This window comes from Aphis gossypii, chromosome 1 (assembly GCF_020184175.1).
Source record: "Aphis gossypii isolate Hap1 chromosome 1, ASM2018417v2, whole genome shotgun sequence".
NCBI lineage: Eukaryota > Metazoa > Arthropoda > Insecta > Hemiptera > Aphididae > Aphis > Aphis gossypii.
In genome coordinates, this window is record NC_065530.1 from 23673365 (window position 1) to 23812333 (window position 138969).

At 25.0% G+C, this 138969-nt stretch overlaps 2 protein-coding genes across 10 annotated transcripts; both read left to right on the forward strand.

Moving 5' to 3' along the window:
- Window positions 1–24708: 24708 nt before the first annotated feature.
- Window positions 24709–27389, forward strand: LOC126555902 (uncharacterized). 2 transcript variants are annotated; one of them, XM_050210885.1, is made up of 7 exons: window positions 24709–24922; window positions 25023–25088; window positions 25355–25444; window positions 25566–25646; window positions 25724–25858; window positions 25977–26147; window positions 26224–27389. In XM_050210885.1, the coding sequence occupies exons 1-7, from the start codon at window positions 24853–24855 to the stop codon at window positions 27114–27116; spliced, it is 1506 nt and encodes a 501-aa protein (XP_050066842.1). In that variant the 5' UTR covers window positions 24709–24852; the 3' UTR covers window positions 27117–27389. The 2 variants fall into 2 exon arrangements, with proteins under 2 accessions (XP_050066842.1, XP_050066843.1); XM_050210886.1 differs by having other exon boundaries at window positions 25023–25082.
- Window positions 27390–35845: 8456 nt separating this feature from the next.
- LOC114124090 (probable G-protein coupled receptor No18) lies at window positions 35846–118034 on the forward strand. 8 transcript variants are annotated; one of them, XM_050211012.1, is made up of 5 exons: window positions 35847–36334; window positions 52820–52876; window positions 61832–61907; window positions 93354–93466; window positions 114666–118033. In XM_050211012.1, the coding sequence occupies exon 5, from the start codon at window positions 114678–114680 to the stop codon at window positions 115998–116000; it is 1323 nt and encodes a 440-aa protein (XP_050066969.1). In that variant the 5' UTR covers window positions 35847–36334; window positions 52820–52876; window positions 61832–61907; window positions 93354–93466; window positions 114666–114677; the 3' UTR covers window positions 116001–118033. The 8 variants fall into 8 exon arrangements, with proteins under 8 accessions (XP_027843064.2, XP_027843066.2, XP_027843067.2 ...); XM_027987263.2 differs by lacking the exon at window positions 93354–93466 and having other exon boundaries at window positions 35846–36334; window positions 114666–118034; XM_027987262.2 differs by lacking the exon at window positions 61832–61907.
- Window positions 118035–138969: the final 20935 nt, after the last annotated feature.

The window sequence follows — 138969 nt, forward strand, 5'->3', positions numbered from 1 at the left end:
TACCTTAGACTGTAAAAGCGTTGTAAAGTTTTCTAAGGCTTACCGGTTGTTTTAGACGGTTCATACCCGGTTACGCCCATGTGACACGACCGTTAGGTGATATGTTGAAATAAGACGTGGTATTCCAAGTTGGTGTTAAACAGGAAGCAGCAATTGTAGAGCTGAAACGCCATCTTACAGAAGCTCATGTTTTGCGCATCTACAGTCCTGAAGCTGAGGCAACAGAGTTACACACAGATGCGAGTTAGTGGGGATTTGGGGTGGTGCTACTGCAAAAGGATAGCAATGATGGTAAGTTGCATCCAGTGCACTACATAAGCAGAAAGACCACTGAGGCAAAGCGTAACTACCATAGTTTTATGAACTGGAGGTACTGGAAATCGTGGAGGTGTTGAAAAAGTTTAGAGTGTACTTATTGGATCTACATTTCAAGATCGTAACAGATTGCGTCGCATTTACGAAAACCTTAGAAAAAAGGATTTAGCAACCAGAGTGGCCAGGTGGGCATTGTTGCCTCGGAGTACGATTATACAATAGAACATATATCCAGTTCAAGGATGCCCCATGTGGATTTCCTGAGTCGTTACCCAGAGTGCAAGTTCATCCAGAGAAGTAAGTTCCTGTTACGGTTGAAAGCTGCACAATAAGGTGACCCTGACGTTCTGATTATCATGGATGCACAAGTGGCTGGGAAGCATGTAATCAAGGGCGACACACTACAAGAAGTATATGATGGTAATGACTTACTAGTAGTTCCCAAAAACATGCAGGTGAGGTGATTAGAAACGCCCATATTTTGGAGTCACAAAAACTGAATTATTAGTTAGGCGCGAATATTCGATTGCCGGGTTTAAGGAACAAATTGAATTTGTAATTAAAAATTGTGTCCCGTCTATTTAAATTAATAGGAAGCAAGGCAGGCAGGAAGGTTTTTTCACCCTATTGATAAGGCAGATGCACTGCTGATGGCCTGGCATATTAACTTTTCGGGACTAATGGAAGCGACGTCAAAAGGGTATAAGCACAAACAACATAGAAGTGACACGATCAGCTGATTGTTCTACTGTATCCCTACGGTATATGAAGTATTGGATTCTAACAGTTAAAACCTAATCCGTAATCTGATTATATGTTGGTAATGTGTATCTCTATTTGTTACGATATTATAAAAACGGAAACAATCCATTGACCCCCGGAACATGTCTTATGTCATCTAATATTGCTAAAAATATGCAAATTGAAATTGCAATAGTTGCATTTTACTGTAATATTGTTATTTGACATTAGTTTATTGTGAAATAAAATAATATTATAAATTATAAAAATATATTAATCTGTGATAATACTGATATGATTTATTTAAGTGATAATGTATGCCGCTTCTTCCTGGAGACCGTGTTCAAGGCCAAAGTGACCCGATTTGGTCAATATCACACAGTGTCTATAGCCTGGTATAAGTATATATTTGCTTTAATAGATGGGTTCTTAAACATTTGTTGACTTTTCCCCCAAAGAGTACTGCAGCGTCAGAAGTAATTGATCGTTAAATTGAAACTTTAAAATTGAACCTAACCTATGTTGGAGGTGACATTTGTTGATCTTGACGTATAGTGTCTGATTTTGGAACAGCGTTCACATAGCATAGTTTCGAACAATATTGCAAGGACCGAAATATTAGACATAAGTTAATTAACTCAGGCATCCCTAATGGGAACAGACTAGATAAACGGCTAAATTCCATCATTATAAATGTGTTGTCCAAAAACCAGAAAAATAGTATCGATAAGTAGGTAAAGTGCAAATGGCAATAAACGGATCAGTGCAGCGGTCTATAGGCATGACTCCATTCAAGCTGACTTTTGGTTGTGAAGATGCGTCATGTTGATTTTGTGCCACTAAAAAAGTATGCAAACTAATATGAAGGTCAACGCGATGAAGACCATCAGTGGGTCAAAGATCAAATTTCCGAGGCTCAAGGGGAGCAACGCAAGACTTTCAACAAGAGTAGGAAAGAATCTGAATTATATAGTATAGGTGATTTAGTTGCTATCCGTAGAACGCAGTTCCTTTCAATGTCGAAACATGCAAAGAAATATCTGAGACCCTACCGTATTGTCAGTCAAAGGAGACCAAACTGTTTTGAAGTGTGGAAAATAGGCGACGGCGAAGGACCAAGTAAGACATCCACTGGGACCGACTTCATGAAGCTATGGTGTTCAACAATCAACAATGATGAAGAAGTCAGGGGAAGATGTAGAGTTGAATTGTCTGCTAGAGAGCGGGTCTGTTTCTGGCACAACTAAGGTAGTGGGTGAGAGCTAACAGTCAGTGTTGCTTTGATGTGCGAGTTGTAGGGTTGTCGTTTGCTCTTGTTGTTGTTTTTACCTTAACTTTGTAATAAGTATTTAAATAAAAGGGATAAACCGTGACTAGTGTTCTGTTGATTATTTTAAGTTTATATTTTGGTGCCCAATCCCATATTCATATGATTTTACTAAACATAATTTTGTATGATTAATTATGTGTACAGGAGAAGTAATTGAGAATTCAACGTTCATAATTAAAATGGATCACTCCTATCAGACGTCAGAACTAGTTTTGCTGCAAAGCTTTGAACGTGTAGTTTATTTGCGTTTTGACAAATCTTGATTCACCGTAAACTTAGCTGAGCCAGTAAGATAAGACATTACTCACAGCTCTAATTATACATTCTTATTATACTCTTATAACAATATCAGAATAAAGGTACACTCCAATTGTATCTCTGGCTTCAGCTAAACCTCTGACTTTACAACCATCTCTATCAATACCAGATATTTCAAACATTAAAGTGTCAAATTTGCTCAAAATACAATTCCTCACATAAGTCTTTTTCATAATATTAAATAAAAATGTCAAAAATACAATAGTCATATGCGCACTTATTTTTAACATATAGTTTTTTATACTTATTTTTAACTATATATTCATCGTATAAATATAACCTAAGTCGTTATTAAGACAAATGTTAATAACAATAATACAATTTGGTACAAATATGTATTATTATAATAATTAAAATATATTTATAATAATAAAAAAAAGTTATTTCAATGTTTTCAATGAAAATAGTTCAATTTCTTTTTAATACACTAAAAATAGTAAAATAATTAAAAAATCATGAGGATAGTAAATAGTAGAATTATTTATATATATTTTTTAAATCGTTTCCTATTGACTTTAAATCATGTGAACATTTTCAAAATATTTAATACTTGGCAATAAAATGATTATATAATACTAATAATGGAATTAAACAACATGTTATATCAGCATACAGTCCATACAGAATTATACTAGTAATATTATCCACCATCCCATTTACTTTTATTTTGTTATGTATAATAAATAGAACAAGAAATATTATGAAAATACCATTTAAATGCAATATCTCCAAAGCTTTTGTAGTACTTATAGTATTGCTTGCAGTGATATTAATTAAATTCTTTAGCTTCTGTTGGTAACGGAAATTCCATTTTAAGAGTTATACTATTTTGCAATGAATGTAGTGGTTAACATTTTTCATTAAATAAGCATAGGTATTATTATACAAACTTGAACTTATGATTTTTTCCTTTTGCAATAAATATTGTTTTTAGATTAGAAGATATTATTTTATAAAAGATAATATGTTATTAATATTTTATTATTCAGAGAATACAATATAGTCATATTTTCCTCTTCATATTAAATTTAATACATTCGTATTTAATTATAGTTTTTATAAAAAAAATATATAATTTAACTTTTTTGTTTATTATTGAAGTACTGAACAATTAATGAAAATTAAAAATCCAACTGGACTTAAAAAAATTCAGCAATGTAATCAGAAATTTCAACTATTAATTAGACAAAAGCAGTTACAAATATTAAATATATATATATATAAAACCATGTTCATCTAATATTTATAAAAAAAACTACGAGTAAAAATCAAATAATTAAGTAGAATGTAATTAAACAAAATGTTAAACTCTTAAGTAGTTCATCTTTATCATCTAGGGAAATAAACACGTTAATATTCAATTTAAGGGTTGAACATAGCCTTCCAACTCACGATTACTTATGGGAAATAAAGAATCAAGAAATTGCACCTCAAGTAGCTTTAACTGTATAACACATCTCTATAGACACTAGAATGCTTTTATTCGGCAGAATAAAATTCAACATACCTAAAAACTTATATAAAGCCATTGAACTAGATATAATAGGCAATATTATTCTATTACTAATTTTTTTTCTTTAAAGTAACTGGACTGGACCAAAAAATGTAATAGCACATACAAAAATGTTGTTTTGTTGTGATTTAAAATTGTATAAAACGAAAAGTTTCCAAAAATACTAATACTCTTCAAGTTAATAAGTGTTTGTTATATATATATATAAAAAAATTTGTTTATATCGCTATTTTAGTTCAAATCAGCTTTTGCATACAAAAACTCATTACAGAATCAATAATAAGTGTTAATTTGTTTTAAATATCGCGTTTGATTCAATGATAATATTGGTTGTATACGTAATTAATAATTTTTCATGACAATAACAGTATCATAGTTAATTTTTTTAAATAAATAATTCGTTTTTAAATCAAATTAATTCTATTCAAACGCATTCAAAGCTAGGTACTTCATGGCAGATTCGTGTATAACAATATATCTTAAAAACATTTTCTTCGGAGATTTTAAATTTATATACTTTTCGAGAAAATGTGTTCGTCACTTTAGTCATCATCTATAGTAATCGTTTGAGAAAAATGCTATTGCACCTTTTTAATAAATGTCAAAAAAAATATATATATTCCAACTGATGTTGAGAAACAAAGTAAAATTAATATAGGTACTAAACTTTTTTGATTTAGATTATTTTTTTTAATTTGTTTTTAAAATAGTAATACATTTTTAATGTAGTGAATTAATAGAGTTATGACGAAAAAATAAATTTATATTTTATACTACATTAATTGACTGATGTAACTATTAAAAATGTTTTGTTTTAATAGTTTGAATTTTTGGATATGAATTCACATAATGTATGGATAATGTGTATAAGAAGCCTCACGTTACTCATGCATGACCCTATAGGCTTGAGTTATTATTATTAATACTAGCTAACCCGAAAATGCTTTGCTATTGCTAGATATCAGTATATTTATAAATGTTTAGGAATATGTGAAAAGTCAGATATTTAATTTTATTAATTTTTTTATATAATTTTATATATAAGTATGAAATATATTTGGTTTGTTGTGATAAACATTTTGAATTATATCAATTTGTCTTAAGCATCAAATATTTTTGGATATACCACGTTAATTACCTCTTTTTTTATGGCCAGCATAAATAGGTTTTGTTTACATGTGTCACATGACAAAGCTACGTACAATTGACCATGTGAAAAACACTGGAGGTTAAGCCTAAACCTGCAACTTTAATGTTTGACCGTGTACCTTATTAATAGTCATTGCAAAGCTTAATTTCACGGTAAATTGTAGTTGTCTTAGCTGGAATGGCAAATTGTTTGGTATCATTGGTATTCTAAGAACTAAGACCGTTTCCCCAGCTCCACAGCCAGTAAGGATTATATACTCAATGAGACATCTTTTTAAAGATTTTATTTATAATCTTGTACCATTGCATAATTTTGGTGAACTTAAGTTATGAAGTATAATTATAGGAGAATCTACCTTTAGAAATAATTTGTGTGGTGGAGTCCCTGAAGGAGATAAAGAATTTAAAAATTCAGTTGGATAATGCATCACCTCATCTGCATCTAAAACAGTGTCAACGGAATAGTAAACTTTTGTTGGTGCATTGAATTTTAACAATATCATATCATTCATTTTATTGACTTTATCGTTAGTTGATAACAATATTGCCCTTTCTTGAAACAAACTTGACGTTTTAGTTGAAATATTATGCAAACCTGGGTAAACATTTTCAATTAGGTCCAGCAAATTAGAAAAAAACAAAGCTCAGACAGATCAATTTGAACATTTCTAGTCAGTAACTGACCATTACCAACACGGAGTAAAGCATCAGAAAAAGCTTTATTTTTTTGGTCAGATGAGAAAATGTTCATATTAGTTTTCAGTTTCAATTTAGTTATGTCTGGCCAAATGTAAGATCTTTTTAATGATGCGTTTACTTCATCAGCTTTCGTTCCTCTCACAACAATTGGAAAAATTTTACTAAAATCTCCAGAAAATAAGACTGTATAGCCACCAATTAATATATTTTTATTATGTAAGTCCCTCAAGGTTCTATCCAATGCCTCAACTGAGCTTTTGTGGAACATGGATGCTTAGTTCCAAACAATTAACACACAGTTCCGCATCAATTGAGCAGTGTTGCTTTGTTTGGATATATTACAGACACTTTAAGTGTCATCGTAGGACGTTTTAGCGGGATCTTGAAAGTAGTATGCGTAGTTCGACCACCTTCTAAAAGCGTAGCTACAATGCCAGATGAAGCCACAGCAAGAGCGATTTTTCTCTTTGTTCTTATTTTGACAATCAATAAATTAATTTAAAATGTTTTTCCCGTACCTTCAAGGTCATCAAAGAAAAATGTTTTGCTTTTGTAGTTATTAATAATAAAGGTCGTTACTAAGTCATAAACCATTTTTTGATCTGAGATTAAATGTCTCTCATTTTGAACGACATTTAATAGGCGGGAGCTGTCGTAGAATATCTTTCGCTAGTATTCAGTATTGGTATTCAGATCTATATTATTCGTTAGAATTAATTGAACAATTAAACAGATAATATAGCTTTAACTTTAGAAATCAATTGAGGTAAGGTTTATATTATGTAGAAAAATAATAAAATATTTTAATGACGTTCATTTTGATAATAAAAATATAAAAATAGAGGTAAATAATTACTGTAATCAGTTTATATTTTTTTATGTCACACAATGGTAAAAGGGAAAATATAGATTAATTAACAAAAAAGTCGGATAGGAATTCTAATAACGAAGTTTCATGTTTATATATTAGGAGCTGGAAGCAACAGAATTATCTAATGGGTTGACCAAGAGAGAGAGAGAGAGAGAGAGAGATAATTGTAAATAGAAACTGTGTATCTTCTAATTACTATTATAGTTTAAATGATAATTTTTTTTGAAATTTGAGTTGACATTTTTAGTTTGGACGTCCCTTGAAGTTTGATGTGTTTAACTATCCTTAACTAGTATACTTATGCGTCTTTGAATTAATTGCAATTTTTTACATTTCTCAATTTTTCATAAAGATTAGTAGAACCAATAATTTTTATGATTTTTATTAAGATTAAGATGATCATCAAGATCAACAAATATATTATTAATTGACGTGCTAAATACTTTTAAATTGTTCTCATTCGTTCTATTACAATAAATATGTGTCAGGTAAACATTAAATTGGCCATTAAATTATTAATCATAAAAATGTATATTAAAATTAATATTAATACCAAATGGTTTTCAGTTTGATATTATAAAAAAACATTGTTATAAAATAGATTATGAGAAAAGAAAAATTATGATACTGAACTAAAAAGTTTAAAATAGGTAAATGTTTTTAAAGTATAAACAAAAACAAGTTGAAATTATAATATTAAGTTTCATAGATACTAAATTTAAACTTTTCGCTTGTGTTTCTTTATTAGTTAAATCAGTAAGATTTGTTTTTTTTTTAATTAAATAAGAGTGTTTTGTATATACTTACTATTCCATTTCCTCTACTTGTAAAGATTTTTTTCTTACATATACAATGTATATTATACATGTTAGTCTTATATAATATTCAAATATATATAGTTCAAACTTAAAACACATTGACCCACGATTTAATTTCAGAGCGGAATTTTACTATGTATAGTTCCATTAAATGTAGGTTTTACTCTGGCCTGTCATGCACGATATGTGATAAATGATAATGTGTTTACGTGGCTATTTCGCGTATTGTCTGTTCTAAATTATTTCTTACACACATTCATCGTGTAGTTTAATTATTTATGTTGAAAAAAGTATCTTTTGTTCTGAATTCAATTGTGGAAACTGCAGTGTTTTTCCGCATTGTAAGAGAAAAAAAGGCTTACTGGATTTTTCTTTTTTTTCTTAAACTGAGACGTGAACTATCGTAAAGAACTGGCCTTTATTAGATTTAAAGAATATGATCAAACGGATAGTCTCAGATTTATCATTTAAACTTAAAATATCGTTAAAGTTTTAAATTTATTGTATACGTAAAACGAATTTAATATATCTGTAGCTTTTGACAAATAAACTCTGCGGTGCACATCTAATGATTGAAAATACTGAACAGATAGATTGTTAAATAGAAAAATATAATTAGTTATATTTAGTTAAAAATATAAGGTAGTTTCATATTATATTATTATGATTTATTATAATTATTATAATATTGGTAATAATTTATTAGAAATGTGTTGACTCAGTGTTTAGTTCAGATAATAAAAAAATATTTAGATACAGATAAAGTTAAATTAGTTTTTTTGCATATAAATAATTTAGAATAGATAGTATTATTAATACTTATAATCAAATAATATGATAATCTTTTGAAATACTACGATTATTAACAGCTAGTAGGTACTAGTTTTATTATATTCATATTATTATAATAGATATATTTAAATGCATACTATAATATTAATAAATAGTAATAAGTAGTTACGGAACTTATAAACTTCTTTGTTTTACTTTTTAATAATCATTAATTCATATGAATACCGAACACGGTTACAAATGAAAAATACATACTACATAAACAGATAATAGTAACTATTCAACACTGTATATAGTATATATATATATATATATTATATATATTACACTGTAATAGTACAGTATTGTTTTTGTTGACAGTTAATACTGAATATCAATTGTTACATGCCATTTATAACTATTAACTTATTTTTATTTTATCTACACAGCCAAAACTGTAGGTCTGTAAAATTGTTTACTGAATCATATAGGTATTGTGAAATTACCGAAAACATACACACTAGAATACTACTTCATATTAAACTTATACTACATACAATTAGTATAAACAAGTATTTATTAATTATTATCGATATGAATGCGTTGTCAATAATATCTATATTTTAAATGCCGGTGAAAAATTCTCATTTATTTATAATATGTTTTTTTCTTCGAACTACATTCATGAATATTATTTACGAAATGCTCTTTAGGATTAGTTTTATTAATTTCAAATATTTCAATTATTTAAAGTTTAATGAAAATTCAAAAAAATGTTCACGGATGTTTAAATTTTTGCATTTCCGATCAAAATATATTTATTGATAGATAAATTCTTAATTTATTCTTATGATTAGCAATAGATAACTTAAATAATATTTATCTAGATAAGATACAACATCAAAAGTTATTATCTAGATAATTTCAACATTGGTGTTAGTTGTGTAAACCTCAGATAGTTGAAATGAATGCACTTTATAACGAATAAAATACAAAACTCTGAAATAGGTAGTAATATGATTAAAGTTTTCGTTAATTCCCAATATTAAGGTATGTATAATGCAGTATGTTCTTGAAAGAAATACGTAAGTATCTATTTTATATCTATAATATTATGTTATAATGGGTATCATAATAATAACGACCTCAGATCATAATTATTTTTAATATACTTGAGTGTAACATTTTTTTTTTTTTAAATGGTGCTCAAGAATATGTAAAACTAAAACAAACATTATCTTAGAAAGTTAGAACTTTCCATTTATTAAAAAAAAAATCAAAGAACTAGAAACATACCTATAATGATTTTATTTTTAAATAATAATTTTATTTCATTATTGCCCATTGTTTTGTAATGATTTTAAATGTTTACGATCCTATTAACATTTTGATTTAAAATTTGTTTATTTATTTTATGGCTACATAATAACTTAGTTTGCTAAGTATATATATCTGTTTATATATTTAATTAAACTTTAAAATTTTACTTGAGTATTATTTTTCATTTCGCTCGTAATATTTTGAAAATCATAATAGAAAGTTTTACTGTCCACAAGTTTATATATATATATATGTATATATACTTTTTTTTTAATATAGCAACATAATAATAATATGATTTATTCATCAACAAAAGAGCTCTTCTCGGAACCGTTTATAGAGTTAATGATTCAAATCTTTTAAATTTGAAATGACAACACGCCTATAACAAATTATCCCAAGTTTACTGGTTATCTTCATACAAAGTGTCTTTGATATTTTTAAATAATTATTATGGTAAAATATAATCTTAGTAAAATAAAGCTTTACGGGGTATATTATGACTGTTGTTTGTAATGACTAATGATATTTTAAATTAATTATTACTTATATATAAATATTCCATGGCCCTTGTTATACAAAATATTAACATTTTATAAGATCCTACTACGTATATGTATATTGTATAATATAATATTATAGTTATCGATATTAAAAATGTATCATTTTAATTCAAACGTTTGTTTTTGGCGTTTCGCAGTTTGGCACTAATCACGGTACATTTAAAGTTGAAGTGTTGTTAATGTACCTATTTCACTATGAAGTAGACATGAATATTGTATGAGCAGGGCATGTATCGTTAATAATTTTAAAAATAAGTACCTATTGAATGAAACTTGATAAGTGTAATATTTCTCTTTGTTTTCGAAAAATAATTATATAGGGGATTTTTTGATCCCCGACCGTCCCAACCTCTTGTCATAACTGGTAACTATAACTACACATATTCCACATAGATTTTTAATAATTAGTAATTACCTATCTCACTGGCCATGGCATACTACGTTACGCCGATTGATTGAATTTACCTTAATTACATTATCATGATTCGGATATGAATTGAGCTGCCACGGCGAACCCGCGCGGCAAGTTCTGATTTCGGTGATTATTTACACGACCGTACTACGGTAACACGCGTTATGTGATTTGAACGTCAGTTTAATGGTTATCCAGTAATATCAAATTACCGGCCAGTCGTGTCGGATATACAAGGATAATGTTATGTCTACTCCTAATACGTATGCATAGGTAGATATTGATTCCGAACTGTCTAGACGCACGCACCGTAGTCGTATAACAATAATAACGTTGTTGCTGCCAAATTTGCCCATCATTTTCCATTATCTTCAGGTACGCGCGCGCGCCCCGAGTCACTTTACATTTTCTCCGGTCCATTAGGCTTACGACAACATCAACCACATTTTACTAACTGCCTTGTATAGGTGTAGTGTGATATTAGAACATAGTGGCATAGTATTCCGTTTCTCATTAATATTGTTCTAATATGCATGTACACAGTCACATATGCGATGCGCACGTACTATCGTCCAACATAGTTAATCATTAAAATAATATTGCGTTAAGAATTAAATTTAAATGGATTCTTAACTTAAATTACACCGCTTACCCTAGGTCAAACGTATAATTAATACACTAATAATGTATATATTAGGTACAAAAACATTCGTTTTTTTTTTATATAAATAATAATTATAATTTTAGTTATGGACATATTTGATTATAGCTTATAATAATTTATCATACTCATTGAGGTTTTGTAACTTTTTCAATTAGTTTGATGATAAAAAAACCTTTTTGCCACTAAGAAATTAATACTGTACAACAAGATAAATGGATGTACATAATATAAAAGTCAATACAATTAATATTATAATAATATAAAATATACATAAACCAACAAAATTGTACAAATATTCATCATTATTATAATATCATACAAATCAATAAATATTAAAATAAGCCTTGCCTGAAATATATTTTATTTAACTCTTTAAATAGAGAATATAAATTATTTAGAGTCTAAAAATTTCAAAGTAAACCGGTAAAATAAAAAAATTTAAATATACCCATCCAGTACCTACACTAATCATTGGTATTAATTTTTGTAATCTGTGGCTTCAGACAAATGCGAAATCTTGTTAAATATTTCGTTATTAACAATATTGCATATACAATGTACTATGTTACATATTTGTCATTACAAATGTTCCTCTATATTGTTTAAGTGAATTCACTATTTCACATTCAAGTTGACGGCCAACAATATGTTAACAAAACGAGTTTTTCATTTTGTATACATTAAAATTATTCAACTTGTGTATTTTAGTTTAAATATTATGCATTAAACAAGATTTTCACCTCGAACACAATGATTTTTTATTAAAATAAAAATGAGTAATATAATATTCCATGTAATTTTATTATGTACAATTTGTCATAAAAAAAAGTAGAAAGAACATATTTAAATGTTTTAACTTTATTTTTTTAAAAAGTCATGAATTTGACAAAAATTTCATAATAATTATGTTCTCATGAATTATCCATAAAAAAAGTCCTACAGTATTAAAAAAATAAAATGAAATTATTTTTATTTGAATATATTTAAATCTACATTTTACGTAATGATAATTATTATAAAAACAATACAAAAGTAAAATCATGGTAACACATTTTTTTTATTAGTAATAATAAAATAATTATTTTAATTATAATAACTTATTATTATTGAAGATTAAAAAAAAAATATATATATAAAAAAATGAGAGTTCTTTTCCAATGATTTACATGATGTATATGAAGTGTTTAAAATATTATACTAAATTTTTACTATTATACAGTGACTTACTGATGAAAGGATGAATGACTTTTTTTTTCTAGGTATTTCTTCTACTAGACGTTTTAAGATTAAAAACTGTGTTTTAATAAATCCATTTTCCTACAAAAAAAACTGTTCATAACTATTTATTTATTTTAATCTCTGGACATGTAAGAAAAATAAATATATTTACCTATATATATATATATATATATATATATATATAGGTTATAGATATTACTATACTAACAATAAGTTTGAGAAAAATTTGAGAAGTGGTCAGTAAAATAAAAAGTTTTCAAAAAATTGAATCATATCCAACATAGGTTCTATTTCAGTATCAAACGAAAACTTTCTCTCCACCACATACTTCAGTCACTTAGTTTTCAAACACTTGTGAAATGTCAACTTATGGTATTTAATGTGGTACTTATATGACGAAAACGATGATTATTTGAATTTAAATGTTTATTTTACGGTTTAAATATTTAATTAAAAAAACAAACAGCAGCTATTATCTATATTCTATAGATGAGGTTTTTGAATATGATTTCACAGTTAAATATATTATAGTGTTTTTTTTTTAAAAACAATCAATCATTAAAAAAAAGTTTATGTATAATATTAAATAATTTACAAAGTGATTAAAAGTTATATTTTCTTCAAGAAGATATTTTAATTTAGAGGTGATTTCCTGAAAATTAATGAGTATTTGTACTCTATAAGACTTATTATCAATATATTTTTTTAATATTATTGAACTTCTACTTAACGATCTATTTCCAAACGTTTGCGTATACAATATACATATAACTGTAATATGAGCACAAAGCTTTTGTTAACTATTGAAGAGAGGTTTAAAATGCTTTGAATTTATTTCTGCCATGTATATTCGCGAATATATTATATGAATATAAATTTAATTCTGTTTCACATTCATGAACTAAGTTATACCTACGAAAGTCTTAATACATGTTCACACTCAAATTCACTTTTGTACTAGAAATATTTAAGATTAAAAAGCGAATTTAATAATATTTTTAGAAATGATTTATACAATTGTAAACTAGTTATGTATAGTTTTGTATAAGTACACATCATTACATCTGAGAATAAAATTTACTAAAATAAAAAAGAACTTAATACTTATTTATTAAACATGTTGCTTTGTATTATTACAAATAATTTCAAATTGGGAAGACATTTGAATAGGTACTTCATTTTTAATTTTACAATTAATATTGTTTTAGAAATGGTTAGACTATTAAATTAAATCTATAAAAAATCTAAAACAAAATCTCTTCACTGTAAATTATTCAAATACAGATTTTTTTTCGGAATTTTTTTTTGGAAAAATGTCTTTAGATAGACTAGTGAAATATTTATTTAAAAACCAAGGAAATATTATCTTCTATGTTGATGATTTTAAGTTTACTTTGGTATTGAATAGGTCACTGTATGTGTTAAATGGGAATTTAATAATAAATCGTTGAAGGTTATAAATTGTGTGTTGTGACACCGTGTTAAAAATTAGAAACTTAACTCTAATTCTCAGAGTATTTTATAATATTATGTTTATTGAATGTAACTATAAGGTATTTTTCTATTAATAATATGATAGATTAAACTATGGTGGATAAAATCATCCCAAATATCATATTATAAGTACCTAAGTATAATATTGATATTCACTTATGGCATATTAGCATATATTGAGTGAATATCAATACTATACTTAGGTAAATAGGTTCAAATATTTTATAATTTTCTTTGAATTTAGAACGTAGAATAAATAAAAAGTAAAGACATTAAATTTGTCCGGAATTTCTAAAATAATGACAACAAGTTTTAAAACTACAATTAATATTATTTCAAAACAATTAATTATAATGTTATTTGTCATTTAGAGAAATGTACCTATCTGAAATTGGTATAATTATATTTTTATAAAAACTGTTTAAGAAGAAACTTGAAGCTTTTATAAAATATTTAAACTTTAAGTATTATAATTGAACACTTAATACATTTTTAACTAAAAAATAATTTACACGGTTTGCGATCTTGACGATATTATGAACAATTTAACTTCAAAAGCTTTAAAAAAAATATCGTAGTTATTTTATTTTAATAATTTTCGTTTGCTAAGAGAACTGTTTATGAAACACATTGTATTATATTTTAAATGTAAAGCTTTTTGACTGAGAAAATCATTTCCCCTTTAGTCCAATATTCTGGTTATACCACTGTTAAGGCACGTATTCAATATACATCTAAAACTGTGATTTAAATTAGTTAATTTCGGTAACAAAACAGCACTTTATTTAAATCAACTAACGATATTTTTTCGCTAATGGTTCGTTACTGACAGATTTTTTACGTGGTACAATTCATTTTTGATTTATATTTAATTTATATCTTTTATTTTAAAGCATTTGTATGATTTTAAATTCGATTTATCTACATTATATTTTTTAAAAATCAAGATAATAAAAACAATATTATCTTTTTATTTAAACTGTCATAATTTGTGTTTCTGTTCCAGAAAAAACCGAAAACACATACGAAAAGAAAACAAATGCTTAACATAAACGACGTGACTACATTATAGCTTAAATAAAATTACTAAATACGATTTATTGCGTGCAAATTCATCTTAATATTTGTAATTTTTAACATTTTTTTTAGTATTTTACTTTATTATTTAAGGTCGAAGAACTTTATCAGATGTTTATTTTACTCAACTGAATTTAATAACATGAACATATAATACTTAAATGTATATAATATGCATATTTATTATAGTTAAATATTTAAATTTAAAATTATTAAAATATTTTTGTATAAACTTTTAAGACTTTTAGATTTTAAGCGAAATGATAAATATATTAATAATATGTATTATTAAAAAAAAAATTTAGTGTTTCTGAACATTATTTGGGGCACTAAAAATGCTTTGATTTTCAATAATAGTGGTTGGTATCTACTGGAATATTGGATCCAATTGATACTTTTTGGATCAAAAGTAAAAAATCGATGAATAATCGAAGGAAAAAATTTAGAAAAAACGGCAATTTTCACGCAAATTCAATTTTTTCATAATATGATATAATTTTCGAAATATTTAATCTTCTTGAACTATTTATAGGAACAATGCATTTTAATTTCGTATTATTTTTTTCTATTTATAACAATTGTTGAAAACAATATCACTTGGTCAAAATTCTTGAAAATTGAATACAAAATCTCGAATAAATAGTTTTCATATCTGTATAAAAATATTAAAATTTTGACATAAATTGCAAAAATTAATAAATATTTTGTAGTTAAAAGTTCATGAAAACTTTTCAATAGCATTTTAATATAATTTAAAAATAATATTCGTAAAAATTAAAAACTTTTACGTACAATAAAATATTATTACTAATTTTAGTATAAGCTCGGAAATGTTTGATTTTTAAAAGATATTATTATCAATTCTTACTAATTTATAGTATTGACAGAACGATGTTATGATTTTTAATTTCATAAGCTGATAAAATATGCTATAAATATTATATATTATTTTAATAATTAAATTTTATTAACATAATAAATTAAATATTTTATTGACCTTCTGTAATATATACCGTCTCTGCTCAGAATAGTTAGCACTCAATAAAGGACCACTTGATACCTAGGTAATGTATAACAGAGTGTTACCTATTTTTTTTTTAGCTTTTTTCAGATACAATTAAAATTATTTTTGATTTATGAGTATAGGTGTGAGTTAATATAAATAAAATTATTAATTTATCTAAATTCACATATAATAATTCTGTAGTTATTTATACATTTTTTAGTCATATGAACTAACACTTATATATTAAATAAAAACTATTATATAATTTGTGCTTTGTCAAAATGTTTATACAATTGTCAGAAAAATTTAATTTTGATAGAAATCCTAGCAAGCACAGATTTACAAATATATGATTATAAAAATTTATGTTATTATTAACATATTTATTATTTATTAACCTACACATACATTATGTTACTAAAATAGTATATAGTAGAAAATATACATTACCTATATAAGAACGTAATTTGAAAAAATTGTATGTCTTTGAGAATTCATTTACCGGGAAATTAACATTAAGTGTCCTATGTTCATATTGAAACTAATTGATGGTATGATGTTATGATGTAGTGTATTGTATTTTTTCTCATTTTGTAGACATAGGAAGTTTAATAATAATAACAAACCAAAAATATATTTATGATATACTGATATAGTCATAATAATATAACAATATCATCGGGTCGTGGGTAATTGTCTCTATTTAAAACTGCGAATTACAAGTCTAATATCGATTCTGTTATCAGGCAAAATAGGCAGGATTGGAAATTACAGTTTATTTTTTAAATACGAGTAGTAAAAAATAAACGTTCTATTCCATTAAATCGCTGTTTGTTTATTGTTTTAAAGTATTTTTAAAATGTTTTTCTTAATGTTTAAACTTTAATCCAATTTTAAATAATTAAAAAAAAACTTTTTTATAACAATACATTGTTTCAAGTGTAATATATTGGTGCGTTATAAAGTAATATCATTCTTATATTTTGTAAATAATATAAGTTCTATTTAATACCATGTAGTTATCGTGATCTACTTACTAAAAATAGGTTAATTTCATGGAATAATTACGATTTATATATATATATATATTTTTTTTTATTTTTAACGTTTCAAATATGAATTATAAAATTTAATATGTAAACGTTAAAAATGTTTTTTTTTTCTAAATACCTAATACTTGTTAAATACATATTAAACATATTATTACAATTCTAATTATAGGGCACGAAGATAGTCCATATTTAAATACAGAATTAACTTAACAGTTAAATGAAAGGAATCGTTGATACATAGAATATTTATATGTTTCGATATTTGTAAAATTCGTTTCATCGGTAGAGTATAATTAATTTACATGTTAAAGTAATATATCTGCTTTTAAGTTTTTATTCAATTTTGCCGTCATTATTCACGATTGAATTAATTTCATCAATCATGTGTGTAGAATAATTAATTTACAAATACATTTCTTACATGCATTTCGATCATAGACATTTTAAAATATACAAAGTTGTAAAGTTTCATTATTAACTCTGCCAACTATGTACGAATATGCAGATTACTCGGATTATTCGATTACTACGTCAGTAAATTCATGAATAAAGTGTATTGAATACTACACGTTCTAGTAATTAACAATTATCTAAACATATATTTATTTATTTTTTTATGTTTAAAACATTTTAATTTTTATTTTATAGATCTTAGATCTACAATTTTCGTAACATAGGTACATATACGTAACAAACATTTACAATTAATATTATTGTTGTAGAAACATTATATAAATACTATCATATAAATGATCAGATTAACATTCATTCTTGTGTCTGTGCTCATGACGTTATTCTCTATTATCTACACTGTTTATCCTTTTCTTTTATCCTTCTAAAGAACTTTATGAAGTACTTTTATCCCATTAATTACTAGTAATATTATCTATGAAATGATTCTTTTACTCGATATGCGTGTTTACTCACACATAATATTATCTCTAATTTACAGTAAATTAGTCATTACCATTTAATTTTCTCAGTGTTATATATTTTTTGTCTAATTAAATTGTAATATTTCATCACTTATTTATTTTATTATTTCCATGTAATTAAGACTGTAATTACAACTTTTAATGTATATACTCACGATATAAATGTACTTTAACACAAATACATCATTTTTAATTAAGTATAATTTATTTTGGATCCCATAATTAATTTGATAAAATTGTTGAATAAATAACATCTTCAAGTTAGTAGTTGAAGGATTACCATACATTTTTTTCTAATTTAAATATATATATTTCTTTGTTTACTACTACTTAAATATTATTCTATAAAAGTACTATCAAAAATATTAAAAATAATATAATAGCATATATAATAACATTTTCGTATTCAATTTATCTTTTATAGTTGCTCATTTGTGAAAAGTAAAAACAAACTGGTGTGCAACTCAATTGATTGTAATTAAATATTGAATGTTTATACGAGAGGAATATATAATATGGCAAAAAGTTATTATTTTTCTACTCGTATTAATAAAAACACCACCTTTTATTGTATCTTTTATTCAAACTTTAAATATAACTGAAACACATCCGTGACCTTTTCAAAGTGCTACTTAAAAAAAAATCCTAAGACCTGCTTTATGCAAGAAATTCTATGAAAAATCGAGAAATATTCAGCGAACCATTTTTCATTATGTATAAGAAAACAATGACATTTTTGTTTTTTTGTGGTAAATACTGTCACAAAGCATAGCATCACCAATTCAGCAATTTTTAATAATTTATATGATTTGAAACGGTTTTGACAAACTTTAACCATAAAACTCAATATGATTATTTTTTACCTTTAATATTAAGTTGCAAGTTAAAAACACTTATAGTACGTTAAAATGGTACTATATGAATTAGACTCACTAGTATTCTTGTTCATGTAACTTATTAACACTTTTATAATACATGATTTACGTGTATATTAAACAATTTACATTTTAAGTGAACAACATTATTTAATGCCATTTGAATGCAGAAATCGTGAAGAGAATCAAATATCTTTAAGCAAACATCAAATCATTAGGAAGTGTACATATAAATATTAAAAATTATTTATATAAACTCGAATGATTGAACTTGGAATAGTGTGATAAATGTGTTTTTTTGTTTGTATTTGTAAAACGATAGCATACAAGTATACAACGAAACGTATCATTAATAATCGTGTTTTATACTAAAAAAAACCTATATTAAAATAATATTATTAATAACACTCATATATCAAAATGTATTTGCATAAAATGGTAGTTAACCTTAACAATGAGTTAAAATAAAGTATAGAATATCGCATAAGAAAGTATAATAACAACAATTGTGAAATATAGAAAATATTGAAAGTAGATCAATTTAAAAGGAATTAAGAATCGTTTAAAAAGAAGTTTTGAAACAATTATTTCTATACGAATTCATCAAGATAATAATTGATATCTTTATCTAAAAAATCGTTTTAGTGAATAATCACTTTCATTTATCTTGACAATATTAAAGATAACTTCGTCCTATAAAGTGCCGAAGATTTAATTAATTGGGTAATGTTTTTGAAGTTATTATATTCAACATTAATATTTTAATATTTAAGGCTAACATAAATCTTTGTTTAAAATATTTTTAACCTTTAATGACTATTAATTGAATTAATTACTATAAGCTATCAAGTTCATTATATTATTTAAAAATTGAATTATTTGAAACAGTGTGATTATTTTGATAATTTGAAAAAAAAATAATGATTGCAATTATTTACACTACTAACTTTTGAGTAGCAGTAGTTGATATAAGAAAAATATTAAACAATTTCACATTAAAAAGTTACACAGAAAACTTTTTAAAACTACTTTTTATATTTTGTATCAATATTTTTATCAAACAACTTAATTTATGTTATATTATAATTACTAGAAAACAGCTCAATGGAAATTTAATATAATAAAACGATTGGTTTTAAACATAACTCTTTCGTTTCAACGTCATTACTGATTTGTGTTTTATTTTAACAAATATTGTTTTTCACTGTTCTATTTATATTTTATTTTGTTAATCATTTTTTGAAAATGGTCTGTACAAGAACTGTTATGATCAGATGCGTTGAGAATTTATTCGTTTATTCGACACTTCGAGATTTCCGAGAAACTATCACTGTTCCTCGAGGGCGTCTATACGATGGAAGAGCATCACTTCATTTTGGAAATCGGTATAACCGAAAATGCGAATTTCTTGTGGCCTCAGGATATTATTTGCATCATTCGGGGTAAATTATAAATACTATAAATCATTTTAAAATGGTTTTAAACTTCATATGTCATAAGTTATATAATATTTACATTGTACATTACAAGATATTCGGTAATCCTGTGTTAGCACATATTTTTTAATAAAAAAAATAAATCTTATTTCAGCGTTTATCTTTAAACTGCTGCTAAGTCACCATTATAATAATATATTACAATATATCAACATTTTATTTCAATATACACAATATTGTACTCAGTATAACTAAGTGTCTTTGAATAGTACTCTAACAAAAGGTTCAAAATTTTAAAGAAATGTCGGAATTTTAAAAAAATTTAAACAAAATATGGCAAACAAAAAAATATACTCGGTGTTTACTTTAAAATTTTTTTTTACCATTTTATCGATAAAAATAGCATCCGTATTTTATATTTCTTGATTATTATTTTTAACACACTGGAGACCGAATATTTTTTTGTTGATTTTGTATTAAGGATAAGCAATGTTTTTAACGTTGTAGTTATCCTTTACTTATTAATAAATCTAAAAGAACGAGCACTGTGTTTAAAACGTTGCAGTACTATAAACTATTTTAAGATATCAATATTCAATTATAATATTAATTGTACTGAAATATCGACAAATAAGCAAAATATATTCGATAATTTGATTATATTGTTTTCATTGTTTTAGTATAATACACGTATTTATAACGAATACAGCAATACAACACCTCAGATGACTTTTGTTTTATCCGTTGGAATTGCCAAAAATAGGGCTAAATTACTATTATTTGTTTTTAGGTCATAATATATATATATATATTTAGACTCAATTTTTGATTTGAACTCGGGGATTTGATACAAAAACAAACAATTAAATCGAATTATTTAATATACTCGTAGTTAAAAATGATAGCAAGGTAAAACTTAGGAGGTATTCATTAAATTATTTTTTTTTCATATAAAATATAGTTTTTATCCAATTTTCTATAAACTGTTAATTATTAAATAGAACTCGTATTTATTTATACATAGCATAAGATATTATACTATAGTCTATAGATATAGATTTATTGTATTTATTTTATTTTATACCTTCATGTAGATAGTAATTTTATTATCACGTATTCAATCATTCATTCATTCAAATTATTTTATTTATTTAAAGATAAATATTTTTATTTGAAATTGATTTGTAGAAGTCCCTGATTATTTGACAGCGTATTTAAAGTTATTGATAAGAATAAAAGTGCTTACTTTATTTAAATTTAATATTAATATTTTTATGAATGAGGATTAAAGGACTTTTTTTCGGAATTAAATTTGTTTAGTTTTTAAAAAATTAAAATAAATATTTTTTTCATGTGTCATTATACTATAATATTAAATTGTTACCAGGTTTATCAAATTAAATACAATAAATAAAATAGATTATATTCTTATTTAATGTATGATAATTTCCATTTATGATATTTTCTTTACATTCGTATAATAATTAATTAGCTGCATTCAATATTATTTCAACTGATTCAAATTGTATACAATATTATTGGTGTAGTGTGGTAATTAATGATGTTTATCGAAATTTTCTTTTACAGTTTATTAGTTTATTATATAGACCTGTTATGTCATTATTTAAATACTAATATTATTCGATAATTAATTCTTTTTATTTTAATACAATAAATATTATAACGATAATTAAACATTTTTATATTTTTAAACCATAATTAATCCATGTTGACCTAAAAACGTGTATGAGAGTAAGACAATTTACAGAGCTGTACAAACATTCTACGGGAATTCGCAGTTTATTAGTGTCAATTAGGTAATATAAGATAAGGTTTTAGAGGGTCATATCAGTATACCTACTTGAAGTACTCAGCCTTATGTATATTACCAACAAAAACGTCAAACGTCCAAGTACTTACGCTGCAGGTTATAATATACAACCATAGATCTATGTCACACTTTGTACTTGGACAGACAACATTTGATCAATGTTTACTGGCATTAAATGTCAAAAAATAACAAACTACGGTAACTACAACTATCAACTATAGTATTAAGACTCATCTAGCGTTCTTTAGTAATTTGACAATCAACCTTACTAATTACTTCTAATTGCCAGTCTTAGATAACTTCAAGACATAGTCTCTTTGCAGTAAATTATAAGGATACGTTTCGCTATCCATACTAAAATCACCACTCGTTATATTATACAAACCATTTAGAATTATATAATTTGCTAGTTGATATTATAATACCTACAGATAAATGCATTTTAATATTTACTTAAAAAAAAAAAATAAAATATAATTTTAATTTCAATAATAAAAATCGAAATTTGGATTAGTATTTTATGATTTATACTATAAGTATTTAAAGCTTTGGTGAGTTGAGTAGTGGATCAACATTTAGCAGGGTATCACCGAACCAATCCACTTCGATCAACTACACATTCAATATTTAGAACTCAAAAACTACTAGTCCGAATTTCGATTTTTATGTATCAAATTTATAAATATAAGATGTTACTCAAAAAAGCAAACGACTAAAAAAATTATAACGATAAAAAATATTTATATTATATTATTTTAATAAAATGATGCTTTATTTTAACTGTACTCATAAAAAATATATGTTTAAAAACTTTAATAGATTTTGAGATAATAAATATTCTTAAATAAAGTAATCACCCTGTATAATTACAGGATTGCGTATCAGAAAGCAACAATTTATTCTAACATGTATTTGTTATTCTAATTAAGTCGTCACTTTACCCATCAACAACTAATAAAAGTTCCTTAAACATACGGATAATTTATTACTAAATAATTTCACCAAAAAAATAAATTTACCTATATCTTAACATGTTTCAATTACTATATAATATAACATTTGTGGATATTAATCAACCAAAATTAAAGTTGTTCTTTTTTCTATTATGTTTTCTATTTTTTTTTATTAAAAAAAAAAAAAAAAAGAAGGAATTTATACACGATATACAGCTACGCCTATAGTATATTATAGTAAATAATATACTACATATTATATATTATTAATATATCCTTATTTATTTATTACATAATATTTATTATTTATATATTTAAATTCAAATATTACAGGTAGATAATTAGTACATAATATTCCATTCAAAACATATTCAATTGTTATATTCGATCTCATATCATTACACTACTTTGATGTTTTTTATAACATTGTGTTTTTTTTTTTTTTGCTTGTCAACTCTGACATCTAATGAATCACTTGTATATTACGCCCTAGGCCGTTGATTACCAGTTTTAACGAGTAAATATTGCATGCATACTGCGTAATATAGGGTTGACCTGGAGAACGGAAGTGTATTATATAACGCCATGTAGAAGGTAACGAAATTAAAACTTACTCCTGGTTTGATTCATTAACAATTTGCTATAAGTTTTGATCTTATGAAAACTGTTGTATAAGTATAAAATTGGACGAAAACTTTTTTAGGTAAACACAACTAAGAAATAAATCTATGGAAAATAACAAATCCAAAACGTGATGCTAAACCAATTAACTAATACACATTTTATCATACCTAATTCATTAATTTAATTAATGTGGTTGAGAGCCAAAACATGATATGTGCAAAAATTCGATTTTGAGTTTATATATGATAAATGTTGTTTTAGTTCTATATTTTATTGTGTCAAAATATGGTATCTGTAGCTGTAATATCAAAGACGCTATAACAATAATTATAAATGATATCTTTCATTGGATAACAAATTATTTTGTGGCATTATATGATATTTCACTTATCAAAATTGATGTTTTTTTTTATTTAGTCAAAACCTGATATGTGCTGATTTTCGACGCGTATCATCATTTGACCATTTCTATTTATAGCACTTATCATTGTTTGACACTAGATATTCTTATTATTGTATCATGGTTTTTACAAAAATAATATTTATTATTTACCCGCTATTGCTTTGTTTTTGCTCATTTAAAGCGGCAATAACCAATATCATGTACCTATCCATGTGTGTTTAAAAATAAATACTTCTATGTGTATTGTATGATAATAAAATTATATTTGTTCATTATTATCAGGCATCAGTATTCATTATTTCAGTTGTTAATGTTGTTATAATAATATTTAATAATATATTATTATTTATAAAGTGTCAAATATTATTCGTAAGTTTGTGAAAAGACGTGTTTGGTGTTCACTGTTCATGCTTATAACAAAAGTATTATTTTAAATATCTAAAATGTCGAGAAGTAAGAAATTACTGGCTTTAGCTTTAGCTAAAGATTCACCAAGTTTTCATGCAAACGAAGGTAGGTGTATTATTCTAAAATTTAAAACCATGTTTTTGATTACTAATGGTTTGTTTTATGTATTAAATTAAATACTATTAATTTATTATTCATGTTATAGAATTATTGAAATTGCAGAATAATACTATTCACCAGAAAACAGCAAATAACAGTAATAAAAGTGAGTGTTAGTATAAATATCAATTTTATAATTTTAATTTAAAAATATTTTATACATACTAATAAAATAATATATTATTCTCCAAGTTCAAATTTATCATTATTTGTATTGTGCATTTCTAAATTCATTAGACTAATATAGTGTAAGAAATTAACAATATTATAATTGCAGAGTAATAATTTTAGTAGTCAATATAATTGTTGAATGTAGGGATAAGGATTTAATATATTTTTATTGTATTTAATTTACTCTTTTTTTGCATTTTAATACAGATTTCAGAAATGTAAATACTGATGTATTTAGCAGTAAAGATTTGCCATTGCAATTTCCTTATCAAAATACCAAAAATGAAAATAAAATAGGTATGTTAATATTGTTATATTATGTCTTAATATTTTAATTTACTATAACTTCATTAATACATTAAGGTATTATAGAAAAATTTGATCCCTAGGTGCCTATTATATTTTTAATTTTTTTTAGAAAAATCTTATGACTTGCGTCCTATACCAAACACATTATCAGCACATGTAATACATGACCCAGGAGATGAAATTTTAAGCAGTATGTTATTAAATATTACCTTTCTATTATTAGTAAAAATAATACTAAGCACCATATTAATTATTTTACATGGATAGACAATTCATCATCGTCAGTATTTGATGATTCAGATGCTGACCAAACCTATAATCCATTTTACATAAAACAGAAAACTACAGAAGTGTGTAGCAATAATAGTCCAGACTGTATAGAGGCATCTATTGATTTGTTTGGTAATTTACATAATATTCTATAAAGTATATACACTACCTACACACAGTACACAAGTACAATATACATGTAATCTACTTAAGTAATATTATAAACAAAAACCCTATATTTCTAATTTAGATTCTTTATCCAAAAGTAATGAGGTATTAACTGAGTTATCTCAAAATCTTGATTCTACTAAAAATATTCAAGCTGAAGTAAATAAAAATGCATGTAGAAAACTTTCATATATTACAAATGAAGATTGTGTGAAGAGAAGTTTTGATGAGGTATCATGTAGTTACTCTCTAGGTAATGTACAATTTTAACATGGTTTGAGATTATAAACAGTACAATTATTAACTAATTAAATATTTTATGTCAACAGATACAATTAAATTCACTAACCAACCATCTACATCTAATCAAGTAGCAGGTATAATTGAAAACAATTCCAACAGCTTATTATTACAAAGTAATGAGCCAACTGCAAACAACCAAAATATTATACATGATAATGGTGATGAAATTGGCCATGTTGTTTGTAGTAAGAATAAACGATACAAAAAAGGTAAACGTAATTTTATGAGTAATTGTAAATATCTTGGTCAAGAATATGAAGACAGAAATGGGAAACAGAAGCCAAAAAAAGTATTTAGGACAATCAAATTTTGTTGTAAAAAGAATTGTTTTAATCTTTGCCCTGAAGATATACAAAAATTAATATTTGAAGAGTTCTACGGATTAGGAAACTTAGGAGCACAAGATCAAACATTAATGGATGGCATTCAAATAGAGGAAAAGAAAAGGGCAACTACATTTATCAGAAAATCAGCACCTAGAACTACACATAATAGGCTTGTAACTGTCATATATAATTTACAAGTAAATGGTAAAATGTTGAATGTGTGCAAAAAAATGTTCCAAAATGTTTATGGTATAGGGCGTGGAAGACTAGATGTGATCATTAATAAAAAAAAAAAATCTATAACAGGGATTTCACCTAAATCTGGGAAAGGTAAATCACAAAATTTTCAACAGGAAGAAAGAGTAAAAATTTTGAATCATATTCAAAGTTTTCCTGCTTTTGAAAGCCATTATTCAAGAAAAAATACTAGTCGTTTATATTTATCACAGAATTTAAACATTCAAAAAATGTTTGATCTGTACAAAGAACAATGTTCTGAAAATGGTGAAAGTTATTCATCAAATTGGTTGTATAGAAGTGTTTTTGCAGAAACAGGACTTAAGTTTAAGTTACCATCTGTTGATACTTGTTAAACTTGCGATGAATACAATATGAAATCAAAACATTCTAGTGGTGAAGAACTACAACTTTTAAATACCATGAATCAAAATCACAAAGATATGGTAGATGCGGCATATAAAGCAAAACAAGAAGATAAAAAACTATTAAGTACTATTCCTAATCTTAAAGTTATCGTTTTTGATTTGCAGCAATGCTTGCCCACTCCAGATTTGAAATCAAATGTAGTTTTCTACAAACGTCAACTTTGGACTTACAATGAAACTATACGAGATATTGGACTTAAAGAAACATATTGTTATATGTGGCACGAAGCGTTGGCTGGACGTGGATCAAACCAAATTGCTTCAATTTTATATAAATACATTTTAGAAAAAATACCTAATTCAATTACTCATTTGGTAACATATTCTGATACTTGTGCTGGACAAAATCGTAACATGAATGTGGCAGTTATGTTTATGTTGGCTATTCAAAATCATCCTTCTTTGGAGATAATTGATCAAAAATTCCTTGTCCCAGGTCATACACATTTAGAATGTGATACTGATCATGCAAGAATAGAAAAGGCTAAAAAATTATCTGATTCTGAAATATCCATACCCATAGATTGGTACAATTTTGTAAGAAATGTAAGAGGCAAAATACCTCTTAAAGTAGTTGAAATGGAAATAGACAATTTTAAATCATTTTCAGCTTTGTTATCAAGTACTTTTACTAAAAGAAAGTTGGATGTCAATAAAGAAAAAGTAAATTGGTTGAAAATCACATGGTTACGATATGATAAGAATTTTGGTACTGTTCAATTCAAAACTACACTTGACCCTGATGCCCCATTCCGCATATTAGATCTAAAAAAAACAACTGGTAAGACAAGAGCTGGAAGAGAGACTATAAGTGCATCACAACTGGTAATTCCACAGACATACAATAAACCAAATCCGATCGATTTAGAGAAAAAGAAAGATCTTCTTAGTCTTCTACCGCTGATAAATTATTTGTATCATTCGTTTTACCATGGACTTAAAACCAAGTCCAAACAAACAGCTGCAAACTTAAATGAAAACTCATCAGATGATGAATAGTTTTCAATTATTTACCTGTTTTATTATTATTATTATTATTTTATTAAATTATTAACTATTTTTTATGAATATCTAGGTTACATTTTTAATAATATTGTTATTTTTTTTTTTTTAAAGCTATAAATGTGTAGTACCTACTATGTTAATTTATTACAAGTCTAAGTTTTTATTTTATTTTTTATTTTCATATTATGTTATTTTCTAAGTTTGAACTTTAATAAATTAAAAATGTTAGAGAAATGATAATATTGTGATAATTCTTTTCAAATTTTTTAGAAAATACAAATTTTGTGTCAAAATATGTTATGTTATAAATTTATGAAAAAAAAAAATGACTGAATATGATAACTGCATTTTAAATTCCTAATGTTTCTAAAAATAATAGAGAATATTATTTTTTTTCAATTATTAGTGTTTTTTATGAATATTACACATGCATATTACACATATACATGGTTAGACAAAAATAAACAATGAAAAAAACACTCATAAAGTAGAATTTTTGTATTTTGGCAATTGTTGATTTTTTAAAATCGTTCTCCTGTAAAGTAGTCATTTTGCACATATCATGTTTAGGCTCTCAACCACAGTAATAAATAAATTTATACTTTACGTATAATATAATGTGTTTTTATAAAAATGATTTATATAATATGTATACATGATACATATAGCTATATAAGTATAAAAAAGTCGGCAAGTAAGTACCGCTCTACTGTACATTAGGGGGTGGAGTGGACCTCGGACTAGGGTAGGTTAAATTTGAATGCAATGGTAGGTATCATTGTATACGAAAAACGATTCTGAACGGAGATGATTTGTTAGTCTAGAATATTTAACGTTAGATATAAATACAAAAAATTGTATGAATTAAGAATTTTGAACTACAAATAATTTAAAAAAAAAAATAAATAAAAAAATAATTTGCAAATATTCATGATTTTGACGAATTATTGTCAAAATTTGAACTTCAAATGCTAATAAAAAAAATTGTGCCAGTGCATTCTTATAATTTTTTAATCACTATAAGAATAACATATGAGGAACTTTGTATAAAATTTTCAAGTATTTTGATTGGGCCAAAAAAGTTTTATCAACACTTCAAAAAAAAAATTATTCAGAAAAATTGAAAATTTCAATTATCTATAAATAGCTCTAAAAACCCAAAATATTTTGAAAATTAAATCATGTAAAGAAAATTCCAATCTCAATAACTGGTAAAGTTTTCAAGTATCTACGACTTATACTTTTTGAATATTAACAAATATTTAAAATCGTTTGAGGATAAATCGTTATCGTAAAAATTTAAAATTCAAACGCACTTAAAATTTTTCCTATAATGATGTTTCGAGTTTTCTCTATAGTTACTTAAAAAAAATCCTATGGAAAACTTAGTGTTGTATTTTTAATCCTTAGTTATAAACACAAAACATTTTATGATTTTTCAACTTCAAAATTACTCGCAAATGTTCACGTTTTCGACAGATTTCGTAAAAATTTGAACTATAAACGCTTATAAAAAAAATTGTGACTAACGATTTTTAATTTTTTTTAACTAAAATAAGAACAACTCATAAAGAACCTTGTATTAAATTTTAAAGTTTTTTGGTCATCCAAAATTTTTTTACCAACACTTCAAAAAAAAATTTGCATAAAAAATCGAAAATTTCAGTGGTCTATAAATAACTCAAAAAAAGTTAAAAAATTTTGAAAATTTAACTGTATGTAGATAACACTAACATAAATATTTGGTGAAATTAAAAGTATTTACAATGATTAGTTTTTGAATTACAACCATATAAAAAAATCGATTCGGTCGAAAACTGGTTTTGCGTAAAAATTTCCGTTTTTCCGTCATTTTTTTTTTGTTTTTCTCGATTTTTTTGAAAACTGTTAGAAAATTTTTACTTTTTACCTCTATAATGCACCAAGGATATTCACTTTTCTATCCGAAACCACCCCCGAAGTTTGAAATTGAAGCATTATTTCGACTAGTTATGCTGTACACAGACACAAAAAAAAAAAAAAAACATCATTGTAAAATCAATACATTCATCACTCCGTTCAGAATCTAAAATATAACTAATAGTTGTTACTATGTTGATGGCGCTAATTATAATTTATTAATTGTACTTTAAATACGAATAATTGCGTACCTATTACCTAACCTAACCGTAATTTTGTATAACATAAATACATAATACCTAGTATTATAGTTGACAAGATTAATCAATTGGTATAGAGATAATATTAAAATATATACTGGAGTCACGATCGAATATCTCGACGTATTTTATAAAACAGGAGATATCGTAATTTAAATTAACAAAAATATTGTCTTTATATGCTTATATATTATTATGTTGAAGAATTCGAGTGATTCACTGTACAAGTGATTTTTCGCAGTATCTTTATTATATAGAAAGGACTCACTATTTTTAACAGTTTATAAATATGGTTTATGTACCTATTGGGCCGAGTTGTGTCTTTCGGAATCCTGTTGACTGACTGTAATGGTATTATTTACAAGCTAAACTATTTAATTACGTCATTATAGAACATTTTAAATTTCAAGCTATGAAAAAAAAAATAGCAAAAACAGTTAAAAATGATGAATACAAATTATAAAATATATACAAACAATATCAATCAATACTAATCAGTGTCCATCTTCAATATTTCAAATAATAATATAATATATATTTTTTAAATTACAATAAATCAGGAGTGTTATCATTAGGTAGTTTTTTTCTTCAAGACTTATGAATAAACTTAATAAACTTAATTTTATTATCATTTTAGCATAATGCAGAATAAATGTAATGATTATTTAGTAATTCAAATAAAAAAAATAATAATAAATCAAAACAAAAAATCTAGTAACCATAATGTATAAGACGGAATTTTATGTATGTATATTATTTTAATTATGAACGTGGTAGTTTTAATTAATTATTTTTTCTGGTATTTCTTCAATCAAATGCAGGTTCGGTCATTTTTCGAAATAAAAAATTCAGATAAATAAATATTAGCACTACTATAATTAAATATAATTTAGCATTTAATATTTTTTTTTATTGACTATATTATATTTAAATTATATAGTCAACAAGAAACTAATTTCCTTCTCTGCGTATAATGGTCAATTTATTTAAAGTAAATATACTTTATTAAATTAAAAAAAAAAAATCACATACCATGTTATTGTCTCAATCTTTTAATTTTTCTCGATATTTGAAAATTGTTCAAGACAATTATAACCAAGATATTTTAAACAAATTGGTAAATTTAACATATTTCTTTCATAATACAGTATTTTCTATTTTAAGCACACTTCTATAACATTTATAAAAGCACCATACCCGCAGATTGACTACCCGTATATATTTAAATAAGATTTTAAGGAGATTTGTGCGAATTGTAGGCATACCATAGAGATGTGGGATGGTTGTACTGGTTGTGATGTATAATTGGACGTAAAAAGTGTTCCAAGCGAATGAGCTACAAGCAAATATAAATAACCGATTAAAGACCTCTTAAAAGTGTACTGTTAAATTTTTTGAGAAAAAATATAATCCTCATTGAGATGATGCAGCAAAACCTAAAATCATGTATAGTTTTCTGATAGGAGATGATGTATGATGCCGTAATAATCACTCGCCCGTATACATATTAGCTCCAGTAATTTATTGTATACATATAAAAAAAAAAAAAGCGGGCAAGTGAGTACCGCTCTGCTGTACATTAGGTGCCGTATGGATCATTATTATATATTATAGGAGTGTTAAATTTGAATCCAATGATAGTTGTCATTGTATACGAAAAACGATTCTGAACGAAGATGATTTGTCAGCCTAGGATATAATTTCTAGTGGTTGGTGAAAAAGGTGGTTTATGTTTTAATGGCCTGAATACAACAAAATTTAAGTTCTTTTATAATAATTGTAAGTTAAACTTATGAAAAACCTTGTATTAAATTTTCAACTCTTAGCTACTTATTCAAAAATTTTTATGAAATATAACTACAAAATAATTTGCAAATATTCATGGTTTTGACGAATTTTTGTCAATATTTGAATTTCAAATGTTAATAAAAAAAAATTGAGCCTATGTATTCTTATAATTTTTTAAGCACTATAAGAATAACATATGAGGAATTTGTATAAAATTTTCAAGTATTTTGATAGGGCCAAAAAAATTTTATCGACCCTTCAAAAAAAATTTTCAGAAAAATTGAAAATTTCAATTGTCTATAAATAGCTCAAAAAAACTCAAAATATTTTGAAAATTAAATCAAGTAAATAAAATGCCAATCTAAATAACTGGTAAAATTTTCAAGTATCTACGACTTATACTTTTTGAATAATAACAAATATCAAAAATCGTTTGAGGCTAAACCGTTATTTAACGCGGTTTTGTAAAAATTTAAATTTCAAACACTCATAAAATTTTTTGTCTTAATCCGGTAGAGTTTTTTTTACAGATATTATAAGAAAAATGTATGGAGAACCTTGTAGCAAATTTTCAAAACTTAGTTATAAAAGAAAAAAATTTTATGATTTTACAACTTCAAAATTAATTGCAAATTTTAGCGTTTTCGACAGATTTCGTAAAACTTTGAACTATAAACTCTTATAAAAAAAAATTGTGACTAACGATTTTTAATTTTTTTTAGCTACAATAAAAACAACTCATAAGGAACCTTATATTAAATTTTCAAAACTTTTTGGTCATCCAAAAATTTTTTATCAACACTTTAAAAAAAATTTCTCAAAAAAATCGAAAATTTCAGTGGTCTATAAATAACTCAAAAAAAGTCAAAATTTTTTGAAAATTTAACTATATACAGATACCACTGACATTAACATTTGGTGAAAATCTCAAGTATTTTCAGTGATTAGTTTTTGAATTACAACCATAAAAAAAAATCGATTTAGTCGAAAACTTAATTTGCGTAAAAATTCCCGTTTTTCCGTCTTTTTTTTTTTGTTTTTCTCGATTTTTTTGAAAACTGTTGGAAAATGTTTTACCTCTATAATGCACCAAGGATATTCACTTTTACATCGGAAACCACCCCCATAGTTTGAAATTGGAGCATTATTTCTACTAGTTATGCTGTACACAGACACAAAAAAAAAAAAAAAAAAAACACACATCATTGAAAATCAATACATTCATCACTTCGTTCAGAATCTAAAAAAAACACACATCATTGTAAAATCAATACATTCATCACTTCGTTCAGAATCTAAAAAAAAAAAACTAAAAACAAAAAGTGATTCGAAATATACAGTGACTAAGTTACAATATTGATTGTGTATATTTTTAAAAATATATAAATACTATAATATATATTGTACAGAACGATGTTCAAAATAATTCATGTTTTAATATATGCGATAGTAAAATGTTTATTAATTACAATTGTCTCCAAGAATTATGTTTCATAAGATTTTATTAACGCTAAGTACTGTTATACTAATTATTTTGAAAATATATGATAAAACGGTTGTTTTACTACGAGCAAACGAGTTAAAAAAAATTGAAAATATGTTACAAATTTCCTTGTAAAATATTGTAATTACAAACATCGAAAAGTTAGAAATTTTTAAAGCATTAGAACTTTAAATTTTGAAAATCATCAAAATAATGATAATTTTTATATTAATTTGTATTTAAAAATATAGACATTATGTTAATACCTAAGATTTTAAAATGTCTCGTAAGCCTTTTTTATAGAAATTTAAAATAAAAATAGGCTTAAGTCAAGTCACACAGTATTTACTAGCGATTTAAATTTAAATGTTGGAAATATGATATCTAAACGTATAATAAAGATGTATACTCTTACGATTTTTATATTTATATTCATAATATAGTTATTGTGGAATTTTAAAATATTCTACTCTTACTTAAATTATAATTTTCTATACAGAATGAAATATTGATGAACAAATATTAGAAATGCATGACTATAATATTTTTATATATATATATAAAATTTTAAAATTTGACAAAGTTAGATATTTAAATTTTAAAAAGGATTTCAGTAAAATTGTTGTAATTTAGAAAAAAATATTAGTGGGGAATTTAAGTTTAGTTTTTCACAACGAAATATATAACATTATATTTTTACTATAGTTTATAGTAACTATAAGCTATAATATATGTTCCTACATTAATATTAAAATATAGGATAATAACATGGCAATAATCCATGGCAAGGTAAAATTGACAACTACTTTACAAAAAGTGATTCTTCAGTTTTGTTTCAAATTAATATAACCTTATTTTGAATAATAGTTATAGAAATGCTTTTCTTACTAAAATTTAATGTTATGTCACTTAATCTTGTATGTACGTTTTTAATATTGAAATATGAATATTTATTTGGTCTTAATTTTTATTCATGCTGGTAAATCTTTGAATTTTTTTTTATTAAAAACATTACTGTATATTTTAGTCTTTTTTACTATAAAATATACACGTAAAGTTTCTAATTGTATTTCCCGATCTTGGGAAGTTTTTTAATGTAATATATTGCACTGAGATGGCAAAATATATAATTTAAGGAAAATATAAGTTTAAAAATAAATGTATAGCAGGGTAAAGTTCAATTTAATTTGGAAACGTCTATTTTTCATTAAGCAACTATATTATGGACTAAGTTAAAAGCCCTTTACTTATATAATAATATTATTATAATTTAAATGTGTATTATAATACATATTTGCATTATCAATTTTGTATAAAATGTTTTTAAATAATTATGTTCTAATAAAAGTATAATAAGATAATAATATATGATTACTTTTTAAAAGATTCACTGTAGAAAACTATGCTTACGAATTTATTACGATTAAAACTCGTATTATGTTAATATTTTGAGATAACCGCAAATCCAAAAACATTATTTTTAATTTTCATGACTAAAAAATAATTAATATTTTACTTGTACTATATTATTAATATATTAGTATTAATTTATAAAAACTTTATATGAATTAATTTACTATTAAAGTACTGGTTTAAAAACTGGGGATCCAAACCACCTCTGAATTATTGCACCTTTATGATCCACACATGATCCGCAATATAAAATATGATATACATAGTAGGAATACAGTCATTTTTGTAAGATTTTGCAATAATAAAAAAAAAGTATGTTTTATCACCATCTACCTTGACATATTCATGCAACGAGTTGCATTCATGAGGGATTATTATAATATGTATAATATATTATGTCAGGGAATGTGACACGATGAACCGGATAATCGTACGACGGTTCGTTTTGTGTGGAATTATAGATATCATATAGTAGTCACGGGTAGGTTAGGATAGAACATAGGGGTGGGCGTTCGATGAAAACGATAATGTTCGACGGCGACTACGACGACGACGACAAAACGCGTGTCTGGTGATTTAAATAATTACATTTCTAGCCATCACCACCACCGTGGGATTATTAATAATATTCCACGTCCGAGTGACGGGGGTTGGAGGTCGAGCAATAGCAGCTGCAGTTGTCTCGGTGTTTTAATGGTATTATTATTATTATTATTACTGTGGCGTGACGCCACGATGGTCATTTTCAGTACTCGCCCGCGGGGAGGCGCGCGCGAGATTTGACGTTGGCGGCGGGCGAGACTACACGACTGTCACCGTTACTACCGTTGCCGCCGCTTGTCCGTTCGTATCAGTCGTCGTTCATACGCCGCCGTAAAACGACCAGTTTTTCGGGGGGCGGGGTGACTCGCGCGTGTTCGTCGACGGACTCGTTATCCCCCGACCCGGACTGCATCACTAATGTGATATCGTGGATACGTACGAATCAACCTATTTAAAAAATATATATATTTCGCTTATCAATAATAATAATTGCCAAAGTTCGAGATCGTGTTTTTTCGGTATTTTTTAGCAAAAGAGTGTGCGTTTTGACGAGAGGTGAATAATAGAAAAAAAAATAGAACGACCTTGTCTCGTGATCGTCACAATAATAATACATAAACTTGGTATCATTGTTTAATATAAATATAGTGCTTCAATATGCGTCTACCGTCCATGGATGTACAGTTTGCGGTGATAGTCTCGTATAGTCGGGATCGGTAGTCTTGAGCCTTCTTGAGCGTTCAACCACGCCTCGGGTGAGTGATGCTCGATATTATATTATGATATTATTTTGTCGTCACGAAAACGCTATACCTGTTACTGGCACTTAAAGGTGCTTGTTTCTCACGTTTTTTTTTTTTTTGTTTTTAATTATTTATTATTTTATTGTTCTTCTTTTCAAATTTAACAACTGGTTTATTCTTCACTCTAGTTTTTAATGTTTCGAGTCGAACAAGTCTAATACAGCCACATTTTGTTCTAGAACGTTTTGAAAAAATTGACTCTATTGTAATGGTTTTAAAAAATAAGATTATAAAAACTGACCTCCTTAGCAAATATTATTTAAGACTATTTAGTTATAACTAATAACTAATAAGTATACTATATACTTCACTAATAGTTATTTCTCTCAGAGCATGAATTAAATGTATTCATCAATTATAGGAAGTATTGTTTTTAATATAGCTGTAATATATGATACAATATATGTACACTATAAATGTTACAAAATAAATAAATATTCATACTACGTCTAGTTTAAATACGTTTTCATATTATTTTATTATAAATATCAAAAACTATTTAACTTTTACAACGCGTTATAATTATTAAAATTATCGATTAAACTTTTGAATAACAACCTTGTTATAACTCTTTAAGTTATAAAATTACCATTTATATAAATGAACGTCACTTAGGTATTTAAAGAAATGATTGTTAAAAAATATTAGGGGTAAATAATATTATTCGGGATCAAACAGAAGAAAATAACAAAATAAATGTTTCTTTTTGTATCGAAGTACACTATTATTAATTTAACTTGTATTTCAATTAATTTTAATATAGTTCATTGAATAAAATTATTCATTATTTGTTATAAAAATTTCCATTCAAGAAGTTTTAAGTATTTAAAATTTTAAGAGTTTCACATATTATTTTTTGTTATCAAATATTTATATTATATTTTCTCTCTCAAGTTGCGTTAAATAAAATTACTATTTTTCAACTTCATATTCGTGTATCATTACTTTAACTTAGATAGTGTTTTAATGATTAATATAAAAATAATAAAAAATTATGTTATTATTTGTTAAGTTATTATTATCATAGAATTTATTTATAATTATTTATTATACTAGCTATTTGTTTATAATTAAAAAGTTTAAATAAATAAAATTGGTGATGTAGGAAAAATCTATCTCCTAACTTACACATTGTAAAAATATAATTTTGATTTGTTATTTAATATTATTTATTTTATAACTATATTTAAAACTAAAATTATTTTAAAATATCATATCAAAACATTTAATTTAGAAACAAGATTAAATACAACTTAAAATTTGTGATATTTAAAAATAAATACATGGTTTGTATTATGATAAGAATTGCGTCTATACCTACGTATATTGATTTTAGATTATAATGAAATTTGGAGGTGATTATTCAATTTTAATGATATGAAAACTTATACAACGTATTTCATACGATTAATATCATATATGATTCTTATTTCGTATTTATATAATATAAATTTAATAATGTACGTTAATATAATCCATGAATAATATTTATGATTTATTACAAATTCTTTAAATTTTTTTAATTTGTATTTGCAGGTTACTAATATAGAGTATAAAAATGTCCTCTTGAACATTAAAAAAGACATATTGTTGATATATTATACTAAACATATTAACTGAAATTATAAAACAAATTTAATTAAATTGAAGTATGATAAAATATAATTACTGAATTCGTATGTTTGAATAAATATATTTTATACGATTATGTAAAATACTTCAAGCTTATAAATGACTAAATATTACACTCAGAGATATTCACAAGACAATAATACAATTATTATTAATAAAATATTAAAACATTAACACGGCGTATTGGATATGCAATATTGATGCATTGGCGTGTAGGGGACCATGAATTACTATTTATAGTATAATAATATGTACATTGTAGGTACTATATTATAATATTGTACATCATAATACAATTGAAATAATAATAAGATAAAATTACTAAAATAACATTATTATGAAATGACATTTCCATTAACGATAAAAACATAATATTTTATGGTAAGGTATATCAAAAAATAATAAATATTATAAACTAGATGATTCATTTAAGTGTCTACACCCATTATTCCGAAAAGTTTTAACATGTTTGAAAATATTTATTCTCATTACTTAAAGTCATTTTAAAACAACATTTCAGAATAAAAAAATAATATCTATTATATTTTTTATCCATTGTAAATAAAAATTTTACATGCTATTATTTATTAAATAATCGCACTAATTAACTTAATTTATTTATTTTTATTAAATTTATGATACCGTTTCATTTTTATTTGGCATACTTATGTAAGATATGTTAGGCATTATATTCATATTTGCATTATCCTTGCTCCGTTTACTCATCTTAACTATAGATATTCTGGAATAAATATGATTAAAGAAACTAGTAATACAATTTTTATATCTTTATACAAATGTTGACTAAGAAAATCATTAATATTTGATTAAATTATAAAACGTATTTTTTTTTTTTTATGTTTCAATTATATATTATATGATTTTATGGCTTTAAAATTCTTATAATTTATAATATAATACTGTACCTTAACCAACAATTTTAGTTTTACTATTTATATTATTAATATATTATAATAATATGTTCATATAGGAAAACCATACTTTTTTTACGTTGTTTAAGGTGTGTAAAAGTTTTGTATAAAAAGTACTATGCCGTCAAATATACAGCAAGTTTAAAAAAGTTCAGTTAGTGTACAAAAGTTTTACCAAAAAAATTTAAAATACACGATGATTTTTTTAAAGTAAACAATAATTAACTCGAAAAGTATTTGAAGTTTGTAAATTTTTTTTGTATTATTTAAATTTTAAGTCATTAATGAATAACATCATATTTTTGACTGTTATTTGTTAAGTTTTTTGTTGTTTTGAATATTTTAACTTGAATTTTAATTTTATAATTTATAATGAATTCAAATAATGTAAAAAAAGTATTGTTAAAACGTTATATTTTTCAAGATAACGTTTTTTAGTGGTAATTGTTAAGATAATCACTCCGTATATAATGTTCGAACATAAAATACATTTATTTTTGATAAAAAATAATATACCTACCGTAGTTTCACTAGCGTGTAAAATATTGATTTATGGTGTCGTCGTTATTCATTAGAAAACTTTTGATAAAATTAACATTTTGTACTATACATTGTCACATTTTCAGCTTTTATAATTATCTGTACCGAAACATAAATAACTTTGATACATGTAACTTAAGAATATGTATACTGCAGTTAAAAAGTTATTCATTTTGACTTCAAAACAATATTGTATTGACGTATTTCATATGACTATTACGATTTAAATGCGAAACGTGGATATTATATTACATTGTATGCATGTTGATAGCCTGTTAGGTGGGTTGTATAAAAAAAATCATGTTTGAGTTATAAAACCTACTATCAGTTTTGAAAATATGTTAATTGTTCGTTTTTGTTAAGTTCTTTAATATAAGCTTAGGTATTGTTGTTTTGATTTCGATGATAATAATATAATTTAATAATCAAACACATTACACAGTTACATGATTCTCATACATCAAATTTTATGCACAGAATTATTCCGTACTCGGGTAGTTATTCATTTTATAATTATATGAGAACAGAGCTTTGAAGACGTATTTTGTATAAGTTTGTGAGATAAAGACAATATGGTTTATATAATACATTCCTTAGAATTTTCTCGATTATAATATAGATCTTACCATAGACAGAGTTTCGTCGCAAAATGTGTACCTATACCTATACATACACAATTACTTCCGAGGATACGGATTTTAGACGTGCGTTTTTCTCGAGACTCCGGATCAATAATGTACATAAATAAATACGATTCTGAAAGATTATAAATCGTCATCATACGGATCAAGATGATGGAGATAAAGCATAGCGTACGACGGACATACTTATTTCTTGTATAGCTTTAAAAAATGTTAAATCCCCGATGTGCGGTAGTTCCGGAAACCAGCCCGTTACCACACTCCTCTTAATCACATCACTGATGCGAACTCGTTGTGGGCAGAATTTTAGGGATTTATCGAAATGATATATTGACTTAAGTGAATACAAATGCAAAATCATTATTTCTCATTCTCGCGTGCGTTTGGGGATTTGTGGTCAAAGTACAACGTAAATAAAAAACAAGTACAACAATCTGCATACACCTTTACATATACAGATGTATATGTACGTCATCGCCAAGATAGGAGGTTACTTACCCATCTACATGCAAACGCATTCAAACGTTCATTCTTAGTGTTTGTTTTTATTTTATTTGTGTTTTGCCCACGAAGGGTGTTATAATTTTGTATTGCGTTTCCACCCGTTCCACGACCAGAATATTATATACAATAAATAAAACGGCAGTGGATATATCATAGTGGATACAGTACGTGTTATTCGTAGACGCTACGGTGCTTTAGTAGTGTAAACGTAAAATAAATGACAACTACTCGTGGGTTACACACTATTTGTGTTAAATCGGTAATATATTGTACCAGAATCCCGACCTGTAGTAGTATGCATTATACTTTAATCGAAATCGATTGTGCATTTCAGTATTCATTATTTCTTGTGTATATTAAATACTATAAACTGTATTTTCTATAAACCCATTAACAAGCATATAATAATTAAATCACATCAAATACATAATTTTTCAAGTATCGTTCTTAATCTAAAAACGTAATTACAATTATTGCTGAGTATTATTTGAAGATATAACAATTTATTGTCTAGTAAATTACGTATAATTATTTGTTAACTATGATGATTAAATTGCAATGTTTATTTTAAATTATAAAATGATATAATGTTAAAGCATACATCTGTATGATAAATACGATTAAAAAAAATACATGAAAAACTAGTACATTTCAAGAATATTAACAAATATATGAAAATCTGCTTTTTAGAAAAAATAATATTACCTGTATTATGTTTGTATAATTTTTTTTAAAACTTCTCGATTTTTACATACGAAATGCATCATTTATTTCCTAATAAATGTATACAATATTACTTTTTAATTATGGTTTTTTTCCTGAGTGTTTGTTAAAAATGGTATGAAAGTTTTATGTTGTGTAGACAGATTTTTTTTTTTTTTTAATGATAACTACTGTTAATTTTACGCTGCAAGTTATTAACTACGTAATCTTTCTGAAAACCTTTATGCGTCTAAATCAACAAAATATATTGATGTTGAATGATTTTTTTTGTTTTAGTCATTAATATAATAATGTAATACAATATTTCATACCTTTTAATAATCATACGTCATAATTTCAATTATATGCATATGTTTTTTAATTGATTTCCAATATAGACATTAATATTATTAAGCTATATACTGCAAGATAAGCTTAGGTTAGGTTTTTTAATATATTTTATTTATTTTTTGTTTTATTCACAAGTTCCGTAGGTAATAATTAAGCAGATAAATCGTATTATATAAAGCATGTACTCGGTACGCATTTAAGCCGTAAACTAGTTCCCGCCGAAAAACCATTTAATAATACAGTCGATAAATAAATCATAAAAAAGTTTCTTTTTCATAACTGCTAAATGGTCAGTTTGATATTAAAAAGGGTTTTAAAATAACAATGAAAAAAAAGTTTTTTATAAACAATATCACAATGATGAAGTACCAGAGATGCATGATATAATAATATTAATATATTGGCAAATCATTATGTATGTAACCAACAATTCAATGACATTATTCTGTAAAACAGTATACTTAACAATTAAAATAAGAATATTAATATTATTTATATTATTATGTTTACAAAAGATTTCTTTGAAAAAATTTGATATAATAATAAATATATATTGAAAATAATTAGGTACGGGGATGAAACCAAATTTTTAACCAATTAAAATTTGAGCGAAGTCCTGCAAACGAGTTTTTTGAGTAGAAACAATTTTTCATCCACGGAAATATCTTTTGGATGAATCGCATACAAGGTGACAAAATTATACGGTCTGTTGATTGTTGATGTCTATATCACTATAACGACGATTTTTTTGAGAAACGAAATATGACTATCATTCTTCGTTTTACTTTCTTTTTTTATTACTTCAGTATAACCTAACCAAACAATACTCTAAATTATTTCTGAGCTACTCAACCTTTATAATACACGAATATAGTGCATTATTATTTTGGAAGACAAAAATCATTCTTTGCCATCGTTGTGTATTATATCATTATAGCCCAGTGGAACACATAGTTGTTAAAACTCCAGAGACTCGTCGTCGAAACGTCCTAATTATCACCATTAATTATGATCAATCCGAATTAGTGTTTTTGTACAGGTGTGATTGTTCTCGACTATTTTTGTTGAATATACTATACATACTGTAGTGGCATGCGTGTTTATTGAGATACGAACGCGTACCTACATGGTTTTTGAACAAATTATTGTGAGCAGTATTAATAATTTAATAGGTTTTGAAAATTATTATTCTGCTTGCGTTATACTGCTGGTGGTGATTTGATAGGAAATCGACAACGTATAATTAATAATAATTACGATAATTTTATTCCGAGTATTTGAAAACATGATACAACGCAGTAATAATATATATTTATATAGTTTTTTACTTAAAGAACATAATACATTCAAAACTTTTATTATTTTTTTTATCGTAGTCAATGTTGCATTTATTATTTATAATATTACGTGAGTACATGTGCGAAATCAATGTTTACATACCATAGGTATAACAATAATAAAATGATAGACGCGGTAGAGTTGTTGTAAGCAAAAAAGTGTACAAAAAAATATACATATATACCTCTTATAAACACAATACCTATATTATCCAGTTAGATTAATAATTTAATAATATAATATATAACTTGTACCTAATACGTGGTTTTCGTAACTATTTGTACAATTGTGTTCAATAACACGTACGCCTGACATCGCGATCGCTTTAATGCATAATAATTTCTTATACACTTATATAATGTGTGTGCTATATGCCACTGTATCGTATGAATAATAATATTATTGTTCCGTGTTCACGTATAAATTACTAATTATCTAAATGATTTAGATCCTAAGCGGAACAACAAACGTTAACTATTTATTTTACGACAATGTGTTTTCGATTTAATTGTATGCTTGTCATTGTTTTTAATGCAGTAAGACATTTAAAATCTTAAATTTCATGAACGTTTTTTGATAGGAAATTAAAAATAGTTGGTACTCTGTGGACCATGGAGTAAATATTTATCTGTGCTTTTTTTAATAGTTAAGAAAAAAAAAATTACGAAAAACTGGTTAAAGTTTACGAAACATACATTTTTGATAGAAATGATATCAGCCTTAGATTATAATTTAAAATGAATAATGATTGTAGATACTTGAAATGTTTCACTAAATGATAATATTAATAATATATTAGAACTTTATGTATAATAATATGTATATTGTATAATATTCAAAATATTTTTGATCTATTTATAGTTATCTTAAAAGTTTTTTTTATAAACATTTGAGCATTTATTATGTTTTATCAAGCAGCTTGACTATTCAATACAAGAGTTTTATAAACATCTTTACACATAAATCAAAAATGCAGAATTTTTTATAAAAAAATATATAAAGTTTAAATTTTAAAATAAAAGTAACGAAATAGTAACGATCTTAGTTATTTCATTGTAATTCAAAAAAAAAAAAAAAAATGTGTAGGAACCTAAAACTTTTCACAATTAGGCATTTACATATTATTATTATTTACTACACATAATACAATTATAAATAATTTTTATTAATCTTAGACAATTTATACCATAAGCCTATTTACACCATAGTATGGTATGTCAGTTTGAAATTAAAAGTTTATGAGAATAATAATAAATAATTATATATGATAAATATTAATATTATAAATGCGCAGTTTTTAAAAAAAATAAATTCGATTCATATTACTCATACCTAAAAATATAAATAAATTATAAAATATTCCAAGAAATAAAATCTGATTCATTGTTTCCACTTAAAATCGTTTTATTATTTAATAAGGAACAAATGTATTACACTGATTAATAAAATGACAAGGTACACTCGATACCAACTTAAAACAACAATGTGACTTACTCAATTTGTTTTTGCATTTTTATTTATGGTTTATTCGTTATTTCGTATGTTATAATATTTTATTAACTCATATTTTGTGTTCAAAAAGAGAATAGTATAATATTTATCTGTAGTAAATAAAACAATGTACATAATGCAAAATGTAGTTACGAAAATTATAATTCATTATTTTTCATATTTGACTAAAAAAAAAAAACAGAAAAATGCAATAATGTTTCATTATTCTAGTGAACACGTAAAATGGGTCGATAATCAATGATTAGTGATTACAAACAATGATTTTCATCTACGATGACAATTCGCATACATAAATTCACATTAAAAATTGGTAATTATGAGTAAACATTTATACATCAATACGTGCGTCGAATAATGATAATAAAATCAGAAAAAATTATTCGAATTTTTGATTTTCTAAGAGTTTAAATTCACGTATGGTATAAATCATTTTTTTTTTAAAGTAGGTAAATACATTTATATATATTAGGTTATAGTATTTAAGTAACTAATAATTCCCTAGCAATACAATTTTTTTTTAATTTTATGACACTTTAATACACTTCTTACTTAAATCTAAACATGTCTACTGGTGCCCCATATTTTGTCATTTTATATGACGATTGATTACTTTTAAGAAAGTTGTGTTAAATTTGTTTTTCATTCAAATCGTTTAGATTTCGCCTAAAGTTTTTATTTCAATAGGTTTCATATTTTTTCAATGTATAAACATTATAAGTTGTTTTTGACTTAAAATGAACTAAGAACATTTTTGTTTTCTGAAAAATAGGAAAAAGTTATTCACTATTTTTTTTTTTTTTTTTATCTCTTCTGGTTATATTTCATATACTAATATTAACTTTTAACGTGAGACTATAATAAATGATCAAGAAGAATAAATTTAGATATTTCTTTAAAAAAATTAATTTTTTTAAAAATAATTATTACGTTAGGTAGCGATAAAATATGAAACTACGGAACTACCCAATAAATAACCAAAGCATAAAATGCATTCGGTATACTATTTTAAAAATAATATAAATATAAAGAATACATTTAATATATATATAATTACATCTAATTTTGATTTATTTTTCCAAACAGAATTCACTTTAATAAAGATATATTGTTTGATGCTATATACGATAACAACAATAATAATATTGTAATAAACTATTAATCATACCATCTTCATTTTTTATTTGTTATATTATGTTAATATTTTGTATAATAATATCAGGTAATATAGTTTCATCAAATAACAAGAAATTTCAACAATTTTTATATCTCGAAAAATCAATTCATATTATATTCATTTTAACATATGCCATATTACAATATTATAGCTCTCAAATACGAGTACCTACGTGTTGTACTACACAAATGTATTGAAAAACGAATAATTGTTTTATTATTTTTGCAATAGCAAAAATAAAAACATAATATTATAACGTTATTTTATAGTTATATTATATTTTAAATAGCTTTCCCATCCACGAATTGGTAATATATAAGCTATGAAATATCATTGGTTATGATATGTCAATGTAATAATATTTAATCACTTTTATTAAGTTATTACAAACGTTTATATTGTCTGATTTTGTAATAATATTGTCGGGATAAATGTTTAATATACTGACTAATGATAGATTTACTAATCGTTAAGACTTTAAGAGGACGTAACAGGCACGTCACGTCTTGTCTCCATTTTTCAAACATAAACATTGAAAACTTAACATTTACAATAATCCATTTTACACTGTTTATTTTTTTAAATAGAGTAAACCACCCAATTATAAGAACGTAAAACCAGAGTATTTTTGTGATCTGTGAATATTTTAATTATGTAGCAAAATAAAACCTTTTAAAATTGTAAATTCATTTTAAGTTTTAAAACTTTCATAATTCATTTAAAAAATAAAATATCAATAAATGTCTTTAAGGTTCTTTAGAATCAAGATCGTAGTTTCGATTAGAAATTGAACAACAAGCCAATTTACTAAATTTTATATTTTGTACGTAAAAATATGAAGAAAACACATACAGAAATTGTATCTTCTTAACACAGCCAAGTGGTATAAATAATATATTATATTATAAAATGATATTCAGCTTTTTCTTATATAGTATACATACAGTTTAAGTGTTTATTGTTCTGAATAAGTTTCGACAAAGTGATAACTTTAACCCAGAAGCAATAAGGTTTACATTATGTTATAAATATCAATTATAAATCAATATAAGTTCATATTATGGTATATATTCGTTGTGTATACGGTACAATCTTACCTTTTGTTATTTATCTTACTTTATTGTATGTTTTTTTTTTTATAATAAAACGAAACGTTATTGAAATATGTTGTACATTGTACATACATGGGGGTTTACAAATATAAATATTTTGCAGATGTTATACTAATATAAAATTATACTATACCATATTTAATAACCTTTCATAATGTTTCATATTAAATTTCTCTTCAAAATATATATTTTTAATAACGCGCATTATAAAAACCGATGTGACTATGTTATGAGATCTTGATTAGTAACATTCAATAAACCGTAGTAATATAGTATCTACGATGGATATGCCAAAAAGTTTTTTTTTTTTTTTAAATCTATTTACAGGCTAGAGAAAGGTTTTATTTTAATATGAATAAGAATAACTAATACTTATATATAGGTAATACTCAGAAAATAGAATAATCTTATTATACTTGAAACGAAATGCTGAAGGTATTCAAATGCTTTAATAAGTATAGTGAAAAGTATGATGATTATTTGAAATAATGTAAATAAATATTAAATAGGTATTTTTCAATATTATAACTAACCAATTTGTTGTTCTATATAAGCAATAATATTAAACTAATTTGTTTTTGTTGCATATATGTAATAAACTAAAATTAAAAAAAAAAATTATCATATCATTAGCAAAAAAATGTTAATAACACTACAAACCATATTATTATTAGTATCAGTAACTATTGAAAACTTTAAAACGTTAAAAAAAAACTGTTAATAATGACATACATAAAAAAATAAAAATATGATATTGAGTAATAATTATAATATTTATATATACTATTCATTAAAATTTTGTTTATTTATGTTTTAATGACATTTCGTAGGATGATATTTTTGAAATTTAACAATTTAATGAAAATTATTTTAAAACTATTTAACCAAATATTATTTAAAAAATATGAACTAAATAAATCAAGTTTATATAATATATAAATATATACATGTATAATATAAAGTATTTTTTAATATTATTTACTAAAATCATGTAATCTACTAAAATTCTGAACAAGATGTGGATACTTTTTTATTGAATAAGTTAGTATGTTATAATTATTACATAAAATAATTATAAAGTAAATTTAAATGTGATGATATAATAAAATTACGTTTAAAGAGTAGCGTATGTAAACACACTCTTTATATATTGTGTGTTTTTATTTTTAAATTTAAATTGCTCGTAAAAAAAATTCACGAGTAGGTAAAGCTGTTTAAATTAATTGGAATGCTATAACATATATAATTTCTATAATTTTACATTATTTTAAAATGGAAATTATTCTTACACTATACTAAAAGTCATAAATAATATAATATTTTATTGTTGTACATAATCAAAAACAATGAAAACTTTTATAGTTAAAAATTTAAAATTTAACTGACGTTAAAGGTGTTTCATACATAGTTGAACTTAGTAAAATTAAAGTTCTATTGAAATTTTAAGATTTAAACAATATAAATATTGGGCACATAATATTATATTACTTTTTTGTTTTTAATTAATACCAAAAAGATTTATGGTTTTCACTTAGAAAAACGTGTGTGAAGTTATCTTAGAGTTATTTTAGTTAACAAATATTTTTAAGGATAATTCACATTAGAAGTTTTATGAAGTATGGTACATATTATATTTAATTTCAGTTGCATCATATAATTATAAATAGTAAAATTTTCTTTATATCTGATGAAAATTTAATAAATAATAAATAGCTTTTGAAAATAGTTTTGTGGTTGTAACGACCTAACCTATGTTCTTACGGACATATTTTCAAAATGTTTCAAAGGCTATTCACAGTTTTTTCTTCTAATATGGTCGATAAAAATAACATTGAGAGAATACTTCACTAAACTACCAACAATACTCAATTTTCAACCGATCAATAATAGGTACTTGAAACTTTTAGAACCCGTTGTTCCAATTGCCAGAAAATGACCTTATATAGATACTAAGATATAATTTATTTTTAAGCCAATACGATGCTATCACATCATTTAAAAATAAAATGTATATAATTTGGCTAAATTATCAATATTGTAAGTATAAGATAAATATTTATTATTTATTCTAAATGTTTAACTAAACATTTTATTACGATTTATTTATTAATTAAATATATATATATATATATACATATAGTCGTTAAGATATAATGCTTGTATCGACTGTTTTAAGAATCATCAAATTTTTGCCCTTCTACAGATTAAAATAATTTTAAAAAATTTGCAGAGTACATATATTATATATTTTTCAAAAAAAAAAAAAAATGCCCACTGTTGTATAATTCACCATTTTTCCTCTTCTCGAATTTTTATTGGATTTCCTTTTTGTTTCTAGGACCATTTCTTTGCCACATTTTCCTTGTATTATTTGTCTTTCACCATAAGTGGTTTATACAGACTGTAGGATTAATGGCAATTGTTTGTTTGTTTTGTTTTTTTTTGTTTTGTTTAGTGAAAAAGAGATATTTTATGTTTAATACGACAAGGCACACTTCTAATAAGCTAATCTAAGTAATCTATTTGAAGACCAACTCAACATGTGAAACATTAAAGGTTTTTTATCACTTGTATATGTATATAAAAACCAAAATAGATAAAATCCAATCCAAGCAGCAGGTACACATTTTTGTTATAATTACTGGGTTAAATGGTTAAATTATAGCGTTATATACTATAAAACCATACAAACATTTTTTAAATTAGAAAATCTAAAAGAATACCTTATAAATAAATTAAAATTTTTAATTCATATTTTATTACCTGGTATAATTATCTAGTTCAAAATTGGTTAACATCACTATATTATTACATAACATTATATTGTTATATGAACTAAAATACTTGAAACCCCTGGAGTTTTTAAAACTGAAATTTATAATTTATAAATTCAAATTATGCCGATACATTTTATAATGCATTTAATATAATGATAATGATCATATTAATGTTTTGACAAAAAAAAAATGGTTCAACAATTTTAGAAACGTTATTATTCTAATATGTTAAATTTTAAATAGTCAATTATTATTATAATCAAAAGAACTAAATAGGAAATGTTGCATTTCCGGATTGTTTGTGTTAACACACAGTTTTCAATTAACGTGACTTTTGAATTTAATGTTGTGGTATAACGATGAATAATATATATAATGTATAAAATGAAAAGATTCGATATCAATTAATATTTAACTTTATTGATATATTTTATTTATTATATTATTGATGACTGATTTTATAACACGAAGTAGCTCACGTTTAGTGAACTTTTTGGCTTTTGATCATTTAGTCGGGACAACTGCGCGTGGTGTGCCATACAGATTGGTATTTTTGTCGAAGTTTGTTTAGTAAATTGCTATCCAATTGAACGCGACTTGAGTTCACCGTTTATTTATATAAAAATATAATACATACAAATATGCAAATATGACGATTTTTACGACGATGTAACATACAATATAAAGACCATCTCGAGAACGAATTAAATTACATATTTCAGCAGCGCGCCGAGATCGTATATAATATCGAACAGCCCCGTCGACACGTGCCACACGATTTGTCAACGTCTCCCACAAGTATATACATATAATAATATGTTATGTAAAAAAATATTATATTCAGGTAGTTTTGGAGTTTTGCTGTAATGTACCGCATCGTATAGAGCGGCAATAATGAATGTTTTTTTCATTTTTTTTTTTTAACCGCAACGTGTAAAAAACGTACGAATTGAAAAACGTTGTATTGAATGATGGTTTGTAAATGTCACAACCATGACGGTACATGATCCATATTAACGCTGTGATGAGCACCTACAGGATAATGTATCGTAGATGTTCAATTAAAACAGTTGCAAAGAAGTCACATTTTCCGGGAGATCAGCCATAGGAGATTTAATTTTGAACGGTTACTACAATTTTCATTGCATAAATTAATATTTAGTACAGCATTATAGAAGCTTAAAATAAATTTCTAAAATTGTTGATTAAAAACGTGATTATTACTAAAATTGTGACTAGACAGATGCGCGAACGCGTACACCATTATTATTTAATACTCTAGAGCCGGATAGTCCTCGATTCATATCGTAGGTATGCCTGCCGGGCACGTAGCTAGTCGAATTGTAAATGCTTTTAGCAATTTTGTATCGAATTATTCTCAAATGATTTAGAAATAATCATTCCACCGACACAGTTACACAATAATATTATACTCAACAATTGAGTTATGGTTACCTTTCTTTAAAGTTTAGGACTTTAAATTATTCGCGGTTTTTAATATTATCAAATAATTATATGTTTTTATAGTAATTTGTGGTAAATGAATCATTGTATCGAGGTTTTTGATCAGATAACTTAAGTTTCTAAATGTCAGATCGTTACAGAAGTACTATTCCAGTTATCCGAGCGTGTATAATTTCGTTGTTTATCACCTGCGAATTTCACGCATTGTCGAACATAAGAACATATTATATCGGTGAATTGTCTGAAGAAAATCTGTCAAAATGTACTGACGTAATCAGGAACCCTGAAACAAGGGAGTAGTGTGAAGGTAGTCGAAGTGTTAACTGTTAGGCTTTAGCTTCGTGGCTTTGTTACTTTTATTAATAGTGATAAATCAGATTTTTTTTTTGAGGTTAACGTTTTAACCTATAGTTTTACCTAAAATTATCGACATTCCGATAGACAAGAATATTCCATATTTTATTATTAAACAAGTACAAAATATTGAGATATGTTTTTTCTTTAAACGTATTTAATTCTTAATAAATTAATTTTATTAGATGAATATCGTTCACTTTCTTCTCTACAGCAAACAAAAGTCTTCTGGTGTGGCAAAACGAGCACCGAACGGAATTTACCGACTATAATTATTTCAAAGTCTCGGCATCGGTACTCACTTGCACAAACCAATGCGGGTGGTCTACTTATACCTATATAATATTTATGTAATATATAATTGTGTAAAAACGGTTGGGTAAAATGCATTTATACATCGTCGGTTTAAAACAATATATTTTATAATTATTACATCATGTTTAGAAATAGAAAAGACAAAGGGTGTGTTTACTCGATGTATTTCTCTCAGACAGAGGCGGGTTGCATTGTCCTTTGACCAGCATTACTAAAATTATTCTCGGTTACCCACAAAGAATATAACCGTCATGCTTAAAAACGATTTACTTCAATTGCTTTAAAACTGGCGAGTAATTCGATAACTACACGTGAGATTTTACGAAGGCTGACTCGTATCTGATTAATAATAATAATTAAACTGCGATTCCAATCGTACCCAGTGAGATATTACAATATTTCCATGCAAACAGATCTTATAAAACTTTTTTTTATTTTTCATTGTAATATTCTTAATAAGTGATTTTTTTTTTTGAGAGAGAGAGTTAATTTATTAATAACCAATCATCTAAATTATATGATGCCCAATTACGATAGCTATAGTAGTACCTATTAAAAATTGTCTAGCATGATAATTTAACATAATTTTTGAGTTTTCATAATATTATTTTAATTGCAGTCAGATTTAAATTTTTGACTGTAATGACGACAAAACTTATTATTCTGTTCCAATTGTTTTACAAAAATACCTTCTTGATTATTTCTGAAACCTCGCTAAATTAAAGAAAACCTATTTAAAGTTTGAATAATGTATACTAGTATGAACTATGAACTAAACGAGAATCAGTGTAAAATTATTATTTTTCTATTTATAACTTAATATTCTGTATTGCCTATAATATTTTTTTTACATAAAATATCTTATAAATATTATTTATTTTTTATTTTTATCATTTAAGCTTATAAATTTATTGTTAATGCTGGATCGAAGATAAAAAAAATTTCTATTTTAAATTCATTTATACATTGTTTATTATTGTAGGTTCTTTTTATGACTTTTTTGAGGCTCAAATACCTCAAAAATTATTACGAATATTATAATTTAAAATAACTCTATTAAAAAATTTAAATTATAATATTATTTGACAGCTTGCAAGTTGGTGTGGAAATCAAGTATCTGCAAGTATCTGTTTATATCAGCTTTACGTAAGTACTCTCCTTGTGTATTTTTTCTTTATTTACATATTATACTATCATAATAATCAATGTTTAATTCTTAAATATGTTATAAAAATGTATGACAATATTAAATAATTATATATATAATTTAAATTGTAAGAACGTCTTATTATCCAATGATTGTAAATCATATTAGTCACAATAAATTATGTAACTACAACTGTATTTTAATACTAAGTAATATTTAAGTGATACTTCACCAATCTACTACTGTTCAATTATTAACACTCCACATACGCCAAATTAAAAAAAATATGAATTATTTTATTATTGCCAGTTAGGTGTTATACCTAATGTACTAACTAAAAATAAATAAATATATATATACACATATTATACTTAAAAAAGAAACTAAACGTTAGTTAATATTTTACAGTATAATTTTGCATTGTTAATCACACAGTAATAAATTGTTACATCTACAGATAACTGTGTTCTGTGTTTATGTTAATTTATAATAGAAAAGAATTAAACGCTCTATACTTGTCTTAATCTATTTTGTAAAAAGATTTAATATTTTATGGATATTAAAAAAGTTCCGGAAAGAAAATGACAGTGATATAACTCTATACTATTAAAATTGTATTAAAATAATCATAATGTTATATTAATATGTTTTAATTAAAAACATAAAATTAGATATGTGTTTTAAACCAAAATGTATACTAAGCTCAAAATGCAATGTAAACAACTCAACAATTTTAATTTATAATAGTTTTTTATATATTTTAACTTAATTTTGTACATTTAATATTGAACACACTTATTTTTTAATGATTTATAATGTCATCGATATACTATTCGTTATTTTCTGAATAAATCGCGTCATTTAAAATAAACTTTAATTTCATTTTTAGTATCTGCTATGAGTTATAATCATAGTGTATACAATATGTATAATCTTATTATTTCTTGAGTACAACTACAATAACTAATTTTATTATTGAAATAATAGTAGTATTATTATTAGAAAATTATTCTAGCCAGCGATCTTTGTCAAATATACATTCAAAATATGATATCACGTATTATTATTGTATTGTAATTTTTAAAGCGGATTTTACACAAAAGAGGTAGACATTTTTTTTTGGGTAGGCCCGATATTTTGATGGAATAAGGACTATCAATGAATATTTTTATTAAATAAAAAACATGATATAAAACATTCATTTTTGAAGAAAATTGGGTAGGCCTGGGCCTACCAGGTCTACCTGCTGGCTACGTCACTGAAAATAGGTTGGCTGTAGACCAAATATTTATTTTTAGACAACTGTACTAAAAGATAAAGGAGTTTGATAAACAGACTACATTGACTATTAACTATATAATAGGTTATATTATATAAGTAACATACATATAAGTTCAACCTAATGAGTGAGTTAAATATTTAGGTTCAATATTTCACCAAAGAAACGAAGAGAATCGGTTGAAATAAAAGCAAGACTACAAGCTGGGAATAAATGTTACAACAGATGAACTAAATTATTAAAAACAAGAATAATATTGAATAATTTAGTTCAACATAATCCAAGATGACTTGTAAAATAGAAAGATACCTTTGTGACGTCCGAGAAAAATATAGGAAAATCAAAAGAGTGATGTGAATAATTAAACTTTCTTAGTTACATTTTATTATGAAAAACGTGCTCAGTGAATTCACAATGCTGCGTATTTAAAATTATTATCATTTTCATACTGTGTTGTGTATTTTAATTTCAGTAAAATACTATAATATAATTGATAAAAACAATTTAAAAAAATACATTAATAAGCATCAATTGTCATATTATTGCAACACAATACAATTTTTATTATACAATAAGTATTATTTTATTAAAAATTTAATTAAAAAAAAAAAAAAAATTGATTTATATTTCTCATCGCGGTCAATGCAGTGACGGGTACAGCTAGTATAATACAGCTAATAAAATATATTTACTGTTGTAGAAATTATGTTTAGTGTAGGAATCGATCAAAAAAATAAAATAAATAGAAACTATTATGAATGCATTTTTCTAAGACAAGTCATAGATACTTTAGATGCGATCGATGGTCTATGGAAATTTTGATTTTATCCTTAAAGAAGGTTTTTATTTATATATAATAATATGTATAATCATTGCATGTATATCTCGATATCCTAAATAATTGAATATTCTGAAAAACATAGAGTCTGATGTCTGAATGTCAAGATAATAATTTGTTTTGTTCTGAATAATAAATTATAGTATATTATTAGTAGGTATATAGGAAATAATATAATAAACTAAACTTTGCATATTTTTTTTCGATTTCTAATAACAACTTATCACATTCTAGAATGAAAAAAAAATAAATATAGAAAATATTATGCGCCATGATTAATAATAAAATTATAATGAACAGTGTTTAGATTTTATAGCATTTGCTAATCATTATTATAGAATACAGATAAAAATATCATAGTGAACTATATTTATTTTATGCACCAAGAGATCTAAATAATATGGGATTGTATTTAGCTATTATTTGCTTAATTTATTGTAGTATTTTAGATTTTTAGTACTAAAATGTAAAATAGGTATATTGCTTTATTTTGTATTTTTCATAAATTATAAATATCGTTTATATTGAACAAAAAGTAATACTTATAAATACCTACATGAAATTTCCACATTTTCGTTTCATATCGGACGATATTAGTGATATCGAATATTATACATTTATAACTAAATTCTATTTTTGAATAGTTGCATAAAAAGAAGGTCGTTATAGCTATTTTTATAAATGTTTAAATTAGTAATTGATATGATCATATTATTATAGATATTAATTTTATAGACATAATAAACTTTCAGTGAAAGACAATAAAATTTAAAAATCTTGATTTACATTTATTTGTTTATTTATTTTTTTTTTGTCACTATTTTTGATGTTTTAGGACATATTATAACTCATAATTTAAAGTGGATTTTTTCATATAGTAGTGCATATTCCAGTAATTTTCAGTACTATAAAATCCGAATTCTGATAACTAACATAAAATAAATAGCAATATTATGAGACGTTATATTATATAACATATGTACCTATAGGCAATACGGAAAATTGTAATGTATAAACTACAATCATTATGATATTTAAAAGTATACAAAATTATTGTTGAAAATATTAACGTAATGTGTATCAAAATTATATAGCAATAAATATGCACAAAAAATATTGTATAACACATCACCAGTGTCCAGTATAATAAATAGCCTTGAATTCTATTAAATTAATATATGCGATGCAAATTGTAGGTTTTGAGTCTATTTGAAATAATTTATCTTAGTTAAAACGATACTAAAAAAAATTTTATTCTCTTATTAGATACTAATAATAATAATTACGATGTAATATTGTCTGAGGTTCTGGCAAAGATGACATGTCGTTAGCGAGTCCAACGGTAAAACAGATTATTAATTTCGCAGACATCAAAACTGTAAGTCGTAAAAATTTCCACGATGGAATGTTTTGAAATTACTAGAGAAACATGAATGATTGCGGATTACCGATTAAATAATAATAAATAATTTTTTCCATGAACACAATTCTGTTGTAAGACGCCAAATCGTTAATTGAATATTGCCTACAATAATATAATTTCTACTTCAAAAGATAGATAATATTTATTATCTATATTATGTTTATTGATGTGCACAACTAATAGACCCCAAAGCGTAAAACTCCTCAAGTGTTTGGTTAAAATGTCACGCAATTGAAACCTTAACTGCTTTCGTTTAAACTTCTAAATCCTCGAGCATTTCATCCTTAATGGTGTCATGCAAGGTTTTCTTAAAACGGGCATCTACTGTAATTGTAATAAAGACACATTTTTGTAAAAAAAATCAAAGAAAATCTTCAGAATATATTATAGGTACTATGACATAATAACGCATAAAAAATTATTTTGAGAATATTTCGTTTTTCCATTTATATTATTTTGTAGATCAGTTTTCAACTAAAATTAAAATTATAATATAAGTATTGTAATAATTAGTAATATAATAATTATACTATGTAATAAATTTATATCTGTGAATTAATTAAAAACACATTTACATTACTGGTTTTCACTTTAAAAATACTGTGAAATGCTATTAATTAATTAAATTTTTATTATATCTATACTGTTATTATCGTTTGGTGATTATTTTCTTAATTCGACACATGTTATCACAATGATATATTGTATATAATCTTTTGACATTATACCTCTAGTTTTTAAATTGTATTGATATAATCTATACTTTTAAATTATATTAAGATATTAAAAAAAAAAAAACCACGAATAAAATATTATAGTTACGTAGTTAAAATATTTATTGTTTTCTATTTGACTTGTTATAGTCAAAATAATCGAACTTTTTCTATTAAAACTATATACTGTAATACGTTGGTGAATTAAACTATCTATACAAAAGTATTAATAAAATATTTATGATACATTGTTGTTACTTAAAGGTTAGCTGAATTGCTCAAAAAATATTATGTAGTTGTAGAACATCGACTACAGTAATTGTAAATATATAGAAGCAACACATCGAGAATTGAAAGTTGTTTTTTTTTTTTTTGTAAATGTGCAAAATATTATATAAACGGAGACACGAATACAAGGTACATTTTTTTTTGTCAATCATAAAGCTCATATAGGTCACGCAGCAATTGACAATTTCCTAATAGCTTACGATGTGCATCACAATAGATTGTCGTTCTGATATGCGTATTGTGTTCGTGTATTGTGATGATTTCTAATATAGTGGTATATAATAAATTATTATATATTTGGTTTTTCATAGATATATTTGACAATAATATTATATTTTCAAATTTATACTGATAAAGTAAGTAATTACAGGAATAATTCTTTAAGGAGCTGTATATATTAAAATTATATAAGATTGTTATACATCAGAATACGATAAATGATTTATTTAATCATTAAAATTTATAGTTTGTGTACAACCTGTGAGTTTGGCTTCAATAATTTTTATTGTACCTATTACGGATTTTAAAATAGTTACTACATTAACAATATGATTAATTTGGATTTGCAAACAAATTTTATATATTTTTTCATTACTATTTACTGTTCATTAATAATAAAATGTTTAATGTATGTTACTATAAATATAAAATATTAATTCTTATTACGTAATAATATAATAAATATATTTTATAGTTCATACTGTAGTATGGATATATAGACGTGAGTGTGTATGTGTTAGTTAATTATAGTTATAAAATATCGTAAAGTCTGCAAGGGATTTTTCAATAGAAAAAAAATAATTATTTATAAAAATGGTTTACACCCGAATGGTTAAAGATATTATAACGGACCATTTCACCACTAATGACGATAGTTCATTTATTCTGTAGTCGACTGAAAAAAAAATAAGTAAAATCATTATGTTTTTTTTTATTATTTGCTTATTCGATAATATTTATAATAACATTTTCATCTTAAAACTTATGAACGACCTTTTTAAAAATATCTAATGAATTTGATTTTGGTTACCAGAATACATTCCGATGCTCACGCAAATACATAAATAATAATGTTTCCGAATTCTACATCGACGCATCACACCGCACAAGTCCAATAGTAGTTTACTGCACTACACCAACCAATAGGTAAAACGAATCACTCTGTATACACAACTAGAAAATCGAAACATCTTCCGGTAGGGAATCTCATAACCTTAACGATTTGAGATCACGTATAATTCTATGCGGTTATGGCACGGATGATACAATCTTAGCAGCGCGCCGAGCACCATTTTCCGCGCATAATATTCTCTTCTGCAGGAGACATTAAATCGTGCACCGACACGCAATCAATCCTCTTTCCCTCACACACATACTCTTTCTCTCTCTCTATCTATCTATCTTTCTCTCTCGTACACACACTCACACATACACTTATACATCGTATAGATATACAAATGCTTTGTAAACCAGGTATATCGTATATGTTATAAACCTGCAATGAGTTGTGATGCTTACCCGCACGATTAACATATCGATTTTACCTTTTTCCGATCACCTCTGTTGAATACAATCGAATACGTTTTATTCGACTTGATAACGTAATGTCTGATTTCTCGGTAAATGAATAAACTATTAACTCTTAGTCGTCATATTTTTGGATTGAATTCACTGCACGAATAAGTGATTTTACTGTGACTGACATGAGAATTTACGTATATAATATTATGATAGATAAAAAGGAAAACAATGCGTTTTGAGAGTAGAACGTCTTTTATTTTGAACACACAATAAAAAAATTCTATCGAAATATAAATTTTAATTAAATAAACTTTAGATGGTACCGCATAATTTCAAAACGTCTTGTTGACAAACATAGTTATGTGCATTTTATCGTCGATAGTTAACAACTAAGAAGGTATTTTACGATAATTTATTTATTAATTTATTATTCAGTATCTATAATTACTTTTTAGGGATATTACAGGTGCCTAATTCAATTATTAAAGCATTAAAAATTATATGATTTTAAGCACTTTAAACGTAATACGTTGTTCTGTTATTTGATACTGTTGATATTTATTTTACTAATTATCACATATTATGCAATCATGGTAATTTTATAATATAATTATTTAAGTATTTGTTATTTTTAAACTTATTATTATAGTTCAGGTACATTATAAAATTTTGTCTAGGGTAATAATAATTGAAATCTTTACCGAATACAACAATTAATACATCTAGGTATTATATATATATTATTATATTATCGTAGATACAAAAGAAACTGTATTGGATAATAAATGCTCAAGCTGGTATTATGAAAAATTATATAGGGTTATATGTTATTCAATTAACTTTTGTTGAGTGAAAAAAAAACCATTTAATTAAATATTGTAAAAAATTAATTTTATTAAATTTACATAGTTATAAACTTTTTTTAAACCTTTGTGTACGAATAATATAAATAAGATAAAAATGTATAAATTTTCCGGAACTGACAAAATATATTTTTTTAACATCAAAACTAAAGAAAAAATATGGGTAAATACAAAATAAATTATACAGGTTTTTATAAAAATTGAAATACTGATTAATTGTAAAAAAAATATTATTAATATTTTTTAAAGTAACATCTCAACGATGTTTTACAATTTATTTATCAAATTTCAACTCTAACAACTCAACAATCTATATTATATAAAACATTAATTTCTATCCTCTGAAATATTTATGACCTTTTTTTTTCTAAATATAATAAAAATAAAAATAAATCATATTTTTATTAATTTAATTTCTTTAACATAAATATTTTATTGAGGTTCATATATATTTTTGGGATGTATACAAATTTTTTATTTACTAACCGTAACTGATTTCACGTAACACGATTTATTGAAATCTGTTCCTATAGCGACTGAATATCCATCATTCTTAGCAGCGATCTAAACATCGATTTATATTATAATAGTAACAAAGAATTCATATGGTTTAAAATGTATGCCTAAAAATATATGTATGATTCCTCAATTTCTCTTGAAAAAGAACAATATTTTATATTGAACCTTGCATACTACTACTTTTTATTTATATTTAATAAGAACTGTGATAATAATAATTATTATTACTATATAAATACTAATAAATACTATTATTAAATAGTAATAATTACTTGCTTAAATTTATAATTGTGAAGTCAAACTATTTTATTTGAAGATTTTTAATATTTTAAATTAGTACTTGACTTATTTCTGTCGTCTTATAAAAATCTTTCATTTTATTAAAGGATAACGTTTAGTCACCCCGGAAGAAAACATTTTTACTATTGAAAATTTGGAGAATATTTTTAATATCACACTATACATAATTTAATTTGATCTAAAATACAATATGGTATTTTTTATACATTTATTGTTGTAACTTTCTCTTACATATTTAAAATACATTTTAATGTCGATTTGAACATTTAATAATTTAACTTTATTGTTTTATATAGGCGTATTTATTGATTTTGTTATTAAAGAGTAGATTCGTTTAATAAATTAACATAAACTTTTGCCTTAGGAATGAAAATCCTTTTTCTAGATAACCTATAAATATATTCTTAGTAAAGAATTACAAGAATAAATATTTGCTATGTCCACCATATTTTGTAAATAGGAGAATAAATCAACACACAATATATAACAATAGAAGACCCGTTTAATAACAAGACTTGGTTCTAGGGGTTAATTTTTTTTTTATGTGCGTGCAATCGGTTAAATTTTTTTCTCGCGATAAATTGAGCACATTCACGAACATGGCACAGTTGTGCCTTCGTATTATAAAAATACCTTTTTTTACCTACCTCTATTTCTTCATTCTCTCACGCATCCTCGCCCTCGACTTCTGTCTCTCACACTCTTTCACTTGTTCCCACTATATCCTTCTCACACACACACACACACACACACACACACACACACACACACACACACACACACACACACACACACACACACACACACACACACACACACACACACACACACACACACACACACACACACACACACACACACACACACACACACACACACACACACACACATACTGTCTCTCACTTGCACTCACTCACATCTGCTGTCGATTGTTCCATATTTGAACCACCAAATTTCTTTTATACATATACACGTATCACGTAACTATTAATATATATGAGTGGTTTCTGTTAAACTACAATCATAGCGGTATAATATTAAACATATATAATATGTAAAACCAATTGAAAAGCAGCTGTTTCCATAGCTCCAAATAGTAATTTAAGATTATGATTTTTTCTTCTTTTAAAAGCACTGTGGACACTTGACCAAATCTTATAACTTTTTCCTTGAAATACAAAAATGACTTTATTTTTGCTTTATGTTTTAGATTCTACCAACGATATCAAAAACGTTTTATTCGAAAATGCTGAAGTGTTTTACGTATTTGATTGGTCCGTGATTATGTACGTATTACAAAAAAAGTGCTACTTCAAAATAGTCTTATGTACAACTTCTGGTAAAGTTGTAGACAAAATGAGAAAATCCACTATTCCTTTTGGATGTTATATGAATTATTATGGACTATTGTGATATTCCAATGCCTTATAAATTTAGACATAATACTATTATAAATTATGAGTTATAACTACAACATAAAATATAATAAATTTATAATAATTTATTCATGCAATTTTTATGTGCAATCAATGCATGTAGTTTACCTCGACAAAGTGATAATTTAACTAAATGAGTGTTTTACACTTTTTAATAAATTATAATTTGATAATTTTATATGATATTAATACAATAAATACGATTTTATGAAAATGACAATGGTTTATAATGATAATGGCAGTGTAATAATATATGGTATTGTATATTTGAACACTCCAAATAAACGTTAAATTACCATTACGATTGTCACAAAAGAGTCTATATTAGTTATGATAATAACAATGACAATAATTATAAGCTAATATTATTATGAATGACATTTATAATATTGTAAATGATAATGAGGATGTTTTGAATAGAATTTGTTGTTTAAAAAATGTCTTATGTATTTTAATATGAATAAATATCGTGCCTAAAGGTCCTATAAAAACTAATATTATACGAAATACAAAAATTAAGTATCTATACAAACATTGTTCAATTAAAATATTTTCATGAACCAAATTATCGACGATATATTTTTTTTTATTTGATATAAATATACTGATATAGAAGATAAGTAAAAATTACTAATAAGTGATAAACTGATAACACATGGCAAACATATTATAAATAATAAAGATTACATTTATGAACGCTGTTCAGAAATTTCCTGTGAATAACTTACAATAACTTGATACATTTTCAGTTTTCAATTCAGTATATATTTGTTCTTATGCCATGTGAAATCAAATGATAATGTTAAGGAGTTTAATTGATAGAATGTACTCGTATATCAAGATTTTATTTTATTTAACCTAACCTAAAAATGATGTATCATATTATTTTTATTATTTTTATTTTCAATGTTACTTTTGAGTTAAATCAAACTTTGTTAATTTTTATTTGGTATCGATTCGAATTTCTTCAAACAAAATGCATAATGAATATTTAACATTTGATATTTTATGCAATTAAAAGAAAAAAATGATAGTAGAAAAAGATAAGGGTATATGGAAGTTTCCCCCCCGTGCCTTTTCCCCCCCGGGAATTTTAGCGATACTGGACATTTCCCCCCCAGACTGAGACGTTTCCCTCCCGAATTGATGTTTATATTTTTTTACATAATAATAATTTTGAAAATAGGTACTTTGGTTTTACCAGAAGTATACGATCATCTTTATGTATGATATTGATTATTTAAACACATTTTTTGACGATTTTAATGAGTTTTCTTAGTTTAAGGTACGAATAATAAAATATATAGTACGACAAATTATTGTCGATAACAATTTTATGATAGCTAGGCTTTTCCATTCAAATTACCACTATTATGTACCTATAATTGGTAATTATATATTATAATAATAATACTTAGGTTATTTATTACCCAATTAAATTAGCAATGATTGATAAACCTAATAAAAATTTTAAATTATAGATCAGGATCTTTTAGTAGTAATTTAGGTAAAAATGATAGGTAAAAAAAATTATGCGAAAGTTTTTCAAATGATATTTAAAATTTTTTAATTTCCGTGAGCTATCTGACCAGAATAAAGTGATATTTTTCATTATTATTATTTGATTTTGTATTTTAATATTAACTTAACCTATTTACATTTATACAATTATATTTATATATTAATTCAATCATTTTTAGTTTTTACATTTATTTATTTGCATTGTATATTATTTTTGTCTACTTATTTTTTTTTGTTCGGGGGGAATTGTCCTGTTCGGGGGGGAAACGTCCATTGTATAGGGGGGGGAGGCACGGGGGGGGGAAACGTCCTAGATTCAAAGATAAGTTCTACAGAGATATAGTTCTCTTTATTTTAATTTTTAATAATACATCTTTGCATTCATTGATATTTGGAATATTTATTTGATGTAGTTTCTAGTTTACACTGTTCATCGTATTCACAACTATAATAGTAAACTCATCGATGATTCAATTAATGACATCGGAACGAATACAATATATTTGAAATAAAAAATACATTATTAAATTTTCATTAATTATTAAGTACTTCGATTACAGTTACGTATTACGTATTTTAAGTTAAATTGATAAACATTTGGGTGGTCAAAGTGTGATTTTTGTTAACACGAATATGACCCGAAATTAGTTTCAGGAACTTGGTTCATTTTTAAACCTATTTATAGTTTTTGATTAAATTCAAAGAAAAGGCTTTGTTATTGAACGGAATATTTTATTGTTGGTTATTTGTATTCTATTTAGTTTTAGCTTTTTAGCAGATTCCTAAATTTAGATTCTGCGCAACCAAATTAGTTTCAACAGTTTTGTAAATATTTAGCGAGTTGGGAGTTTAAGTTTTTATCTTGCGTTAAGAAAATATTTTAGGATATGTAGAAGAAAGTTTAGCTTGAGTTTTATGCAATGAATAATATGATCGGCTGAGTTAAATTTTTTCTAAAAATGTATTCCTAGGTATTTTATACTTGACAAAGTTAGAATTGTAATATTGTTGGGTGTAATTTAGTGGTAAACTTTGTGTTATAGGATAAAAGTGATTTGGCTGGATTTACTTTAATTTATATTAACTTTTTAGTTTTGATACTTAGTTTCAATTCAATAAATGTGCGATTGTAATTGGTTAGATGTGTTGAATAGATTTTCATTAACTGAAAGAATAGCTTTATCGTCAGCGTATTTTGTGATAAAAGTAGTAGAAGAAGTTGGTTGATCTGAAATGTAAATTTTAAATAATATAGTTGCACGAGAGAAAGTTGTTGTGCCTTGAAAAACGTCGGTTTTTAAAATTAGGATAGAGCGTTGAGGTAGGATTTATAAAAATATGTAAAAATGTAGGGATAAAATTATCGTGCCGTATTATTTTTTTTTTTTTATAACTGATGCAATTGTATCTGTTATACTTTTAATATGCTTTACTTTAAAGTGTTAGTTTATTATTGTAATTATTTTTTTGAGGAATAATTTTCAGAGTATTTTCTAGAAGAAAAATAGAAGACTTCTTGACCTGTATTAGAAGAATAGTCAGACATTTTTCAAAGTTTTGGCATGAATATTATAATTGAGAACTTATACTAAAGAAAAAAGGAACTTATTAGAATAATAACATTAAAATACCTATATAATTTTCTTTGTCATGACTCTTATAAGTTTTGAAGCTTTTCTTGAGTGGTATATGGTTACTTCGTATTTCATTAGAACAAATCCAGGAGACTTTTTGTAAATGTAGAAATGTAGTTAGAACATTGGCTAGATAGAATTCTTTTGAAGGTAGTGCCATTTAAAAGGGGGTAATAAAATGTATACCATTCAATTGAAGAATACTGAGTTGTTTATCTTGTTATGAGGTTTTGGCGAATTGGATTTTAAAAGTTCTGCTTTTTAGCCAAACCTACGTGATGTTAGGTTATTTTTGAGGATATGAAGATATTTCTTTAAGGGCTTTTTTTATAGCTTCCGATTGAACCGTCTTGAATAGATAGTAAGGCTATGTAATTGGTAAATGGTTCGATACTCTACAGATCTAACGCTATATTTTTAAATGTGTAATTAGATGTTTTACAGGTTTCATTTAAGAAATATTTGTTGTGTTGCAAAATTATTTTGATCTTCATTTTTTTCTAGATTTATAACGTATATAAGCAAAAAGGTTTAGGGAGAAAGACAGAGTAGGTTGTGGTATTGTGTAGCTATATTTGTTTGGCGTTGGAGCATGTTCACCACTTGGAGTAATGAAATATTGAAATTTTCTAAAGCGGATTTTGTTTTCATTATAATAAGTAGACAGATGTAGATTAAGGATTACGTTCCTAGAGGTTTTTCACTTTGAAGTTGAAAGGTGTTAATAAATTGTGTATTAGATTAAGAATTAAGAAATTTAATCATTTGCCGATAGTTATCTGAGGTTTTGTTTTGCATTTTGACGTGTTTTTGAGAGCTCATGTAGAGAAATCTGTTCTATCCAATGATGCTAATACGAGCTTTAACTAGTATATTGAAGTCAAAATTATATTTTAAAATAAAAATTGGAAGTATCTTAATTTTTTAGAAGTGTTGCACGATGAGATCGTTTTCATAAGCTTAGTGGTGATGAAATTCTTCTTTGCATTATATTCGGAATTTTCTGTGTTATTAAAATTCAAAGTACATATAGCTTGATTTTTAATGTGAAAAATAACGAATTGATAACGAGCATATTTTTGGAGAATATTCCTGCGATTTATTTTTATTAGAATGTGTTTGATGTTCATTTGAAAATTGTGAAAATAAAAATAAAAATATATTAAAATATAATATTTATTTGTATATAATAAATGATGAAAAGTATAAAAATACCGTTTATGAGAAACCGATGTAAATTACTTTTTAATTTAAAAAAGAAGATATTATAATTTATGGTACCTAATAATTATAATTATACCTTTTTTAATTTATAAATTTAATGTCATGTTTGTATAAAAATCATAAGGTAATCCACATCAGATCGTTTCAGAAGCTTCAAAATTAAATTTACAAGCAGATCATGGAGCCCTTCCTAGAATAAAGTAATATTAAACGCACTTTGTTTAGATTGTTTAGAATATGACAAATTAATAGTTCTGCTCCATCTAACCCATTAACTATAATATTATATATTTCAACACCCGATAAATATTCACTAACTATTGATCAATAAATTAACTAATCGATTTTATATAAATGACATTGAATCAGTTTAAATTCGAATTTTAATATTTGGTACGATAGACAATTTAGATAAACTAGCTAAATCTAATCATTGGTTTAGAGATATAACAATTAAGTCATGTTCTCTATTATTTACACAAGTATACACTATATATGTTATAAAGTATAATTTGATAGTACTAGTAGTTTTCGTTTTAATGACATATTAAACACAAAATTCGTATGAAATGTTATTTTCGGAAATAAAAACACATAATATTAATTTGAATCCCTAAACAATAATTACTGATTTTAAACAAAGTGCATTAAATGAACTTAAAATACATTTTCAAAAATCAAACAAAATGGCTGATATTTTGATCAAATAAAATGTGCTTTGCAAACAATTTAAACTATTTCTAGAATGGTAGAAAAGTCATTGCAAGTCTGTTATAGGTCTATCTTGGCATTTGTTTTGGAAAATGATGTAATTGACGCATTGAGACATTGTGTAACAGTATGTATTACACTAATAATGAAAACTTTTAGAATCTCTTATTTCCTATTTTGAGAATACATGGACTGGTCGTCCAAATAGACGAAGATGGAACCCCAAATTTCCTATTTCACTGTTTGGTTTACTGTTTGATCCAACGATGCCCAGAATTAACCAAAAATAAAATCGGAACGATCTAGTCTGAAGCACTCGTTGTATAGCATCTAACATGATACTAGGGGGAATTCATTGGGCCTATCACCAAGGAAAACTTGGGTAATCATCATTTGAAGGAAAGGACTCTTGATGGCAGCAGTTATTGGCATGCTGTATAAATATGGGTGTCTGTAGTCAAGAAAACAGGAAACGTCTGAAATAGGATAATGTACGGTGGACGCCTGGACACATGATCTGACATTAGGAGTTCGAAATTCAAAGCAACGGCCAAAAGACTGCCTCGCGCCTGTGAGTCTAACATTGGTACCAACCACCAAACAGTGCATCGATACAATTGCGTGTCTAGTTTACCTAGAACAAATAATTATGTTAAAGGGTGGCATAGAGGCTTTTATAAATTATTGAGTTCATGTCATCCAACAATATGAACATGTATTGAAGCAATTCAAAAAGAACAATGTTTAAACAAAATAAAAATAAATCAGTATATAGAGGGTTAAATCGAAGCATCCATAAAACGTAAAAGGAATACATTTAAACAATATTAGTGAATGACTACTAAAATAAGGATAGAATAGAATAACAAGGAGAAAGGATTTTTTCTATAATTTGTCATATAAAATTTAAATTTTATTTTAAATACTATTTTCGTTTTAATGTTTTTAGTTCAATTTTTAAAATATTTTGTTCATAGTACTTACTGCATTTTATTATACAGAAGTGTGATGATGTTTTTTTTACAACTATTTATTTTAGTTTTAGGAAAAATATACCAAAAATAATATTTTAATATTTTTATTATTATTGTTTTCGTTGTTTAATCATTTCACAATTTTTATTTTCACTATTTTTTTTTTTTTTTGCTATTTTGTCTATTGAATGTTTCCCCTCGAACTTAACCTGGTCCCTGTTTGAGGAGAACAAAAGTTATCTTTGTCATTTATTTTATTATTTCTAGTTATTTTTAACGGTGTAACTGTTTTCTTTGGCATAATTGGATGTGGTAGCGTATTTTATATGGCTATAGGTCGAGTAGGCTCTATTGTTATCTTAATTGGCAACTCTAAGAAAAGACGAAATATAAAAAGATAAAATGTAGTATACAGTATGTAGTTACATACTATAATAATCTGCCATCTCGCATAATGTTGCACCGGCATTATTATCTTATTTAAAGAGTAAAATTGTTTTACTTACCACTTCGTTAATGTTTTGGTATTTGAATGATTCAAAAAGTTTGGTTTCATAGAATTGTAAAATGTATAAGCAGATATTTTGGTATTCGTTTCGACAAACAAAATGAGTACAAAAAATGAAAAGTAAAAATAAATTAATGATAATGGAGCAATGATCACACATTTATATTTAACAAATGTTTGACCAAAAGTAATGTAATATCTTCACTATAAAAAGTGATGATAAACACAAACAAAAGTATTTCATTTTTATAAACAAAAAATAAGGTCCCTCTTTGTTTAAGATTTTATAAATATCATATCTTGTCTCTTTATATCCTTTCCTCCTTCTTATCTATAACTGTAAAATTGTTCGTATGATATCTGCATTCAATGAAAATTATCAAATTTTAATTCACCTAGTAAAGTTTTCTAAATGCAATCTATAATGCTTTAGTTCACATGTTTGTTTGATCTCCTTATACCATTACTGAAATACGGTGGCTTGGTCGGGTTCAAAAACGTGTTTTGACTTTTGTAGGTTATTGTAGTCCTTCACCCCGAACGCAATGATAGTCCTATACCCCAAATAATTAAACTTGATCTTCTTGATTAGAGACATAAGAAATTTAATAATAAATGTATTCTAGAAATTATTAAGGGACAAATAGAATACTCAAGATTACTTGAAAGACAAAGTATTCGGATACATAGCGGTAATAGATATCGAAGTTTTTTTATCCATCTCTAACACTCATTTCTCCATTATTTTCCCTTATTTAAAATCATACACAATCATGATTTATTTCAATCCCCTAGTATTCGTACTTATACATACATTTATTGTTTTAATTATATTTTTGCAATATTTTTTTAATTTTGGTTGATTTTTTTATGTTATTTTTTAGTTGTAAATACCTACCTGTAATATGGTTGTATAATGTTTTGTTTTACTTTTCACTTTTTATTCTTTATTTTTCTATAATCTATAAATGATAGGAATTTCACTAAATTCTTTGTAAAAGCCGTAAGGTGTTAATTTCATTAAAGAAATAAAATAAATAAATAAATACTATTTAAATTTCTGCTGGCTTCTTATACAATAACAATCTTATCGAACATACTTTAAGTTTCTTAAATGTATTAATATACGTTCATTGCTAATAATACCAAAACACATGTACACTCATCACTAAGTCCAAAATGTTTGGCAATAATCATTTTTGTGAAAGTAATATAATATCTTATAATTTATGTCAAATTTATTACAGTGAAATTAAATAATTGTCATGTATAATAATATTATACATGCAACTAGCATTAATAGTATTACTATAGTTTAAAAGCAATACTCGTATATAAATATATTATTTTTTTTTTATTTTACAATTAAATGCATAATATTTATTTAAATTAAAAAAAAAAATCAAATTTTAACTTCATAATATATCTATTCTTACTTGTCTCAATTATTATAAGAAGTATAAAAACTAATATTAGTATTAAATATAATAATATTATAAAAATCTAATATATAAAACTAATTATTTTAAATACAAATATTTACTGGAACATTATTGTTATTAATTTACTAGTTAATTTTTGGTCAGAATGATTTTCATTGAACATTCTTTGATACCTGAGAGCAAATTCTATAATATCTTATCAATTAAATTTAGTTCAGGTTTAACGAGTCACGTCAATGAGTATTCGATACACAATCCATATTAAATAAAGATTTTCTATAGCCATAATATGATTGATGACTTTCTTGGGAATTCGTCTTATACACAGATTGTTAACGCTTTGTATGCGATACAACTCATCTAACATCTGTTCATAACCTCAAATTTTTAAAAATTGAATTTTAAAGTTTGGTTAGAGATAGGTAGTATACTATCCCAATTTAATGTAATCAGATTTTTAAAGTACATACAAATACAAAACTAACAGTTAATTTATTTACTATTTATTGATATAAATAACGCAACGTTTCAACATTAATGGTCATGTAAATATTATTCTGTAATATTTTGCTGAAATTCCAATTGTTGTTTTATAAATTTAAATATTTTTTTCTTTTTTTGACTGTATAAATGAATAACCGATGTGATATTATATTCTAGAATACAGATGTTGTTACCTCAGTATCTTTTTAAGAATTCTTTAGCTTTTTATGAAATGGTTTAGTACTTGTCTTAAATGGTAAGTAAAATTTTTTAATAAAAATCACAGGTATTGAACAGATGTATTATATAGTTGAATGGTCTTTGTACCTAGTGAAACTCGAGTGACTTGCGTATGCTTATATTTCGTTGGATACTAATCTTGTGTTATTGTAACTTATGTAATAGAACATTCATGATTTGGAAAAAACTCATTTTACGGCTAGTAAATATTATAACATTGTATAATACGTGTATCGTTAAAATTGTGTAACTACCTATATATCATTATAACGGCGCTGTAGTTTTAATATTGATCAATCTATTCTGTTACCTTGATATCCGTGTACTGCAAATATAAATAAATAACAAGAATTACACAAAAATCAATAACGAGGATACATATTTTCTCTATCCCAAATAAGTAATAAGATGGGTATTTGAATATCGTTCTACTCGACCCATGCATTTTTTTTGGCAGAGTCATGTCGATATACATTTACGAGACCACCAAACTGACATTTTCACCATTATACGCTGTACCATGTCGATCGCCTGCTGCAGTTATAATAGACACGTTTGTACCATCGCTGTTTGAGTCTTATACATAATAATAATAATAATGCATTGTGGAGCCCTCCAAAAAGAGTTATAGACTCTGTTGGTAGCATGCAATTCCATGGTTCGTTTAATGTACTTGGTGAAAAATAACCACGATCCCATGTCCGACGGATGTGATGGATCAATCACCCGCTGCAATTGGTATACCGCATGAACTATGAATAGAGTGGAGTGGTATGTGCTCGTTGAATTCCTATACCGCGTAACGCAACTGAATTTACGGGTAAATATAAAGTGACTTTGTTAGAATGCTTGAAAAATGCGTATAATAATACAGACTTTGCAACGGAATAATGAATAAACAATTAATAACTATACCTATATTTGTAGCGATACGTATTCGCTACATATACACTAAGTCAATTTAGGTAAATGCATTTCATTATCATCGTCAATATATAGTATGAGTGTAAATATAAAATACCCATGCTTGGATTTCATGCTTATTAAAAAGACCATTACCGAATTTTTATTTGAATTATTACTATAAAATATACAAATATCAGCTGATTTCGAAGTAACGAATAAACTGATGCACCCCAAATGATTATTGAATACAAAATACGTTCTTGTATCACGTGAAGTACATCGAACTGTATATAATGTAAGCATTTATATTTTATAATGTACGTAATATAAATCACAATACTTGTTATTATGTCGCTTGACGTTCGCATGGTACGTTAAACTATAACTACATTTACCGAAAATAATGGAAAAATACATAATCGTTTTTACGAAACCATTCTTTTTCTATACCCAATGAGAATATTTTAAAAACAGTTGAGAATCGTATTCAAAAAATGTAGTTTTCTGTTTCCGTTTTTCATATAGTGTGGTAGGTGAGGAACGATTTAGTACGTCGCACGCCAACTTCCGGGTATGAATGTTTTATTATCATTATTTACTACCTGCGATGTAAACATCGTCAAGAAGACTATGATATTTATTATCGTTAAAGAAACGATGAAAGAAATTATGTTGCGTGCAAAATATATCTTCTTATTTTATTTATTTACTATTAAAATTTACGACCTAGGTCGTACTTTTGTCCAGATTTAATGTACAACATCTCTTGTGAAGGACAGCCCGTTATTTTGGCATTATTATAACCATTTCGTGAGACACCGGAATGCTAATACATTTATCCGGACATAATTCATAATAGTAATTATATACATGGATAGTAACAATAATTGAAATAAAAAATGATAATAGGCATGGCCGTAAATACAATTTTTTATAGTTATAATATGATTTAAAAACATAAAATAAGCATTCTCATTAATACATTATCATGTATAAAATGAATATTTACTTGTATATACAATGAAATAAAATAAAAGGGAAGACAAATATATGGATAAAATCAATTTAATAATTTACTTTTAATTTCTTCATAAAATACATAATAAATTGGATAATTAATTAATAGTACAGTGTATGTACATTGTAAATTATAGGATATTTCGTTATAATATTCAGTATTACCATAAGTATTTAGTATTTACTCATCTTTATAGTAATTATAATGAGTCAGTAAAAGCAGTTCCTAGTTATTTATGTGTATTACACTATTACCCGACGATTGTAAACTGTTCCAAAAATACAGGTAAACACAAAATCACAGATGTGAACTGCGCCCGATTTTGTATTAAGTGTAAAAAGGTGACATGTAAACTGCGCCCGGCTAAAATGTTATAAACCAATAGCTATATTTTTGCAACATTATCTTTAATGTATACTTAATTCGTTACAGCTATATATGATATAATATAAATAATTAAAATTAAATTAGGAACTAAAAAAAAAATATAACTTTAAAAAGTAAAATAATTACAAATATTACAAATAATAATATATTGTTGATACATAGTCATCAAATTAAGTTTGACCTCTATTATATTTATTAACTAAATTTTGTAACTTTTTGTTTTTTATTTTATTTAAGACATTTGGTATTTAAATGGTTCATTTATACTATTTAATTATATGTATATTTCTATTTGAATTTCGATCATAGAGACTTTAATAAGTTGAAAATTTAAAAGTTAATAAGTCAGGAGCAGTTTACATTACACCTTTTCAACATATATAAAATTTTAAGTATGCTTGTATTACTTAATAAGTGAAGATATATAGATACTATGCCAATTAATACCAGTCAGATGTTAATTTTCGCACATGAATTTTAAAAACATAATAATAATATGCATTTTATTTTTAAAGAAGTAAAAATATGTAATATGTATCAATTTCTGAACATTAAGTCATTAAAAATAAATTGAATTGTTTATTTTAGTGAATTAAAATATGTTAAAGCATAAAAATCGACTTTAATAAGTTATTAATACTATTATAGTATGTTTTAATAATATAACTGAAATATATGATCGTGATATAGTTCAATTTAAATTATAATAAAATTATTCAAATTATATATTTATACGTTTTTGCTAAAACCAACAAACGACTGACGAGATTATAATATCTTGCCCCAAAAATCAAATTGACGCTCGGCTGAGGTATTATGTATATAAAATAATATTATAGTAATATTTGTTTTATTTATAGTCCATTGATAGGTACACGGTAAAATGCGATATGCGGTATCACGATAAAATTAACGATGTAAATAATACCGCAGACTTTTTGTACTTACCATAAATCATTTCTGGATTTTCAATAATTTAATGTATCTCTGCTTGTTAAACTTATAATACTATCGTACCTCTATTTAAATTTTTAATCGGGAATTTATTTTTGATTCCGGGGAGGGTGGTTAAAATCACTGACACTCCCTGCGTATCTACGCCATTGATAATAATAAATATGTAATATAATAAAGTAACGACATTTATTGTTCCCATTATTTTCACAAACAGTTATTCGTGAATTGTGTATATCACGATTATACGTTTTTTTCTTGTAAAACGCTGTTTAGTATAATACTAAACATTTATAGCAACGATTCAACCTAACCTAAACGTACGTGATAGTTTATTCCATCGTTTAGCACTTGATAAAAAGTTTGAACTTATAATGGTTAGAAAAGCGTCGGTATAGATGAAAGAATGGTAAGACGGGATGCGACGCCGTCGCCAACACCACTGCGTTTTCGTCTCGTACGCTGTGTACCATATTGATAAGTATACGTTTTAATGAAAAAAGTATGATGAAAGTGGAAGTAAAGAAGTATTTATATTCTGCATCATTATCATTTTAAACTATATAATGTATTATACTTTTCTCAGTACACACGTTTAAAGTTTTGAAATGAAATCGGTTAGAATTTACAACTGTTAATAATTAAAATGATATGATGTGTAACATAAGGGGACAAATATGAATTTACAATAATATCCTAAACATTTTACACAATATAGCGAAATAAGTCAGTAGGCGGAGATAACGAGGACAAATTTCAACCGATTTTGGAACTAAAATAATTCAGTTTATTAAATGCATGAGTTTCCCTATTTATTGTTTTCGTGTATTATATATTATATGCTTATATACTATTATACGAAATCGATTTTTGCTAAAGTATTTATTTATTTATTTATTTTATTTCTCTAAACATATTTACTATTATTTACTAAAATTATTATTCCTTGATTTATGTAAACCTATTTTATTATTTATTTTTTAATAACGTTATTAATAATAAATGCATTTAATAAAATATAATTTATAATTTATAATTAATTTAACTTCTTTATAATTATAAGTGTGCCATTTTTAGACCATAAGAAAATATATTTGATTGGCATTTACACAAACATAATCATAAATATATTCATCTTAACAAATATAATAATCTTTATTATCTTTGACATGTTAAAATTTAAAATTTGCGTAATTTTATTTTAAACAAATAAATTAAATTGATTCAATAATAACTGATTTATGTTAGCATTATAATTGTTGTGTTTATTGACCTTGTACTAGTCTACTAAGCGTTTATTCACTTAAATTGTTATTATACACAAAACGAATAATAAAGAAAATTATTAAAATGAAAAATATTATATTATTATTGTAATGGTAATCTAAAAGGCTATTTTAACGTTAACGTCATTATTTCATATTCGTTGTACGCTTGTCGAAAACTTGCAAAAAAAACACGATTTCGTTTTCGTATAACATATTGGCTGTTGTATTTTATAATAAAATGATATCACTTAAAATAATAGAAATAATAATTTTTGATATACACTAACGCGCCAGAAATAATGAAACTGAAAACATGTTTCTGACACGTGCATTTGACGTAGGTTAAAGGTGTACGGTACGGTAGTTCCTGAACTCCGTTTATCAATAAATTAATTTTACATCAAACAGTCATTCAAAGAAAACCTTTCAAAGCTACTCTCCGTAGAGCACAACGTAAAACATACTATATTATTATACGTGCATATGGCCGGTATATGTATGAGGTTGTATAATAGTAGATTTCTTTTAGAAATCGTCTCTACACGAATAAGCATGACATTTTTAGTATTTCGCGGACGAGACATTTACATATGTAATACAATATATTATAACCATGTAAGTGTATAACAATAACGTTATATTTCCTCGTCACCATGTTATGTGCACGCAAAAAAATGCGTTTTCGAGACATACGCATTTTTAATAATAATAATAAGAGGTGGATTGAACTACGGCATATACTTAGTATTGCTAGAAAATGTATCATTTTATCACAATTATTGTTAGTATCAACATATACCGACTAATATACACCATATTATTCAACTTAAGATATTGTTATAACGATTTACAGTAGGCTGGGGGAAGGAAAATTATTTTAAATGTGCGACAAAAATACAATTTAGCCAAAAGGTATTTTTTATTGCTCGTGTCAATGGGAGCGCATACGGAATCGACACATAATACAGCATAAAACAAGCTAGATCGTATCTGTCACTAGACAAAATACCATAAACTTTTGTAAGTCGAGTCTATCTCCAATTTTCTAACGCATAATAAACAACATTAACTTGTTATTGTCGGGACATGTTGACTTTCCCAGGTTTGGAATATTATAAACAAATTTACCAATCTGTATTCTTACGTCTTGTTATTAAAAATTATAATCCATAAATATCTGAGTGTCTGAAATTTAATATTGGTAGTATTTTTCCATCTCGGTGTAGAGTAATATAATTTAAATAAGAACTTTGAAAATTGATTTTGATTTTGTTAGTATGTTATAAGTGTAACTATCACAACATCGATCTATGTATGATTTATTTATAAATAAACTATCAACGTGATGCCCTAAAGCTCTATCTGTTGCTTGAATAATATTAACTAATTTTCGTACACTTAATTTGCATTGATTCAATACAGCAACAAGCTTAGGCAAAAGGAAATTCATGGGGCCAATATTTTTTCTAACATTGGTATACACTTCATTCCTGAATCAGACGATGATGACATTGAACTTATTCAAGAGATATTTGACTATTAACTTTGAGTTGTTGTTGGATTAAAATTTAATTCTAATTTAATTTAATTTTAAATTTTTCAGTTTCATTAATTTTAAGAACTTTTTTATTTACAGTATTTACATTATCTTGTAATTTTTAGTCTCAACCACCAAGACAATGAACTCGTACCGGAGACCTTTGACTAATTAAAAACTATTTGCAATTTTTTATTTATATACTATTTAAAGCATTTACATGTGCCAATATATCAATGAAATCGTCAAGTTTATTAATTATTAATTAATTTAATTTCGTTTTTTTTTTTTTAATTCAAAGGAATCCTATTTTTTTTTTTTTGTTTTTTGTAGGTTATATCATTTTTCATACACATTTCACTATTTATTTATTCAATGTTGAATTTTACGCATAAAAATTTAAAATTTTTCTCAAAAAATATATTACAACTAACTATTAATAAAGCACCTTCTCTTGTGTAAAGCTCAACTACTTTAAAATTATAAAAAAATACCGAAAACAATCAAAAATATTTTTTATCAGCTCGCAAATATATTTAGTAAATATTATTTATACAAAATTCGATAAAAACACAAAAAAAAAAATTTCAAACAGACAACATAATCAAGAATCTTAATCAACATGACTATTAAGGTGTTAATAACAAAAACTTATAAAAATTGTGAGTGTCAAACCATAGTTATTTTTATTTAGAAATAATAAGATATTATTTTGCAGTCTGATATTTATAATGTTCTTATTTTCTGTATATGTACAGCATAATTATGACGTGTACTGTATATTTATGAATTATGAACATTCATAATAAAAATTGAAAAAATTAAATTGCAAAACATAAAGTCAATAATTTTGTAAATTATTAAAATAAGCAGAATTATATAGGTAAATCATTTATAGGAAATTTAATTTAATTTAATTAAATTTAAAATATATAAAAGAACAAATTACAATTTCCTTATCAGTTAACGAGATATTCATAACAAATGCTAAACTATCAATATATAACAAGTAAATTAATGTACTCAAATTTAAAATTCAAGTCGACAAGGGTTAACTTTGATAAATCGACCCATAAGTTACTTTATTTATTTATGCATTTGAACAAATTTAGGAGATCCGACTAACAAAAAAAAAAAATAAAAATAAAAATAATTGACTCTAATTAAATAAGGGACACCCTAACGTAAATGTGCACAGTACATTCGTTTTGTTTCCTTGTTCTATCATATATACGTAAGTTTGCTACGATAACTATAAAATATTTATTCGTTTACTTTTTTTTATCGCGCTCAAAGTGTTTTGAAATTTCTCATGTTTCTTAATCAGTTTGTCTTATAGATTCAAAAACTATTATAAAACACATCGATTTATATATATTTTTTTTTTGAATTTTTAAATCGTTTATTTATAAACGGTTAAATTTAAATAGTACCTGTTATCAACAAAAACAATCAGTAGTATTATTTTATCGTATTATCGTTACTCTAGAAATAACGGCACGCACACGACTGCGTACCAAGTCGGGTATACACTTTTCTGGATGACTTCCTTACGAAATATAATTCATGTAACCTTCGTGAAAATGTAATATTTGGATCCCATTCGATGGGGTGGTACTCGTTTGAAAGCATTAGTAAACAATCAACAATGAATATCTGTAAATTATACTTAGGTATCTTAAAATATTATGTAAATCTTAAATAAATTATTATGTATAGCTGCACGAAGACGTATATCTACATTTTTACTTGTTTTTTATTGCTAAATATTGTATCCTTCTATCCCCTACTCCACAAACCAACGCGAATCGTATCATTTTGATGAGTAAAAAAAATGTATTCTTCCGGGATGTGTGATGTTATTATAAAAAGTTTTAGTCTTCAAATATCGAACCAAACTGAAAACATTTGACTGACTCTCACGCCATCGTTTCGTATCTCAAGTCGAAGAGTTATTATATTATCGTCACCCAACGGGGTTTAGATTTATCGCAAATTGTCGGGTATATCCCCATGGCGCAGTCGTTTATTATACTATTATTATACAATGTACAATATACCCCTAAATTTAATCCTCTCTCCGGGAGTCTGATAACACTCAATGTTTATGAATACACCTTGACGGCGTTGTCCGACAGTTCATACATCTCGTGCGGAGGCAGCTGAGGCTGCTGCTACCGATCACGCGAGCTTTTTACGTGCAATGTATGTTGCTATTATTTTTATAGTTGTTATCGAGTAGATGTGGCCATTATAATAATAGTAATAGTCATAATAATAATATATCTTTAATGTGTTATATACAGAAATGAGAGGCGAAAATCGTTCATTATAACTTCGTTTAATTTCCCACCGCTACCGAACGTCTGAACTCTATGGCAATTTGTAGAGGTATAAATAAAGTAAATCATTATATTTTATATATTGTATTGGAAGTGTTATATCGATTTTAATATACTATATTTATATAAAGTATATAATATATCGTTATATTTTATATAATAAGTATAAGCGTATACCACAATACCACGTAAGGTTAGTATACTGATTGGTCAGGTAGTACATGTCGTTCATTTATACCGGTGAGGCCACAACTGACAGTTTGCATGCTTATTATTATTATTATTATTATTATTCATATATTTTTGTTCACTTGTCATTCTGTTCACTAATGATTTGACCATTTTTAGTGGAAATTCTCATAAAAATGTATTTCATGTATACAATGACGAAATCTAACGAGATCTACAAAAAGCACGGTGCTCCTATTATGTTATAAAATATTATGCATATTATAATACTTATATAGTCAAAACGATGTCTTGATGTCCCATTATTATTGTTATGCTTATACGAATTGTGATTACTACAAACAAATTTCGCTCACTACGTAAAATTTCAATTACTACAACTAAGGTAGATGGAGTATAGGAATAATTTCAACCGTACATTGGATTAAACATTTAGATGAAACAGCTTAATTATTTATGTTATTTGTGATATGATTAAGAAATATATTCTAATATTAACTATACATCTAAAATTAAAGTAAAATGTTTAACTTTCGTTTCCGTAATAAAATACACACTTAAAATAAATAGTTCAATAATCCGGTCATAGTGGTGGTTTTTGAGTAATTTTTAATTTCTTATAATCATTGTATGGCTAAAAACCAACCAAACATATCACAAAATTAAAATAATATATGATTCGCCTATAGATATATTGTGATACATAAGATATTTTTAATTGAATAACAATAGATATATTGGATATATTGTGAAATAGTTAAATTAACATTCTAACTTAGAGCTTTAAACCTACTTCAAACTTGGTAACTTAGTTATCAAATTAAAATTGTTTATATTATTATCCATCAAAAAGTTAACGTTGAACTTAAATATAATTATAACCAAATTAAATATTAGTTGATCGATTAATTTTCACTGAATCGTCAGTTATACTAATTTTATTTGTGTCCTTATGATGTGTTTAAGATCGTTATTAATAGAAGATTGCTATCTACTAGAAATAATGATACTATGAAAGCGTTTGTAACTTTATTAAAGTTTCCTGAGAATTTATATTAAACACGTTGGTATATTTAATTAATATAGAGACGTAAAGTATTGTAAGCATTATCAGCGAAGAAAAAATACGTAGGTAGCACATCAAAAGCCTAAGAAATAACTATAAGATAGGAGGCAAATTAATTCTCATTTTTAGAGTGTCGTATATTCGACATTAAAAGAAAGTTATTAAGGATGAACCTATTAATATTACATTTTATAAAAGAAGTGTGATGCGGAAGTTAATTATTTTCTTTACAACGGAGATAGCTAGTAGCTATAAAAATTATCATTTATGTGTATATTTAGGTATTTTTATACACTGGAGGTTTAATAATGAAAAATAAATATTAAGAATAGTAACCTCGGACATTTTTACCATTATTACATCTAAGGGGAAACTCTTGGTTTAGAACATATGATTATGGTAGTTAGTAGTTACATGTTATGGACTATAATGCATAGAACTTTGGTTTGGTCAAATTTAAAATTCTACTGTAAGCAATATTATATTATTGTCATTTTATTGAAGCCCTTTACCGACTCGTATAGGTACACTACGATCTGATAAATCGAAATGAAAATAATATTGCACATTTCCGAACGGGTCGCGCAGTCATCTCATTGACTCGACGATGATAATATTATATTACGCGATTAGTTTTACGACAGTTTGTGTGTCTGGCGCACAGCCATATTCAAGTGAATTGTCAAACGTTGTTGTGCTATATCGTAAATTAAACGCAGTCCCGAAGATTCAATTCTCGCGAGATAAATCTCTTGATAGAATTCTATTGCAGTATATCGCAAACGACAGTATAATGATGGCATAGCGGGAGGGTAACAAAATAAACAGATTCAATGACGGTTCCTATTCGTTTCTCTTGATAGATATAAATTTCACATTATTAATAAATATTTTACTACTTTTTGCGATATAATAATATACAATGTATTTTTATACCGTAGGCACTTATATTATTTTATATTTTAGAGAATGATACACATTTTTATGGTGCTATAAACATCAAATATTCGTCACTGGTAAAATCATTAGTGCATTTAGTCTTTATATCATTTTCGTCGAAACAATTTTGTTACATCGAGTAAAAATTTATTACTATGTGTATTTATACAGCCATACAATTTTTTTATTAAGAATTAATTCTCAAATCTTAATATACGACTAGCGTGTTAGCCAATAATCTTGATACCATTACCAAGTTCATTTATATTATATTAATTAAATAATTGTCCACTATTTTTTTTAATCTAATCTGCATGCTTTTACATATTATTTTAGTTTTATTTGTGTTTTCAAATTAAATTTGAAAAAATAATTCTATGCATGTAAGAACTAAAGAACCACTTACAAGTTTCTATTTAATTTTTTTCACGTGGTGTGATAATGTGATTTTTAGTATAGAATTTTGTTTTTAAACTAACCAAAATTGATGTTTATTATTATTTTATGTTGTTTTTTTTTAGTTTTTAAAATATTTCAATTTATCTGCTATATACATAATATATATTATGTAGGACATATGTGTTTATATATATATTATATATTATACGTTATATACAATATATAATATACATATGTGGTACAATAATTTTAAGTGTTAACATTTATTTATTTACTTACTTATATTAAAAAAAAAGTGTAAGTGTGAAGAAATAACCATCTAGTTTCTTCAACGTTTATTTATGTATTTTTTGATGTTAATTAAATTAGGTATCTATCAATGATAATGTTGCTTAAATATTTTTTTTTATTATTATGATTTTTTGTAAATAACTCTTACTCAATATCTTATAATTATCATTCAGTTACATTTTTCAGTCAGTTTACAGTCAAAGTACTCCAAATTAAGGTTTTTTAATAAAACCAGGGTTTGATGTATAACATAATATGTTAAAAAGTTTTTACAAATAACTCTGCGACTTGAGTGAAGTTTTCTGTGGACTAAACACACACAGATTCAGGTATCTAAAGTGGTATAAAATTAAACTAACGTGGGCAAGTAGTGGACACGTCCATCCGACCCACCTACATTCGCTACGGATGATCCCTTATTCGCTATTCAAATTATTTTACTAGATGTTCCCACAACAATCTGCGTTTATAGAATAATGTGCATAATTACACATAGTAAATAGAAACAAGATTCCCGGAATTCCAAATTTAGGTATCACGATAGATTCAATTTTCTGAAGGTTTTGAGTTTAAAAATATATTTTATATGTTAAATATATCAGATTTATGATATAAATATTTTTACTTTCCTATTATACATCCAGTACTCAACTATCTATATTAATAGATATGTTATAATATGTTAACTGATATAGTAGCTATACAACTCGTAACCAAATCGTCAAAAACTTTACCTAAAATATAACTTAGAACCTATACGTTAAACAAAAACTATTTGTCAAAAAAATAATCTCATAAAGTAATATAAATTAACATAAAGACGATAGTATAATATATATATCTTGTGTATATTTTAAACTAATTAACAAATCATTATCCAATTTTATTTCAAAAATAAGTCATCAGTTTTATCAAAGGGCTGAAGCTAACAAATAAGTACTGTACAACGTTGAATAGATTGAGAAAAGTGGTTAAACATGTACATGCTACTATATGATCGTGTAAACAAAACAGAAAAAGACAAATACATATTGAATAGAAAGTGGAACACACTATACATTACAACCATATATTTGAACGCAGTAAATACAAACCTAAAACATTAAGAAAACACTGAAAGAACTTTCAATCGTTTCTGAAATCAATTTCATTTTTGAAATAAAAAACGAAATTATAGAATAATATATAATTAACGATAATTTAACGGCCCTGCAATAACTACAAATTAAAATCTCACGATAACATTATTAGAAGATTTTTTTAAAATAAAATTCAAATAGGCAGAGTGAACATAGAAATTAAATGAGGAAGAATTAAGTAAAATCAAATATTTAAATGTTATTGGGTAAATAATTATATTATTATATTTTATATTTCATCTATAGTTTCAGTTAATTTAGTAACATTTAATATTATAACTATTTTAACGTCTTGAAAATGGTTAAAATAAAAGCAATTAAGTAGATAGTACCAAATCCCATACAATACTATGTTTCTGGCGTTGATATTGAGTAGCTTTATGTAATATGTGTATTTATATTTTGTATTATTATATATTATATATCACATATTAATATATGTATTATATTTTAAAATTAGGATATAGTAAGGTTAACAATTTATTTTGGCTTTTAATAAAATTATTCATAGTTATAGCGATTTTCAAAAATAAAGAGGCTTTTCTAAAACATTATAAGCATTACAATATTAAGTTGTATTATGAATTTATAAATATATACTCAAAAAATCAAAAATGAAATTTGATATCACATGCATTGGATGTCCAGCATACTAACAGTTCAAATTGTTTCCCACGAGACGACCCCGTTTTAATAGAATACAAATTCAAAAAACATCTCAAAAGGCTTCATCAAACGAGGTCCAAAAAGTTTATGCTCAACCTCTATATAAGCCTTATACTGAAGCCATTACTCTGAAAACTCTCTGCTTTAGACTTCGTTCCAACAACGTTAGCGTAATTGATTTCGAATTTAAATTATGTAATTGCAGGTCATCTAACATACTTCCTAAACGAGGTCCTACATAGATAATGTAGGTAATAATATTATATCCATAGATAATATTTTAGTACCACTCATTATTCAACAATATTCATTATATTATATTTATTTATTTATGTATTTTTGTGTAAATAATCTAATATTGTTATGTTATATTTAATATAGTGTTAACTATTTATAGATAATCGTGTACTATTGTCCTCATATGTATGTCTTATGTAATTTTCGAGCTGTAATAGTCAAGTAATAGAAGCAGTATAAAAAAATATATTTATTTATTAATAATATTATAATTGCATCTTTTTACAACAAATTAAAATCAAATATGAATAAATTACACATTTACCCATAAAGTTAAAATATTTTCCAAAAATCATTATTTATATAATAGTATATTATTATATTTTGAGTGAGTGTGTATAAAATACTTTTTATTCGCTAAAAATATATGTTGTTGTTTGGTTGACGTTGTAAAAATAAATAAAATCCCTCGATAGAAACGAAACAGCTATTATGCCTGTGTGATGTATATTTTACTGCTGTGATACATGAAGTTTTAAAATTCACCACACGCACAACGCTATATGAAAGCATTGTGTACTATAAAATTCAAAATATCATAGAGTGGAGACATAATATTATCCGATCAGCGCACTCAAAAAAGTTAATATATAAATAAATATTTTAGAGTAAAACATTATTTATACATTTTTAATTATTTAAATAATTTTTTTTTTTTAGTTTTACGTATTAAAAATTAACATAATAATAATACTTAATATTTTATAATTCCTAGTTTTTTTTTTTTTTAATGGTGAAGATAATGATGTTAGAGATTTATACGTATTGATACTTTTTGTAGTTGTTTGTTTGTTAGTGAGTTTATAATTTTATATATCTAATATTCAATTTCACGTTTAGAATCTCAAATATTTAATATCATAAAATAAAATGTATATATTAACATTATTTATACACCTTTTTAATAAAATTTATTTTTTATTTTACGAGTATGCCTCTAATATTTATACCACCTACCAAAATTTGTTCATGATAGTGATGTAAAGTGTTCTACTTTAATATTAGTGTTCTGTTTAATATTTTCGATTTTTTTGGTAAAATCGTATACAAACCATACATTTTTTATAATTTTAGAAAATTATAATTATTTACTGTTTCCTGTGTAACACCTATTTGGTTTATTATAATATAACGTAGCACACATTTTGAGGATATTGAATACGAATTCAAAAGGCTTTATATTCTACTACTTACCTGAAACCATCCTCTTTGATATAATTTAATACCCTTCGCGAGGATTAGCAAAACGTGTCAGTTGCAAGCGTTTTCCAGCATGGGCATCATCGAATGTCTCAAAAAGGTGATCATTTCTTAGTTATATACTTTCTAAACAATACCGCTGTGATAATATAATAATTATAATAATATGTATTATTACTATTTGCTAAACCATTATAATTTAAATGCAATATTATGCTGATGAATATCAAGTTGTCATACACAGCTTCCAATAATATTATCGTTGATTATAATGGACACGATTTTAATAAAAAACACGGATGATATGATACAATGAATTCTATATTAATTTTATAGTTAATTTTGTTTCTATGAAAAATATACATATATTTTTATTAATTATTGTATGCAAATCTTAAAATGTCTTCAATGGGAGTTCCGTTTAGAATCATAATATAAAAAATATAAAAATTGTCACACTTTAGTTAAAAATTATATAAATATATTTATATATACATAATATATATATATATATATTGAGCCTGCAATAGTATTTTTAATTAAAGTTGTGTTGTGGACAAAGATCAATAAATTATAAAAATATTTGAAATACGACATTTTTGTTTTGTTAAATATTTTATTAATTGCTTTAAAATTGCTTTATGGCTAAAGAAAGTACAACAGTCTTAAAAGTTGTACTAGCATACAAACATTAGTTAAGTTTTCAATAGTAATTCTGGAAATCCATGTTCGAATAAGTTTACAATAAAAGTTAAAACCAATTACTTTTTCAGCCATCTAGGTACCAATCGTTTATACGTCCTTGTAACATAAACAAACCATTATTTTTTTTTTTTTTTTTTTTTTTTTTTAATACACCCGCGGCAACTAAGGCCATTGGGGATGGGTTAGGTTTTTAATCGGTTATTTTACTGTAAGGTAGGGAACGGTAGGGAGAAACACGTGTGTGTGTTGTGGCAGAATTTCTAATGGGGCACCCGTAGGTTTCTGCCATGCCCCGGGGTGGGGGATGGCGGCACTTATTCTCCGGACACCGTGACTTGCCCGAAGAAAAATGCCACCCGGTGACCGCGGATCGAACCAGCGACCGGCTGCGCCGCAACCGACGCCTTAGACCGCACGGCCACCTCGTCCCCCACAAACCATTATTATACCGTATGTAGTAGAGTATTTCTTATAACCTTTTTGAATTCAAATCTTATTTTTGACACTATAATAATAATTATTTATTTATTTATATAAATAATCGGGTTATACTTTATATTATTTAATCAAAGTAACGAAATAAGTTTCAGACTAACTTCATAATAGTAGGTGTAAATGTAAATTAGTTGATTTATATATATATAGGAACAAATTATAAAAAAAAAAAAAAAAAAAAAAAAAAAAAAAATAAAGTATAATACTGTTTAAGTATAGCAAATAATATATTATATCATCAAATAGTGTAGAAAGGTAATAAAAAGAAATAACAAATAATAAAAATTACATGATTTTGTTGGTTTTACGAGCGTAATGGGTCAAATATCTCGTTTTTAATTATATTTACAAATAAAATGCACCTTATAACATACCTATAAACTGAATTAAAAAAAAATTGTCATTTTATAATATTATAGATCATAACAGTGAAACAGCTGAATTACAATTATTAAAATATATTAAAAACAAAAATTATAATATTTTTAAATATTATGAGATTTATCTTAAAAAATGAAGTATAAACAATGTGTGATTCAAAGAATGTAGTGATAAATATAATTATTATAATCAAATGAAACAAAAATTAATTTGTTTCAAATAAAATATTCTTTCATACATTACATTATCTTTATACACCTACTTAATATTTAATATAGACAATTTCAAATTTAGTATAATCGATTTTAATTTATTTTTTTTTAATGTATGAATAATTTAACACTTACATAAATTAAAGGTAAAAATACTATTTCAGGCATCAACCAAAATGGAATGAAAATAATTGCAATTTATTCTAAAATAATACTTTGCATAAGTATATAATTATAAAAAAATTAGGTTTTTGGCTGTTTATTAAAACGATAGAGTTTAAATAATATTCTTATCTTCGAATTTTATAAGATATTTACTCTTATATAAAATAACAGCAATGTTAAATGGATTATTCTGATTGATAAACCAGCTAAATTATGTGTTTTTAAGACTGATAAAATACACGTGTGTTATACTTCCTTTAAAATAAATGAAACCATTAATCTATTTATTTATAAATCAATTATACATAAGTTAGTAGATACCTAACTAATATATTTTTGAAGGTAAATAATGGAAACAATACAAAATAATCAAATAAATCGAACTAAAAAAAATAATATATATTTAAAAAACTGGTCTAGATGTATGTTTGGTAATTGATATTCAATAATAGTTATTTGTAAATATTTATGAGGGTTTTATAAAAATAAGTTAATTATAAATAAATTTGAATTTGAATCATATAGGTAGTGTAATGCTAATCCACAACTTCAAACAATGTTTTATTCATTGACTACTACATGCATATAATTCCTGAAAGGTAGCATTAAAAATATTAAAGTACGTTTTAAATATATAACTAATAACTATGTATTGATAATACTAAATACAAACTACATAATATATTTACATATTTGTATTTAAAATTTTTAAATATTTTTATTCTTTATTTATCATGCATACATGTATAAACGTAGTTTATAGTAAAACATATCATCTAAAGAAGATAATATTCATTTAAAATTGTTTTACTGGATAGGAATATGGTTGTGGATAAATATCAAATATGGTCATTATAAAATATACAAATTATAAATTCACTAAAATAACAACCTACGATATTTATAAAAAATATTGGTTATAATAATTCTGCCCTAAAATTGAATAGAATAACACACAATATGAAACGTAGATATAGTTTTTTTTCAATTTTAAATGGTTTTAATTTTGTATGGTTTCTTAAGTTTTATTTATGGAAATAAAACGGTTTCAATATTTTTGTTAATTCGTACGTTTTACCTGAAAATAATTGAAGTGAAAATTTGGTTGGTACTAAAAATATCACTGACAAGATTTTCTATATTGATTAATATATAACTTTTCTTTCGATATACTAAAAAAAGGTGGGTCATATCTTTTAACATAATTAATTTATATCAATATTCAATAGAAAATTACTTGAGTTTTTCTTAATATCAATTGTTTCTCTTTTTATAATACGTTTCAAAGAGTATATTTTACGTTAAAAGAAAATACCATTTAGTTTGGTTAAAGATTTCGTAAATCTTTCAAAATTTGATACATATCAATATAAAAATATTTATTAAATACATTGTTAACTGCGAGTAACATTAATATACTACATATAACTCACTTAATTCAGATACAAGTCAGTAAAATTATGGTTTCAAAGTAATTATAATGAAACTAGCTGATCCAGCAAATGTTGTTTTGCCCATGAAGAATTTTTTATTTTATAGCTGACCTGGCAAACGTTATACTCGCATAGATCGCAAGTTAATATAAAAAACCCATCTAATAAAGCACTTTCAGTTTTTCTTAAATTTTTCAATTTTCCAGACAACTTTTCCAATTTTTCTTTCCATAAACCTTGCTCAGAATATTAAAAATATTAAAAAAACTAAGTCTAATCAGCCTATCCATTTTTAAGTTTTACTTGTACACTTAACAAAAAATAGTATTTGATTTATACTTATAAAAAAAAAATATATATATATATATATATGCATATACATATTATATTAAATTAAATTATTAATATTAATAATTAACAATAAAAAAATGTATGGTATACATAATTGGTAATCGGAATACAATAAATTGTTATTGCCAAAAAAAAAAGTTTCAGATTTTGAGAAAAACAATGGATAATATACTGAGTTTAGATTAATGTTTTTTTTTTTTTTTTTAAAGTATATAATCACTTACTTTTTGAAACAGTAAAATACTTTAATACAAAAAACTTAAAAATATGATATAAACACAGATTTTATAAATATTTTAAGTTAAAATTCAGATGAAATTAGATTTCAAAGAAAAAATTACGTTTTTAGTTATCTCCATGAAATTAAAAAAAAATATTATTAACAGATACTGGAAACCTTTAATGTAATAAACCTATTATTATATTTTATATATGCAATGCCATTTTTAAATATAATATATTAGAAAAAAAATTAACTTATAAAAAATAAATAATTTTAATAGCAATATAATTAAATTATAAAGAAAATTTTAAAAATATTAGCTTACAGAATGTCTTTGCTCGAAATTATTTTTCATATAATATAAAGAATAAATATGTATTTTTCAATTCAAATACTAGTATATTTAACTAATCAATTTTTATGATTCTCTCTTCAATAGTGAAATATTTTTGAAATACTGCACAGCAAAATGGTAACCTTCTTTTTTTTTCTTTTTTTATTATGTTATAATTAGCAGAAATAAGAAAAACAAATGTTATAATATATACATTAATTTTCCGGGAAATGAGTTTTCATCTGTAAACGAGTAACGTCTGGGTCACTCAACTGTCACCCAAAATCTAAGTGTATATATAATATATATATATATTATATATGTATTTTTTACTTAAAAATTATTTCATTTATTATATTATGTTACAATTTGTAATAGGTAAGTACCAAAGTTTGTTACAAAACCACCGAACAAAAAAAAAAAAATGATGGCAAGTGCTTGTAGGAGAGATAGAATGCCAGTAACTATACAATTTCAAGTTTCAAAACAAAAAAAAAATCCTTTATATAGGTGTACATATTTTCTACATAAATTTGTAAACATTTTTTATTGTTGTCTATTAATTTATTTTTTATAAATAATTCTAAGTACTTAGCTTTTATTTTTATTGAATATTATCATTTTAAACAAATAAATAATATGTTATATATTATACGTATTTGTATAATTTATTATTTCTGACAAAATAAGTTACTGTATACATTTTGGTATTATGATTAACAATAAAAACTTACTCAGTGAAATATTATAATCTTATTTTGGGATGTAAAAATGAACGTTATTTTTAATCTACACTAATGACACTGATAAATACCTACATATAGTTCATTTTAAGTTAAACGTTTTAGCATTGAAATAATATACACACTATACAGTTAATATGTATAGTTCAAAATACATTGGTATGGATTATTTGATACAATTATACAAATGCTAAAATGATAATAATAATCAATATTCAGTTACTTCCTATACATACAAATCAAATAAATAGGCGTTAATTATTATGCAAAATAATTCGTATTTTGGTTTTATTAGGGAAATGTACAGGCATTATATAGTCTATTCAAATTTGCATAGATTTATAAGCTTACAACAAATAATTATAAATACAATTTGAATTTTTATTTCATCAAAAAAATGTAGTTACTAATGAATGTGACTAGTTTGCTTTAGATAAATATAAATAATTGGAGTGAATGTCATCATATATAAAATTTATAATTGTGTAATTTGTGTATAGTATAAATATTATTGAAATAACATTATTTATAATACCAGACATTAATAATATTAATTAGGTACCTATACTAGGTACTTATGTTTAAATTAATTTATTAAGAACTTCTACAATAACAATAGATTGTTCTTGGAATTAATAATAGTTATTAAAATATATTTATTGCCTAGAATATAACACAATACATACTCTATTTCTTGCAAAGAAATCTTCTTCTAGTATTGTTATATTTTTGACATGTATAGAATAATAATGATTTTAACATTATACATCAAACTATATTAACGCATAGTTTAACAGACTCCATAGAGTTATAGAATTTTTAATTAATTGCAAATGTTATAATAATGTTTTAGTAACTATAATTTATTTATACTCTTCTTCAAACATGAATGTTCCTGCGTTTTAAGTTATATGAATAATAAATTAATTTCAAATATACCTTTAATAATTTATTGAAATAGACTTGTTTGTATGGTAAATAAATCAAACGCGTTGCATATTTATTAGTATATTTGAAATACTTTCGAATTATATAAAAAGTTGTTTAAAAATAATCATTAATCATATTCCAATACTACTTTAATCAAAAAAATGCGATAAGTCTTGAGTAAGAACTGTAACTAGCATGACAATGAGTATTTAATTAATTGAAATAGTTTATAAAGCATACCAAATACGTAATTTTTATGTTATATTAATATTATGTACTGTAACTGTTGATATCCGTCGATCGGCGTGGTGAATAGGCAATTTCGGTACATTTCCGTATAGGTGATTTTCAAACGGTATACTGCGTTGTTATGAACAAACGGATTTAATATTATAAGATGAGAATATTATTTTGTTACAATGACAATAATACGTGCCAAACAACCGCTAGAACACGCGTGACTACTTGTTTATTAACCAAATATACCGATCGAAGACGAACAAGTGAATTTCGAATGCCGTGATAACATGGTAACTGATATTTCAAATTCACCACAATTAAGTTTTCTTAGTAATGAGCTAAAAAATGAAAAAAAATGAACGTTATGTTTTTGAAATTGGACAAATCAATATCATCACTATCATAGTTTAAAAAATTAAGAAAACTGCTAAGAAAGTGAATCTTATCATTTCGTTTTATTTACTGATAAAAAAAATAAACTATTTTATTATTTATGAATGATAACTGTTTTTTCTTCTTCTTTTTTTTTACTTGTACGTTCAAGCGGTGTGATAAATATGTCACGTTACCAGAAAATACTACCAAAACTGCTATTGATATCTTTATACCTTCTTATAGCTCTTAATGTAGAATATAAAAAGACTATACTATTGCCAATTTAAAAAAAAAATTAGTTACACTATTCGTTTTATAGTAGAACGTATTTCGACAGACACGTACAAAATTGGATCTACGCAAAGCATAAGCACACTTCAAGTAAAAAAAAAAAAACCTCTGTATAAAAAATAAATCAATAAGATAGTTCCAAACACCGACCATTCGTATATTTTACGTATTTTAGACGGATGCAGTAAAATATATGGTACGCGATAACTTGTCAATGAAAATAGATGACAGACAGCATAATATGCAATAATTTTAATTTGAAAGGTGAACAATTCTTGTTAAATAATATTAAAATATTCATATTAATTATTATTTGTATAGTAGCGATTATTTTCTATTATGCACCGCACACTTAACCTGTGAAGCTAGGACTCAGTTTCATAAATTATCAATTAATTTATGATTCTGCTTTTAATAATTCAACTGTGTAATTTAAATTTAATTTGACAAAATAATTTAATTTCAGGGATTATAACAACATTTTAACGCGATTTATTCCAATTTTAACATCGATAGTTTAAAAGGATCGTTAATACATAATGTAATTTATTATTATTTATACAATATACATATATTAATTATTTTATTTGTTATGATATGTATTTTGATTTAATCATAATATATTAGGTAGGTACATTATTTTATTTTATCTGAAATTGAAACTAAATATAGTATTCTATTTATTGTAGCTTTATTTTGTTATGGGACATCCATGATAAAATCTGAGAAACTTTATAATGATAACAAATATCATATACATATAACTTAATAATATAAAAGAATCATTGCATTCATAAATACCATATTTTATATCAAAATATCGAATAAAAACAAAAAAAAATGTTTTCTTAAAATTATAAAAAAAATAATTTTTATTGTTTTTATAAGTTATGAGTATAACACATAAAAATACTAAAAACTAAATGCATAAATTTTAATTTTTACCTCTACAAAAATTAATTGAATATATACATACATATTCAACGTTAGCTATAAGTTTATAACACCAGCATCTAGGTAGATTTGTGACGAATTTAAAATGTATAACACAAATTATATATTCATGTAATTATATTTTTACAGATATTATCACAAATAAAGAAGACGTGTCGTTTTAAAAAATCATTGGAAATATTTGTTATGAGAAAAAATCGACCACAAATTTTCTATCATCTCTGTCGAGTATTTTAAGTTAGGTTAGTATGCAGCTATGCAGTATTAATAATATTATAATATGATATAATATAGGTATAATAATTTTCAAAAAATACGTTATTGACGTATTTTAATCTTATGTTAACAGGAACTCATTAAGCTCAATACTATTTTTTTCTTGCATGTTTCAAAATTATATATATATAAAAATATTGTATTTTGAATATTTTATGAATAAATAAAACATTGCTAAGCTTTTTTCGAGAACATTTTATTAAGAAATATATTTCAAATGTTTCAAGCATAATAAACTATGTATATCTACTGGTCGTAATGATTCAAATTGTAATATTATTTATTTAAATTAAATATATATACTATATGTACGTTCAAAATGAATAATAATTTGTTTTGGATCAGAATTCCATTAAAATGTTTGTAAAAATGAAATTGAAAAATGGATTGTTTTATATATATTTTGTGAATTAAATATATTGAAAAATTATAGTTAATACTTTTTGAGCCTCCTAAGAAATATAATAATAATAATAAAATAGCTTGGTATATGAAAAGTTGTCATTAATAAACAAAATGACTTATAAAACCATAGAAAAATAACTTAAAATGTTATTGGTAAATTTATCTATTTTAAGTATAAAAAAAATTAAGTATATTATCTACCAGTTATTTTATATATAATTACTAAACTTCACTCAAGTATGTCGTAACCACATACGTTTGATGCATAACAATTTATATTTATTAATAAATTAAGTTACGCATAGAATTTATATTTTACCTAGTTACATAATAACGCCCACTAAGATATTACGTTTGATTTCAGTAAAATCTATGAGATTTCAAGTCGTGCATACTATAGTATGGTATCTATGGTAATAATAATTATTAGATTAGATATGTGATGTACTGAAGTTACAGTTAAAATAATATAATAAGTTAAATGGACGATGGCGTTATATATTTTAGAAAACCACTGCTTATATATACATAGACAAAGTGGTTTTTTTATCATTAAACACTCACTATTTCAAAAAGTGTTGACTTTTTTCATTTTAATTTTCAAAATTTTTGGAAATAGTTTCATATTTTTCTAAAACTATATACAATTTGTATTTTACACCTTTATATTTAACAATAAAACCACTATTAACTTTTGATTTACAAATAGCAACCTATATTTAAAATATCATAAATAAAAGTGTTATTGGTTATTTTTTTATGAATTTTGACGTTAAAACTATTATTTTTCGTTTAAACATTAACGAATGATTTGATGTTTTAAGGTGTTCGTCCAATAGGTAAATAATTACTATGGCTGTATCTAAATTAGATATGACATCACAGCTTCAAACGATAGTCAATAACGAGTTTATTATATGTGAAAATATGTACCTATTGGCTATTATTATTATTAATTGTATACATGATTATTGATCTTCAGAAACAAGAACTAGGTATTAAAAAACCAAAAACCACCCAACTTTAGTAAGCTATTACTCGTTAACAAATAAACAAAAAATAATTATTTGAACTTTAAAATTCATAAAATAAAAAAAAATGAAACAATTAATTAAGAATATTATCAATATAGGTTGCTACTTGAAAATCAAAAAATGATAGTAGTGAAACTATTAAACGTGTGTGTGTGTGTGTGTGTGTGTGTGTATGCCTCTTGTTAAATTTGTTTGCCTGATGCTTACATTTAGCATAACACGTGTGGAAAAATAATATTTTTGGTTTTCTGATTTGGTGTGTAGATGATATTTTCGACAAACCAATTTTGCATGCATTTTACAGATTTTCAATTTAGTCTAATAACCAACAACTCATACAATTTCGATAGTGTGAACTAAAAACAACGAAAAAGTTTTGTACTGTTATACTACATCAGCTATTAATTAAAATACTTATTTCTAATAATAGGTAACTAATAATTGGCATGAAAAAAAAATATTTATGTGCGTATTTGTAGATTAGAAAAAATATAATTATACTTGATTTTTCATAAACTTATAGAATCAAAGAAACGTTTAAACAATGCTTTGCGATATACTCTTTCTTTTTTAAAAAAAAAAACCAAGATAATCGGATGATTTGTTTTAGAAAAAATGTATGAAAAAGATCTTTATTATCATATTTCTATTACATACTCATACATGGATATTCACAGATAGAAACATATTATTTGCACAACATTAAAAAAACAATTAAGTTTTAAATTGCACTGTTATAACGTTATTCGTATTAATTATAGTTTATGAAGTTTTAAAATATTAATTTTAGTAAGTTAAAAATAAAAATATATTTTGATTTAAATATATTAAAATGTTTGACATAAAATATAACACATAATAAAGAAGAAACCCACGGTTCGAGTAGGTTAATGTTTTTAGGTTTCTAGATTTCCGTACTTGATTAAAGAAAATACTGAGCTAAAAAATTAATAATAGAAATTAAAATCCCCGTGTTTCATGTTTAAAAATTAATTTATGTTTGTTGTTCTTAGTACACGAAACCGTTCTAAGAAAATTCATTTTTTTTTTTTAATTAGTTTTCATACACAAATAAAATAATTTAAATTTCAAAATGTTTTTGTGGTATATACTTAGATATTTTTTAAATTTAAAAAAAAATTCATATTTTTTGTAAAATCTTAACGTAGAGAGAATGAAAAAATATTTTATAAATTAAACTCTAGGTTTGTTTAAAAGAACTGTATTTCAATTTCAACATAATAAGAATTTCAATCATCATCGTACAATATATTATGTTATTATAAATATATAAAATTATAAACTCGCATCATTGTAAAACTTAGTTCAAATACAGTTTAAAAGTATATAATTATCATAAATTCACTTTATTTATTTTTAAACTGAAGAATTTGAATTTATAAGTAGGTAATATATAATATATAACATATTGAATTAAAAATATTTTTAACTTGAATTTTATGTATTTTTGTTTATAATTATGTTAAACAATAAACCTTTATAAATAAAACTGATTTCAATTTAATTGATTTAAACGATGGTCAAAAAACATAAATTGAAGTTATCTTTAAGAAATATATATTGGTAATCTATAATATATATATATATTAATATAGAATTATTCTATGTCATACCAATAATTCAATCAAAACATAATAAAGTTCATTGCAATCGTTGATTTTAGCCATTGGTCTAATTAAAAATCATCCTATGTATTTTACTATGAAAGTACGTATTGAAATACAAATTATTTAGTTTTAAATAATTTTAGTTTAATTAAAATAAATCAACATTTTACAATTTTTTGTTTCTTCAATTGTATTCGATTATAATATTATATGTTATGATAACATTTTAATTTTTAAAAAATTTTTTATAATTATAAAACTATATTTATAATACTAGTTGTCGTTTGCACTTGAAATTTTAAAATATAATTGATATTTAAACTTAAAGAGGATTTTGAATTTTTTTTCAACCCATGAAGAAATAAATTAAATGAATTAAATAAATTAAATAAATAAATTAAGTAAATTAAAATGTTTAAATTATAGAACGTCTCTTTTGCGCATTGTATTAAGTGAGTGAAGAACTACTGGAGAGAATATACTCGCCCTATTTTTCAAAAGGTTTCGAGTGTACATCATCATTATCATTGTCACTAAGATTTATATATACAATTTTATTTTAATTATAAAGTATCATTGCCTATGAAAAATAATTTTGAGCATAGAGGACTGACAGCGGATTTTTTTTTTAGACACAATTATATTATATTTAATTCGTACACAATTAGTTCATCAGAAATTTGAAACCTATTAAAGGTAATATTTATTATAGTACACGAAAAGTTGACACAAACTGTAATCATTTTATCTTCAAACGTAGCATCTTGAAAATCAACAAAGTAAACCCGGTTCGAAGTAAAAGAAGTTTTTTTTTTTTTTGTTTCAGTGACTAACTTAAAATTAAACAAATACAAAAACTGTAACAAACTTCTAACAATTTTAAACTTTTTCTCGTTGATGTGAATATACCTACATCATTTCTATTTTACCTTTTGATCTATTTATTTACATTTAAAATTTTTTGCAGACTTGCAATTATATTTCTATTTTCTGAAAATCTTAAAATGATTTTTAATCAGTAATTATTTCATTATACATTTTTATAATTTTTTTAATAACTCATTAAAATTATTATTATTGAAATTGTTATTAATACATTTTAAAATAATGTGTATTTCTATTTAATAATAATTAATAATTATTATTAATTATTATGTCAATTTAAACATTTCATTTAAATATATAATATACCAATTTGTAGAACTATTGTTTGTTGTAAGAAATCATTTGTATGGTATAATATTATGTTATCTTAACGTTATTAAGCATTTATAGTTATAAAAACAAGCATATAAATATAGTGAGATTAAATAGTTTCATTTTAATTTAAAACTAATTTTGATTTTTACAATTTAAAGTGTTTATTAAATAAAAATGAAAACAGTTTATATAACTATATTCCACTAATTTCAACTAATGATAATATCAACTATAACTAATGATTTCAACTAACTAATATCATTATGCAATCATCGTAATCAGTAGGTCTCATACAAAATGTCAATAATTATTAACGGTGGATTATAGCGAAATTATTAGGCTTCTCTTTAGTTAACAATTTCACATGTACACTAATGTAAAAGGAGAGTAACCCTTTTAAAACAAACTGTCATTTAACGGATGAATACAATTAAGAAATGTCACTTTCAACAATAGGTCAGCCAATATGCATGTTTTTTTTTTTTTTAATTAAATACTATGCATATTATACAATTTACACTCACAATAATACCCTAGAACTACTAAGTTTTTTATACAGATTTCCGATTTGAAAAAGTCTTTCAGTCACAAAATAAATAAACTTTTTTAACAAAATATAATTATAAATTCAGAAATATATATTTTTTACCTACAAAGGATTTCTTCTAGCACATAAAGGCCTCATTTGCGTAAGATAAATACTTTGTAAAATGTAAAATATTTAAAATATGGTTTACTCATAGTAAACTGTAAGATAGATAATTGGTCAATAATGGATTTTTGTTTAATATTAGAGTAATTTTCTCGCATACCTAGTTACTACAATGTTTAATAAGTTCAGAATAAGTTCACATCATGGTATGTAATCATTCTTATATGATATTATAAGTATATCTACTATTAAATACCACTAATTTCCGTAAGTTAACGATTAGTTTATATATCAAGTAGAACGTTTTATATTAGCCTTATTTCGTATTTAGCCATTTGAGTTGCACTTGAATTAATATAAACTGGTAAAAAAATATTATAAAAACTGTGATATATTGTTATGATTCCTATAAATAACGAATTTTAAAATAGTATTTTAAGCCACTGATATAATTAATATTACTCTAATTACTAATTATATATGTATATAAATACTAACTATAAATACAATATTTAATCAGCATGTTATATTAAAAAAAAAAAAAAAAAAATGAAATACAATTTTCACAGGTTTCACATTCTTTTCATAATTAGTATCTTTGTTAAAAACCACAACAAACAATTAATGATTTCTAAGAAATTTTTCTGTGAAAAATTGGTTTCACGTTCATTATATTTACATGTTTCAAAATTACAGCCATTAAAAATATTTTTATAATAGTATTCGCACAATAAAACTACATCATTTAGTAAATAGATTTTACGTAACATTATTTTCGTTAAAAAAATACACATATAATATATCTAAAAATAAACATTTGTTAAAATAGAATGCATTATTATGGTAAATGATCAAAAAAGCGATATCACCCGATATAACTAAGTTTAATATTAATCAATGTCAATACTAACGAGTATAATATTAAATAAACTCTAATTATGATTCAAGTTCTCATTTTTTTAATATTCTAGATAATTATTATTTATTCTATTTTTATAATATTTTTCTAGTTAAAATGTCGTATACATATTCAATATTTCTGTTAATCACCAATTCGATTTTGAAAAAAGTTCACATTTTATTTTATTTTCTATTATTTTTGGTTTACTTTAAAAGTTTATATCCATAGACCATAACTACTGTTGTTACCATCTTATAATATTCTATGTTATTAAATTAAATAATGTAGATACAACATTTGTCTCACATTTATGATACCATCGAAAACCTTAGTAGTTGTTTAATATACGTTTTCACCTAAACGTTTTTGTCGTTATATAATTTTAATCTATATTTAAATCACCAGTGTACATCGTACTGTACTGTATGTAATATATTTTATATTTTTTTTTGTGTGTACCTACTTACAATAATATATTATACTAATAACCATGCATATTATATATATATATTCAAATATAATTTGAAAAAAAATATCATTAAGATACCATATATATACTTATTATATAATAATTTAATATACATATTTTATATTTTATAGTATATCTTATATAAATTCAAATTCAAAAATATATACAATTTATAAAATTTAAACAATATAATAGGTATATAACAAATCGAAAATACATAATATTAAGTAAGTATTAAAAGTAAAATTTGATGATAAACATTCAATTTTTAAATAAGACCGAAAACTTATTGCAATGATTATAATCGTGAGAAATTATTTTTATGAATCAAAATCAATTATAATATCATATGCTTGTGTCTAGATCGTATTAGGTATCAATGTATACCACCAACGGTCATATATTTTGCAAACATTAACAATACAGTAATATTAAATGAAATAAAACCTTTTAAGAATGGAAACAGAAAGAAAAAAATACTGTTTTTGAAAATTCTAGATTTCTAGATTCTATTTCACATTGTTGTAAGATAATACAAATTTTTGATAACAAAGATTATTCCAGAAGTTAAAAGGCAACCATTTCCTATTATTAAACACAATTTGAACTTATTTTATTTTGCAAAACCCCACAATAAATATAAAAAAAAATAAAACGTAATGATTTTCATTAAACGAATAATAAGAATACCTATATTTATACTAATTATTCAAATTCGCCAACGTATATAGTATAACGACTAAGGAAATCCGAATAACTAATTAAAGAAAATTATCAACATTTTTTTTTTAAATCATTTTAATGAATAAATTGTAAAACAAAATAATGATAATTGGAATGTTTGGGTAATTTTCACTTATGCTATAATATTACTTGTAGTTAAAAAACTACTTTTAATTAAACTAAAATGATTATATTTATAAATATTATTTGTTTTCATGCCAAGCTATTGATTTTTAATAATAATAATTAAAATAAATAACGTTTAAAACATAGTAATACACATTAAATGTTTACAATTTCTAGTTTTATATTAATAGTAATTATTACATAAAATTGTTTTGATCGATGTATCATATATCATCAATTGTGACCATATGTTTTTTATTAATAATACTAAAAAAATCATCTAAAACATAGATATTTGTTGGTTAAATATTACCTATCATGTTAACCTTACATAACATAGTAAAATTCATTATGACTAGTGTATTGGAAAATGTTACATTCGTTGTTGATCTTCAGTATCTATTTTCTCCTTGTTCTAATAACTTATCAACAATTAAAGTTCTATTGATGAAACTATTCATTTTTTTATAAATACTACAATATAATTTTGGAATGATCAAAGAATCATTGTTTTTAATGTTTTCAACAAAATTAAAAACAAATTATATATTACAGAGTATGAAGTAATGTTTGAGTCAGTTTTGACTATTGATAAATTATAAATTATTTTTTATATTTATTTCAAATGGTTACGGTATAAATCATTAAACAAATATAATGTGGGTAGAAAATGACTATGGCCCTTGAAATTATTCGTTTTGTAATTAAAATTTTAGTTTTATATTGCCACATAAGATTTTATAAGTATATGACTATTTGACTTAGTTATAGTTTTTTACACAAAAAAGGATCAACATCTTAAGGACGTTTTAATCAAATAGCCTTGTTGAGAGACTTAACAACGTTTAGATCACACAATCAACAAAAATAACGAATTTTTAACGAATCAAAATATAATAAAAGATTTGTAAAGTATTTGTAAAAAGTATCAAGGTATAAAATTATACATATTATATAATTATTTATTATTTATTTAATTATTGATTTTTTTATTGTTATTATTTATGTATATATTTTTTTATTTTCTAGTAGTTTGTAGTTAGTTATTCAAAAAAAAAAAACATGTTTATACAATGTATACTATTCAATTGACAAGTTTTTGACTTTGACTTTTTAAAATTTATCAAATTTTTTGTATTATTATTATTAAAGAAAATTGACTAAAAACTAATTGACAATAATAAATAATAAATTACGACATTTCCCAAAAATTTTTGTAATCGTCATGTTTTTAGGTTAATTTTAACAATACATTGTTTGATCAAAATCTAATGGAAACGTGTTTCCAAAATAAAAATAATATTTATATTAAATCAATTTGATTTAAATTTTAAACGTACGAAGTAAATAATTTATATAATATGACAATACTATGCATAGGGAGTACAATACATTAGTATTTAGTGAATTTTAATTCAATTACAAATAAGATATTTTTAAGATTTAACAATTTTTCAGGTTGTTAAAAAGTTCGAAAATTTTACTAAGTGTACCAATGTTTAGATTGAAGACTGTGCAATCAAGCTATAAGTAGATACTCCAATAATGAGATATTTTATATGTACAATAGAGGTAGGTAATATTCACCAATGTCATATTGAGGAATCATTATTAATTTTCACAAAACTAAGTTTAAGATCGGAAAAAGTGTCAAGTAATATAATTTTATTAGGTTTTGGATACCTGATATAGACGAAATTGTCTTGATAAACTGAATTAACGTCAGCCACAAATTACTACAGTAGCGCCTTTTTTATTTAAGTATATATAAAAAAAAATTACTTGAACGGCTATATTATTACTATGATATGCGCTATGTTACGTACTGCGCAAAAGATAAACGCAACGTTTATCCATATTACGATGATAATGTGTGTGTGTGTGTGTGTGTGTGTGTGTGTGTGTGTGTGTGTGTGTGTGTGTGTGTGTGTGTGTGTGTGTGTGTGTGTGTGTGTGTGTGTGTGTATGCAATATTATAATATAGTTAAGTAAGTGTCATTTGATACTCTTCGTAAAATTGATGAGTGGTGGGTACTACCGATGACACCGCAAAGTCATGCGATCGTACACGATAATCGATTTCCGGAATACGATGAACTTACTCGGATAATTAAACTTTTTTTTAGGGATTTCAATCGTTAAAATATTGGGCACTTCGTTTTATTTGACGCTATTTTTATACCCTATTTAAATAAAACGCAAAAGAAAGAAGCATTTATTCAACCTTTTTATACGCGTCACTGATAAATATATTAAAATATATTTTTTTTTCACTTATCTATAGTTGTTTAGTATTTCATTGAATTTTATAACAACTTTTAAGAATAATGAATATAATATGTATAATCTAAGAATGTAATTATAATGTTAGATTAACTAACGACAATGTTCTCTAAACTTCATTTTTATATAAGCCACAACTCAAATTAAACTTATATCTCAATATTTTTTTGTGTCTAACAACAATAACAATGATATAGGTATCATAATTATTATAACGAAAACAAATAACAATCAATATAAGTTCAACTAGCTTAAGAAGGACTAATATGTAACTTTTTAGCGCGAGTTATTCAGACCAAAACGAGCTTATTGAAATTTGACAGTTAAGAGACGTAACATCAATATATGCTGTCAGTCTTATAAACGTAAAATATATTCAATTTGAGTTAAACACAACCAGTTTTTTTTGTTATTAGATTAAATACTTGAGTGAATTAAATCATTTTTCAATTAATTTTACTAACGCAAATTTGTAAGACTGAGACAACACTAGCGGGTATGACGTTATTTCTTAAGTTCAAATTGCACTTAAATAAATTAAATAAACGCTTCTTAAAATAAGATAGTTTTCCTATCATCTATTTACTTATTATAGTCAGATATAAAAATATATCACCACTTATTATCTAAAAATCACGATTAAGTCTAAAATTTAAATTTAAATCTTCTTAAAGAATAGTAAGAATATAAACACAGCAAGAACAATCATTATTCATATTTCATTAATACAAATTATATAAAAAAAAAAATCACAAATAATATATTCAAAATGTAGAATATTTTTAAATCGATCCAGTTGTATGGTTTTTATAACTAACTATACTAATTTACTGATTTATTTGTTTAGTAATATATATTCTCCTTGAATGACAGTCAAATATCAGTACTACTTGTATTTAAATCTTATTATAAAATTATTTAAATAAAAATGTACGCAAGTTGTTTTATTGATTTAAAATAAATCAATTTTTTACCCATGCATTAATTTAATAGAATACAAATCTTTAGGATTATAATGTTTTGACTTTAAACGAAACAGGTAGTTAAATATAAAGTTTTGGTTTTTAATTTAAAATGTAATAAAAATTAGAATACATCAATAAACAACATAAAAAAATTAAAATTATACATATTAAGTATTACTATACGTTATAAATTATAATGCAATATATTATTCTGATTTTAACGATTTTACTACAAATTTCAGACACGTTACTGTATCTTACCCCAGGCTTTAGTATTGCTTGTTTGTCAGCATCCGATTTCACCGAAAGGTTCCAAATTAACAGAAACCTAAGATTGTAATTATGGCATCCGGTGTAGGTACATTGTGGACTTAAACATAATTACGTTTATTGCTGTTTTTTTTTTTATATTTATTTAATGTTAATACATCGACTTAACTGCAAAAATTGAAAACTAATTATCGTGAACATAAATTATTCATTGTACAATTAATGTATGATAAATACTATTTCTAGTTTATTTTATATGCATAATATATAAAATATACTTTAACTGAACGACGCCTATAATAATTTATTTTATCTTCTGAATTTTGTTCTCGTATAAATAGTGGTTTTCTCTAAAAGTCTAAATCATATATTAGATTAAATTATATATTATTACAAGAAGTTTATGTACAAATTTTACTCAAGAATACAATAGAAATATGTCTTGTGGAAACTGAAGTCGTAAGCGTATATTTTTTGTTTTGTATCGTTAAAGTTTTTATTTGGTTACAAATAACACAATAATGCAAAACAAGTACAAAGTAATTTATTTTATTTTGATTACATTTTTAAGATTTATAGTGAATAATCTACGTATATCTACTATAATGCACATTGCTTTAAAATAATTTAATAAGCCGGGTTTTTAAGCTTTCAAGAGGTTATTTACAGATACGTCTAAAAGCGTATTGGTCAGACTTGCAAACAAGATTATAATGTTTGAGTATGAGTAGTAGTTAAAACCAGAAAAACAAGTTACACAAATGGTAGATATTTTGTAGTGCGTTAAAACTTCAACATAACTATATTAAGATATTATTATGATGTCACAATATCAACACTTCTTAAAACTTTTTTTAATTTTAGAATTTTTAAGAAGACATTTTAACAAGGTTCAAACAGTGGTTTATATGTGCTATTATTTATATTATATATAAATCCTAAATTTTATTTATTATTTATTATTTTTTTAGATTAGGTGATAAACGTAAACTGCAAAGAATTTAAATGTGCGTAATATATTGTTTTGCAGAAATAACTCAGTCATAGTAAAATATAAGAAATATAAGACATTAAAGGACAATTTTAGGTTAGGTAAGATACATTTGGTTATGAACATAAAATATATAATATTTTCAACAAACAATTCAAAAAAAATATTATTTATTATTAAACATAGGTAAAATATTATTATTATTTATTTTTTTTAATAAAAAACGAGTTTGTTTCTTAATATTTTCTATTCACATAAAAAAATAAAAATTCAACCAATATATTTTCAGAGTATAATATTATTTTATTCTGCTCGTTGAAAACTATATATAAAGGCTTATAAGAAGAACTTGCATGAAAAGAATTCTTTGAGTTGTAGTTGTCTTTTCTTTTAAAAACCGATACATTAAATAGGTAGTTATTGTCGATGAAAGAAAGCTTAAAAAGCTGTTTTCACATTTGCGAGTTCATCATCGATAGGAAACGGTGGAGTTAACTATGAACACTCCTGAATAATCAGTAGCACCACATCGACATTGATTTCAAACATTAACCGATTATTACACCACCCTGTCATTATATTATTTAAGTATACATTTTACTCAATTAAAAATAATGGATATAAACTTAGATACGTTTATTATAAAAATAAACAAGGATATGCATTATTTTTCAAATTTGTTTTTTTTTTTTTTTTTACAATACATACCTACTTTAAAATAATAACTAAGAATTTAACCAACAACAGTTGTTACTGTTCATAGTATGTAAATTTAAAAAATGTTGAATTAATTAAAATATAATATTTAAATATTAATTTAAAGTGACAATTATTACAAAATATATCCATAAGACATGTAATATAAGTAGGTAAAGAAATCTATATGCAAATCGTTACATTGTCATAAGATATTCTAGAAAATTTTTTTGTTGTAATATTTTTTGCCTTTAATATTTGGTAATATTGAACTATTTTTACAGGAATTATTATTAATAGCCGATTATTGTCTATCAATTACTCATTGCTTATAAATATTTCAATTCATCTTCGAAAAACCATAAATACTGGAATTCATATTGTTAACAATGTTAGATAAGAGAAAGACTGGAATTCCACACTTAAGTTATTTGAATTTGGGAGCGCTTGCAGTTACACATATTGACCACTTGGAATTTAATAGCATTCGGTTTGAAATTTTTTTATCAATAATTTTTAACATGTTATATTACCAAGTAGATAATATTATTTAAAAAATTTGATTTTCAAAATTGTAACTAACGTTATTCGATATTTATACTCATATAAACTATGAGTACCAAATATATGTGAGTCTTTATAGTTTTATTATCATTAAGGTTTATCAAATGCGTTATGTATTATACCTAAAGTTTAAATCCGTACTCAATTGAATTATAGTGAGTATGTCTGTGTCTTTTTTTTCTCAACGATCATACTTCCAACTGTAGGCATATTATACCTGAGTGCATAGGAGTCTGATGAGATTCGCATCTATATTTTTTGATTAGAATATCAGACATTTGTTAATTAATTTACTGTGTTTTTAATATATTGCTAATTTCTATATTTTTAGACGAAATTGGTATACCATGACGGCTTTTTATAAATGACAATATGTTCATTGTGCAATCTCATTTAAACTTATCTTATAAAAACGATAAAATACCTAAATCTGTTAACAAAAATACTAGGTACATGGACGACTTTTTGCAAACACTAGTATCGTTCCGGCTATAAAATAACACTGAAATTAAGTACAAGTCACAATGCTGGTTGATGATTTATCTGCCGCATAGATCAGCATTAATTTAAATGAACCGTTTCGAGCTGCTAAAGTTATTAATGGCAATTTACCTTCCTGCGTATACGTTTGAACGGTACTATCAATTAATGTTAAACGTTCAATATTGATATCAAATAAAATTATTTCCCTGAAAATAATCGTATTATACGTATATTAATCATATATATTATTTTAGTATAACTGATTATATTACTTGTAACCTAATGAATCATGTTTTATTATCGTGGAAATTTAACAAAAAGAAAATGTAAGTAAATACTAATGCATTGTAATATTATACATGCATAATACAATGACTAATAATGTATAAATAATATATTTGTTTGTATATAAATATATTTATATATATATTAATATATATATACAATACTTATGAATAATAATATATTTTAATAAAATATTAAATTACAATCAGGTATTATTTAGATTTTAGGTACATCAACTATAATATTTATGACTATTACTCATAGTTTTAAAAGCCTAGAGTAATTTACAATGCAAAAAAAAAATTAAATAATGATAATATATAAAAGTATAAATTATTTAGGTATTGAATATTGCTTAATGTTGAATATTAGTTAATATGCATAGTTAAAAATTTTGATTATATCATATTATTAATATAAATATATCACATTTTTCAATTTGTCATTATTGAATATATTAATATACTTTCCAAAACGATTTTATCTAATATTATATAAATTTATAAATTATGAAACTCAAGTTAAATACTTTTTATATCTAATAAGTCCTATATAATAATCGTTTAATGCATTTCAACAGTAAAATCATGGACAATATGAACCTTTATCGACTTAGAAAGGTACATTATTGTTAGGATAACATTATTGCCAGGAATTGCAACTGTATGATTACTTAAAATACATAAAATTACTATATTATTAATTAAATATATGTAAGGTTAAGTAATTATAATGAATTATAAAATCAACTTTATATTGACTGAATATTAACTAAAATGTTGTGTGTATATGCATGTCAAGTAATCAAAATAATGATTCGATTTTTAACTCTAAAAAGCAAATTATAATAATTTTTGAGTTGAAAATTGGGTCTTATTTATATTTTAGAGGAATCAATATAAAAAATTCTCAGTGAAATTAGAAATAACTAGAAAAAAAACTATAGAAAAACTATGACTTTGACGAAAATCCAGTTTAATAAACTCAACTTTGTTTTTTTTTTTTTTTTATCAATTCGACTCAAAACCAAATAACCGTAAATACTTAAAATACTCATAAAATATTTATATAATCAAATTCTAAACATAATAATATAATGTTAAAAATATTAAACATATTTTAAAATACAAATACTCTTATAAAACATTTCCAAATAATTTATGCAAACATATTGAAAGTATTGACACAATTTATTTTATAAGCATTGTAATTATATATATTAACAAAATTCGTTAAAATCATAAACATATTATACTTAATTTTCAATTTTAATAATTAAATATTTAAACTATAAATAATGATATCCATTATTTGTTTATGGTATAAAAACAATATTTGTTGAGATATAGAACTATTATGTATATTATTATGTGGATACAATCTGTCAGGTTATATCACTAAGTTTATATTTCATGATTATAGTTGTGTGCTATTATTAAAAACATTTATTCTACGATTCGTAATACAGTAGGTTTAATTATTAATTTTCATCGACAATATTATATAGATTTGAAAATTATATCGCATCTTTAAAATACAACTGTGTACGTAAAAGTTCTATGTTCTGATAAATAGTATTTCTGAATTATAATAAAATAATTAACATCAATATTCATCATTTATATACTATACTTGTTTTGTTTCGTGCAAATATAAACATCAAATGTTATAAAATATATTAATTGTGTTAACATTTTTTTTTTTTTTTTAGATTTTTACTTTTATTATGAAATATTTATGAAAAATCTTATATTATATTTTCATATCTTAGATAAAAAAAAAATTTAAAAAATGTATGAATATTAATTACAAAATTGTTTACAAATGTTTATGATCATAGTGGTTGATGAATGTCGTCAAAATTATAACTTAAAATGCAATAAATTAATTTATTAATTCTTGTTATGACTTATAGTACTTAGTATTCAAAGTTTAAATTAGAGGGTCAGTGGATCAATATTTTTTGGAGTATCTTTATAGTTTTATTCTGCTTTAAAAATCGTAAAAATACTTCCAACTAGTAAATAACTCGTTAATTTTTTTTTTTCTAAACATTCCAAACAGTCTGTGCTTCCAATACAAAATTAAAATGGTTATTGTCACTCAAAAATGTAAAATCTTAAAAAACTATAACGGAAATAGATTGTAAAAATACAATAATTTAAATTTGGTATACAAAGGTATCAAATTAAATAAAAAAAAAAAAAATGTTTTTGAATAAATCTTTAGCTTTTTGAAATAAGCAATATGTTTAGACATTTAAACAAACACGTATTGTGTATAAAGTAAAACTTAACTTTAATTTATTGGTTAATGTCAATTTAAAAACAAAAGATAAATACTATTATTTATACACATTACTTTATTCAGAAATTACTAGTATGCAAAGTAAATTAATTTCCTATTCATATAGTTTTCACTATAAAGTCTCTCACATTTTTTCAAATAATAAGTAACTCTAAGTTCATGTATAGTGTATACTGTATCCAAAGATAAATTTAACCATATCATTGTCGTATACCTACATTTCTAACAGATAGCCAAAATTATTAGAGTTGAATAAGTCGAATTGAAATCCAAATGGATATGAATGCAACATGATTCAATGGTTCACCGACATAAAATGTGCATTGTAGTGGCATTTAAATCATCAATTTGTGATGGTTTTATTTTAAATATATACTATACTTACTACCCGTGACTGGTAATATAATGCTAAGCTGATATGCAAATGGAAACAATTTATTTCAAAACCGTAAACCAACAATAGCCACCATTATATTGTCTATTACTTACCACTTACCTAGATGTGCAAATATTTTATTCGAACGAACTGATCACATTAAATCTAGTACGTGCGTCCTTGAAGACTATATTATAGTTATCGAAGTTCATACATCGCATCTTGGTCTCCACCGGAAAACACGGCATATTTTTCATTGTAATTTTGTATCAAAAAAAGTTCCAGCTTTTCGAACTTAATTTAATAAGATACCTTAGTTAGTGTTTACTATTTGGAACATTTATAAACGGTATTTTGTGAATAAAAGTTTTTCAATGCATTTGTTCAAATTTAAACGAAGGAATACAATTTATCAATTAACTCTTTTTAAATAAGTAAATAATTAATTAAAATATTATACGATTCCTTTAAAATAAATGTCGTTTGTTCATTTTAAATATTTACTCTAAATAATTATGGAGTTAAAAGATGAAAAAGTGTTAACTATACACAGTTAATTTATTATATATTAGTTATATATCTGAGAGTTTTTTCTTTAATATAGTTTTTCCAACATAATATATATACCTATGTTGGTCGATTCTAAGCAAATTTTACATTATTCCAAGTAGTGCTGTTATTTACTTTCACAACTGGTAAACTAAGAACTTTGATACAGATATCTGTACTTATATATTTAATGTAAGAAAGTAAGTTTTTGTACTTTAGCCCCGGTGGTTTTTAAATCAAAACTAATCCATTAGGATTCACTGCACAAATCTACAATCATCCTCACAACCATAAGTATTAACCGTTATATATAGATATAGACATCTAGTTAGCTATATATATATCAAACGTTTTATATAAATATTAGAAAATTTGTAATAAATAGTGAACTTCTATACTTGAAATGTCTGTTTCAACTTGGTTAATAATGAATATAAACTTCTTTCGTCTTTTTGGAATAAAAGAGTAATATACTATCGTATAATGATTTCGTAGTAAAATAAAAAAATACATAAATATATTGCAGGTGCATAGTTAATAGAAGACAATAATTGTATTACATCACTCGTTAGACTCAAAACGCAGTTTTTATTTATTTTTAGCATTTTTAATTAGCATATTTACCTATGTAAAATTCGGGTATATAATATAATATATATTGTTTTTTTTTTTTGATTTTTTGAAAATCAGGACTTGTTAAATTGTATCAAAATCAAATAGTCAGTTACTCATATCATATGAATTAATAAAGTTCTCATTTTAATTTATGGCACACGCAATGTTAGTTTGTTTTATGACTTGTGCTACGTACTTTTTAACGTGATATTTAATTGAAAATGAATCTCTTACGTGGTGGATTTATAAAAAGACTTTTGACTTTTGGATTATACTGTGTTAGGTAGTATAAGTTATTTGTGCTACCTACTTTTTTTTATATGCATCACTAAGCTGTATACGATTTATTGACTAACCATCAGATGAAAGTCCACTGTATAATCAGTAATTGTATATATGTATATTGTATACTGTAACAAAACTTTCAAATCAAAACAAATAGTTATATAGTTATAGTATGATATTTACAATTAACTGAAGATCAATATTGGTACCTACTGAACACAAAAAAAAAATCGGTTTCCTATATGTATTGATAAACTTAGTCTCATATTTCATTCGGATTCGCAATTTGGCGATGTAAAAATTAAATGCCAATATTAAATTATTTTAATTAATAGTTTATTAAAATATATTTTTAACAATACCTATTTTAAAATATTGGGTACTCTTTTTGTTTATAAAATTCTACTTCTACGTTCTTAGGCAGAATTAAGAAAAAAACAAAACAAAATTAACATAGGTAGTTAGTCATATCATACTACTTTACTATTGTTAATCATTTCGTTGAAAAATCCAAGATTTCTGAAATTGAAGAAAATAGACAATTATAATTTTAATTATTAAAAAAAAAAAAAAAATATTATGCGTAGCCATGCAAAACATGTATTTTGATTAACACCTTAAATCTTTGTGCAACAACTTTAATTAAAATACAGTTTATGCAAGGTTAAACATTTGTTTCAAATTACTTTTTTTAAAAATAATAACAACTATATAAAAGATAATTTCCAGTCTCTTGGAAAATCATAATTGCAGCGATAATTTTCATACGAAAAACTTAAATAAATTATAAATATTAAAAAATGCATTCCAATTTTTTACTAATATTTATCATCTAACTTAACTTGTTTCCTAGTACAGTCATTTTTCATTTAAATTCCCAATGAGATTTTTATGAAATGATCGTTTAGTCAACGGGTGCCGCTTATGCATACCATGATTCATATATCATTACAGATGTACGTGATAAATTATTCAAACAAGTTCACAGTGTGTGAAATTAAAAAATTCAATAAAAATTGAATAAATTTAAGAAAAAGAAAATAAAGTAAACTTTAGATTTATTTTAAGAAATTATAATAACCAATTATTTAAAGCTATTTATGTCGTATCATTTATTAATTTGTCAAAAACATAATTAACTATTTTGGTATACCTTAATTTTGTATAAAATATAAATGATAGTGATGATTTATCGTAGAATTTTATTATTGGAAATAACTGTATTAGATAAAGAAGAAAAAATAATTTCAAAATTAAAGTAGGCAACCATTATTTATAATAAAATGATACAATTTATGTATCAATTAAATTAATTAATTCACAACATTTAATTTCTTAGCATCACCGCCATTAAAGATCAAGAGAGGCAAAAGCTAAGCTCTTTGAATATATGTTCATCAGTTTTAAAAATCCACGCCAAACCACGGTTAATATCCTTTGAAACCATTATAATTTGCATGTTGGGGGTACATAGCACTACATACATTGAGTATTTTCGATAACAGGATGATTCCCAATTTCCTTTCAAGTTAATTGGATACTTGCTTTAAGTTTTGGTGTACTATATTCAAACAGTAATATGATTTAGGTTATATGATTATATGGATAATTTCAAGTAACTGAGTTTATTATTTTAAAAAAATTTAACAGTATGGTGCAGAAATTAAAGTCAAATCGTTGCAATTAGATAAAAAATCAAATGACATCATTGGTATTAATATTAAGATCTGCATAAGGAAGGTGTTACACGCAAACAAATTTAAATTGGTTTAGACGAATTAAGTTTAACTCAACCAAATGTATATGTTTAAAAGTTTTGTTTTAATAGGACTTAAAGTAGATAGATATTATTTATAGTCATTATAGATATTATTATTTGTTTAATATGGTACCTATAATAAAATAATATATATTATAATAATTATAGTAAAGAATATATTATACTTAGTGTTATTAAAGTGTATATATTTTTACCCAGATTTTTTGGTTGTACAAAATTATTATAATTTTTTTTAATATATTGAATAATTTGTTTTAATCATTTATACAAAATTAATGTTATAGGCACACTGTATAAAATGTAAAAAAATGATATTTTATGATGAGTATTATTATATACACAAATACCTACCTATCTTTAAAGTATTTTTAGAGCCATATAGCAGTGAATATAAATGGAAATGTAATAACTGCTCGCGCAAGTATTTTGTACTATTGTAGTAACATATGTACTGGAATCTTTAAATCATAGAACTTAAATACATAAATTAAAAACGAATATTTTTAATACAAAAAAAAAACAAAATAATGACTTTTTATACCAAGTCCAGACATATAGAATAAAATTGCAAAACGGAAAAAATGTTCGAACTACTTTTATCGTAAATGATTTCAGTATTTACAGTAAATTATAGCATAATGCTACAGGAAGTACATTCAGCATCAGATAGATTGGCACCACGGTAGTGACGGCGCTTATCAGTAAGACGTATAACAAACTAATCTTGGTAAAGAATGAAATCTGCATTTGTTGTCATGAAATAAATATTTAATTTTAAATATCAGTTTTTAAATATTTCGTGATAATATTTTGGTTTACATATATTATACCATTTGGTGTAAATAAGGAGAAACCCTTGTCTTTTTTTATTTATCTGACTCATACTGTAGGTACCAAATATATACTATGATAACAATAATTTATTATCAAACATAATATTACAAAATCGGTAAATTATATTCAAAAAAAAAAAAAAAAAGGAAAGTTACATAGAGTGCGGCTTGAGTATTATTGTAATGTACGGACATTTTGTCCCGGGAGATTTTGTTTGTTTTCAGTCAACGAAACAATTTAAAGATGAATAATAATCTACGATGTTCACTAATAATATCATATAACTAGCAGCCAGTGTGTGTTTTATAGTAGCTCGTGTGCAGTGCACAGTCAACTAATGCTAATATTGAAACTTCTTGAGAAGTAAACTTATTCAAAAGAAATTTACACGACACTCGAGCTCGTATCCTACCAAAATGAACAGCCACGTTTTTGGAATTACATTACACATATGACAATATAGACTTTGAAACAAGTAAAAAAACGAAGTAGGTTGTTGGTTTATACGATGCAGAAACAAAATATATAATATATATATGTAAACACATAGTATAAAAATATCTCCCTACACGTAATTTAAGGATGATTAAAAAAATATATTTAAACCGTAATTTACGCGTATAAAAAATATACCCGATCCTGCAGGACTCGCATAATATATTAATATGTACCTATAATAATATATATTCGGATGGGATCGAACACGATTCACGATTTAATAATACGATTACGTTTGTGTTACAGGATCAGTGACAAATGATCAACAAAACGTCGGAGGCGGCGGCGGCGGCGATCGAGCTGGCCGCCGCGGCCGCCGCGGACAGCTGTGGGACGGCTAGCAACAACGGGACGATGTCCGGACCGGTCGCCATGGTGACGGTGATCGCGGTGATCGCTGTGACCACGGCGCTGATCGTGGTCACCGTGTTCGGCAACATACTGGTCATCATGAGCGTGGTGCAGTACCCGCCCCTCCGTTCCGTCCCGAACATATTCATCGTGTCGCTGGCCGTGGCCGACCTGACGGTGGCCATCGGCGTGCTGCCGCTGAACGTCGTGTACAACGTGACGGGCGTGTGGCTGTTCGGCGGCGTCGTGTGCAAGCTGTGGCTGACGTGCGACGTGCTGTGCTGCACCGCGTCAATACTGAACCTGTGCGCGATCGCGCTGGACAGGTACCGGGCCATCACGCAGCCGATAGCGTACGCGCAGAAGCGGACCGTGTCGCGGGTCATGTGGACGGTGGCGCTGGTGTGGATCGCCAGCGCGGTGATCAGCTCGCCGCCGCTGATCGGCTGGAATGACTGGCCGGACGTGTTCGACGAGAGCACGCCGTGCACGCTCACCACGCACCCCGGTTACGTGGTGTACTCGTCCATGGGATCGTTTTACATACCGCTGGTGGTGATGAGCATCACGTACTTGAGAATATACGTGGCCACCAGGCGGCGGCTGAGGCGCCGGGCCAAACAGGTGGCCGTGTCCCAGGACAGTCGGCCGCAGCGGTGCGCGGAGGCGGCCGCGGCGCTGCCGGCGACGGCCGGTTCTTCGTGCAAGATGAGAGATGCGGACGCGGACGGCGGCGGTCACATCAACGTCAAGATGACCGCGGACGCGGCCACCGCCGACTCGGCCAGCAGCAGCGACGAGGTGGACGCGGCCACCAACGGTACGGGCGGCAGCGAAAAGCGGCGGACGGGCCGGACCGCGTCGGTGACCGTCCGGACGGAGCCGTCGGTGGGCAAGCACGTCAATCAGCTGTTGGAGCACAAACAGCGCATATCGCTGTCCAAGGAACGCAAAGCGGCCAAGACGTTGGGCGTCATCATGGGCGTGTTCGTCGTCAGCTGGCTGCCGTTCTTCGTCATCTATCTGTTCTTCCCGTTCTGCAAATCTTGCTGTCCGCCGTCCAAGGTGCTCGTCAACGTGGTCACGTGGCTCGGTTACCTGAACTCCACCGTCAACCCGATCATCTACACCCGGTGCAACATGGACTTCCGGCGATCGTTTAAGAAGATCTTGCACATGGACGGCCAACACCATCACCAGCACTTGCAACAACAACACAATCACCGCTGAACCGTTGATGTACCTACCGCAACGGTGAACGGCGGTGACGCTGCACGGCGTATCGTCTCGATCTTCCAACTGTATTCCCGTTTTTGTCCTCTTCCATCGTCGCCTCCGCCGGTTTTTTGATGACGATACACATAGTCGTTTGACAAAAGCATCAGGAAATATAATGTTTTTCATTTCGATGCGGAAGTTCTACACCAGACGCGGTTTGATCGATTCGTTTCTTTAGAATCGAATATTATTATTATATCATACACGACACGAGTCAACGTGCAAAATATATATTTTATGTGTGCGAGTGTGTGTAAGGGTGTACATATAATAATAGGTATTTCGTTGCTGTGGTGTTTTGTAATCGATTTTTATAAATTGTTTTGATTCGTGAAATGGCGATACATCGTCAAACTAGGTATACGAAGTATTCAATAACCAGATTGTTTTTGAAGTGAAACATCCAGTTACTTTTTGTATGATTTAAGTATTTTTTACTTTTAAGATTCCATTTTACAAAGTATAAATATAGGCCATAGTTATACCTTTCGCTCAAAAATTGTTTTCTCATTTCGTCCGCGTTCCCACAATCTAGCACTTCAAGAATTGCGTAATTGCTTATGACAATTTTTACATTACATTTTTAAGTTACGAAATATTTAACGACGTTCAAACCTGTAATGAGTGTCGTCAAAAAATGTGAAGGTCTCATAAAATACAAATTTTATATATTTTTTTTTGTTTTTGTAAAAATATTTAATATTGAATATTATATGTTTATATTTTAATGATCGTGATTAATTCATCAGATAAATATTAACTCTGCTGAAACTATAAATCGGGATTTATATTTTTTGTATGAATAATGTTTTTTTTTTTACCAAACACATATTAATATATTGGTTCTAGAAAATGAACTTTGGCCAGTTCCATAAAATATAACATTCCATAAACGTTGTAATTAATAATGTATAATTTACATTGGATATGTTTAGTTTTTGAAAAAGTACTTAAGTGTTTCCAAAAATATCGATTTTAATTACGCGGACGATAGAGGAAACATAAAATGTATCATATCTGGGCGAACAGCGTATCGTCCCAAACATTAAATACCATAAATATAATATTATGATAAGTGCGTATAAATTTATAATAATATTATACTATTCACTAGCACCGAACAAAATTGATGACCGAAAATACACGCTGATTATGATTTATGCAGAGGTTTTTCGTGTCATATATAATAGAAATAATATACATTATGAATATTTTCATTTAGATTAAGCGAAATTTCAAACCAATATTTGCATAAATTCTCAACCTGCTAAAGAGCACTATACCTAATTCATGTTTATTGACATTTGATTTGCCATATTTACAAAACGATACTCATAATAAAAAAATGTTTATATCAGAACACTGTGAAATTATTTTTGAAAACTTATAACATGCAATGTGTGGTAATCGACTAGAGAAATTTTGAAAAAGCTACGTCATTACAAATTCATTGTTTGAATAGGTTTTTAATAAAATACCCAAACCCAACTGAACCTAAAATATATTATATTTTAAATTATTGATTGAGTTGAGTTTTGGGGAAATTAAATTTGTTGTGTTATTATTTCCTCTGAGGTACAGAAATATTAATATAATAATATATTCAATCTGTTCGTGATAAAAAATAATAAGGTCGTCTGTACAAAAACAAATTTATATTTCTCTTCATACTAGTATACTACAGTACAATACACAATTGTTTTATTAATTTATTTATAATTGTTCAACAATGAATACGAACCGATATATGTCTACAGTATTATTATATTTTGTTTTGTTAAAATAATGTTTGTTAATTGTTTACGTTATTATACCTATACAAGATAAGAATAAAACCATGTGCTTAAAAAAATATTTATTCAATAAAATATATTCTATTCAAGTTATGATTTATGTTACAATGTAATTTTTATTATATTATATATTATAAAAGATAATGGATATAATATTTAAAGAAAAAAATGTTGTCTTTTTGTTTTATAAAAATAAGGCTAAATTTGTATAACTTTATTTACAATAATATGTATAATGTTATAGTGATTTATGTAGAATAATTTTATTAAAAATTTATGTTTCTAGCTCAATTTAAAAAAAAAAATAACAAAAAAAAACTACGCAAAATTTAGTCATATTTTATGTTGTACATACAATCAATGACATTTTTGTTTTTTAATAAAGTAATTTGAAATTGAAAATTCATACAGTTTTTTTATCATTATTAACCCTTCTTTACTATCATAGTATCGTGTCTAATTTATAATCTGTTGTTAAATACATTACATTATGTTTTTAAATTGTTCAACTCTAATATGCCTTAGTTGGGTTTCTAATCAACCTGGCTCACGTACAGATAAATACAATGAAAATAATATAATATGACCGCTGTGTACATTCATTTCATCATTTCTCTTATGGCGAATAAATGTTAACAAGTTACAATACGATAAGAAATGGGTTTTTTTGCCCTACGTTAATGTGTACAATGTACAAACCTATTATAATTATACTATAAAATATTAATTTATTCACATTTAACACACTTAACTGAATTGTTATTTCGAATATTAATTGCATAGTGATATAAATTAATACTATGCCCATAGAATATATTCCATATTATTTTGCTTAGGAAATAGTTATGTAATCAGGGAACTGATATTACACAATTTTTTTTTATAATGACGACTTTGTCCAAAAGAATTGATACTATTAAGTATAACTACATGTTTTTGATAAGTAACTGTATTATAATTTAGCATTGGATATAAATGGGAATACAATAATACATCCTTATTGCGTGTTTGATTAGTTAGGCTCTCGCGGAACACAACAAACTCAAGTCTAAAGTTAAAACGTGCGATATCTGGTTTGAGTTGGGACAGTCTAATAATCGATTTTATACACACAAAACCTTGTGAAAGTTAGAAGGGACGTAGAGCATACCATTATTAAGTAGTTTGTGAACAAACACAGACTGACCGATCACAAATCTTGACCTAAATCACACTAACTCATTTATGATTTATACGTGTAACGTTCTTATATTTTAACTTATAAAATATTAGCATCACAAAATAGATAAATCGTTTAAAACTTGTCATTTGAGATACCTTTAAATTTAATATACTCCATAGTTTCTAATTATTTCTGTGTGATATGTTAAGAAAAAATAATTTATTTCACGAAAAAAAAAACAAATTTTAAATCGGAAAAAGAATCTTAAATGGCTTAAAACTTAAATGAAACGATAGCTCATTGAAGAAATAACGTATGAAAAAAAAACCACGGATAAATAAATATATATATATAATTACAAAGAATGAAATAAGACTAGACGTGAACATTTTAAGTGCTTAAAAGATTGTTTTTTAGTTCATAATTCAAACTATTAAATTAAATTTTTAATTTAGGTAATATTTCAAAAAAAAAAAAAAAAATAATGCACACTATTTTCACATCGTTTTTTTTTCTCACCGTATGTAATTTTTTCATAAGTCAAATATATTATTTATGCTCACATAAATCAGTCAAATGTTTATATAATCTGTTACCTCATGAGATACTTATCGGCCTCTGCAATATTATCCTCTACATTGTCTACTATAAATCTCCTAGAATTTGTAGCAAATACCCATAAATATTGATGTAGCTCAGTGATTAGTAATGTAGGAAGTTTTGTGACGTGTATCCTTAAAATATCTGGGTATCTATTACAAACAAATAAAATATTTTAACTCACGCACTTACTATTAAAATATAATAATAAATATTCACTGTCAAAAAGTTGTCTAATTTCACCTATTAATTCTGAGTTAATCTACAGAAAGTGGGTGTTTTGAGTGAACATAAAAAGTAAGTAATCATATTTAAAATTTAATTAACGATTAAAAACAAAAATCACGTTAATAAAGAAACCTGTTTAGCAACAAAATATAAAAAAATAAATCAAAAAAACAAATTTAGGTACTGTTAGTAAATGATTTCCTCACTTAAATGTTTAATTTATAATAATATTCTCTATTTTATCTTCAAATTTACTTAATGTACACAGTTTGAATAGCTTATAAATATGTTTTAATAATTACAATACAAAATTACATTTAACATAATATACAAGGTTAGTTTATATGGTACTAAAATTATAGATTTGTACAAATATCAGCTATATAAATTTATAAATTAAAATTAATAATTCCGTTTACACTAAAAAATTCAAATTAAAAATGTTGAATGTTCTAGAAATTCGTACAATAAAATAATTTATATCTATTCATTATAAATATATATATATTATATAGGTAGCTATTTTTATATTTTAAATAATTGCGCATAACCATGGTAACCACTAAAGTGAAAAAAAACTATGGCTTAAAAATGAGGGTTACTATTCATTGTGCTAATAAAATATTCGAAAATTATCATAGATATACATATTTATTAATATAAAGAAAATAAATGTACAAAGACTATAAAATTAATTTTAATTTTAATTGCTATACAAATTATAATAAAATGTAAAAAATATTAGAAAATATAATAGTACAATAGTTAAAAATTATTATATTTTGCTTGTTGAAATATACAGGTAAATTTTTTATGATTCAATAGCAACAGAAATTTTAATTTACAAATCTTTTAGATGGGTAAATAATAACCAATCGAGACAGCACAAATTATATAAATCACGGGATTGTACATTTTTATGATAATATTCGTGTAAATTTCAAGTATGTAATTTTCTAAATTTTATATTTTTCTCACAAAGTTACTTAATTGTTTTGACCTACCACACAATGAAAACGTCCAGTATAATAATATGGTATATAACAGTATATTATAACACCTAACAACAATTTCATCAATATTTTGTTGAGCTATAAAACGATAAAAAATCACCACTGTGTACTTGCATGTTTAGTTCTATACAATGTGAAGAACAACAGGATAATAATCAGACATGTGTGGACATAATATGTTTGTCTAAATATTTTTCGATCAAAAATTATTGTGTAATTTTTTTTTTTTTTTTAATTTAACTGTCTTGTTTTGTATGAAATGTGTACTAAAACATCTTCAAATAAAATCATTCAAGTTATTCAAAACACGATTATCGATATGTTTTACCAAATAAAAATATCAAAAATAAATAAATATCGATATCGAAAATGATTCTGATGAACCGAACATTTTTTAAATAAACGGAAGTATTCCGATTATTAGTAACTGAACATTTTCAAATGTTTATACATTTAAAGTTTTATTGTGATAACGATATGAAAACTCTAAATCATAAACCTTTCAACATTTTTTACGAAAAGTAAAAAAGAAAGATCATAAAAATTATTATTACATTATTCTTTCCATTTTAATAAAAATAATTTCATATTATAAAAACTTTACTCGAATTCTAATCTTTTATAACAAATATTTAGTATGTCAAATCTTAAATACAGATTATATCTTGTTATGTAACAAAATTGTAAAAATCCTAATATTATTATTAATACTTTTTATGTAAAAATTTAATAATATCCCTTTGCTTAAAATCAATATTCTAGAATGGTTATGCCCCTTCTGAACTATTTTGGGAAAAAAACATTTAATTTCGTAAATAGCATTAATTATGTCACTACATATTATTATAAATTTAATAGATATTATATTTATATTTATATTTTATACAGTATATCTTATCGAATTTAAGTTATATACAAAAACCATTAACAGTTTGGTGATGTGAATTTTTTGAACGAGATAAGTTATAACAAAAGTAATTGATTCAATATATTATTTTAATCATAGTATGACAAATTAATTAAAAAAAAAAAAAAAAAAACGAATAATTTTGTATACAAAAACCAAATTAAGGCAATGCAATTAATAATATTATTATATAGCTAAAAATATAACTTTGTCATATTTGAATAGAAAATGGTTTCCATGATAATTGAAATCAAATTAACTTTAATACATAAATTTGATACACCACAATATGACAGTGAAAAATATATTATACAGTAAATATTTAATATTTATTAATTCGATATTGAGTATCCATAGTTTATACTTAACATTTTGTATTTGTTTAATTATATAATGTGTTTAATTAAATAAAATATTATATGAAAGAAACACCATATTTTATAAGCTAAATCTAACTAATTTTAGTGCAATGTTGATAACTTAACTATCTAACTAGGTATTTTTACTTATTTAATATTACAATAAAATAGTAAAAACTGTGGATATAATATTAAGTATAAAAAAGCCAGTTATAATAATTTTTATAAAAAATTATATCAGGGTCCATTGCTGATACAAACTTTTCCAGGCCCTATACGACAATCAGACGCACAGCTGTGATTTAATTGCTAAAAATGCTCATAACGAGTTCAATAATACACGAGTACGACGTGACGGTCTAGAAAATATTCTGCAACTGCACCCGTATAATAACAGTAGTATTATTAAACACAACGTGTTGTACAAAGTGTTATCTTGTTTTTATTTAAATATAAACACTGTTTGCTTTGTACTGGACCAGTATTTAACCATCAACACTTGGACTAAACATTATTCGATAGAAACAAATGTTCAATATTATTTTTCAAAAAGTATTTACAATGATTATAATAATATAACAAATGCAAATTTAAAACTTACGATGGAATCTTTATTTTTCGATGATTCGACTGACTTCGAAGCTCATGGGAATGGGATCGATAATAATAAGGCTTTTAAAAAAATGTGGATAATACATGTCTATTAAAATATATATAATAATTTATTAAATATATTAATATATTCAATATATTTACCACCATAAATAATTTAAATAAGTATAATTATATTTCAATAAACTTTGACTTATTTTCTTGTAATTATAGCGATAAGAAATCAATATGTAAAATTTGTTTATATTCTGTAACTAATATTAATATTATGTTTTGTTTCTACCTATATGTATAATTTACTTATTTATGTTTTTGTTTGCTCTAACTTAATAATTACTTTACTTTGCATACTTAAACAATTATTACTTACGTGATACTTACGTGATTATTAATGGCTATATTATATGTTTAAACACATAATTAAATAAATATAATTTATATAATCATACTAATTATTTTTAAACTTTAAATCTTAGTTACTGTTGAAATAATTTAAAACATATTTATTGTTTAGATTTGTAATAATTATACATATATTTGTTATTATTATTATTATTTTAATAGAACAATTTTTAACTAATTAACATTGTTATCATAATAAAATTATAATCTTATTTTTCGTGGCATTTAGAAGCACACATTTTGCAAATTTTGCAAACGCATAGTAAGCTATGCTAACAATGCATATAATAAATATGTTATATAATATTATGTAGCTTATTAATGTGAATATCTCTTCAAATATTAAATAAATTAAAAATTGGTAAAATAATATACTTAAATCCGGTACTTTCATAACACATAAAATAAATAATTTATAGTATGCCAATAAGGTACTACATTTTCAATCAATATAAATATAAATAACCAATGTGGTAATGAATGTTGAGGAGTGAGATCAGAAACTTATCCCGGTTGGGAAGCGGTATTGCCACGACGGCATATTATTTAAGTTAAATTTTAAACAATTGTTGCATTTATTTTCAGAAGGCCATCATGTCCTTAGAAAACATTTTATGTACAGTTATTACACATCCGTAACGTCATATATAATATCATTATACACAACTCTGCTTAGGCCGGAAGCGAGGACGGAAACTCGATTTCCTCGGGGTGACAATGCGAATCGGCCGCGAGACCGACTATAAAATACAATACTATAGGGATAACCGGGACGTCTGCGTTCCGCGTTATGTCGGTCTGCGCACGCAAATAGCCTTATAGTATTAAGCGAACAGCAAACAAATCGAATTCGCCGTACACGAAGATAAACTCACGGCCCGGTACGTTTGAATAATATCACCGCAAAGTAACGTAATAGGCATATAAATAATAATGATACACCGTTGAATTTTATGGGCAGGTAATAAACTAATAATGATGGTTATCATATCAATAATATAAATTCGAGTTTTGAATGGACACTCCATAGCGAGCGCAATCAAAAACAAAACGTACTACGGGTAATCGACTAGACGGATTGTGATGACGAATACGCGCAGCTAAATAATTACTTAGGTGTAGACTGGTATTAATTGGGCATCGATTTTAAATCGGGAACAGACGAGCAGAGAGACGCGATAAAAATAAAAATAAAAACCAACCTTTTTATTCGCCATTTGATATAATATAATGATGGTGACGTTTAAAACATAAAAGTGAAATTAAATATACCCGTACGTCAGTGAACAAAAAATAATTAATTAATTAAAAATAAACTTCTAAAGCGTGCGTATTATATACTTATAATAATATACAGCTATATCATGTGCTTCACAATAATATCTTAACAATAGTACATTAATATTTGTTTCATGTGTTTGATTTACTCCATATTTTTAAACTCATTCACGTCTTGTGCATTATCAACAAAATAGTTTAATATTATTCAACCAACTGTAACAATCGAATGGTTTAAAAAAAAATAAAAATAATTTGGTGTTATATATGCCTCGTGAGTTGTGTAACTCTAAAACTATCTAAATCGAATGATAAAAATTCAAACGAAGCTTAATATTCAATAAATAATGTTTTTCTAGGGTCTTCGCATTACGAATATAATATAGTTGAGTCATTTAAAATTGTTCACTTCCAGTATTTCTGATATCAAGATATTGAATAGTGTACTGAACCATATATATTAGTATATAAGAGCGAGATCTTCATATCAACCAAGGGAATAATCCTTCATGCCATCGACGATATTGCAAAGAACGGAATTTCGTCCTTTCCTCCATCCTAAAATGGTGGAGTATTTCTAATTCTATAGATTTTCAGAGAATATTCACATAATTGGAAGAATTGCTTATGAATTCCATAAACGTTGAAGAAACGCGAAACGAATAGTTAGTAATAAAAATTAGAATCCAGAAACATTCAAATACGATAGTATGGTAAAAATTGAAAATATTTGTCTGCATGCATAAATATAATTATGCAATTATATTATTTATATTCAATTAATATTCTAAATCGTAATATACACTAATAATGTAAACCCATAATACAAACAGTATTGAATACATGACGTATTACGATGTTTTTATAATTTTTTATATTAATTAAATATTAATTTAAATCAAGACTAGTTCAACTAATTTTTTTTTTACGCGTTACTTTTTATACATGTATGATTGTGTAAGACTTGAAAAATAATTTTTTAAAGCAAATGTCATAAAAAAATGGGCAATGCTCTGTTATACAGTAAGTATCAAATGGACCTTGAACATGGAATAGGTCACTATAATAGGAGTGTTAAATTCGAATCCAATGATAGGTATTATTGTATATAAAAAGAACGATTCTAAACGGCGATGATTTGTCAGCCTAAGGGTTAAGATACATATTACCATTAAATGGCGAAAAAAGTGATTTATATTTTAATGATCCTAAAATTAAATATTGTACAGAAAATTCCATTCTAAATAACTGGAGAAATTTTCAAGTATCTATGACTTATACTTTTTAAATAATAACAAATATTGAAAATCGTTTGAGAATCGTTATTGTTAAGCGATTTCGTAAAAATTTAAAATTCATACGCTCATAGCATTTTTTTCTTTATAATGACGCTTCGATTTTTTTTTCTATAGCTATTTGAAAGAAAACTTATGGAAATATAGTGTTGAATTTTTTAACCTTAGATATAAATAAAATGTATTATATGAACTTGTGTTAAAATAATACTAATATAAATAATGTGAAAATTTCAAGTATTTATAGTGATTAGTTTTTGAGTTAAAACCATGTAAAAAAATCAATTTTGTCGAAAATTGGTTCCGCGCAAAAATTCCCGTTTTTCCATCACTTTTTTGCAGTTTCTTCCAATTTTTTACCTAACCTACTGGAAACTTCTTACTTTTGACCACTATAATACACCAAGAATATTTACTTTGCAATCGGAAACCACCCCTGAAGTTTTAAATTGAAGCATTATTTCGACAAGTTAATATGTACACAAACACAAAAAAATACCCACACACATTACAGTAAAATCAATACATTCATCACTTTCTTCAAAATCTAAAATATATTTATACATATAATATAAATTAAATAATTATAAATAGCTATTTTACATATTATTATATTGATTATGAAAAATGTTATCATAAAAAAATTTAAAATGCTACAATAAATTATCAATTATATGACACTAAAATTCTAGAGGTAAAAGTTACTGCATTTAAATTGTTTCATATATTAATTATTTATATATTTGCCATATAATTGAAATGTAAACTCCAAATTTCTAAATTTTATAATAAATTTGTCAGTTATACTCAAAATATCATACAGAAACTGTTGGATTAAATATAATAATAAAACTTTCTTTTTTTATGCATGCGTTGAACTAAAAATATTTTTTAGCATATACCAACAAGATACATAAGTGTTATTAAAAGTAAAGTTTACAAGTTTTTTCACATTATTTTTTTATTCTTTATAACAGGAATTTTAATTTAAATGATTGCACATAACATCTCAATCTGGTCTGAAATAATATGAATAAATACTCGGAGATGCAGTAAATATAGTATTTTACCGGAAGCAGAATGATTCACAGAATAGAGAAAAATCTAAAGAGGTTTTACTGAGTAAAAAATATGGTAATGTAAAGTTGAATACGAAGAGAATATATAATATTTTAGAGAACGTATCGGACGGTGGATGTTAAGGACTAGAGTGACCACCGCCAACAAAATATAGAAAAAAGTGACAGAAAAGTAAAACATATATTTTAACGTTACGTATATTTTATGGAACAGAATAAATTTCTTTGAATCGAAATGTTTAGTATAAATTGTATATAATCACCGTAAATCATTTTTCTATAATATATTATATATATGCATTATAATAATTTAATTTCAAAATACTCAGAAAAAAAAGAAAAAATACAGATCTAAAATTGTCTTTATATTAACTAGTTTTTAAAGACAAAGAAAATAAATCCTATACATCTATATTAATATACGCCAGATAAAAAAAGAAAAAACCATTAGCGACACCGTATAAACTATAAAGTAAAAAAAGATTTACGTTATTTTCATTTGAATAATCTAGCAATAGGCTCCATTTTTCAACTAAAGACTCAACTAAAGAAGTTGAAATCATCAGTAAAAAGAATATATATTTTAATTCTTATCGAATATATTTACGAAAACATTAAATAAAAATGTAAAACATAACCTTATTTTAGAAATCACCAGATGTCAAATAAATTGTAACTTAATACCCAGCGTCTAATATAATAATTAAAATCATTAGAATACAGTGGTAAATATAGGTATATGTTAACATTTTCATGTCTGGACTTTAATTGATTCAATATATATATTATACATAAATATATATATCATATAACAATTATTTCTTATTTTTTATGATGCACATTATTAATATAATATTATTTTTCATGGATTCTCTTTATTATTACTAATCGTATTACTTTGTACGTATTGGAGAATAATGTAATTTAATATTTTCTTGAATAATCATAATCGGGTTAGATTTGACGATATATTTTTATTTTAGTTGTCGTGTAAGGGGAAATACAATTTTCATAGAGGTATTATACAGATAACGTTGCCTTAAAACGATTAATAGATAGTAATCATATTGTACTGCTGTAGATTTATAATATAAATGTAGATATATATTTTATTTTATTTAAAACATCATAAATCTTCTTATTTTACTCGTTTATTATAAAAACTTAAAAACACATAGTTTTGTTTGTATTTGAAAGTATAATATTAAACTATTTACACACTACTACGTCGTTTTTACTTTGCAGTTCTTATTTGCAATTAATACAATTTCGTAGTACCTAATAAGCTTAAGTAAATTATTTTATGTATACAAAATATACTATTATATTTTCTGGTGATTATATTTTAATATCATACGTAATATATTAACAAAATAGTTTAATAAATAAATAAAACACTATCATAATATATTACTTTATTATAATATTTACATTAGATAATTATTAGTGTGCGAATTTTCACTTAAAATATTTTGATTTTAATTGCTACTTTTTAATTTACTTTTTTTCTTTTCTTCTTTTCTATTATAAAACTATGTAAGATATACAAATAATAATTACAACTAGATTAGATTGTATGGTTTAAACGGATAAATATTATGGTTCATCATGTATGTGTCATTATTTTCCATAGATATTTCCACTTATGTACTATCGTTTATTTTACTGACTTTTTGGATTCTAAGTGTCAGGACCTTTTTCGGAACTTTTCGCTTTTTTGCATCAAAACATAAAGTTCAAGTATATCAATTTTGAATATTCCCGGTTAGGTTAAAGTTTTAGTTTATACATATTTTTTTTTTTTTTTTTTTGAAAAAGTGACGTTTTGTCTTTGGCATAATATCACCATGTTTTATATTTTATTTATACGCTACTGGCACAGAAATAAAAAATTATTAAAATAATATGTAAAATATGTTCCGTTTAACTGATTCAAAGATAATTTTCGTACAAAGTTTAGCAATTAAAAGATGAATATTAATATTTCAAACTTTAATGTAAATATTACAATGTTATTTTCATCTGATAATGTATATATCATACAATTAAAGTTATTAATTCAATTAAAAAATTAAAAATATAAGTCTTCTTAATTCGTTTTAACGAATGCATAAACGGTTTTGGGTTGAATAAAAAAATAAAAATAACGATTACCTAAGTATAATATAGATTTAAGATTTGTTTCATAGTAAGATTCTTATCAACTATTGTGATCATAAAAGTCTTTCCATTTTTATTTACGACCCACACATCATTAGATCACTAAGAAGAGTTTTGTTACATTATTAAATTATAATAGATCTATGAAAACTGTAACTGAATACATTTTTAAAGTACATGTTTAGCATTGATCACATTTTAATCATTGTCTTTTGTTTATCCCTTTCGTATACATGTGGATTTATGCGTGAATTTAGTACATAAATCAATTTTTAACAAAATATTTTATTTACAATTATCTATCTACCACAAAAACCGTTGGTCACCACCAATTAATCATTTGTTTTTGTGACTGTTGTAAAAACTATTTTAGTTGTATAAATATAGAGTATATTAAAAAAAAAAATACAATATTAATAAATATCAAAGTTATTATGAAGTGATTTCATTACATTTGTTAGTTATTTTTGTTGTTATGTAACGGGGTCCACTGCCAGTGAATTTGTCCTACTTTTAAAATTTAATCACCGAACTCATGGAAGACACCAACAGTTATACATATTATCATAAATTATATTATATCGTCATAATGTGGTATTTTTTTCCTGGTACGATATTTTGATAAAGTTGAAATTAAAACAATAAACTATATTATACTATAATAGCATATATTTACTATCAAACAAATAAATAAATATATATATTTTGTAATTTGTGCATATATATAGTATATTATGTATATTGTAATTTATGAATAATTTGTTTTAATTTATGTTTTTATTTTTTTAATCTTATTAACATTCGATTTGCATTACGTTTTTATTTGATAATTTTATGAATGTAATATAAAATTACTAAACTATCGTAAACTATTCTTAACAATTATATTATATCATATCATAACTCTAAATCGTTTTTTCTATGTCATAACTTAAAAAATAGCTGTAATGTTATAAAATTACTATTGAAAAGCATTCAACTAAACTAGTTATTTATTTGTCTGGCGATGAGTAAGATAAATATTTTTATTAGGTTAATTACGAGGTAACAATATTTTAACATTTTATATTTTTGTTATAATGCTTTTTTTTTTATGTTAAAATATTTTTTTTCATTTTCCTGTGGTTTCCTTTTATATCTTTACAACATTTTTATAATCATAAACATAACAACATCTTTTGTCATCTTTTTCCAGTTTTCCTATAGACAATTATACTTAAAGCTGAATTCTCCATTAGATTTAAAGTTTATTTGAACTTTTTCTGTCCAACTGCTATTAATTATTGAGTTCTGAAGTTTTTTGATGGTTACTTTTATTAAACACCAATTTAAATATAAATGTTTCACTTTAAGCTATATTGGGTTTTAAATAATTTTACACTATAAATATAATTAATTTATGCTGGTATACTAGGTATTTTAAATAAAATATTAGTGAAAAACAAAATTTTAAGAAAATTTCGAACATGATAAATTATATGCTATTAAAAAAATATGTATGGAAACATATGTTTAGAAAAACAACTTGTCAATTGTGTCACCTGTTATTTTCTTCTAGTTAATTTATCATACTTTGATGGTTTATATTCCGGTGTTTCCTAACCAGTTTTTTTTTTAAAGTCAACCAACTGAGAAACATTTCTACGTCCAGAACCTTTTTTTTTGGGAGAGGAAGAGTAATGAGGAGGATGTAATAAAATTGAAAAGAGAGAAGAATCATTTTATTGCTGTTTTATTATTATATATCACAATATTTTAAAATTTTTTAATATTTAAAATAAAGTTACTATTTTACACTGTCATACAATTTTGTAGAGACGGTGTTTTCTTGTTATTCACAAAATTAAATAATACTATTTAGGTACACGATTTAAAAATGTTTACTTCTCATTCTATAATCTATAACTACATTCAATAATCATCAGACCACGCAGCAAAGTAGTTGAATATTTTCAATTGTTTGCTTTATTTTAGTTATGTGTAAATCACGCGGAATACGTTGACAGTAAATTTATAGCATCATAAATTTACAGTAAATGGTAACATAAAAATATTTAAAGTGATTTTAAATGACACTACACCGTAACAGCACACAATGATATACAAAACTATTATTACTATTTACAGAATATAGTCTCATATACATTTTAAATGTTCATTTTTTTTTATATATAATATATTAACGCGGACAGATTAATATATAATAGCTATGACTGCTTTTAAAAATAAAAACGTAATTTAAAATATAATTAAATAGAAATAGAAACAAATCACTAATTCGAACGATTATAATAAAACGATAAATTTTACTTTGTATTCAGTTGATTTCGAAATGATTACAAAAATCTTTAAATATTAAAATAATATAAGTATCTATTAAAAGCTATTCTACCAGAAAACAGCTTAACAAAAACCTGATAAAGTTGCAAGTCTTATTAGTTATTATACATATCAGCAAGCTTTTCTACGGTAGAATGATAGTGATATTATGAAGGCTGAGGGGTGCTGCGATTATAAGTACTTCAACAATTTTACACAAGTATAAGTTTAATATATGCATGACGTATAATGTATGTTATTATTATTGTTGTTAGTAGTTTGTTGTAATCAACATTTATTTCGCATTAATATTAATATTCATTAGATATCCAAATTAAAACTGAAGATTCGTCAAATAGTAAAATTTATAGTCTTTACTCCTCTATGTATCTTATGTTAACATTATAATTGGGGTTTGGCATTTAGCATACCACTATATTATCATTTTTTTTTCTAATTATTTTTATAAATCATATTTACACAATAATCTATTGAAACCATTTTTTATATAAATCATAAACCTTGCCAAGTAGATAGAACTAATAATAAACGTTTAATTAAAGTACACATTTTTCTAGGTTCGATGTTTTGACTATGTTATCTTCTTTTCACTCAGTTTACTTAGCTGATAACATACTAATCATGACCTTTTGCTATTTAATCATACAATAAACTTCGTGGATATACGAGAAGTTCTAGTAGGTTTGTACCTCTCATGTATATAAACTACGTATTACTCATATATGAGTCAAGCCACACTTACAATGTAAATAGGTAGTCGTTTATATAGTCTGAATAATAAACGGCCGGTCAGCTTTAAGCCTTTCGCAACGAGTATGTAGTATAATAAACTACATACTTGTATATATATATATATATCATATCTCTTATATACGAATAAAAATCAAGTAGCTTTTTTTAATAATGCTCGATTATTAAAATAATAAAACACGTATTGTTTTTGATTTCCATGTAAACGTTTACATAGGAATAGTATTAACATTTTCATTAACTATTTACACTTCCGACTCAATTGGTAAAATATACAACTTTTCAACACAAATATTATTAAAAAAACAAATAATAATTCCATATTTAAGTACTTAAATAATATTTATTTTAAAATGTTTTGTTTTCTCCATTTTAATAATATTATGATAATTTAATACTATAATAATAATAATACTGTACATATACACATTTCCGAAAAACTATTCCTAGTTTATTGCGTGATGTTATGGTAAAAAGTAACTTATAGAGTTAATAATATCATTATTTTCACATTTTGAATAGTAACTACCTATAAAATTCACAAATATTATAATGCATGGACCAAAATATTATTCCAATGTCAAAGACAGTTATCGTGATATGCACTGAACTGTAAAATATATGGAAAGCGTTAAGGACCGATAAACTTTCCCCGCTATTGGATAGTGTCATATTCATTCTGTTTTCATTATTGTATATAATGAAAAATAATACATAGTTTTACAAAGAATTTTATTTGGGCTAATAATACGATTCTAATAAAAATGTTGTTAATTGAACCAAAATGGTGGTTTTCAGTTAAAGGACACTTTACAATACATTTATTGACAAGCATTTATATTACGATTTTCTGGTTCGATAGCTGATAATATTTGCCTAAAACGATGAAGGTACAGTGTAGACTAATTTCACCGAACGGATAGTATCATTAGCCATTTATCCATTTCATATATACATCATTAAAACTGAATTTAGAATCTAACTACGATTTATCATTAAATATAATATATAGTATTATGATAATTGATAGCGCGTTAGTGTGGTAAACATTATTTTGTAAGACCCCGGTGATTCCTCTTCGTCCCTTCTACAGACAATCGTGCAACTACATTATAATGGAAAATCACTATAACTCCTGTGTTGGTTATACTAACCATAATGGTACCTTATTTGCATAAACACACTAAACACGCTTATTTATCTTAAGGTATTTTAAATACATTATATTTACACATTTTATTTTGTTCGTAATTATGACTATAATATTTCTAACAATAAAGGACAGTGAAAACATTCCTTTTGTATTTTTTTAGCTTTGCAGCAATCCATGATTTACAGATTTTTTTCGAAAATATATTTAATTATTAGGTTCTTGTTGAAAATCATAACCGAAAGTCTATCATTATTAATATAAGGTTAGATAAGGTAGTTGCGTGTCGACGCCTAGTGCACGTTTGTTTCTTTTCCTAAAATCACCGAACTATACCTAATTATATTTTGATCATAATACACCAAAATTAAATGGTATGAAGTAACTTCGTACAAGCTAAAACAGGCAGTTCAAACAAACTATATTAATATATTCCAATTTAGTACATCGCTTCAAGTATCACAGCTGTTTTACTTTAAGAAATTGTAATTTGTCTGAGAAACTCGTGTCTCCGTGAATTTTATGAACGTGAGACGTGAACACCCCCAGCATATGTTAGACTGATGTTAAATTATTAAAAATATTATAAAAATAAAATAAAATACTAGCTCATGTAATTTCGTAATTTGCATTTAACACGAATAATGTACGTGTATAAACCATTTTACTAAAAATAATAACGTGAATAACATTATTGTAGCCACAAAACCAAATTTAAAACTTAAAAACGTTATATTATTTATAGTTTTGTTATGATTTACCATTATCACTTTTTTCTTTCTTCCATATAACATATTAAGAAAATTGTATGTAATCAGCTATAATACGAGTAGTGTCCGAAATGTCCTATTTGAAAATCGGACAATGTCAACTCAATATAATGGGTAATATAGTTTAAATAATAAAATGTTATTTAGGTTTTAGTTTTAATATAAACTTAATATTCATATATTCATCAAAATATTTATTTGTTCGAAATATAATATAATTAATTTAAAAAAAAAAATTGTTGTTCACAAATCACAAGTCACGACACAACTTGAATCATTTAAATCATATAAACAGACTTTTTTCTTACCTTAAATTGAATTATAAAATAAATTTTAGTGATCATATTGATATTTGTTAATTACTTTTATTGTATTATTTATAATAATTTAATTAAATTTGACATAATCTATTTGAATGCACTGATAAATCTATTTTTAATTAAATTAAAACTTAAATACAATATAAAACGAAACGGGTATCAATTTCCGATACATATTCTATCATCAAGCAACACGATTAATGATTATCCCTCTCATATAAAGTATAGTATTTTCCATTTAGCTACTTATATTTATGGCACAAAGTATAATTTATATTATTCTAATGTCAGTACACTTTCATTGAAATTTGAACAAACGACAATACAGGTAAGTTAAAATAAAAGCTATAATATCCATCAAAAATTGATTTGAATGGGCCGGTTTCTCATAGATATAGTTTGTATTTTCATAATAAAAGTCCAGTTGGAATTTAAAATCGACCTTTTACGTATAGCCAAAATGTCAGGTGCGTTTTACTATAGCCGTTTATCATGATGATTAAATTTCGGATATAATTTACTATAGTAAAAACGTGTATACTTACATGTTTTGTTTGTACAAAATTTATTGCTGTCCATAATATTATATACAAGCGACCGAAATATTTCGTTTAAAAATTTACAACGATGTCAAAATATAAACTATATAAACTATACAAACGCCTCAAATCTTCCAGTATAACTTACTAACATAAATTACACTTTTCTCACTCAGCGCAGTCTTTTTTTTTATCAAACCGAGTAATTGTCAAAGTTTCGTTATTTCGTTGTTTATTTTCCGAATGCAATAAACACTCACTCAAATACTGAGTACCTAGATCTCTACAAGAAAGGTGGCGATCATAGCAAATCCAAACGAAATTTTGTGCGTTCTAGTTAGATTACTTAGATTTTTGTATTGTTTTATAAAAAAAGTTATCATGAATCTATTCAAAAGGTTTTTATTATTATAAATAACTAATGCTAATAAATTATAACTTAAAATTTTACATTAAACGATGTAGCTATAGTATAAGTAATTACCTATAACGCAGTCCCATCATAGTTAGTTTAGGTATAGTACTGTAAAAAAGGTACTCTATACACTTTACAAACGGAGTTGAGTGAAAAATAAATTTTAGTGTGGTACCTAAAATCAATCTTTATCTCAATTGGCTGAGTTAAGTTTTGCTATTCAATGCTAAATGAATACCATTGCAATTACTTTGTGCGCACAAAACGAGCGATGTTGGACTATAATTTTAAATATTTAAGTCTTCCCAAACGAGCGGTCATTTAATTATATTCGTAATTCAAATTTTAGTCAACAGTGTACGCTATATTTGTACAACGAAAGTTGCATACCAACAAGTGTATAAACTAAGTGTATTGTGATATTGAGATCTGCATGCATGTCATCATTTAGTACGTATACCGTGCTAATAAATGAATCAAGTATTTGTGATCAAGGGATAAAAGCTATTTGATTTGATATAAATTTAAAACCATAATGTAAATTTCTTGATTAGAAGCAAACTCATGCGGACCTAAAAATTGTTGACGTTTGCTTTCAGTAAGACCATTGAATTTACACTTTATCCCCAGCAGGCGTTTAAAATTTAATCACGTCGTAATCGAATTTTCCGTGTGCTCAGTGCATCGTAATAGATTTACGTTATAATTAGTAGAATATATTATTAACCACCACGTACACAACGATTATATTATAATATCGTGAACATACATATATCATAACACAATATAATATTATGTCGATAAGTTGTATGATACGCAACCGCATTGTAACACGGACAATAATCGATATATATATATAGGTACTTCAAACTAGTCATTGCAAATACTACTATATAGTGTACCTATTCTCTACAGAGTACAGGCTAAATTATATTATACTAGATTGTAGAACCTTTAATAAAATATGTGCAAGCGAAAAAAATGTTGCGGAGATCGAAGTTATAATATAATATAAGAGTATATAATTGTTGTGATATAGTTACTCATACATGCTATTCTATGTGGAGGAATGTTCAAGCGAACAACTTGGTATAAAATGTAATGTTATCCCAGGAATTGATACATCAAATATCTTCGTACAACGTTTTCATGCTATAAAAAATATAATATTATATCGTATTATATTATACGGAAGGAGGCACTGGATTCTTTATTGGTAAAATTGACTATGTTTGTATAAGAAAAATAAATACTTCAAATTACCTTGAGTTACCATCCTACAAAAACTGTTACTATTACTATTATTATGATTATTGTTTTATATCGACTTAAAATAACAATTTTCTTTTATACACTCATATAATATAAACCTCGTATGTTTTTTGAAATGAAGGGTATGGCTTTAAAACATTTTATATTATTGTTTTTGCAAACGTTTAAAGGACATTCAAACAGTGCGTCTCATAAAATCTACATGTTATTGCAATAAATACGGTTCATCGCAACGACAAAAATATGACGTCACAAGCAGACTTTAAATGTCTGTAGCTAAGTAGTTTGCTATAATGAAAAGTCGTAAAGAAGTTTTAATGGTATTTCGTCTTTGTCTCATTCCAAGTCAATAATTTTATTCAAAATAAATTATAATAGTATGTTAGCTCTGTTTTATAGTCCATTAATTTTCAAAGTAATGATGAAAGAGAAAAACTTTTGATTGTAAGAAAAATAAACGAAATAATAATTTTTAAACACTACAAAGTAGTAAATTTCTCATTAATGGAATATATTTTACAACAAAATATCTATTTGTAAAACATATTATATGAATTTATTTAAAAAATAAATTATGTCTATACGATTTTCAGTCATCCAAAGTTAAAATAATAATTTACCTATCATTAACCCACTTCATGTTCGACTATCGTTTACGAATAAAACATTATTACAACATTATACGTAAGCCGGTCACTCGCTACAGGTAAACTTATGGATGACTTAATTACACATCATTGGGGCGCCAACTATTTTATTTATACATTTATACAACGAAGCTTTATACTATTATAGATACTTTAACGAATATAGCCACTCTATATTAATACTATTTAGTGTGAACCACAGCGACTCGCATGTCTATAATAATTATATAGTAATAAACTTTCTATAATGGACCCTTGATTTCACAGCAATTGCTTCTAACATATTTCCAGGAATCTCCTACGCTGACTAAATAGATAATTCTGTCAAGACCTGTTAAAAGTTGAAATTGTATAACCTAGGTAAAATGTACTATTATTGAACCATAAACAACCGATTTTAAATATTCAAAGTTTTACAGCTAATTCAATCCCACGTCCCATCTCTCCTGTAGTAAGATAGGTAAATCAAACGAGTCGAGCTATTTATATCCCAAAATGGTGTGTAATAGAAACAAGCGTTGGTGGCATTTTGAAGTGTTTGCACATTATCCTTTCAATTGCTATAATTCTCATTAATACTATAATTATAATATAATCATAATATATATTATTTGAATACATAAACTAAAATTAATTGAATTAATTAAAATATTGAGGTAAGACAATCTTACATAAAAATCCGAGTTTTGAACATTTTTAGAAAAAATATCCACTAAAAAATGTACAGAATAAAATAGTTTTATCACCACATGATACTTTTTAAGTGTTACAACAAATCTCAACAATTTTAAAATATTAACTTTAAATATATTTAAAATGTCCACATACCCAATTTAGAATAAATTAATTATTAAATAAAGTAAAATGTATTAATTGATATCGATAATTAGATTACAACATGGGATAATTAATCGATATTTAACACCTAGTATATAATTACAACAGTTACTACTAACGATAGCTGTTTTGTAATTTATTTATATTATAATATATTAAAGTGATATACATATAGAATCGTACAAACACAACCGATTACCTTATTACGTGTTCTTTTTGATAACTCCATGTACAGGATTAATAACAATATTCATACATTAAACATGTATATACCATTAATATCTACCCTGTATAATATAAATATTAGACTCGTGGAAGGTAATGAGTATCTAAGTAAATAAATATTATATTACGTTATATTATTATGTAGATATTTATATTGTATATAGGCATGAGTTTAGGGTGCACGACGAAAGGTCTGATATATTCGCATTGTTCTATTCAATTCATTGTATACAAACCGTCTACGACTCAACTGAATTTGCGTGGCTAATTAAAATTACCTTGATTTATGAATTTCATACGAACTAATATTTTTTTAAATGGTCTACAATACGTTTTAATATAATATAATAATTTAGGCACGTATATCGTTGGTGGTCTACAATACGCGCCAGCGTTTAAATTTTAAGGGATATTTAATTTGAGCTCGTTTACAGCGTAAACGCATTGTATGACTATTGTTAAAATACGCTGCGGCCAGTTTAAATGTAAAAAAAAACACACACACACATAAAAAAGTGCTCTTTGTTTTTATTCGGAAATAAAAATAATACCTATAAATCGTATTATTATATATTTTACGCGTATAGCCCGTTTAGTATATTATGATATATTTCTATTTTAATATAATATTTTTTTAGCATAGTTACCTGTAAACCTTATATTATTATGATTAAATTTCTTTGACATTTTCTATCATTAGATAGAAATAATTACAAATTAAACCCTATAGGGGAGAACTTAGAATCAATTTTTACCAATGTTGAATGA

Coding starts and splice junctions, on each gene's coding strand:
- LOC114124090 (XM_027987263.2), top strand. CDS start 114,678: ATGATCAACAAAACGTCGGAGGCGGCGGCGGCGGCGATCGAGCTGGCC.
- LOC126555902 (XM_050210885.1), top strand. CDS start 24,853: ATGTCGAGAAGTAAGAAATTACTGGCTTTAGCTTTAGCTAAAGATTCA. Junction 25,647..25,723: donor AGGAGATGAAATTTTAAGCA/GTATGTTATTAA, acceptor TTACATGGATAG/ACAATTCATCATCGTCAGTA. Junction 26,148..26,223: donor ATCATGTAGTTACTCTCTAG/GTAATGTACAAT, acceptor TTATGTCAACAG/ATACAATTAAATTCACTAAC.